The sequence below is a fragment of the Hyla sarda genome, chromosome 4, assembly GCF_029499605.1.
Source record: "Hyla sarda isolate aHylSar1 chromosome 4, aHylSar1.hap1, whole genome shotgun sequence".
Lineage (NCBI taxonomy): Eukaryota > Metazoa > Chordata > Amphibia > Anura > Hylidae > Hyla > Hyla sarda.
In genome coordinates this window covers 213,383,885-213,505,780 of record NC_079192.1, presented here as the reverse complement: position 1 = coordinate 213,505,780, position 121,896 = coordinate 213,383,885, and the positions used below count along the sequence as shown (strand labels likewise).

The 121,896-nt window shown below is 43.7% G+C and overlaps 1 long non-coding RNA gene across 1 annotated transcript; it reads left to right on the top strand.

Moving 5' to 3' along the window:
* The first annotated feature begins 1,448 nt into the window (after nucleotides 1-1,448).
* LOC130368950 (uncharacterized) lies at nucleotides 1,449-87,446 on the top strand. The gene is made up of 4 exons (XR_008892614.1): nucleotides 1,449-1,800; nucleotides 60,783-61,084; nucleotides 73,554-73,600; nucleotides 84,713-87,446. It is a non-coding gene; the product is annotated as an uncharacterized LOC130368950 (long non-coding RNA).
* The last annotated feature ends 34,450 nt before the right edge of the window (nucleotides 87,447-121,896 follow it).

Below are 121,896 nucleotides of genomic sequence, written 5' to 3'. Positions count from 1 at the left end.
TTAGGTAACAGACTACGGCAGTGTTTCCGCACCACTGCCTGTTTCCTAACTCAGTGTTTCCCAACCCATGTGCTTCCTGCTGTTGCAAAACTACAACTCCCATCAAGCATGGTCTGTCGGTGCATGCTGGGAGTTATATTTTTGCAACAGCAGGAGGCACTAGAGAAGGGGTTAAATCACATTTATTTATTTACTTATTTATTTTTTTTACACTATTTTTTTAGGTCCCATAAGGGATTATAACATGCAATCATTAGATTGCATACACTGAACAATGCTATGCCATAGATTAGCACTGATCAATGTTATTGGTGTTCCATTGCTCCAGCCTGCACTGGCTGACTGGAGCCTTGGAGGACTGATGGTTAGGAGGCAAGTACGGGCTTCACCATGGTGGTTCCGATCAGCACTGCTGAGCATTTCATTGCTGGAGAAAATCCCCATAGCAAACATATGCTTCTCTGGACAGTTCCTAAAATGGACAGCAGAGGTCAGCAGAGAGCACTGTGGTCAGGACATCACAGGAAATGCATTTCTTTTTGGATTTCTCTTTAGTATACAGCCCCTAAAAAGTACTGGAAGGATTAAGATTTTTTAATAGAAGTGATTTACAAATCTGTTTAACTCTCTGGCACCTGTTGATTAAAAAAAAAAAAATGTTTTCCACGGTAGTACCCCTTTAAATATGTAGAAAAATAAGTCTAAGCAAAATACCTACCCTAGGAATATTTATGTTTTTGGTGTTTTTTTTTTTTTGCCACTGTATACTCTTCTATGAAATAGCAAACTCTAGTATTTTTGTAATATGCAGTTGTATACCAGCCTGATGGAGGTCAATGAGAACACTAATTTGACCTACACCAGGCTAATGGGGGAGATTTATCAAAACCTGTGCTGAGGAAAAGTTGCCCACTTGCCCTTAGCAACCAATCAGATCACTTCTTTCTTTCATTTTTAATAATGCCTCTGAAAAAGAAAGAAGCAATATTATTGGTTGCTATGGGCAAATGGGCAACTTTTTCTCTGCACAGGTTTCGATAAATCTCCCCCATGGAGCCCAATGATACATTCTTTCCGGCATACACATTCAGATCTGAATACAGAGAAGATGTCTGGAGGTCTAGGAAACAGAATTGAGAAGGTCTGGTATTATTACACTAAGAAATACAAACTAAGATTTCCTAAACAGTACACTAAGGGGAGCTCTAAGTAGAAAAATAAACATTTATCACCAAGATTAAGTATAAGAATGCATGCAAGTATATCCGCATATCTTTTGTGCCTAAGAAAACCTAATCTTGCAACAATTTCTTACATTGGAATCTAATGGTATGTTTTTCTCTCATAGACTAGACAAAAGAATTGACGTTTGTAATGCACCTTGAAAAGATCCTTTCACTGACATATTGATCCTTTTCAATAGGCAATGCCATGTGATGGGTATTTGACGCATTAAAACAATATATTACAAAGCAAAACTCCAAATGAAGGTCACAGAACAAGCACACAGAATGGATAAGGTCAAAAACTGTCCTCGTGTATGCAGATAAAAGACATTTACCACTCAGTTAATGTATTTACTTAACCACTGCAGACCAATGTCAATGACTCATCTGTCCTCACTCCTGTGTTGTAATCGGTCCTGGTTTGGCATCGCAAGAAGTGTCCTGATGTCATCTTGACAACCGGCTCTGCTCGGAGCAGAGCTGCATGTAATTCTACTGTTGGACCGGCCTGCTCATCAGAAGGTGGTAAGGCTGGGCCAATCAGCTGCGGCACTGGTGCTCACACCACTTGCAGGTAAGACATTTTAACAGGCTACTGCCTCAGTCAGATGTCCGTGATTGGTCCATTCCTAGCTTTCACTAGCGTTCTCTGTATACTACTTCTGACCAATTGCCTGTTTCATGACTTTGATTTTGCCTACTGATTTGGACTTGACATTACTCTTTTGGTTCTACCCTCCTTGTTTATCATTTGGACTCCTTCTGGTTTTGACTTAGTTCTGTGTTGCCCTCTTGGTTCTGACCTCTTGGCTTGTATTTTGGTATTAATTTTAGTGTTCTGACTTTTGTCTTTTATGTGCATATTTGGTTTGACCTAGCTTGTCTGATTTCCTTATACCTATATGCACTCAGCCCAGTATAGGGACCCTAACCCAGTTGAGGGGCGCTGTTTAAGGTGGACCGTCCAAGCAAATAGGGACAGGAGTGGTGCAGCTTAGGCTTGCATAGTTCCCTACCTGACATCGGTTGTCATACCATGATAAACATTTTTGTCTTAATGATTTTGATCATTGATGATTTAGCTGCGCAAGCAGGATGTCTACACATAGCCCAACTCCTGCAGCAACTGCGGGGACTAAAAAAAAACCTCAAATTTTATTCATACATGTAACATACATGAGTATGTTATAAACTTACAAGCACAAATATGTCATTTAAATAACAAATAAAAAAAATCTATTCAAGAACAATGCTTTAAAGTACTATTGGCCATAAAAATAGGAAAATTACATAAGATTGTATAGATTTGTATGTGATTTTTTTTTTGTATATATATATATATTTTTTTTATAAAATGATATTCGTATCCATCATGGCTTTGTGTCAAACATATTAATTTGAGTAAAGTATTAATTCAGAAACTAGACAGTAGTAATAGAATAGTATGAAGGATTTGATCAGGTTTATTGATCTGGAAGGTTTAATTTATGCCTAACTAGAAAATTGTGAATAAAGGTTATAAATGAATGGTTAACATTCAAATCTGACTCCTGGTCTAAATGGAATACTTATTATCAATAAATGATAGAGATGTAATTATTCCAGTAATGTCTTGGATCAGTAAGCATCAGGTTTTAGAAATCTAAAACAGGGAACTAACATCTGAAATAGTTGCTGTATACTGAAGTTAGGATTAGAAAAGACTGTAATTTATTTTAAATGTTGCTGACTTTGGGATTTTTTCCCAATCCTATAATTAAAGAGTACCTGCCATGATCTTGTTACATTTTACAATCCTCTCAGTTCACTGCCCCCATCATGAAAAAACACCCCTGCCTTTATTTTTATTATTTTTTAGTTGTCTACCTTGATGTGTATTTTCTGCTCAGTCTTAATCATATTTACAGACTGGGAAGGGGCGTTCCCCAGCCGGCATGACATCATCTGAAGCCATACAGGGGAGAACTTCCTCCCTCACTGCTACACACAGCCCATAGCAGTTCAGTGTTTGAGATGATCTATGATTGGCTAAGGCTGCACCCCCCCTCAGCGTCCCCTCGCAAGGAAGTCCGCCATTAACCCCTCAGATGCCGTGATCAGTACAGATGATGGCATCTGCGGCAATGCGCATGTTAAAATAGATTATCGGATCTCCCGCAGCGCTGCAGCGGGGATCCAATCATCTGTAATGGTGGATGTCTCCCGGCGTTTCCTGGCGTCTCCTGCTCTGGTATGAGATCGAGCAGACCAGAGCAGAAGATCACCGATAATACTGAACAGTTTTAGCAATCAAATGATTGCTATAGATAGTCCCCTATGGGGACATAAAAAGTGTAAAAAAAAAAAAAAAAGTTGAAAAATGTAAAAAGAAAAAGAAAAAAAAATGAACAATCCCTTTCCCCAATAAAAATGAAAATTTTCAGTTTTTCCCATTGTCAGGATCCGGATACTGTGAGGACACTGGTGGTGGATCCTCTGTTTCAGTGGGGGTGATGACGTGGGCCGTACCAGGGGAACGGAGTCTAAGGGGTTACTGGTTTTCACCAGAGCCCGCCGCAAAGCGGGATGGACTTGCAGCGGCAGGTAACCCCCCAGGTCGTTCCACCCGATAGCGACTCAACCCCAACTGACGGCTGAGATAGGCGCGGTACAAGGATTAGGCAAGAGCAAGGTCGGACGTAGCAGAAGGTCAGGGCAGGCAGCAAGGATCGTAGTCAGGGGCAACGGCAGAGGGTCTGGAACACTGGCTTGGGACATACAAGGAACGCTTTCACTGGCACAAGGGCAACAAGATCCGGCAATGCTGGGAAGGGGAAGTGAGGTAGTATAGACATGGACACAAGTGTATTCACTAATTGGGCCAATCAGAGGCGCACTGGCCCTTTAAATCGCAGAGAGCCGGCGCGTGCGCGCCCTAGGGAGCAGGTCCATGCACGCCGGGACTGGTAAGGAGACTGGGATGCGAACCGCGAGCGGGCGCGTCCCGCTTCGCGGGTCGCATCCCCGCCGGTGACATTAATGCAGCGCTCCCGGTCAGCGGGCCTGACCGGGGCGCTGCAACAAGGTGAACGCTGTGAGCGCTCTGGGGAGGAGCGGGGAGCCGGAGCGCTCGGCGTAACACCCATTTTACCCCCAAAAAGCGTAATGTTTTTTTAATAAACAAATTTGGTATTTCCGCATGTGTAAATGTCTGAACTATCAAAATATAATGTTAATGATCCCGTACGGTAAACGGCGTAAACGTAAAAAAAAAAAAAAAGTAAAAAAATGCTGCATTTTTGTCACTTTTTATTCCAAAAAATTTATAAAAAATGATTTAAAAGGTTTATATATGCAAATGGTATATTGATTAATAAGTACAGATGACAGTGCAAAAAATGAGCCCACATACCGCCATATAGATGGAAAAGTGAAAAAGTTATAGATGGTCAAAATAGGGCGATTTTAGATTACTGATTTTGTACAAAAATTACAAAAAATTTTTACGCGGTATAAAAATATAAAACTATCTAGCCATGGGTATCATTTTAATCGTATTGACCCACAGATAAACAGCACATGTCATTTTTACCACTAAGTGTACAGTGGTCCCTCAACATACGATGGTAATTTGTTCCAAACGACTCATCGTTTGTCGAATCCATCGTATGTTGAGGGATTTGTGCAATGTAAAGTATAGAAAGTTATACTCACCTGTCCCCGCCGCTCCAGACCGTGTCCTCACCGCTCCCGATGCTGTCCCAGCGGCTCCCGATGCTGTCCCGCTGCTCGGGGTCCACTTCGGGATCCTCTGGCTTCTTCCGCATCTTCTGCAGGGTCCGGGCCTCGCTTTCTGGTGACGTTATTACGCTGCCGCTTCGGCACGGCGTGCGTAGCGACGTAATAACGACGCCAGAAAGCGAGGCCCGGACCCTGGAGAAGATACAGAAGACAACGGAGGATCGCAAAGTGGACCCGGAGCAGCGGGGATAGGTAAGCGAACCTGTCCGGGATGCTTAAACTGCTATCCGACAGCAGCTTAAGCATTTTGCGCTGTCGTATAGCAGTTAATGCGATGGCCCCGATATATAAAAGCATCGTATGTCGATGCTGACATCGACATGCGATGGCCTCTGAGAGGCCATCGTATGTCGATTTGATCATATGTCGGGGCCATCGCATGCTCAGGGGGTTACTGTACAGTGTGAAAACAAAACCCTCCAAAATGTGCAAAATTGTGGTTTTCATTTAAATTTCATACCTTAAAAATTTTTTTTTTTAGTTCGCCGTACATTTAATGGTAAAATGAGAGTTTTCATTACAAAGTACAATTGGTCACGCAAAAAACAAGCCCTTACATGGGTCTGTAGATGGAAATATAAGAGTTATGGATTTTAGAAGGCGAGGAGGAAAGAACGAAAATGCAAAAATAAAATTGGCCTGGTCCTTAACCTCTTAAGGACGCAGGGCGTATGGATACGCCCTGCATTCCGAGTCCTTAAGGACGCAGGGCGTATCCATACGCCCGTGGGAATTCCGGTCCCCACCGCTAGCCAGTTGGGGACCGGAGCCGGATGCCTGCTGAAATTATTCAGCAGGCACCCTGGCACATCGCCCAGGGGGATCCTGAGACCCCCCCATGTCGGCGATCGGAGAAAATCGCATGTCAATTCAGACATGCGATTTTCTCCAATTCCGGGCTGATCGGGTCTCTGGTGACCCGATCACCCGGAAAATAGGGCTGATCGGAGTTGTCAGCAACAACCCCGATCAGCCTAAAGGATTGGAGTGAGATCGCAAAGCTGCGATCTCCTCCCATCCCCTGCCATTACTCAGAACGGAGTTCTGACCAATGGCAGCGCAGGACAGGGGGTTGCCATGGCAACCCCCCGTTCTGCCCGCCCCTGGATGTCAAGGGGCTCTGGAAAGAAGATGGAGGCCGTACCTGCAGGAGAAGATGCCTGGAGACCTGGGATCTTCGCTGGAGCCTGCAGGATCCTGATCAGGTAGGGAATCGGGGGAATTGAAAGTGAAAGTAAATCGATCTTTACTGTGGCAACCACTAGGGGGGCCAAACTGCAACTCCCAGCATGCCCAGAGAGCCAAAGGCTGTCTGGGCATGCTGGGAGTTGTAGTTTTGCAACATCTGGGGGGTCACAGTTTGGAGACCACTGTTACAGTGGTGCCCAAACAGTAGCCCTCCAGATGTTGCCAAACTACAACTCTCAGCATGCCTCGACTGCCCAGGCATGCTGGGAGTTGTAGTTCTGTAACATCTGTCCCTTCAGATTTAGCAATTTTCATGACATTTTTGAAAATTGCTGCTCTACTTTGAAGCCCTCTAATTTTTTCAAAAAGCAAAAATATGTCCATTTTATGATGCGAACATAAAGTAGACATATTGTATTTGTGAAGAAAAATAAAATTTATTTGGAATATCCATTTTCCTTACAATTAGAGAGCTTCAACGTTAGAAAAATGCAAAATTTTCAAAATTTTCATGAAATTTTGGGATTTTTCACCAAAAAAGGATGCAAGTAACGCCGAAAATTTACCACCAAAATAAAGTAGAATATGTCACGAAAAAACAATCTCAGAATCAGAATATTCGGTAAAAGCGTTTTCACGTTATTAATTTGTAAAGTGACGGTGGTCATAATTGCGAAAAAGGGCTCAGTCCTTAAGGTGAAAAAGGGCTGCGTCCTTAAGGGGTTAAAGGGGTACTCCGCCCCTAGACATCTTATCCGTTATCCAAAGGATAGGGGATAAGATGTCAGATAGCCGGGGTCCCGCTGCTGGGGACCCCCGGGATCGCCGCTGCGGCACCACGCTCGCTCTGTGCGTAATGATGGGCGATACAAGGGACGGAGCAGCGTGATGTCATGGCTCCGCCCCTTGTGGCATCACGGCCTGCCCCCTTAATGCAAGTCTATGGCAGGGGGCGTGATGACCGCCACGCCCCCTCCCATAGACTTGTATTGAGGGGGCGGGTCGTGACGTCATGAGGGGCGGAGCCGTGACATAACTTGCCCCGGCCCCTGTATTGCCCGTCATTATGCGCAGAGCGAGCGCGGTGCTGCAGCGGCAATCTCGCTAAAATGGGCTTGGTCCTTAAGGTGTTAAGAGTTAATTTCCTTTTGAATGAACTGTCACCATTAAGAAAACCTTTAAGATGACAAAGAGACATGTCGAAAGCTTTCAGGAAGTCTGTTAGAATCATTGGTGGGGGTCTCAACACCCATACTTCCCCTTATGACATCTTAAAGGGGTACTCCGGTGCTTAGACATCTTATCCCCTATCCAAAGGATAGGGGATAAGATGCCTGATCGCGGGAGTCCCGCCGCTGGCGACCCCCGGGATCATGCACGCAGCACCCCATTTGTAATCAGTCCCCGGAGCTGTCACGCCCCCTCCCGTAGGCTTGCATTGAGGGGCGGAGCGTGACATCACACGGGTGCGTGACGTCACACGCCACCCGCCCTGTATTCGCTGGTAATCAGTCCCGGAGCGAACACGCTCCGGGGACTGATTACAAATGGGTTGCAGCGTGCATGATTCCGGGGTCCCCAGCGGCGGGACTCCCACAATCAGGCATCTTATCCCCTATCCTTTGGATAGGAGATAAGATGTCTAAGCACCGGAGTACCCCTTTAAAGGTTTAAAATGACAGTTGTGTATGACTTATGTCAGATTATAGGAAGAAGTTGGTTGCAATAAATTATGCTTTATGTGGTTAAATTTGATTATTTTGTTAAATATCTGGTAACGCTCTGCTGTTTGTCACAAACAGAAACCCTTTAAAAAGGAGTTTTATCTATATTCACAAAACACCATGCGTAGTTCATCTCAATAGCTCAATTCGCAAGTTTTGCCAGCAGACAAGACTTCACCTTGGCCTATCAGGCTATCAAGATGAACTACGCATGATGTGGCTATTGTTATGCTTTGTTCTTATCTATGTTTGTGAGTAGGGATGAGCGAATAGAATTTGACGAAACCAAATTCGTTACGAATTTAAGGAAAAATTTGATTCGCTACGAATGCGAATATCGCCGCGATTCTATGGCGCAAATCGCTTCATTAAACTCCATTTAGTGCGGTCCAGGCTCCAGGGCATCTAAAATGGCGGATCCACTTGTGAAGACATGGGGCAAGGAATCCTGGAAAGGCGGGAACAAGGGTAGGCCGGATGACACTGAATCACATGCAGGATGCAGCCTATCATCATCCAGTCACCCCTGTGATGTCACAGCTCTATATAATCAGCTGCCATATTGCGGCCAGTCACTTCATGCTTACACTGCAGAGAGATAGTTAGGGACAGACAGCCCTGTGTGTTAGGGTGCATGCATACCACGTTTTTGCAATACAGTTCCCATATCAGATTTTTGATGAAAAACGGATTCCTCAAAACCTGACTAAACTGTATCAAAACGTGTGTACAAATGTCAACCAGTATACGGTTAAAAAACGTATACGGTTTGAAAAATGATGTTCGGTTGCATCAGTTTTTTAAAGAAAAAAACCTATAAGTTTCTAACTTTTCACTCCATTTTGAGTAAAGTTTCACTTGATTGAAATTCCAAGAAAAAAAAACTGTGCAAAGTCAAAAAACGTATGGTGAAAACCAGATGGAACCGTACGCAAATACGGTTCTGTACGGTTCCCATTGACTCCCATGTTAAAAAAAACGTATACAGTTTGATACGGTTTTTCACCCGGACCAAAAAATGTGGTAGACTACGGTTTTAAGTACAGGTAAAAAATCAGACAAAACCGTATAAGACGCAAAAGGGACTAAACCGGATGATGCCTTAGACACACGGTTTACAATGTTAAGTCAATGCATACGGTTTTCTGTATGGTTCCGTACGGTTTTTAAAGGGGTATTCCGCCCCTGGCATCTTATCCCCTATCCAAAGGATAGGGGATAAGATGTTTGATCGCCGCGGTCCCGCTGCTGGGGACCCCGGGGATCGCCGCTGCGGCACCCCGCCATCATTACTGCACAGAGTGAGTTCGCTCTGTGCATAATGACGGGCGATACAGGGGCCGGAGCAGCGTGATGTCATGGCTCCGCCCCTCATGACATCACGGCCCGTCCCCTTAATGCAAGTCTATGGCAGGGGGCGTGACAACCGCCACGCCCCCTCCCATAGACTTGCATTGACGGGGCGGGCCATGACGTCATGAGGGGCGGAGCCGTGACGTAACGATGCTCCGGCCCCTGTGTTGCCCGTCATTACGTGCAGAGCGATCTCGCTCTGCGCAGTAATGATAGAGGGGTGCTGCAGCAGCGATCCCCGGGGTCCCCAGCAGCGGGACCCCGGCGATCTGACATCTTATCCCCTATCCTTTGGATAGGGGATAAGATGTCTAGAGGCGGAGTGCCCCTTTAACTTGAAACCATATACAGGAACTGTATAGCAAAAATGGGGTGTGCATGCACCATTAAAAAGCTTATGTTGAACAGAGAGCAGTTTGTTTTTGACAGAAAAGCATTCTTACTGCAGCGATTCACCTCCCAGTCACTGTCTACAGGGTGCTATTATAGAGAGGATTAGAGATGAGCAGACGAATTCGAAGCAAACGAATCCGAATTTCATGAAAAAGTTGATTCGCAAAGAATGCGAATATCACCACGATTCTATCGCGTGAATCGCTTCATTAAACTCCATTTAATGCAGTCCAGGCTCCAGGGCATCTAAAATGGCAGATCCACATGTGAGGACATGGGGCAAGAAACTCTGAGAAGCCGGGTAGGCGGGATGACCCTGAATCACATGCAGGATTAAGCCTATCAGCAGCCAGTCACCCCTGTGATGTCACAGCCCTATATAATTGGCAGCCATATTGCGGCCAGTCACTTAATTCATTACACTGCAGAGAGATAGGACGGATAGCCTGTGTGTGTGTGTGTGTGGGTGTGTGTGTCAAACAGAAAAGCTTTTTCCAGCAGCGTTTCACCTCTTAGTCACATCAGCGTTCTGTTGGACAGAGAGCAGTGCTTTTTTCCACTGAAAAGGATTTTTACTGCAACTATTAACCTACCTGTCACTTTCTACAGCATTGTATTACAGAGAGGAGCAGAGAGCTGTGTATTGCCTCATACATTTAAAGAAGCTGCCTCAACTTCTTGAACCTTAGCAGCAAAGGCAGGAATAATTTTTTTGCGCAATTCTGTGTCTTTGTTCCACAACAAATCATCTGCTGGTTATACTAGTCTGTAAAAGGTATAATACCCAGCAGTCCATTCCTAATAGTCTTTGACAAAGAGCAATTTTGGTTTTTGTACACAGCTTTTGTGTGCTCCAGCTGGCGTTGTGCAAAAAAAATAAGATTTTTTAAGCGTACTGTAGCGCATTTTTCTGCCTTCATAAGTGCATACCACATACCTACATCCAAGTAGCGTACTATTTTGTACCTGTTAATCTGTCAAGGGCCTAGATACTGTGAAAGGTCAGGCAAAAGTATCCAATGGCTGGTGTTGTACACAAATACTTTTTTAAGCGTACTGTAGCGCATTTATGCCCTCATAAGTGCATACCACATACCTACATCTAAATAGTGTACTATTTTGTACCTCATATTCTGTCAAAGGCCTAGATACTGTGAAAGTACAGGCAAAAGTAATCACCGTCCGTGTTTTACTCCAATACGTTTTTTTTAAGTGTACTGTAGTGCATTTTTATGCCCTCATAAGTGCATACCACATACGTACATCTAAGTAGTGTACTATTTTATACCTGTTAATCTGTCAAGGGCATAGATACTGTGAAAGGACAGCCAAAAGTAATCACCGGCTGGTGTTTTACTCCAATATATATTTTTTTAAGCGTACTGTAGTGCATTTTTATGCCCTCATAAATGCATACGACATATGTACATCTAAGTAGTGTACTATTTTGTACCTGTTATTCTCCGCAACCAGCTGTTCCACCAGTGAAAGTTGAACCAATATCTGATGAAGATGATGTCCTTTCTGATGAGGAGCTAGAATGCAGAGACTTTGTGCATGGAGAAGATTCTGATAAGGAATCTGAACCAGAAATGCCTTCTCCAAAACTGGAGACTGGCCATTTTTTAACACTAACGCTGCCATGGGGTGTGGGGTTAAATTTACCCCTCACCCCATGGCAGTGGTAGCGTTAACCCCTCACTCCGCGGCAGCGTTAGTGCTGCCGCAGGGTGAGGGGTTAACTCTACCGCTGCCATGGAGTGAGGGGTGATAACCCCCTCTCCCCAGGACATAACAGCAAGGACCCCCAGGCCTGGGCAAAAGGCCCCCGGGCCTGGGCACAAAGTCCCCCACCCCAGGTCTGGGCCAAAACTCCCCAGGCCTGGGCAAAGGACCCCCAGGCCTGGGCACAATTACCCCCCACCCCAGGCCTGGGCACAAATACCCCCCACCCCAGGCCCGGGCACAAATTCCCCCCACCCCAGGCCTGGGCACAAATTCCCCCCACCCCAGGCCTGGGCACAAATTCCCCCCACCCCAGGCCTGGGCACAAATTCCCCCACCCCAGGCCTGGGCACAAATTCCCCCACCCCAGGCCTGGGCACAAAGCCCCCCCCCTCAGGCCTGGGCACAAAGCCCCCCCCCACAGGCCTGGGCACAAAGCCCCCCCCCCCAGGCCTGGGCACAAAGCCCCCCCAGGCCTGGGCACAAATCTCCCCCCACCCCAGGCCTGGGCAAAAAGCCCCCCACCCCAGGTCTAATTATTGGCTTTGGTTTTATCTCACTAGATTGTTTATGATTTCCGTACATCTTACATTTCACAAATAGTTGGAGGCCAAAAGAAGGAAAAATCTTAAAGGGGTACTCCGGCCCTAGACATCTTATCCCCCATCCAAAGGATAGGGGATAAGATGTCTGATCGCAGGGGTCCCTCCGCTGGGGACCCCAGTGATCTCGGTTGTGGCACCCCAGACATTTGGTGCACGAAGCGAACTTTGCTCTATGACGGATGACTGGCGATGTGTTGTGGAGGCTCGTGACGTCACGGTCACACCCCGCTCGTGACGTCACAGCCATGCCCCCTCAATGCAAGTCTATGGGAGGAGACGTGACGTCCGTCAGGCCCCCTCCCATAGACTTGCATTAAGGGGGCATGACCGTGACATCACAAGCGGGCGCGGCCATGATGTCACGAGCCTACTGCGCTGCACCCGATGCTCTAAACAAATGCTGGGTGCAGCAGGGAGATCGCTGGGGACTCCTTTGGATAAGGGATTAGATGTCTAGGAGGGGAGTACCCCTTTAAGTACTTCATTTTACCTTGAATGAGACAACACAACTTTCCTGGTTGATGTAAATTAAGCTTTATTACTACCATTTATTTTGCTAGTAATGTTTAGAGCTATAAGTTATATCAGCACTCTACTTGTACAGTGTGCCTAAGACAGCCACTGGGAGCAGCACATAGGTGAGTAGGAGACCAACGGCCAACATCATAATTCATTGGACCTCTGTGATTTCCCTGTGCGGGGTCTGATGAGATGATGTCAGGGTAGCTCAGCATACCTTGCAACCATCAGAAAAATTACATGTTTTCAGGTTATCCAATCAATGCATGCATTTATGTGCCCAAGTATAGGACTATGCTTCAGCTCAATATACAGAGGTAACTGCTGCGTGTCACAGCACAGCTATACGTTTGCAGTGGGAAGGAATGATGGACCTTACTGAACTTCACATTAAGAGAGGCCGGGCAGGAGCCTGACTACAGGCTATTTTTTCAGTCTCAGCCAGCGTGACATTTATCCCCCAAAAGCCCAGCTGTCTGGCCATGTGTACCCAGCATAAATCAGCAGGCTTTTCCGCTTTATCTGTCTGGACGCTGGGACAAGTGCTAACCTTAATAGATGTGGCATACCCTTTGGGAAACCTGCCGCTTGGTTCACAACCTGATACTGCTGGTAATGAACTGCCAACTAACAAGCTCCGCTCTCCTCCTTCTTTAAACAATAGTGCTTAGTAGATGCCACGTGCCCTGAACGAATCTCCTGGCAAAAGCGGAACGCACACCACGATATCACATGTAATGTCATCCTACAAATACAGGCTGACACACCAGCCTTAATAAGACCTCAGGTAAACCTTGGCAACAAAAGTGAGTAGTGAGTATTGAAATATCCAACTTGGGCCCAAAATGTCAATATTTTGTGTATCCATCATTATTTTCCAGCACTGCCTTAAGCCTCTTGGCCATTAAGTTCACCAGGGCTTCACAGGTTGACACTGAATTATTTTTCACTCCATTATGATAACATTACAGAGCTGGTGAATGTTAGAGACTTTGTTCTCCCTACTCTTCCATTTGAGGATGCCCCACAGATGCTCAATAGAGTTCAAGTCTGGAGACATGTTTGGTCAGTCTATTACCTTTACCCTCAGCTTCTTTAGCAAGGCAGTGGAGCAGTGGTGCCCTGCAGCCCATTCTTCAAAGGTAGGGGATCATGCGCTGCTTCAGTATGTCACAGTACATGTTGAAATGAATGGTACCCTTAATAAACTGTACCTCCAATACCAGCAGTACTCATGCAGGTTCAGAGTTCAAGATGTAGAGCGGCACTTGGACTGGCGTGGTGCACGAGGAAAAATGATAAGATAACTGGAATAAATCCCGGCACTCACTTTTCGTATCATGTAGAATGGGTCTTTATTAACGCAAGACGCGTTACGGCTACAAGCCTTTGTCAATTGCAAACATATATGTTTGCAATTGACAAAGGCTTGTAGCCGAAACGCGTCTTGCGTTAATAAAGATCCATTCTACATGATACGAAGAGTGAGTGCCGTGATTTATTCCAGTTATCTCATGCAGGTTCAGACCATGACACTCCCACCACTATGCTTGACTGTAGACAAGACACCCTATTTTTGTACTCCTCACCTGGTTGTGGCAACACGCTTGACAGTATATAAACAAGATACGTTTATCTTAGTCTCTTCAGTCCACAGAATATGGTTCCAGTAATCCATTATACTGTTTTTATTCAGCAAACTGTTTGCATGTTTTCTTGTGCATCATCTTCAGAACAGGCTTCTTTCTGGGACAACAGCCATGCAGAACAATTTGATGCAGTGTGCAGCATATGGTATGCGCATTGGCGGGCTGATCTCTCTACTCCTTCAACCTCTGTAGCAAAGTTGACAGAATTATACATCTATAGCTGCAAGATAACCTCTGGATATGATGCTGAGCATGTGCACTTAACCTCTCTGTTTGACCATGGCAAGGCCTGTTCTGAGTGGAACCTCTCCAGTGAAACTGCTGTATGGTCTGCCCACCCTGCGCTGCAGCTCAGTAGCAGGGTCTTGACAATTGTCTTATAGCCTAGGCCACCTTAATGTAGAGCAACAGTTCTTTTTTTATCATATCCTCAGAGAGTTCTTTGCCATAAGGTGCCCTGTTGAATTTAATTTGACCAGTATTAGAGAGTATGAGAGTAATAACACCAAATTTACAACACCTGCTCCCCATTTACACCTAAGACCTTGTAACACTTACAGGTCACATGACACTGGGAGGAAAAATGGCTAATTGGGACCAATTTGAACTTTCTTTTGTTGCCAAGGTTTAGATAGTAATGTCTGTGTGTTAGTTATTTGGAGGGCCCAGCAACATTAAACAGTTAGGCTAGATTTCCACTTGTTTTTTTTCTGGCAGTTTTTTGGAAAACTACCACTGCAGTTTTTGAGCCAAAACCAGAAGTGTATTCAAAAGGAATAGGACATATAAAGGAAGGACTTACACTTCTCCTCCCTTATGCATCCATTTCTGACTTTAACTCAACAGTGGCAGTATTCCAAAAACTGCCAGAAAAAAAACAAGTGGAAATCTAGCCTCATACAGGTTGTGCACTCATGCTACATTTCTTCAGTGGTGTCACATGAAAAGAAATAATAAAATATTTAGAAAATGTGAGGATTGTACTGACTTATGTGAGACAGTGTATATATATATATATATATATATATATTAATTGAAAGGTCCTCTAAGTTCTCCATCTTAGATTACCATCGTTGTTTCCAGCGTGATAAAGTGATAAAATAATCGCTGTCCCTTGGCTGACTTTTTAAATGGAGCTCCAATTAAATTTCGTACAGCGTCTGTACAAGTAATGTCAATGTTCTTATACTAAGAAAGTTTTGCCACTTATGTAATGTTCTGTCATGCAAAGAGAATACATAATTCATAGACATAAAAATGAGAAAAAAATTGTCACATAATTATCATTTTGAAAAGTCCACTGCTTTTAGATCAGGATAAAAAGACACGCATGCATTAATACATAATTTAGTATTTTGTAATGATTTATGAATATACCACAAGATAATTTCCTCACTAGTGTCCACTTGTGTATATATACATTTCAAGTTTGAATACACTTGTGAGTAATGCTTGCTTGCATAATATAAAGAAATACACTTTACCATTGCAAGGGCCATAGGGGATGGATATACACTGCTCAAAAAAAAAAGGGAACACTAAGATAACACATCCTAGATCTGAATGAATAAACTAATTGTATGAAATACTTTTGTCTTTACATGGTTGAATGTGCTGACAACAAAATCACACAAAAATTATCAATGGAAATCAAATTTATCAACCCATGGAGGTCTGGATATGAAGTCACACTCAAAATCAAAGTGGAAAACCACACTACAGGCTGAAACAACGTAGATGTAATGTCCTTAACGCAAGTCAAAATGAGGCTCAGTAGTGTGTGTGCCCTCCACGCGCCCATATGACCTCCCTGCAATGCCTGGGATTTCTCCTGATGAGGAGGTGGATGGTTGCAAGCAGCAGAACGTTCTCCACTCTGTCACGTCTGTCACATGTGCTGAGTGTGAACCTGCTTTCATCTGTGAAGAGCACAGGGTGTCAGTGGCGAATTTGCCAATCTTGGTGTTCTCTCGCAAATGCCAAACTTCCTGCAAGTTGTTGGGCTGTAAGCACAACCCCCACCTGTGGACGTGGGATTCTCATACCACCTTCTTGGAGTCTGTTTCTGTTTGGGTGGACACATGCACATTTGTGGCCTGCTGGAGGTAATTTTGCAGGGCTCTGGCAGTGCTCCTGCTGCTCCTCCTTGCGCAAAGGCGGAGGTAGCGGTCATGCTGTTGGGTTGTTGCCCTCCTACGGCCTCCTTCATGTACTGGCCTGTCTCCTGGTGGCGCCTCCATGCTCTGGACACTACGCTGACAGACACAGCTAACCTTCTTGCCACAGCTCGCATTGATGTGCCATCCTGGATGAGCTGCACTACCTGAGCCACTTGTGTGGGTTGTAGACTCCGTATCATGCTACCACTACAGTGAAAGCACTGCCAGCATTCAAAAGTGACCAAAACATCCACCAGGAAGCATAGGAACTGATAAGGGGTCTGTGGTCACCACCTGCAGAACCACTCCTTTATTGGGGGTATCTTGCTAATTGCTAATAATTTCCACCTGTTGCCTGTTCCATTTGTACAACAGCATGTGCAATTGATTGTCAATCAGTGTTGCTAAAAAAATTCCAAAGTCAAAAATAGCGCATTTTTGGTCACTTTTTATATTATGAAAGAATGAATAAAAAGCGATCAAAAAGTCTTATCAATATAAAAATGGTACCAATAAAAACTTCAGACCACAGCGCATAAAATTAGCCCTCATATTGGCCCATTTGCAGAAAAATAAAAAAGTTATAGGGGTCAGAAAATGACAATTTTATATCAGACAGGAGGCTCGTATCAAATTTATATTCCTTCTTTATTAAAACTCACTAGCAGAAAGAAATGCAATGTAACTTCAACAGTAAAGAAAAAACTAGGATGCAGGTCACCTAGCAACCTGACCGCACCCTTCCATCATTCCCACCAATCCCATCCAACTTGCTCCATATAAAACCGACTGTAGCTCCACCTTCCTCCTCTTTCTTTCTGCTCACTAGCTGGTGTAGTACAGATAAGTATCCTGCATTGCTTTGGTAGTTTATACCTCTGTATTTGCTGTCAGTGGGGCCTCGATTTCCCCTCTGACTTTACGCGTTATTTTTGTTATCTTTTGTGTTCCCCGGCGTTGGTACTGCATACGCCAGGGCTTCTTTTGTATAATTGGCATGTAGTTATGATTTTCATATTCTGTGATTTTTTTTTATAGAAAATCAAACCTATATAAGTAGTGTATCATTTTAACCGTATGGACCTACAAAATAAAGAAAATGTCATTTTTACCGAAAATTTTTCCGTGTAGAAACGGAATCCCCCAAAAATTTACAAAATGGCATTTTTTCTTCAATTTTGTTGCACAATTTATTTTTTTGCCGCTTCGCTGTGGATATTTTGGTAAAATGACTAATGACACTGCAAAGTAGAATTGGTGATGCAAAAAAATTATAGGTGGAAAATAGAAGGTGATGAGGAAAAAAGTCCGATCATTTGAAAAATGTTACCGCTAAAAACTTCAGATCACGGCGCAAAAAATGAGCCCTCATACCGACCCATACATTCCCATCATTCCTCCTTACCTTTAAAAAACCATACCTCTTTCAATTTTGCACCTAAAAATCCATATGATGGCTTCTTTTTGCACCATCAATTCTACTTTGTAATGACATCAGTCATTTTACCCAAAAATCATTGAGACAAAATTGAAAAAAAAAAACAAAACACCATTTTGTAAGTTTGGGGGCTTCTGTTTCTACGCCGTAAATTTTTCGGTTAAAATGACACTTTATTCTGTAGGTCCATACAATTAAAATGATACCCTACTTATATAGGTTTGATTTTGTCGTACTTCTGGAAAAAATCATAACTACATGCAGGAAAATGTATACGTTTAAATTTGTCATCTTCTGACCCCTATAACTTTTTTATTTTACCATGTATGGGTCGGTATGAGGGCTCATTTTTTGCGCCGTGATCTGAAGTTTTTAGTGGTAACATTTTTCAAAAGATCGGACTTTTTGATTGCTTTTATTCATTTTTTCATGATATAAAAAGTGACCAAAAATACGCTATTTGGACTTTTGAATTTTATTTGTGCGTACGCCATTGACCGTGCGTTTTAACTAACTATATATTTTTATAATTCAGACATTTCCACATGGCGATACCACATGTGTTTATTTTTATTTTTATTTACACAGTTTTTTTTTTTTATGGGAAAAGGGGGGTGATTCAAACTTTTATTAGGGAAGGGGTTAAATGATCTTTATTCACTTTATTTTTTTTTTTTTTTGCAATGTTATAGCTCCCATAGGGGGCTATAACACTGCACACACTGATCTTTTACATTGATCAATGGTTTCTCATAGGGGACCAGTGATCAATGACTCTACCGCTTGACTGCTCATGCCTGGATCTCAGGCACTGAACAGTCATTCATCAATTGGACAGCATGGGGGCAGGTAGGGACCCTCCGGCTGTCCTGTAAGCTGTTCGGGATGCCACAATTTCACCATGGCGATCCCGAACAGCTCCCTGAGCAAACCGGCATTATCTTACTTTCACTTTAGACGTGCCATTCAACGCTGAACGCTGCATCTAAAGGGTTAATAGTGCAGCACCGTGATCAGTACCTTGTGCTATTAGCCACGGGTCCCGGCTGTTGCCAGGTGCCAGGCCCGACCCGCTATGACGCGTTATAGAATGGGAGCCGACCCATGACGTACATGTATGTCATGGGTCGGGAAAGGGTTAACCCTTTAGATCACTGCCGTAAATGCTGACAGCGGCATCTAAAGGAACATTTAAATGGGCACTCTCATTAGAACAAATTTTTGCTATTGCACTCCTTATGGTAAATAAAAAAGATTTCTAATATACTTTGGTTAAAAAAAATGAAGTTTTCTTTGTTTTATTTATGCTTAAAAAAGCTCAAAAGCACATTTCCCCCCATCTCATACACAGACTTAAGGCCGAAGCCCAAACATAGGAAGTGCAGCCTGGAGGACTGAGGGGGGGTGTGCCCAACAAACAGCATATGGCAGTTAAGTGTGAAAGGAGCTATGATTGGATGAGGCTGTACACACACCCCTCAGCACTCCAGGCTGCACTTCCTGTGTTTGGGCTTCGGTCCTAAGTCTGTGTATAAGATGGGGGAAAATGTGCTCTTGAGCTTTTTTGAGCACAAATAAAACTTAGAAAACTTCATTTTTTTTTTAAAACAAAGTATATTAGAAATATTTTTTATTTACCATAAGGAGTGCAATAGCAACAATTAATTTTAATAAGAGTTACCATTTAATGTGTCCCTTGTGTTATAGGGGGTTGGATCACCCCCCACAGCGCGATCACCACCCTGCAACACGAGGGCCACTATACAAACTGTGCCCCTCCAGAAGTTGCAAAACTACAACTTCAGCATGCACAGACAGTCCGTGCATGCTGGGAGTTGTAATCCAGCAACATCTGGCCCTTCAGATGTTGCAGAACTACAACTCCCAGCATGCCTGAGCAGTCTGGTCATGCTGGGAGTTGTAGTTTTGAAACATCTAGAGGGTCACAGTTTAGAGACCACAAAACAGTGGTCTCTAAACTATGCCCCTCCAGATGTCGCAAACCTACAACTCCCAGCATGCACTGACAGACCGTGCATGCTGGCAGTTGCAGTTTTGCAACAGCTGGGGGCACACCAGTGGGGAAACACTGAGTCAGTCTGTTACCTAACTTAGGGTTTCCCCACCAGTGGGCCTACAGCTGTGGCAAAACTACAACTCCCAGCATGTACGGTCTGTCAGTGCATGCTGGCAGTTGTAATTTTGCAACAGTTTGAGGTTTGTGCCCCACCCCCCCCCTCCCCGCAAAAAAAAAGTACAGGGTACATGCAGCTGCTGCAAATTTTCCGCAGGAAAGTCACTGTAAACCCAACCGTGTGCATGTACCCTAAAAACACTATACTACACAGAATAAAGAGTAAAACACTACATATACACAAACACTACATATACACACACCCTTACACCCCGCCCCCCCAATAAAAATTAAAAACATCTAGTATGGCACTGTTTCCTAAGCGGAGCCTCAAGCTGTTGCAAAACAACAACTCCCAGCATTATCGGACAGCCGTTGACTGTCCAGGCATGCTGGCAGTTGTGCAACAGCTGGAGGCACCCTGTTTGGGAAACACTGCCATAGGGTATTTTTGGTGGAGGAGGCAAACACCATGTTTCCATTTGGGTCCGCCCTTATGCAAATCCCTAATATAGGTCTCAAATGTGCATGGCGCTCTCTCACTCCAGAGCCCTGTTGTATTTCAAGGCACCAGTTTAGTTCCACATATGGGGTAATTTCGTATTCAGGCAAAATTGTGTTCCAGGTTTTGGGGGTCTCTTTCTCCTTTTACCCCTTATGAAGAGGAAAAGTTGGGGGCTACACCAGCATGTCAGTGTAAAAAAATATTTTTTTTACACTAACATGCTGTTGTTGCCCCATGCTGGGATATAGAGAATTGAAAAAAAAAAAGTAAAAAAATAATGCAATAAAAAAGTGAAAAAACCCATTCCCCATAAAAAATTTAAATCACCCCTTTTTTTCCATTTTACTCAAAGTGTAAACATTTTTTAACTATTAAACATATTTGGTATCGCTGAGTGCGTAAATATCCAAACTCAAAATATAATGTTAATGATCCTGTACGGTGACGAGTGTTAAAGTTATAAAAGTGATTAAAAAGTCACATTTACACAAAATTGGTACTAAAAATACCTCATACAAACATGGAAAAGTTAGAGGTAGTTAAAATAGGGCAATTTAAAACATACTTATTTTGTAAAAAAAAGAAAAATATTTAAGATTTTTTAAGCAGTACAATACTAGAAAAGTAGGTAAACATTGGTATCATATGAATAGTATTGACCCACAGAATAAAGAAAACAAAATTTTTACCATAAAGTGAACAGGGTGAAAATGAAACCCTCCATAATTTGTGGTTTTCATTTAAATTTCCTCACACAAATAATACTTTTTTTGTTCGCCATACATTTTATGGTAAAATGAGTGATGTCATTACAAAGGACAATTGGTCATGCAAAAAACAAGCCCTCATATGGATCTGTGGTTGAAAATATAAAAGAGTTATGGATTTTAGAAGGCGAGGAGGACAAAACGAAAATGCAAAAATAAAATTGGCCTGGTCCTTAAGGGGTTAAGAAGTCGTGGTGCACTAACTGGAGCCTTAGCTTGGGCCTTGTGGATCACCCACTACCATTGATCGATCCCCCCCTTCCCCCACACAAACACACACAGACACTCTTTTAGTAGATAGGATCTTCCCATACATAAACAGATACTCATTTCCAATAAGCTCTGGTTACTAATATTGTCAGCTATTTCTGTACTACCATAGTCTCTTTAAAGGGCTACTCTGGTGAAAACATTTAAAATATTTTACATATAAAATATAATAAGAAAAAAACTGCAGAAAAAGCAACAGTTTTTTTTTAACCTAATAATGTGTTCCAATAATTCTTAGAGGACACAGTCATTTTTAGTTTTTGCTTTATAATAGCCATATGCCTTTCAATACTCCACCTACAGACCCATACGAGGACTTGCTTTATGTGGTACCATTAGTACTTTGTAATAACATCACTTGTTTTACCACAAAATCTATGATAAAGCCCCCCCCCCCAAAAAAAAAAAACAAAAAAAAAAAAACACAGCAATGTTGCAAATTTTGGGGTTTATGTCTGTACACAGTGCGCTTTTACGGTTAACTTTGTTTTGTAGGTCATTTCAATTAATATAGGTTTAGTTTTATTTTACTACTTTTAAAAAATTACAACTTTTTCTAAGAAAATTAGTTAGAAATTCTGCATATCTGGAGGTTGGCAATGTAGGTGACAGGTTAACACACTGCACATGACAACTCAACATTCGTTTTAATATCTTTTCGTTTTCAATATCCTGAATTTATTTCAATAGTGATCCGTTAAATTGATAACGTGTAGGTCAACCTGTGACCTTCATCAGATCTGGATTGCTGCGGAATAAAGGCATAAGTAAACGGCCTCACGCCGTGTGAATCGATGTGGGTGCAACCTATGGTTGCCAGGATGTCACTGCTCAATGCTTTGCTAAGCTTGCTTTCTGTTGGATTTGTGAAGGCTTTCTGGAATCATTAGTTCTTCTGTGCTCTCTTTCTCAGATTTCCTGGTTTTTATCAACCTCCTAAACCCACCTGTGCTGTCTCCTGCCTGGGAGCTGTATATTATATAATGTAAGTGATGATTGGATAACCTGGGGTCATGTGATTGGATAACCTGGGATAATCTCAGTGTTCTTAGCACTTCTCCATTCATTCAGAAGCCAAAACATCATGTGTTCCTCATCCCTTCAAGCGAGCTGACCTTGGCAAAGTTCAAAAGTCCTGCAAGACCCTTGGTTAACTTATCTCTAATCAATTGTTCAATAGACATTATTGAATTTGTTTCTTCTAATGAGTATTTTTCAAATGGGTAAATGGAATTAAGGACTATTCCATTCTGCCTAAGCAATGCAATTGAATGAAATAATTTTTCTAGAGAATTGTTCAAATTATAATTGATCATTACAAGAATGGTGTAAAATGTTACTATTTTAGGCTTTACATATTTATTACTATATTTTATTTAGTTCCTTCTAGCTTTTTATGATCAATAAAGGTTTACAACTAATGCAGAATGGGCATTTTACAGTTGATAGCTCTTTTTTTTTTTTTACTACAGATTTGCAAATGATTATTCCTAACTGCTTAATTTTCCAGTAATTAACCCCTTAAGGACCCGGGGTTTTTCTGTTTTTGCATTTTTGTTTTTTCCTCCTTACCTTTAAAAAAATCATAACTCTTTCAATTTTGAACCTAAACATCCATATGATGGCTTATGTTTTGCACCACCAATTCTACTGTACTTTGTAATGATATCAGTCATTTTACCCAAAAATCTACGGCGAAACGGAAAAAAAAATCATTGTTACGCCATTTTGTAACTTTTGGTGGCTTCTGCTTCTACACAGTACTTTTTTTCTGTAAAAATGACACCTTCTCATTATTCTGTAGGTACATAGGGTTAAAATGATACCCTTTTAGTGGTACCATGTTTGTATTCATAGGACTTATTGGATTTTTTTTGCGCGTATGCCATTAACAATATATTTTTATAATTCGGACATTTCCGCACGCGGCGATACCGCACACGGCGATACGCAGCAATGTTATAGCTCCCATAGGGGGCTATAACACTACACACACTGATCTTTTACATTGATCAGGGGTTTCTCATAGGAAACCACTGATCGATGATTCTGCCACTTGACTGCTCATGCCTGGATCTCAGGCACTGAGCAGTCATTCGACGATAGAACACAAGGAGGCAATGTAGGAGACCCTCCTGCTGTGTCACAGCTGTTCGGGATGCCGCGATTTCGCCGCGGACATCCCACACAGCCCCCTGAGCTGCAACAATTTACTTTCACTTTAGACGCGACGTTCAACTTTGAACGCCGCATCTAAAGGGTTAATAGCACACGGCACCATGATCAGTGCCGCGTGCTATTAGCCACGGGCCCGACCCGCTATGATGTGGCCCCGCGTTATAGAACGGGAGCGGACTCATGACATACCGAAAATAATGTTTTTACCAATTAATGTAATAAATATGAGCAATTAATCAATCTTTAGGCTGGACTGTCATAAGTACTTAACCCCTTGGGGACAGAGGGTTTTTCCGTTTTTGCCCTTTCATTTTTTCCTCCTTCCCTTTTAAAAATCTTAACCCTTTCAATTTTGCACCTAAAAATCCATATGATGGCTTATTTTTTGCGCCACTAATTCTACTTTGTAATCAGTCATTTTACCCAAAAATCTACGTCGAAACAGAAAAAAAATTCATTGTGCGACAAAATTGAAGAAAAAACGCCATTTTGTAACTTTTGAGGGCTTCCGTTTCTACGCAGTAAATTTTTCGGTAAAATGACTGCTTCTCTTTATTCTGTAGGTCCATAGGGTTAAAATGATACCCTAATTATATAGGTTTGATTTTTTTTGTACTTCTAGAAAAAATCATAACTACATGCAGGAAAATTTAAACGTTTAAAATTGTCATCTTCTGATCCCTATAACTGTTTTATTTAATTTTTTTGGTATGATGGCTAATTTTTTGCTCCGTGATTTGAAGTTTTTAGCAGTACCATTTTTGTATTGATTGAATTTTTTGATCGCTTTTTATTCATTTTTTCATGATATAAAAAATGATAAAAAATATGCTATTTTGGACTTTTTTTGTGCGTACGCCATTGACCGTGCGGTTTAATAAACAATATATTTTTAGAATTCGGACATTTCCGCATGCAGCGATATCACATGTTTATTTTCATATTTTCTTACACAGTTTTTTTTTTTATGGGAAAAGGGGGGTGATTCAAACTTTTATTAGGGAAGGGGTTAAATGATCTTTATTCATTTTTTTTTCCACTTTTATGTTGCAATGTTATAGCTCCCATAGGGGGCTATAACACTGCACACACTTATATTTTACATTGATCAATGGTTTCTCATAGGAAACCATTTATCAATGATTCTGCCACTTGCCTTCTCATGCCTGGATCTCAGGCAATGAGAAGTCATTCGGCAATCGGACAGCGAGCAGGAAGGTAGGGGACCCACCTGCTGTCCTACAGCTGTTCGGGATGCCGTGATTTCGCCGCGGCGATCCCGAACAGCCCACTGAGCTATCCAGGAGCAGTTTACTTAAATTTTAGATGCAGCGTTCAACTTTTAACGCAGCGTCTAAAGGGTTAATAGTGCACTGCGCCGCGATCGGTGCTGCAGGCTATTAGCCGGGCCCGACTCGCTATGATGCTGGGCCACGGCGTGGCCCTGCGTTATAGAAAAGGAGTGGGCAGAGGGTGTACAGGTATGCCCTCCGTCCCCAACAGGTTAAAGGTGTACTCTGTCTCTGGACATCCTATCCCCCTATCCAATGGATAGGGGATAAGATGTCTGATCATGGAGGGTTTGACTGCTGGGACCCCCCATGATCTCCTGGCAGCACCCCAGCGTTCTGAACATTTTCGTTCCGAACACTGGATTCAATTGGCCGTGGTCGTGATGTCACAACACGCCCCCTCCATTCATGTCTATGGGAGGTGTGACTCTTAAATGGTCACTTTTGTTTTAAACAACTTCCTCCCATGTGATAGGCTAAGTGCAGAACCATAGGGGTCCTGTTTGCCACTGTAAAGGCTCATGGCTACCTTGAATGTTTCATTTTTTATCCTTCCATTTGCTCTGAAAACATGTGGAAACAGTAAAAGGATCCTCTTAGCCAAAACTCAATAAAATCAACTGTGGTGTGGGTGTTGTGGTGTCTTGGTACAGGACCTTGTCCTGTCCCTTGTCTAAAGTCCCCTCAGCTAAAGTCCCTCCATTCATATAGGGCACTCCTGCAGGGCTTACCCTTGTAAAGTGTGTTCATATTTATTTAATGTATAGAAAATATATGTACAGGACCTTAGTGGTCTTATGATGTACGGTTGTGATGTATAAAATGTTCAAGGACCTTAGAGGTCATGGGGTGTACCCAGAGTTCACTGGGTTCATAACTTACAGGTTTGCTGACCAATGAGCTTAGTCCTGCCCCTTATTATATAAAGGGCTGTAGTCAATCAATTCTCTCTCTTAGTTCCGGATTATCAAGCACACAAGCATCTCATCAGCATCAACTCAATTCAACTAGAACCAAAGCCACTAAACGTGAGTTACTCAAAGCTCAATCTATCAAATGCTGTGTGACTACTACCAGCTCAAATCTTCTAAATTAGTAGTACAGTGGCCAGCATAAAAGCTCATTACTTCCAAGTCCCAGCAAACCTGTGAGGAACCTGTATCCTGGTTCACTCTTGAATAGACTGTTATGTTAAAGATTGTTTCATAAATTCCGCAAGTAAAGTTTCTTCAGTTTATTCCTGAAATCTGCTGTGGACATTAAGTTATTTTTCCCTGCCGTTTGTGGGACGGTTGGCGGTAGGAACATTACTATTGTTACTCTCCCGCCACCACAGTGTGAAGGTGAGGTGTATGGGGCAGATGTTGTAGCCCATGAGCAGATTGTATTAACTCCTAAATGTTCGTGATGCCAGGGCATGCTTTGCCTATGTAACCAGCCAAAGGTAGCTCCACTAGTCCTAGTTAGGCAGGGTAAATAAGAGTCCAAGGCCAGGTCAGGGTTAATGTTAGATTTACTGAGGTAGACAGATGCTTAAAGTCTTTACAGCTAGGCCAGGATCCCAGAGAGGTTGCCAGTGACACGGAGGGGACCTTGCAACTTGCTGGGATTTGCAGTGACTTGACAGACTGTAGGACAGCCACGCTGACTATGATAGACTTGACATGACTGAGGGTAGTGACAGCAGACATAGATGATTTGACTTACCGATATGTGTCTTTAAGTTAGGCTTGAGGTCTCCAGGTGTGCTGGACACTGGCTCTGAGACGTCTGAACTGAACTTGACTGGAGAATAAGGATTATGTATGATAATAACAACATATCCATGACTATGTCATAACACGACTTATGTACTATGACTATGTATACTATGACATTTGACTATGCATACTATGACATTTGACTATGCATAACAACAGTATACATGACTAGACATAACACTGGCGGATTGGGTTGCCAGAGGCTTTCTGCCCAATGCCTTGGCTACTGGGGTCCCTTGGCATTACACACTTCTCCCCAGGACACTAGTTATTTTTATTCTAGACATTTTCTTATGCTAGACATTTTTTTTAGATAGCATTTGACATTTTGTTACCTTTGACTTTTTGTTGCATGCTTTTGTGGGTAACAGGAATAACTTCTGGCGAGCAAAGTATCCTGAACACGATGACACACGAATTATCACATTTGACATTTTAGACATATTAGACATTTTTATGGACTGTATGGTTGTGAGTGTTACAGTCCCACTGTACATGAAACATGTGTACATTACTTTGTGTACCTTATGTGTACTTATGACTATGTGTAGTACACGACTTTACTGTTTATTAAACTTCAATCTTTGTATGTGGCTGGTATTTGCGTGGACCATTGGGACCTACGCAGCACCACCTATTGTGACTCAGGAACACTTCCCTTTTCGGGATCTCTTGGCATGACTGGAATGATAGAAGCTTCTTGAAGATCCATTTCTAGACTTGAAGTTGATTACTGGTCAGTACAAGTCTGTACAGTCCACAGAGACACTGGAGTACTGGAGAGTGTAGACGGGTGCCAATGGTGACAGGACTTGCGCCAGTGGGGAGACTAGAGTTGGTTGCACCGGCCCCTGAGATGGCATGATACCGAAGATTGCCGGTTGGCTGGGCGAGAACATGGGGACATCCATGGATGGGTGGATCCCCTCTCCAGGCACATATCCCCTCATGGGTCTGGCAGCTGGTGGAGGAAGTACAGGAAGTTTAGGCAGGTCTTCTTTGCCACATAATTATATCCGATTACGATGGACAACTTGCGGCTTGTACTCTGGTTTCTGAATTGCATACACATCTGATTCTGGATAGGGCATGGCCATCATTGTGTAGGGCTCCGTTTCCCAGAGGGGGTCCAGTTTGTGTGTCCTTGGGAACTTCCACAGCCAGACCTTGTCGCCCAACTGGAGGGGCTTGGCAGAGGCATGACAGTTGTAGTCCTGCTGTTGCCTTTGCTGAGCCTCGTCCATCTTTTTGTTGACAATCTCTTTTGCTTCCTTGATTCTTCTTTGGTGGTTGGAGACCTACTCCATCGAAGCCTGTGGAGAATTGTTGAAAGGAGCTTGGAGTCCAAATGCCCGGTCCTTTGGCAGCTGGCCGTGTTGACCCATCAAGTAGAACGGAGTGTATCCGGTAGAACAGTGGACTGTGTTATTATAGATCTCTAACAATTCGGGCAACAACCGGGGCCACTCTTTGTGTTTGGACACAGACGCTGCTCGCAGCATGTGGATCAGGACTTGATTGATGCACTCACAGAGCCTGTTCCCTTGAGGGGGATAAGCAGTCGTTCAGAATTTCTTGCAGGCATGGAATTGGCACAGCTCCTGGAAGAGTTGGGCCTCCAAGACCGTTCCCCAGTCCATTAGGACAGACTCCGGACACCCAAGGATTTGCAACCAATGGGAGTAGAACAGCTGGGCCATGGTTTCGGCTGTGAGGTCTTTAACTGGCACGACAACAACCCACTTGGTGTAGTGATCCACCATGGTGAGAGCATAAGTATACCCGGAGCGGGTAGGAGACAACTTGACATGGTCTAGAGTGACCAACTGGTTAGGCCTTTCACTCTGGATGGAATGGAGGGGTGCTCCGGCGTCCTTGCGTCCGATCTTGGTGACGTTGCAGACAGCACACTCGCTGCACCATTTCGCAATGTCGCTCCACATCCCAATCTAGTAAAATCTTCGCTGGACAATAGCTTCAGTCTTGTGGACTCCAAAGTGTCCCAACTGATCATGGTATGCGTTGAGGACCATCGCTGCATCTCTTCGGGGAACCAGGATCTGATGAAGTCGATCACCTGACACCGGATACAAAGAGTTTTAGTACAAGAGTCACTTGTGTACGAACAGTCGCTTCCACAGACGATTCAACTTGTAGTCGCTCTAGGCTCGGCCTGGGCAGGTTGGTACCTTTTTCAACAGAAGGTAGTCCAACAGATCCTCCATGACTCGACTTTCCTCCTGCAGAGTCTTTCAGGTGTATAGGTCTTCCTGGACCTTCTTGGACCTGGGTTCGCTCTCTTCAAGGGTGGTTGCAGTATTCTGACTCACAAACCTCTGGTAGAATGGGGCATCTCCACATCTTCCCACTCATCTTCAACAGGTGGTTCTTTGCCGGGGGCCATTGGCATTGACATTCAACTTGCCGCTTCTGTACTTGGCACCAAATCTGGCGGTCTTCAGGTGGGCCAATTGGCGGTGTTCAGGTGGGTTATTATCTGTGTAGACAGTGAACTTCTCAGTCACAGCCCATACATGGGCAAGCAGTTCCAGCTTGAAGGAGCTGTAATTGGCTCTATCTTCTCTGTTTCTCGCAGATTATGACTGGCATAGGCTATCACCTGCTCTTGCCCTTCTTGTACTTGGGACAGGACAGCTCCCAGATCCTCAAAGCTGGCATCGGTATACAAGCGGAATGGCTGACTGTAGTCTGGATACTCCAGGATGGGAGGTTTGGTCAACAGGTGTCTAAGAGCTTGGAATGCTGTCTCTTGCTCCTTGGCCCACTTCATGGGTACTTTTCCATTATAGTTCTCTTTCGCTGTGCCTTGCAAGAGAGCTGTGAGAGGTTCTGCAATCTGTGCAAAATGAGGAATTAAGCGGCGGTAGTAGCCGGCAAATCACAGGAAACTCCAGACATCTTTCACTGTGCGTGGGGTAGGCCAGTCCTTGACAATTTCCACCTTCTCGGGATTAGGCTGGACTCCCTCGGCACTAACAACATGACCTGGGTAGTGTACCTGAGGTTTAAGCAGATGGCAATTGGACGGCTTGATCTTCAATCCATGTTTGTTTAAAACTTGGAAGACGTCATGCAGATGACCAAGGTGCTCCTGGTAGGACTTGGAGTACACAATGACATCCTCGACGTAATACAGGACACTCTGGAAATTTAGATGACCCAGGCACTGCTGCAAAAGCTGCTGGAAAAAAGCAGGGGCATTGCAAAGGCCGAATGGCATACTCTTAAACTCAAACAACCCCATGGGTGTCACGAAGGCTGTTTACTTTTGGTCTTCCACAGCCATAGGAACTTGCCAATACCCACTGGTTAAGTTCTATGTGGAGAAGTAGGCGGCTGACCCAAGGGCGGTGAGTGACTCTTCGATTCTTGGAAGGGGATAATTGTCCTTATGTGTGACATCATGACAGATTGTCCCACCCTTTTTCTTGACTAAGACAAGGGGCGCCGCCCAGGTACTCTGACTTTCTTGAATGACATCCGCATCCTTCATGTCGACCAGCATCTTCTTGACAGTTTGGTACATGCCTGGTGCGACTGGGCGGTGTGTTTCTTTGATAGGTGGGCTGTCGCCTGTCAGAATCAGGTGCTGGATCATGGACGTACGTCCAAAGTCTTTAGGAAGCTTACTAAAAGCTTCTTGGTACCTCTTGGTGACATTGATGACTCCATTAACTTGATCCCTCGGAGTGGTTTCATCTCCTACTTGAAGTTGTGCCCACCAGGGCTCAGGGGAACTTTCAGCAGAACCCAGAGTTGCTTGAGCTTTCCATTGCTGGGCCACCTTGCCTTCTGATAAGATGTAATTTGACTCTAAAAGATGCAACTGGGCAACCGGAATGTATTTCGGTAAGACTATAGTCACACTGGACAGATTGACTAGTCGGACTGGAACCCTCACATCAGTAATGGTGACAAGACTTCTTGCCGCTCAAGCAAGAGGATGGTCCTCTAGTGGCATAGGCTCTAGCAGGGCTTGATAGTCCTTGTATCTCACTCCAGGATGTGCATGGCACCAAAGGTTTGTTTCTGTGTTGGGTTGCAAGGTCACCGACCTGAGGTCTTGAACTCCCACCTTGCAAACTTCACCTTGCCGATTGGCAAATTTCTTCTCTGCTTGTAAAACCTTTGAGTAGTGCTGCACAGCCCACTGGCCTGAGGTTGACATGTAGGGGAGAGAGGCATGCAAAGAATTTACAATGTCAGCAAAACAATGTTTCATGATATTCATCCCCAATATGAACTCTACAGACCCCTTAACCAACACTTCAGTTACAATGTCTCCCTGTCCCACCAACTGCTTACCCAACTGAATGGTGGGCTCCCAACATCCATGCCTGGGTATTGGTTTCCCGCTACCTGCTACTACCCTGAAATCAACATCGTGGGGGTCACACAACAAATTAGCATTCCAGCACTTGTAAAAATCATCTTTGGATATAGTGGACACTTGTGATCCTGTATCTATGAATTCCTCTATCTGTATACCTTCTACAATGACTTTTACATAGTGGCAGGGGGCCACATTAAGTGAGAGTCCTGACTTAGATTGTTCTGTGTTGGGACCTGATGTCTAATTTCCTGCGGGCAGATCCGTGACCTCAGGAGAAATCTGTTTAAATACCAACATTGTACCTTCCAATGTCCAGATTTGTTGCAGTAGGTACAAAAGGGCTTTTGGGTCCTTGGGGGCCTATTGGGCAGATTATTGGGGGGATTAACATCGGGGAGCAGAAACAGATACAGGTTTCCTAGGTAGGAGCGGTTCATAGTCAGGCTGAGCGGCCCGACTGGCAAGTTCCTTTAGTCTGAATCAATTGTTCAATGTTCTGTTTAACACTCTGAAATTCTGAGGCTGTGGACACTGGGGCGGGAGCCGGTGGTGATGACAGGGGGCCAGCTGCTGCACCCAGGGGCACTGGGACAGGGGCACAACTTTCTTCAGTCTCAGTCCTGGGCTCTATGACCTGAATAGCCAGTCTCTTAAAAGCTGGGAAGGGCAGACTGGGGTTTTGTACTGCTAACATCCTCAACTGAGCTTTGTCCCACTTAATGTGAGCCCCATTAATAAACCTGTCCATTAGTACTTTGTTACCCTGATCGGGAGTGATACCATCTAGCTTATGAACAGTCTCTAGGGCATTCTGTAAAGCTACGGAATAAGCTCTCAGAGTCTCACCTGGTTTCTGCCCTCTCTCATACAATCGGATACATACCTCTGACAGAGTATGTGACTCAAATACCTGGTACAACCCCTCAAAGATCTGCTCTACTGTCGCCTTCTCGGAGGCGGGCCAGGTGCGGACTTCCTCAAGTGCTGGTCCTTGTAGTTTTTCTGTGAGCAGCGGCACCTGTTGATTAGGAGGGAAAGCGTAAAAGACAAACAAACTCTGAATCTTCTCCTTGAAATTCCTCAGGGTGAAGGAGTTTCCGTTGTAGATATGTACTGCAAGCGGGAACAGCAGCATCCCGACCGCTGGAGTAGCAGGTGTTCCCGCTGCTGGTGATCAAGAGGCAATATCGCCAGATTGAGCAGGGGAACCGGGTGTTGACATCTTGTAGATCTCCTTGAGTGCGCTGTCTCTTTAAGAAGATTTGAGTGCATTGTCCCTTGAGTGCGCTTTCTCTTTAAGAAGATTTGGGTGCGCTGACCCTTTAAGATGTTTGGCAATAGGTTGCAGCGATTTAAATCTTAATTAACAGGAACCCTCCGCGTGGTGCTCCCCCCACTATGTAGCTAGTAGTCGTGGACTTTGTTGGGCACTAAGGGGCTAATGCTAGCTGCAATGGGTGCTGGAGATTTGTTGCGGGAGATCGTTGGTTTATGCAGAGTCTGCGCTGCAGTGGGTACTTGTCGGTATAGCGCAGAGCCAGACGCAGCCACCGGAACCTTCAATATGGCTGCACCCAGGAAACTTCCTGTTTTGTCCGGTTGGTAAATTCTTCCCCCGTGCAACACGGGGAGGATCTTTAGTTCTTGCTCACACACTGAAGAGGCATCACCGCTGAGGACTGACGGGGCGGAGCTGCGGCCACTTGCGCGCGCTGGAAGCACCGGACTCTGTTTAACCCCTTCAGGTACTGACTTTACTGACTTTCCACACTCTGCAATGGCAGTTAACAGTCTTTCTTTCACCTCCCCCACTACTTTATCAGCTCCTGCTAATAACTCTTTGCAATGAGGACAGACCCATACAGTTTTCTGACGCAAACTTTTTCGCATCGGCATGTGGTTTTTCTTGGACACAATTCAGACTGAGACTAGAGGGGAGGACTTGTGGCTTTATGGCACACACCCATATCCTGTTCGTGAGGCCAAAGTTATGTGGTGCGCCACGGGGTGTGAAGGTGAAGTGGATGGGGCAGATGTTGTAGCCCAGATGTTGTAGCCCAGTATAAACCCCTAAATGTTAGTGACGCCAGGGCGTGGTTTGCCTATTTAACCACCCGAAGGTAGCTCCGCTAGTCCTAGTTAGGCAGGGCAAATAAGAGTCCAAGGCCAGGTCAGGGTTAATGGTAGCTTTACTGAGGTAGACAGATGGTAACCGTCTTTACAGCTAGGCCAGGGTCCCAGAGGTGGACAGTAACACAGAGGTGACCTTGCAGCTTGTTTGGACTTGCAGTGACTTGACAGACTTTAGGACAGCCACACTGACTATGATAGACTTGACTTGACTGAGGATAGTGACAGCAGACATAGATGACCTACTGACATGTGGCTGTAGGTTAGGCTTGAAGCCTCCAGGTGTTCTGGACACTGACTCTGAAATGACTGGACTGAACTTGACCTCAGGATCTAAGAGAGTGATTGTGGTACCTCCCCCTCTTATAAAGGGGGGCTGAACAAGGAGCCCATAGGTCAAGCTGCAGGTCACCTGGTTAGCCGGTGCTCTCTGGGTAACAAACATGTGAATTGAACATGTGACCACAATATCATGTGACTAACTCAAATGTCCTCAAAGGTCCTTTATACATAATGCATATAACACTATGGGGGAGATGCTGCAGGAGAGCCCCTAGGACACAGAGGGACTCTGACAGGGCCTAGGTACTGTACGGGACTATATCCGGTACTGGGACATCACACAACAAAAGTAGTTGAATAACTGTTCATAAATGTTAAATTTGGTGCAATATCAACCTTTAAGGGGTTAAATAAGAATATAAAAAAAATATATATGCAGTACAGTATTTTACTACAGATGATGTAAATAATAATAATAAATTGTACTCAACTACCTTGATATCCCTCAGCTGCTGTTCCGACAGCTCTTGGTCCCCACTTTTTTCTTGTTCCCATGACTTGTCATCTCCAAATGGACTGCCCCGCTTAGCCAATTTCTAGGTGCAGCATAGTCCTACCCCCATCAGTGACTGGCTATGGGATAGCTCTTGATGTGCCACTGAAAACAGAGGTGACGAGCAGGGACTGGGAGTCATCAGAAGTGCAGCTCGGAGGGATCAGAGTATGTATCACTTTGTTTTTTGTTTTAAACCACCTCCCACCATATATCATTTTTTTATTATCCCAGTCACATATATATAAAAAAAAATGTTCATCCCTAGACAATCCTTTTAATATTAACAAATACTAAGGAATGCTAAAAAGTTGTTTTCTTAAATTGTAAGCTACAAAGTACAGAACATCTTCAGCTAAGACTACACCTAAAGTGGCATCTTAAACCATTATAGAAAATGCAAAACATGCTTGCCCTAGAGTTTCCAGCATCACAGTTCCCATGGGAATGAGCATATGTGTGTTTCACATTTTAGGTGCATACAGTAAGCAGAAAGTTTTATTTTCTGCCCTCTTAATGTTACAGAACTCCATTAAGTAAGATCTCTTTTGTGTATGGAAGTCAAAAGCAATGTAGTTTTACTGGCTGACCTATGGAAAAAAAATGACAAATTTATGTTAAAAAGCCCAAGCACATTTCCATAAACCAAATGTAGATTCAAGATTTAAAGGTTATGGTACATAAAACATATTTATGCTTTTATGAGTAAAATATCAAATGTATTTATATTGTTGTAAGTCCCACCACCTCCACTGGCACTACATTGCTTATGTTGTAGTATGACTAATAGTTAATTGAGAACTTTTAAAGTAGAAATACTAATATCCATTATCTTATATCAAATATATTCAGGTGATTGATCTTTAATATTATAATAAACTTGTTTTAGAACATTACTCTAAACTCGTTCTTTGCTTAAATTGCATTGCTCAACTGTTCTTTTGTCTGATCAATCTGATTTACTGTATGTAGGTTATTTTATCAGTGAGCTTAGCTTTACCATTGTCTTTCTATGGCTTACCATTGTTTCCTAGGCCTTTAATGTATACTACCTGCAAACATACTATAAACTATAAAACCTGTATCTTGTGCTGAAATGAAACAGTAGAATGCTCAGACTAATACTGTGTATGTCCGCATTAGAGATGAGCGAATCGAAGCTGACGAACACGAATTCGATACGAATTTCATGAAATATTCGATTCGCAACTAATGCGAATATCACCGTAATTGTCCATTTTCTGCGGTCCAGGCTCCAGGGCATCTAAAATGACAGATCCACATCAGTACATGGGGCAATGAACACTGGGAAGGCGGGAAGGCAAGGTGGGAAGAGAAGTAGGCAGGATGACCCTGGATCACATGCAGGATGCAGCCTTTCAGCAGCCAGTCACCCCTGTGATGTCACAGCCCTATATAATCGGCAGCCATTTTGCGGCTCGTCATATCATTTATTAAGCTGCATACAGATCGGACGAACATCGCTGTGTGTGTGTTACACCGAAAAGCTCATTCCAGCAGCGTTTCACATCCTAGTCACATCAGCGTTCTGGTGGACAGAGAGCAGTGTTTTTTTTTTTTTTTTTTTTTTTTTTTTACTGAAAAGGATTTTTACTGCAGCCATTAACCTCCCAGTTACTTTCTTCAGCATTGTATTACAGAGAGGGGCAGATAGCTGTGTGTTGCCTCATACATTTCAACAAGCTGCCTCAACTTAATAAACCTTAGCAGAGGAGGCAGGAAGATTTTTCAGCGCAATTCTGTGTCTTTGTTCCACAACAACTCATCTGCTGGTTATACTAATCTGTAGATGGTATAATACCCAGCAGTCCATTCCTAATAGTCCTTGACAGAGTGAAATTTTGTGTTTAGTACACAACTTTTTTGTGCTGCAGCACTGTTGTGTTCTGCTGGTGTTGTGCAAAAATAAGTTTTTTTTAAAGCGTACTGTACCGCATTTTTCTGCCCTCATAAGTGCATACCACTTACGTACATCTAAGTAGTGTACCATTTTATACCTGTTAATTTGTCAAGGGCCTACATACTGTGAAAGGACAGCCAAAAGTAGTCACCGGCTGGGGTTTTACTAAAATACGTTTATTAAGCCTACAGTAGCGCATTTTTCTGCCCTCATAAGTGCAAACCACATACCTACATCTAAGTGGTGTAGTATTTTGTGCCTGTTAATCTGTCAAAGGCCTACATACTGTGAAAGAACAGCCTAAAGTAATTACCGGCTGGTGTTTTACTCCAATACGTTTATTGTGCCTACAGTAGCGCATTTTTCTGCCCTCATAAGTGCAAACCACATACCTACATCTAAGTGGTGTACTATTTTGTGCCTGTTAATCTGTCAAGGGCCTACATACTGTGAAAGGACAGGCAAAAGGAATCACTGGCTGGTGTTTTACTAAAATACGTTTATTACGCGTACAGTAGCGCATCTTTCTGCCCTCATAAGTGCAAACCACATACCTACATCTAAGTGGTGTACTATTTTGTGCCTGTTAATCTGTCAAGGGTCTACATAATTTGAAAGAACAGCCAAAAGTAATTACCGGCTGGTGTTTTACTCCAATACTGCCCTCATAAGTGCATTCCACATACCTATATCTAAGTGGTGTACTATTTTGTGCCTGTTAATCTGTCAAGGGCCTACATACTGTGAAAAGACAGCCAAAAGTAATCTCCGGCTGGTGTTTTACTTCAATTCGTTTATTAAGCGTACAGTAGCGCATTTTTCTGCCCTCATAAGTGCATACCACACACCTACATCTAAGATGTGTACTATTTTGTACCTGTTAATCTGTCAAGGGCCTAGATACTGTGAAAGTCCAGGCCAAAGTAATCACCAGCTGGTGTTTTACTAAAATATGCTTTTTTAAGCCTACTTTACCACATTTTTTTGCCCTCATAAGTGCATACCACATACCTACATCTAAGTGGTGTACTATTTTGTTCCTGTTAATCTATCAAGGGCCCACATACTGTGAAAGGACAGCCAAAATAATCACTGGCTGGTGTTTTACTCCAATATGTATATTAAGCGTACAGTAGCGCATCTTCATGCCCTCATAAGTGCATACCACATACCTTCATCTAAATTGTGTACTATTTTGTACCTGTTAATCTGTCAAGGGCCTAGATACTGTGAAAGTCCAGGCGAAAGTAATCACCAACTGGTGTTTTACTAAAATACGTTTTATTAAGCGTACTGCATCACACATTTCTGCCCTCATAAGTGCATACCATGTACCTACATCTAAGTGGTGTACTATTGTGTGCCTGTTAATCTGTCAAGGGCCTACATACTGTGAAAGGACAGCCAAAAGTAATCACCGGCTGGTGTTGTACTCAGATACTTTTTTAAGTGTACTGTAGCGCATTTTTCTGCCCTCATAAGTGCATACCACATACGTACATCGTGTGTACTGCCAACTTCTCGGCCCCTGCCTGTCCTGGGGTCTAGAGCCCTGCTGCCGGCCCTTCTCTCCCCCTGGCTATCGGCGCCGCTGCCCGTTCTCTCCCCCTGACTATCGGTGCCGGTGCCCCATTGCCAGCGCCGATAGCCAGGGGGAGAGAAGCAGCGCCGGCAATGGGGCAGCGGTGCCGACAGGCAGGGGGAGAGAAGGGGCAGCGGCACCCATTGCCGGCACCGCTGCCCCGTTGCCTCCCCCCATCCCCGGTTGCATAATTACCTGTTGCCGGGGTTGGGTCCGCGCTGCTTCAGGCCTCCGGTGTGCGTCCCATGCGTCATTGCTATGCGCTGCACGGCGCAGCACAATGACGAGTGACGTCATTGCGCCGCGCCATGCAGCGCATAGCAACGACACAGGGGACGCACACCGGAGGCCTGAAGCAGCGCGGACCAGACCCCGGCAACAGGTAATTATGCAACCGGGGATGGGGGGAGGCAACGGGGCCGCGGTGCCGGCAATGGGTGCTGCCGAATGGGCAGCGGCGCCGATAGCCAGGGGGAGAGAAGGGCCGGCAGCAGGGCTCTAGACCCCAGGACAGGCAGGGGCAGAGAAGCCGGCAGCGGTGGCGGTCTCTACACCTGCAAAGCCGCTGCAGTTCATTGATTTAAAGCGCCCGCTTCAAATCAATAAACTGCAGCGGCTTATCGGCGTATAACACGCAGGTAGACTTTAGGCTAAAAATTTTAGCCTAAAAAGTGTGTGTTATACGCCGATAAATATGGTAAGTATAAAAGTTAGACGGACTTAAAATTAAGGGAATACTGTAAGAAGTATTGTGAGCATTGAGTGCATTTATGTGTTTTTTTTCTCTTTCTTTGTCTGGGAGGAATACAGGTGGAGAGTGGGTGGAGTAGTTATTTAATTAGCAGCTGATAAATTGCAGCTGTTGCAACCAGCTATTGTTTGCATTCACTTCCAGGCAAAGGAAGAGAGAGAGGAGGTATCTGGTGACTATAAAAGCTAAGCTAAGTTATTGTTTGAGCTAGTGATTGTGTGTCTGCATCGCCAGCGGGCGCATCCCGCATCGCGAATCGCATCCCGGCTGGGAGTAATATCGCAGCGCACCCGGTCAGCAGGTCTGACCGGGGCGCTGCGAATGAGAGGACGCTGCGAGCGCTCCAGGGAGGAGCGGGGACCCGGAGCGCTCGGCGTAACAAGTGGTTGATGTTTTGAGGAGAATTATGACATAGTCCAACCAAAGAGATTTGGTTGGACGGTAGCTGTGACTGGGCAGTCAACATAAAGGGGAGGCGTTTGTATTTATGTGAAATCGAATCTGAAGGCTGCACTGCGGGAGGATATATGGGAGGGAAATTATAATGTGGAGTCATTATGGGTAGAAATATATGGAGATGAGAATAACAAAAATTCTGATAGGGGTTTGCTATAAGCCACCAAACATAATGGAAGAGCCAGAAGATCAATCACTGAGGCAAATAAACAAGGCAGCAAATCAGAATGATGTGATAATAATGGGGGACTTTAACTATCCTGATATAAACTGGGAGACTGAGACCTGTGAATCTCATAAAGGAAACAGGTTTCTGACTATAGCTAAAGAAAACTATCTGTCCTAACTGGTGCAGGGCCCGACCAGAGGGGGCGCCCTACTGGACTTAATATTATCTAACAGACCTGATAGAGTAGCTAATGCGCAAGTAGAAGGACACCTAGGAGATAGTGATCATAATATAATACATTATAGCTTGTTCTTCAATAAGGGAATCTCTCGAGGGGCCACAAAAACATTGAACTTTAGGAAGGCAAAGTTTGATCAACTCAGAGAAGCCATTAACAATATAAATTGGGATAATGTTCTCAAAAACAAGAATACTGACACCAAATGGGAGACTTTTAAAAATATCTTAAATTCTCACTGTAAGAGGTATATACCTTATGGGAATAAAAGGGTCAGGAATAAAAGAATACCAATATGGATGAATTGGAGCATTAAGGGGGCATTAAATGACAAAAATAAAGCATTTAAACCACTAAAACAGAATGGCAGTAAAGAAGCATTAAAAAGCTATAGATAAAAATGTAAAATATGTAAAAAACAGATAAAAGCCACAAAAATAGAGACAGAAAAACTATAAATGGCAAAAAGGTAAAAAAAATTTAAGTGTAGGCCCATTAAAAAATGATGAGGAAGAAATTATAAGATGCCAGGTGATGCCAGGTGAAATACAGCGAGATAAAGTAAACTCCCCAGTACAGGTCACCTGTCTAACCCAGGAAGAAGTACAGTGCCGCCTAAAAAAAATAAAAATAGACAAATCGCCAGGTCCAGATGGCATTCACCCCCATGTTCTAAAGGAATTAAGTAATGTAATAGACAGACTTATATTGTTAATATTCAGGGACTCTATAGTAACAGGGACTGTTCCCCAGGACTGGCGCATGGCAAAAAGTGGTGCCAATATTTGAAAAGGGGTTAAAAGGTGACCCCGGGAATTATAGGCCTGTTAGTTTAACCTCTGTTGTATGTAAATTGTTTGAGGGTTTTCTAAGAGATGCTATCTTGGAGTATCTTGATAGATAGAAATAAATGTATGACCCCATATCAGCATGGCTTTATGAGGGATCAGTCCTGTCAAACTAACCTGATCAGCTTTTATGAGGAGATCAGCTCCAGACTGGACCAGGGGAAATTACTGGATGTCGTATATATGGATTTTTCCAAAGCATTTGATACGGTGCCACATAAAAGGTTGGTGCATAAAATGAGAATGCTTGGTCTGGGGGGAAAATGTGTGCAAGTAGGTAAGTAACTGGCTCAGTGGTAGGAAGCAGAAGGTGGTTATTAATGGTACTTATTCTGGTTGGGTGACTGTTACTAGTGGGGTACCACAGGGATCAGTCTTGGGTCCTATTCTGTTTAATATATTCCTTAATGAATATTTTAAGATTATACTAAACTCTGTAAAACGGTAAACACTATAGAGGACAGTGCACTATTACAAATGGATCTGGATAGGTTGGAGGTTTGGGCTGGGAAGTAGCAGATGAGGTTCAACACTGATAAATGTAAGGTTATGCACATGGGGAAGAAAAATCAGGGCTGGGATTATGTTTTAAACGGGAGAACACTTGGGACGACTGACATGGAAAAGGACTTGGGAGTCTTAGTTAATGTCACGATGCCGGCTGGCAGGTAGTGGACCCTCTGTGCCAGAGAGGGATTGGCGTGGACCGTGCTAGTGGACCGGTTCTAAGCCACTACTGGTTTTCACCAGAGCCCGCCGCAAAGCGGGATGGTCTTGCTGCGGCGGTAGTGACCAGGTCGTATCCACTAGCAACGGCTCACCTCTCTGGCTGCTGAAGATAGGCGCGGTACAAGGGAGTAGGCAGAAGCAAGGTCGGACGTAGCAGAAGGTCGGGGCAGGCAGCAAGGATCGTAGTCAGGGGCAACGGCAGAAGGTCTGGAAACACAGGCAAGGAACACACAAGGAACGCTTTCACTGGCACTAAGGCAACAAGATCCGGCAAGGGAGTGCAAGGGAAGTGAGGTAATATAGGGAAGTGCACAGGTGAAAACCCTAATTGGAACCACTGCGCCAATCAGCGGCGCAGTGGCCCTTTAAATCGCAGAGACCCGGCGCGCGAGCGCCCTAGGGAGCGGGGCCGCGCGCGCCGGGACAGAACAGACGGGGAGCGAGTCAGGTAGGGGAGCCGGGGTGCGCATCGCGAGCGGGCGCTACCCGCATCGCGAATCGCATCCCGGCTGGCAGCAGGATCGCAGCGCCCCGGGTCAGAGGACGTGACCGGAGCGCTGCAGCGGAGGGAGTGAAGCGAGCGCTCCGGGGAGGAGCGGGGACCCGGAGCGCTCGGCGTAACAGTACCCCCCCCCCTTGGGTCTCCCCCTCTTCTTGGAGCCTGAGAACCTGAGGAGCAGACTTTTGTCAAGGATGTTGTCCTCAGGTTCCCAGGATCTCTCTTCAGGACCACAACCCTCCCAGTCTACTAAAAAAAAATTTTTCCCTCTGACCTTTTTGGCAGCCAAAATTTCCTTGACCGAGAAGACGTCCGAGGAGCCGGAAACAGGAGTGGGAGGAACAGATTTGGGAGAAAAACGGTTGAGGATGAGTGGTTTGAGAAGAGAGACGTGAAAGGCATTAGGGATACGAAGAGAAGGAGGAAGAAGAAGTTTATAAGAGACAGGATTAATTTGACACAAAATTTTGAAAGGACCAAGATAGCGTGGTCCCAACTTGTAGCTAGGGACACGGAAGCGGACATATTTAGCGGAGAGCCATACCTTGTCTCCAGGGGAAAAAACGGGGGGAGCTCTTCTTTTCTTATCCGCGAACCTCTTCATGCGTGAAGAAGCCTGTAAGAGAGAATTTTGGGTCTCTCTCCATATAATGGAAAGGTCACGAGAAATTTCATCCACAGCGGGCAGACCAGAGGGCAAGGGGGTAGGGAGGGGGGGAAGAGGGTGACGGCCGTACACCACGAAAAATGGGGATTTGGAGGAAGATTCAGAGACCCTGAAGTTATACGAGAATTCGGCCCATGGAAGGAGATCTGCCCAGTCATCCTGGCGGGAGGAAACAAAATGTCGCAAATAATCACCCAGGATCTGGTTAATTCTTTCTACTTGTCCATTGGACTGGGGATGATATGCAGAGGAAAAATTTAATTTAATCTTGAGTTGTTTACAGAGAGCTCTCCAGAATTTAGACACGAATTGGACCCCTCTATCCGAGACAATCTGCGTAGGCAACCCGTGAAGACGAAAAATGTGTACAAAAAATTGTTTAGCCAACTGAGGCGCAGAAGGAAGACCAGGAAGAGGGATGAAATGTGCCATTTTGGAGAATCGATCAACGACCACCCAAATAACGGTGTTGCCACGGGAAGGGGGTAAATCAGTAATAAAATCCATACCAATCAGAGACCAAGGCTGTTCGGGGACAGGCAGAGGATGAAGAAAACCAGCGGGCTTCTGGCGAGGAGTCTTATCCCGGGCACAGATAGTGCAGGCTCGCACAAAGTCCCCAACATCCGTCTCCAGAGTCGGCCACCAATAGAAGCGGGAGATGAGTTGCACAGATTTCTTGATGCCCGCATGACCTGCGAGATGGGAGGAGTGACCCCATTTGAGGATTCCGAGGCGTTGGCGTGGAGAAACAAAGGTCTTTCCTGGAGGAGTCTGCCTGATGGAGGCAGGAGAAGTGGAGATCAGGCAGTCAGGTGGAATGATGTGTTGCGGAGGGAGATCAACTTCTGTGGCATCCGAGGAACGAGAGAGAGCATCGGCCCTAATGTTCTTTTCGGCAGGACGAAAGTGAATCTCAAAATTAAATCGGGCAAAGAACAGAGACCACCGGGCCTGGCGAGGATTCAGCCGTTGGGCCGACTGGAGGTAGGAGAGGTTCTTGTGGTCGGTGTAGATAATAACAGGAAATCTTGATCCCTCCAGCAGATGCCTCCATTCCTCAAGTGCTAATTTAATGGCTAGAAGCTCTCGATCCCCGATGGAGTAGTTCCTCTCCGCTGGAGAGAAGGTCCTAGAGAAAAAACCACAAGTGACAGCATGCCCGGAAGAATTTTTTTGTAGAAGAACAGCTCCAGCTCCTACTGAGGAGGCATCAACCTCCAATAGGAAGGGTTTGGAAGGGTCAGGTCTGGAGAGCACGGGAGCCGAAGAAAAGGCAGACTTGAGTCGTTTAAAGGAGTCTTCTGCTTGAGGAGGCCAGGACTTGGGATCAGCATTTTTTTTGGTTAAAGCCACGATAGGAGCCACAATGGTAGAAAAATGTGGAATAAATTGCCTGTAATAATTGGCGAACCCCAAAAAGCGTTGGATAGCACGGAGTCCGGAGGGGCGTGGCCAATTTAAGACGGCAGAGAGTTTGTCTGGATCCATCTGTAGTCCCTGGCCAGAGACCAAATATGCTAGAAAAGGAAGAGATTGGCATTCAAACAGACATTTCTCAATTTTGGCATAGAGTTGGTTGTCACGAAGTCTCTGAAGAACCATACGGACATGCTGGCGGTGTTCTTCTAGATTGGCAGAAAAAATTAGGATATCGTCCAGATATACCACAACACAGGAGTATAACAGATCACGAAAAATTTCATTGACAAAGTCTTGGAAGACGGCAGGGGCATTGCACAGTCCAAAGGGCATGACCAGATACTCAAAGTGTCCATCTCTGGTGTTAAATGCCGTTTTCCACTCGTCCCCCTCTCTGATGCGGATGAGGTTATAGGCGCCTCTTAAGTCCAATTTAGTGAAGATGTGGGCACCTTGGAGGCGATCAAAGAGTTCAGAGATGAGGGGTAAGGGGTAGCGGTTCTTAACCGTGATTTTATTAAGACCGCGGTAGTCAATGCAAGGACGTAGGGAGCCATCTTTTTTGGACACAAAGAAAAATCCGGCTCCGGCAGGAGAGGAGGATTTACGGATAAAGCCCTTTTTTAGATTCTCCTGGACGTATTCGGACATGGCAAGAGTCTCTGGGGCAGAGAGAGGATAAATTCTGCCCCGGGGTGGAGTAGTACCCGGGAGGAGGTCGATAGGGCAATCATAAGGCCTGTGAGGAGGTAGAGTCTCAGCTTGTTTTTTGCAGAAAACATCCGCGAAGTCCATATAGGCCTTAGGGAGACCGGTTACTGGAGGAACCACAGAGTTACGGCAAGGGTTACTGGGAACCGGTTTTAGACAGTTCTTGGAACAAGAGGACCCCCAACTCTTGATCTCCCCAGTGGACCAATCCAGGGTTGGGGAATGAAGTTGAAGCCAGGGAAGTCCAAGGAGAATCTCCGAGGTGCAATTGGGGAGGACCAAAAGTTCAATCCTCTCATGATGAGATCCGATGCTCATAAGAAGGGGCTCCGTGCGGAAACGTATGGTACAGTCCAATCTTTCATTATTTACACAATTGATGTAGAGGGGTCTGGCGAGACTGGTCACTGGGATGTTGAACCTGTTGACGAGAGAGGCCAAAATAAAATTTCCTGCAGATCCAGAGTCCAAGAAGGCCACTGTAGAGAAGGAGAAGGCAGAGGCAGACATCCGCACAGGCACAGTAAGACGTGGAGAAGCAGAGTAGACATCAAGGACTGTCTCACCTTTGTGCGGAGTCAGCGTACGTCTTTCCAGGCGGGGAGGACGGAAAGGACAATCCCTCAGGAAGTGTTCGGTACTAGCACAGTACAGGCAGAGGTTCTCCATACGGCGTCGTGTCCTCTCTTGAGGTGTCAGGCGAGACCGGTCGACCTGCATAGCCTCCACGGCGGGAGGCACAGGAACAGATTGCAGGGGACCAGAGGAGAGAGGAGCCGAGGAGACGAAACGCCTCGTGCGAACAGAGTCCATATCTTGGCGGAGTTCCTGACGCCTTTCAGAAAAACGCATGTCAATGCGAGTGGCTAGGTGAATAAGTTCATGTAGATTAGCAGGAATTTCTCGTGCGGCCAGAACATCTTTAATGTTGCTGGATAGGCCTTTTTTGAAGGTCGCGCAGAGGGCCTCATTATTCCAGGACAATTCTGAAGCAAGTGTACGGAATTGTACGGCATACTCGCCAACGGAAGAATTACCCTGGACCAGGTTCAACAGGGCAGTCTCAGCAGAAGAGGCTCGGGCAGGTTCCTCAAAGACACTTCGGATTTCCGAGAAGAAGGAGTGTACAGAGGCAGTGACGGGGTCATTGCGGTCCCAGAGCGGTGTGGCCCATGACAGGGCTTTTCCGGACAGAAGACTGACTACGAAAGCCACCTTTCAGTGGGAAACAGGTCCGACATCATCTCCAGATGCAGGGAACATTGGGAAAGAAAGCCACGGCAAAACTTAGAGTCCCCATCAAATTTATCCGGCAAGGATAAGCGTATCCCAGGAGCGGCCACTCGCTGCGGAGGAGGTGCAGGAGCTGGCGGAGGAGATGACTGCTGAAGCTGTGGTAGCAACTGTTGTAGCATAACGGTCAGTTGAGACAGCTGTTGGCCTTGTTGCGCTATCTGTTGTGACTGCTGGGCGACCACCGTGGTGAGGTCAGCGACAACTGGCAGAGGAACTTCAGCGGGATCCATGGCCGGATCTACTGTCACGATGCCGGCTGGCAGGTAGTGGACCCTCTGTGCCAGAGAGGGATTGGCGTGGACCGTGCTAGTGGACCGGTTCTAAGCCACTACTGGTTTTCACCAGAGCCCGCCGCAAAGCGGGATGGTCTTGCTGCGGCGGTAGTGACCAGGTCGTATCCACTAGCAACGGCTCACCTCTCTGGCTGCTGAAGATAGGCGCGGTACAAGGGAGTAGGCAGAAGCAAGGTCGGACGTAGCAGAAGGTCGGGGCAGGCAGCAAGGATCGTAGTCAGGGGCAACGGCAGAAGGTCTGGAAACACAGGCAAGGAACACACAAGGAACGCTTTCACTGGCACTAAGGCAACAAGATCCGGCAAGGGAGTGCAAGGGAAGTGAGGTAATATAGGGAAGTGCACAGGTGAAAACCCTAATTGGAACCACTGCGCCAATCAGCGGCGCAGTGGCCCTTTAAATCGCAGAGACCCGGCGCGCGCGCGCCCTAGGGAGCGGGGCCGCGCGCGCCGGGACAGAACAGACGGGGAGCGAGTCAGGTAGGGGAGCCGGGGTGCGCATCGCGAGCGGGCGCTACCCGCATCGCGAATCGCATCCCGGCTGGCAGCAGGATCGCAGCGCCCCGGGTCAGAGGACGTGACCGGAGCGCTGCAGCGGAGGGAGTGAAGCGAGCGCTCCGGGGAGGAGCGGGGACCCGGAGCGCTCGGCGTAACAGTTAATAGTAACTTTAGCTGTAGTGACCATTATAAGCCAGCTTCTGCCAAGGCAAATAAAATCATGGGGTGCATCAATAGGGGTTTAGATAACCACGACAAGGAAATAATTCTACCACTGTACAAATCACTAATCAGACCACACATAGAAAACTGTGTACAGTACTGGGCTCCAGTGTACAAGAAATATATAGTGGAGCTGGAGAGGGTTCAAAGACGGGCAACCAGAGTAATACGGGGAATGGGAGGACTACAGTACCCAGAAAGATTATCAGAATTAGGGTTATTTAGTTTAGAAAAAAAAAGGCTTAGGGGCGACATAATAACTGTATAAATATATCAGGGGACCGTACAGAGATCTCTCCCATGATCTATTTATACCCAGGACTGTATCTATAACAAGGGGGAATCCTCTACTTCTAGAGGAAAGTAGGTTTCTACACCAGCACAGACGGGGGTTCTTTACTGTAAGAGCAGCGAGACTGTGGAATTATCTGCCAGAGGAGGTGGTCATGGTGAACTCTGTAAAAGAGTTTTAAAGGGGTCTGGATGCATTTTTGGAGAATAATAACATTATAGGTTATGGAATCTAGATCTATATCAACTCAGTAGGGACTCATTAGGGTTAAATGTTGAACTTGATAGACTCTGGTCTTTTTTCAACCTTATGAACTATGTTATTATCAACTGGTGTTTTACTAAAATACATTTTTAAGCGTACTGGACTGCATTTTTCTGCCCTCATAAGTGCATACCACATACCTACATCTAAGTGGTGTACTATTTTTGTGCCTGTTAATCTGTCAAGGGCCTAGATACTGTGAAATGACAGCCAAAAGTAATCACCGGCTGGTGTTTTAACCCAAACGTTTATTAAGCATACAGTAGCACATTTTTCTGCCCTCATAAGTGCATACCACGTACCTACATCTAAGTAGTGTACTATTTTAAACCTGTTAATTAGTGATGTCGCGAACATAACATTTTCAGTTCGCGAACCGCGAATGTCCGCGAACCGGCGAACCGGGCGAACCGCCTTTGACTTCAATGGGCAGGCGAATTTTAAAACCCACAGGGACTCTTTTTGGCCACAATAGTGATTTAAAAGTTGCTTCAAGGGGACTAAAACCTGGACTGTGGCGTGCCGGAGTGGGATCCATGGCAAAACTCCCATGAAAAATTACATAGTTGATGCAGAGTCTGGTTTTAATCCATAAAGGGCATAAATCACCTATTATTCCTAAATGGTTTCGAATAACGTGCTTTAGCCCCCTTTAGGCAGCACATAGAGCCCCCCTTTAGGCATCACATAGTTAGATTCCCCCCTTTAGACAGCACATAGATTCCCCCTTATTAGGCAGCACATAGTTAGAGCCTCCCTTTAGGCAGCACATAGTTAGATCCCCCCTTTAGGCATCACATAGTTAGATTCCCCCTTTAGGCAGCACATAGATTCCCCCATGTTAGGCAGCACATAGTTAGAGCCCCCCTTGAGGCAGCACATGGTGGGATTTGAACAAGGCCCCAGTGCTGCAAGGCAGCAGTGCTAACCTCTGAGCCACCATGCTACCCTTAGCCTGCATCTAAAATCTACGGTTGCAAAAATGGACAGAGATGTCAGCAGAGAGTACCTGAAAAATTAGGCATGTACACATGCCTGAAAAATTTGGTATTGTTGCAGCCGCTTCTGTAGCAGCGGCCATAAAAATTGCAGCAGCATAACAATTGCAGCAGCAGAGGCCAGAATAATTAGGAATGTACACATGGATGAAAAATTGGGTATTGTCGCAGCCGCATCTGAAGCAGCAGCCAGAAAAATTGCAGCACCAGAAAAAGTGCAGTAGCATAGGCCAGAAAAATTAGGCATGTACACCTGGCTGGAAAATTTGGTATTGTCGCAGCTGTAGCAGCGGCCATAAAAATTGCAGCACTATAACAAGTGCAGCAGCAGAGGCCAGAAAAATTAGGCATGTACACATGGATGAAAAATTGGGTATTGTCGCAGCCACAGCTGTAGCAGCAGCCAGAAAAATTGCAGCACCATAACAAGTGCAGCAGCAGAGGCCAGAAAAATTAGGCATGTACACCTGGCTGGAAAATATGATATTGTCGCAACCGCGGCCTGAAAAATTTCTGTTTGTTTTGCCAGGCAGAAAGTGCCCTAAAACATTGCGGCTTGAACCCTAGTTGGTGGCGGATAAGTCACGCAAGTCATCCGGCATTCAGAGTTCAAATACAGCAGCGTGTGGACCATTTTTAGGCCAAGGCAGCTCATCTGATCAGGCCTTGTTCAGTCAAATTTATCGCCCAATGTCAGTCCCTTCGGGATCCATCCCTCATTCATCTTAAGAAAGGTGAGGTAATCCAGACTTTTGACCAAGGCAACTCCTCTTCTCAGTGACAATACCTCCTGCTGCACTGAAGGTCCTTTCTGACAGGACACTTGAAGCGGGATCGGACAGGCCACAGGTCCAGCCGGCACACCCAGTAGTCAAGGGGTTCATCGCTCCTCAGAGTCTCGATATCTGCGGTTAAGGCCAGGTAGTCTGCTACCTGTCGGTCAAGTCGTTTTCTGATGGTGGACCCCGAAGGGCTGTGGTGATGCGTAGGACTTAAAAAGCTCTGCATGTCCTCCATCAACAGCATGTCTGTACAGCATCCTGTCCTTGCCGGCGTGTTTGTAAGAGGAGGAGGATTACTTTCACCTCTTCCCCTGTTAGACCCCTGTTGTGCTGTGACATGACCCTTATACGCTGTGTACAGCATACTTCTTAATTTATTTTGGACCTGCTGAATCCTTTCAGCCTTGCTGTAATGCGGTAACATGTCAGGCACTTTATGTTTATACCGGGGGTCTAGTAGCGTGGACACCCAGTACAGGTCGTTCTCCTTCATCCTTTTTATACATGGGTCCTTCAACAGGCACAACAGCATGAAAGACCCCATTTGCAAGGACGCATGCCGAGCTACTCATGTCCCGTTCCTCGTCCTCAGTGATGTCAGGGAAGGTATAATCTTCTTCCCCCTAGCCACGTACAACACCACGGGAACCAGATAGGTGACAAGGAGCACCCTGGGATGCCTGCTGTGGTTGATCTTCCTCCTCCTCTTCAAAGCCACATTCCTCCTCTGACTCTTCTTCCTCACAATCCTCTTCCAGCGTTGCCGCAGGTCCAGCAAGCGATGCTGATAAGGCTGTTTCTGGTGGTGATGGTGTCCACAACTCTTCCTCTTCACGCTCATCTACTACCAGATCCAGCACTCTTCGCAGGGCATGCTCCAGGAAGAAAACAAATGGTACGATGTCGCTGATGGTGCCTTCAGTGCGACTGACCAGGTTTGTCACCTCCTCAAAAGGACGCATGAGCCTACAGGCATTGCGCATGAGCCTCCGGTAATGTAGCAAAAAAATTCCCAGCTCCGCAGAGGATGTCCTAGCACCCCGGTCATACAAATATCCGTTGACGGCTTTTTCTTGTTGGAGCAGGCGGACGAACATTAGGAGTGTTGAATTCCAAAGTGTCGGGCTGTCGCAAATCAAGCGCCTCACTGGCATGTTGTTTCGCCGCTGGATATCTGACAAGTGCGCCATAGCCGTGTAGGAACGCCTGAAATGGCCACACACCTTCCTGGACTGCTTCAGGACATCCTGTAAACCTGGGTACTTGAGCAAAAAGCGTTGTGCGATCAGATTACACACATGTGCCATGCACGGCACATGTTTCAACTTGCCCAACCTCAATGCCGCCAACAAATTTGTTCCGTTGTCACAAACCACCTTGAAGATTTCCAGTTGGTGCGGAGTCAGCCACTGGTCCACCTGTGCGTTCAGGGCCGACAGAAGCGCTGGTGCGGTGTGACTCTCCGCTTTGAGGCCAGTCAACCCCAATATGGCGTGTGACACTGCTGTATCCGGGATGTGGAATAGCACCTGGGGAGCTGGGGGGGGGGTGCCGGTGATGTGGAGCAAGACGCAGCAGTGAAAGAGGACTCGGCCAAGGATGTTATGGAAGAGGATGGAGTAGGAGGAGTTGAGGAGGTGGCAGCAGGCCTGCCTGCAAGTCGTGGCGGTGTCACCAACTCCTCTGCAGCCGTCACCAGGTTTACCCAATGAGCAGTGTAGGTGATATACCTGCCCTGACCATGCTTTGCAGACCAGGTATCAGTGGTCATATGGACCCCTGCCCCTACACTGTGTGCCAGACATGCCATAATTTACTTTTGCACAATGGAGTAAAGGTTGGGGATTGCCTTTTGTGCAAAAACATTTCGTCCGGGTACCTTCCACTGCGGTGTCCCAGTGGCTACAAATTTTTTAATGGCCTCAGACTCCACCAGCTTGTATGGTAAAAGCTGGCGGGCTAGCAGTTCCGACAAGCCAGCTGTCAGACGCAGGGCACATCTCCTTGACAGACACCTGACTGTGGGCAGATGAGCAGGAACTGCTCAAGGCGAGAGACGGAGAGGCGGATGGTTGAGAGGGGGCAAGGAGGGCAGCAGTGGTTGACCTGGCTGAAGATGTTGGACCAGGAGGAGGATGGCAGCTTTGACTTTGTGTGCTGCTTGTAGTGACGTGTTGATCCCATAGGCGTTTGTGATGTTACATCATGTGCCTTCGCAAAGCAGTTGTGCCTTGGTGGGTGTTGGACTTCCCACGACTCAGTTTCTTCTGGCACAGGTTGCAAATGGCCTCGCTGTTGTCAGAGGCAGACGCACAAAAAAAATGCCACACTGTTGAGCTCTGCAATGAGGGCATTCTGGTGGTGGCAACAGCATGCGTTGATTGGCGTCCCGTCTGCCTGACCCTGGGTGCCAATGCATGCTGTCTGACTGTGCCACTAGCTCCTTGCAAAGACCTCCCCCTGCTTCCAACTCGTCTTCTCCTCCTCTCTGTCTCCCCATCTGAACTTTCCCCCTCTTCTTCTCTTCTAGCGGGCACCCACTTGGCATCCATGGACACATCGTCATCATCAACCCCTTCACCGATACCTGACACCTCAAGAAAGGAAGCAGTAGCGGGTACAACATCATCATCACACCGTACGTCCATGTGTGTAATGCTGCCTGACTGAGACATATCCCTGTTAACTACATCCTCTGGCAATAATGGTTGTGCATCACTCATGTCTTCAAACTGATGTGTAAATAACTCCTCTGACGGATCAAGTAAAGCTGCTGTGGTGCTAGTGTTGGTGGTGGCGGCAGGCAGGCAAGTGGTAGCATGAGAGGTGCCCGAAGCTAAGCTAGAGGAGGAGAAGGACGGTGCGTAAAGGTTCAGAGCGGAAGCTTTAGTAGTAGATTGGGAATCTTGTGATAGCCAGTCAACTAAGTCCTCAGAACTTTGGGGGTTCAGGGTACGTGGCCTCTGAACACTGGCCATTCTAGGGCCAAAGGGAATCCCAGCACCACGACGGCCCCTGCGGGGTGGCCTTCCTCTACCTGTCATTTTTTTGGTTAAATTTACACAAGTGTCACACCTAATGTGATTTGCACTAGGCTGACACAATTTGCCCTGCAGGCAGGAAAAATGGCAACTGTGACGTGAAGTAACAGTGACGGCTGATTTTATTTAACAGCCAAAAAAGGTACCGTATTTATCGGGGTATACCACGCACCGGCGGCGCAATGAAGAGTGACGTCATTGCATCTCGCAGCGCATAGCAACGATGAAGGGGACGCACACCGGAGGCCTGAAGCAGCGCAGACCCGACCCCGGCAACATGTAATTATACAACCGGGGAAGGGGGAGGCAACGGGGCAGCGGTGCCGGCAATGGGTGCCACTGCCCCTTCTCTCCCCCTGTCTGTCGGCGCCGCTGCCCCATTGCCGGCGCCGCTTCTCTCCCCCTGGCTATCGGCGCCGGCAATGGGGCGCCGGCACCGATTGTCAGGGGGGGCAGCGGCACCGATAGCCAGGGGGAGAGAAGGGCCGGCAGCAGGGCTCTATACCCCAGGACAGGCAGGGGCAGAGAAGCCGGCAGCGGTGGCGGTCTCTGTACCTGCAAAGCTGCTGCAGTTCATTGATTTAAAGCGCCCGCTTTAAATCATTGGACTGCATCGGCTTATCGGCATATAACACGCAGGTAGACTTTAGGCTAAAAATTTTAGCCTAAAAAGTGCGTGCAATACGCCAATAAATACTGTATTTTTTTAATTTGCGCAACTGTCACACCTAATGTGATTTGCACTAGGGTGACACAATTTGCCCTGCAGGCAGGAAAAATGGCAACTGTGACGTGAACTAACAGTGACGGCTGATTTTATTTAACAGCCAAAAAAGGTATTTTTTTATTTTTATTTGCACAACTGTCACACCTAATGTGATTTGCACTAGGGTGACACAATTTGCCCTGCAGGCAGGAAAAATTGCAACTGTGATGTGAGCTAACAGTGACGGCTGATTTTATTTAACAGCCAAAAAAGGTATTTTTTTTTTTTTTATTTGCACAACTGTCACACCTAATGTGATTTGCACTAGGGTGACACAATTTGCCCTGCAGGCAGGAAAAATTGCAACTGTGATGTGAGATAACAGTGACAGCTGATTTTATTTAACAGCCAAAAAAGGTATTTTTTTTAATTTGCACAACTGTCACACCTAATGTGATTTGCACTAGGGTGACACAATTTGCCCTGCAGGCAGGAAAAATGGCAACTGTGACGTGAACTAACAGTGACGGCTGATTTTATTTAACAGCCAAAAAAGGTATTTTTTTTTTTATTTGCACAACTGTCACACCTAATGTGATTTGCATTAGTGTGAAAATGAGTAAAAAAACTGCCAGCGGAGTTCCCCTTTTATGTAGTGGTCCCCAACCAGGGTGCCTCCAGCTGTTGCAAAACACACGGACTGATATATTTCAGCCCTTTGAATACTGTAGTAGTTAGTTGCTTTAAAGAAAAAAAGCTTGCCAGCGGAGTTCCCCTTTTAAGCAGTGGTCCCCAACCAGGGTACCTACAGCTGTTGCAAAACACACAGACTGATATCTTTCAGCCCTTTGAATACTGTAATAGTTAGTTGCTTAAAGGAACTTAAGTTTGATTCTGGAGTACCCCTTTTAACCAGCAAATCCCTCCCAACCAGGGTGCCTCCAGCTGTTGCAAGACTAACGGACTGATATCTTTCAGCCCTTTGAATACTGTAGTAGATAGTTGCTTGAAAGAACTTAAGTTTGATTCTGGAGTACCCCTTTTAACCAGCGGTTCTCTCCCAACCAGGACTGATATCTTTCAGCCCTAAAAAGGGCTTTTTTTTGGGTGCTGTCCTTAAAGCAGATGTTACACTAGTGCTTCAGGAGTAAACTGGACCCTGAATACACCACCTAGCAGCAACCTAGCTATCGCTTTCCCTATACAGCAGGAGCAGCTTCTCTAACCCTCCACTTCCTAAGCCTGCAGCATGCTGAATGAGGCTAAAATGGCGTCCGTGCAAGAGGTAGGAGGATCTGGAAGGGAGGGACTGTTGCTGATTGGCTGTAATGTGTCTGCTGACTCTGACTCACAGGGTCAAAGTTTACTGCAATGTTAAAGTATAGGGGGCGGATCAAACTTCACATATGTTCGCCCGGCGACGCGAACATGCAAAATTCGCCGGGAACTGTTCGCCGGCGAACAATTCGCGACATCTCTACTGTTAATCTATCAAGGGACTAGATACTGTGAATGTCCAGGCAAAAGTACACACTTCCTGCTGTTCGAGACGGATACTTTTTTAAGCGTAGTGAAGCGTATTGTACTCCACTCACGGGGGTCCCCAGCAGTGGGACTCCCCAGATCAGGCATCTTATCCCCTATCCTTTGGATAGGGGATAAGATGTCTAAGCACCGGAGTACCCCTTTAATCTCTGAACATACTGTATCAGAGATAGAATTGAGCACGAATATTCGTAATGCAAATTTTTATTGCGAATATCGGCACTTCTCCTCGTAAACTCGTTATGTTGTGGCCACAAATCAAGTTTGGCTACCCAGAAGTCCAGCGGATCTTCAAGGTGTGTTGGCATGGGCATGTCAAGGTATTCCACCACCTGCTGATTCAGGTCCTCCTCCAGGTGTACCTACTGCTGATGAGTTGCTTCACTATGCGGGTGAAGAAAGCTACTCATCAACGACTGTAGACTCAGTCTGCTGCTAATGGAGCTGGTACTGCTCCTGCCACCCCTCCCCTCCCTAGCAGCCATGGCAGTGAAAGGTGAGTGCAGGGGGACCCCCGATTCAGACCTGCAAGAGGATGGACAATGGCGCTGATAAAAACGGGCCAACTGACTACATAGGATGCCTCTGTAGTAGGTCATTTTGTCCTCCGTCTCAGTGGGTGTAAAAAAGGTCCCTATTTTGTGGCGGTAGCGAGGGTCCAATAAGGTGGAGATCCAGAAGTCATCCCGCTGCCGAATGGGGACAATTCGGCTGTCACCACGGAAGCAAGTGAGCATGCATCGTGCCATTTGTGCAAAACTTGGAGGGACTCCCTGCCTCCATCTTCACTGCATACTGCCACGGTGTGTCTGGTTCCTCTGTCTTGCCTTCTATGTCTCGCCTCCACTGGCTGCTCCTGCTCCTCCTCCCCTGTCAGATTACTAGAAAAACCACCCATTTGGCGAAACCTAAACTGTGCTCCACTGTGCCCCACCCCCTCCTCCAGTTCAGCCCCCACAGGGCTCATGTGGCCGTGAGATGTAGGCGCCATGTGTAGCGCCCTGACCAGCCATCATTCTAACATGTGTTGTAAGAAATGAAGCAGTGGAATGATGTAGTTCATCCCGTAATCCTGGCGACTTACTAATAATGTGGCTTCCTCAAAGGGCCTGAGAAAATGTCAGGTGTCACGTATGAGCTGCCACTGGTTCACATTGAAGTTACACAGGGGAGTACCCCTATCCACTTGGATTATCAAGAAATCAGTCATGGCTTTTCTCTCTTAGTACAGTCGGTCCAACATATGGTGGGTGGAATTCCAAAGTGTGGCAACGTCAAAAATTTGACTATGTTGGGGGATACCGTTCTGACGCTGCAGCTCAAGGAGGGTGTGCTTTGCGGTGTACGAGTGGCTGAAGTGCATGCAAAGTTTCCTTCCCATTGTTAGGATGTCTTGCAAATGAGGGAACACTTCAGGAACTTCTTCACAACAAGATTGAACACATGTGCCATGCAGGTCGCATGGCTCAGCCTTCCCAGTCGCAGCGCAGACAAGAGGTTCTTCCCATTGTCAGTCACCATGGTCCCCATTTCCAGTTTTCCTCCCATAGGCTTGTATTGAGGTGCGGAGCGTGACGTCACACGCCATCGGCCTTGTAGTCGCCGGTAATCAGTCCCGGAGCGAACATGCTCCGGGGACTGATTACAAATGGGGTGCCGCGTGCAAGATCACGGGGGTCCCCAGTGGCGGGACTCCCGCGATCAGGCATCTTATCCCCTATCCTTTGGATAGGGGATAAGATGTCTAAGCACCGGAGAACCCCTTTAAAGGAGTACTCTGGTGCAGACTACTCCTGCTCTGTCCTGCCCGGGCTGCAAAAAAATGAAAATAAACCATCACTCACCTTCCTGGGTTCCCGCAGAGCGCCACTACAGCTGATCGGTTCTCGGGTCCATCTTCTTCATATTTCCGTGTTAACTAAGCATCACATGATGCTCAGCCTATCGCCGCCCGCCCCGATGTTCTGCCTTGGCACATAATAGGCTGAGCGCCATGTGCCACTTCGTTCACACGGAAGTATGAAGAAGATGGACCGGAGGACCGATCAGCTGTAGTGGCGCTCCGCGGGAACCCAGGAAGGTGAGTGATGGTTTATTTTCTTTTTTTTTCGCAGCCCGGGCTGGACGGAGCAGGCGTAGTGTGCTCCAGAGTACTCCTTTAAGATCTGGTGAAATGAGAGACTATAAAATTAATACATATTTAGAAAGACTACACAGAAAAAAAGGATGAAAATGAAGGGCAAAAATCATCAGAGTGCCTCTCTCCTCCAGTTAGACCTAGTAATTGTTGATCTTGGGAAGTGTTATTGCTAGTTCATACACATGTAGGGTGCCAAAGTAGCCTCTGGGGACTGCAAAAGTGTTGCAACATATTCCTTTAAAAGGGTTACTCTGGTGGAAAACATATTTTTTTATCAACTGGTGCCAGAAAGTTAAACAGATTTGTAAATTACTTCTATAAAAAAAAAATCTTAATCATTCCAATACTTATCAGCTGCTGTATGCTCCACAGGAAGTTAATTTCTCTTTGAATTATTTTCTGTCTGTCCACAGTGCTCTCTGCTGACACCTCTGTCCATGTCAGGAACTGTCCAGAGCAGGAACAATTCCCCATAGCAAACCTCTCCTGCTCTGGACGGTTCCTAACATGGACAGAGGTGCCAGCAGAGAGCACCGTGGACAGACAGAAAAAAACTTCCTGTGGAGCATACAGCAACTGATAAGTATTGGAAGGATTAAGATTTTTTAATAGAAGTCATTTACAAATTTGTTTAACTTTCTGGCACCAGTTGATAAAAAAAAAGAGTGGACCCCCCATATGTCACCCCATTTTGGAAACTACACCCCTCACAGAATTTAATAAAGGGCGCAGTGAGTATTTACACCCCACTGGCGTTTGACAGATCTTTGGAACAGTGGGCTGTGCAAATGAAAAATTTAATTTTTCATTTGCACGGACCACTGTTCCAAAAATCTGTCAGACACCTGTGGGGTGTAAATGCTCACTGCACCCCTTATTACATTAAGTGATGGGTGTAGTTTCCAAAATGGGGTCACATGTGGGGGGGGGGGTCCACTGTTCTGGCACTATAGGGGCTTTGTAAACACACATAGCCTTCAATTTCTGACACTTTCTCTCTCCAAAAGCCCAATGGCACTACTTTCTTCTGAGCATTGTAGTTTGCCCGCAGAGCACTTCACTTCCACATATAGGGTATTTCCATACTCAGAAAAAATGGGGCTACAAATTTTGGGGGGCTTTATTGCTATTTCTTCTTGTGAAAATGAAAAATGTAGGGTAAAACAAGCATTTTAGAAAAAAAAAATTTACATCCAAATTTTATGAAAATTCGTCAAACACCTGTGGGGTGTTAAGGCTCACTATACCCCTTATTACATTCCGTGAGGGGTGTAGTTTCCAAAATTGGGTCACATGTGGTTATTCATTGTTTTGCGTTTATGTCAGAACAGCTGTAAAATCAGCCACCCCTGTGCAAATGACATATTTAGACTTCAAATGTACATAGTGCGCTCTCACTCCTGAGCCTTGTTGTACAACGTAGAGCACTTTGCATCCACATATGGGGTATTTCCGTACTCAGGAGAAATTGCGTTATATATTTTGGGGGCTTTTTTCCTTTTACCGCTTTTGAAAATTAAAAGTATGAGGCAACACCAGCAAAATTAATTTTTTTTTACACTAACATGCTGGTGTAGACCCTAACTTGACCATTTCATAAGGGGTAAAAGGAGAAAAAGCCCCCACAATTTGTAACGCAATTTCTCCCGAGTATGAAAATATCCAAATGTGGCACTAAACTGTTGCCTTGAAATATGACAGGGCTCCAAAGACAGAGAGCGCCATGCGCATTTGAGGCCTAAGTTGGGTATTTGCTTCCGCAACCAAAATACTCTATGGCAGTGTTTCCCAAACAGGGTGTCTCCAGCTGTTGCAAAACTCCCAGCATGCCTTGACAGTCAGTGGCTGTCCGGCAATACTGGGAGTTGTTGTTTTTCAACAGCTGGAGGCTCCGTTTTGGAAACAGTGGTGTACAAGACGTTTTTTTATTTTTATTGGGGGGGGACTGTGTAGGGGTATATGTAAATGGGGTGTTTTACTTTTTATTTTGTGTAGTGCAGTGTAGTGTTTTTATGGTACATTCACATGGGCAGGGGTTTACAGTCAGTTTCTCGCTGGGAGTTTGAGCTGCGGCGGAAAATTTGCTGCATCTCAAACTTGCAGCAGAAAATTAGTTGTAAACCCATGCCCATGTGATTGTACCCTGTTCATTCACATGGGGGGGGGGGGGCAGCTCTTGCAAAACTACAACTCCCAGCATGCACTGATAGGCCATACATGCTGGGAGTTTTAGTTATGCAACAGCTGAAGGCACATTGGTTGCAAAACACTGAGAGTATGTTACATAACTCAGTGTTTCGCAACCAGTGTGCCTCCAACTGTTGCAATAATACAACTCCCAGCATGTACGGTCTATCAGTGCATGTTGGGAGTTGTAGTTTGCAACAGTTTGAGGCACACTGGTTGCGAAACACTGAGTTAGGTAACAAACTCAGTGTTTCACAACCAGTGTGCCTTCAGCTGTTGCAAAACTACAACTCTCAGCATGCACTTACAGCTGAAGGGCATGCTGGGACTTGAAGTTATGCAACAGCTGGAGGGACACTACTGCAACTCCCAGCATGCCCTCTGGTAGTTTTTGCATGCTGGGAGTTGTAGTTATGCAATTGCCGGAGGCATGCCTTTCCATAGAAGCAGTTTTTACAGCTGTTGCATAACTACAACCCCCAGCATGCACAAACTACCAAAGGGCATGCTGGAAGTTGTAGTAGTGCCTTCTGCTGTTGCATAACAACAACTCCCAGCATGCCCTTTTGTGCATGCTGGGAGTTGTTGCTAAGCAACATCAGGAGGCCAGCCTTACCTCCTGCTGCTGCTCTGCCGGATCCTCCTGCCGCTGCCGCTGTCTCTGCTCCGGGGCCCCCAATACCGCTGCCAATGCCAGGGATCGGGGGCCCCCACTCCAGGAACACACTCCCGGCATCTGCTCTCGCCCTCTAGAATAGGGGTGGAGCGGGTGTCTTTAGGGACACCTCTATAGCAGGAGTCCTGATTCCTTGGCCGGTTACGGCCGACGAATCAGGATGACCATGAGCGGGTACCAATGCCACCTCACTCCTGCTGCTATAGGGTGATAGGTGCCATGTCAGACACACCTATCACCCATTTTTTCTGGGTCACCGATTGATTGCCAATCTGAATTGATCGTCGATTTGCGGTGATCGCTGACATTGGGGGGGGGGGGGTTCTCAGGTCACCCCCAGGGGTTTGCACGGGGTACCTGCTGAATGATTTCAGCAGGCATCCCGGTCCGGTCTCTGCCCGGCGAGCGGCGGGACCGAAATTCCCACGGGCGTACAGGTACACCCTTGGTCCTTAAGTACCAGGATGTCAGGGCGTACCCGTATTGGTCTGGAAGAAGTTGAGTATAGAGATATTATTATAAAACTTTTGAGGCTGAACAGACTGATAATACCAAGAGTATGGTTTTCTCCCCACCCTAGTTGGCAAAATGGTTGAAATTGGTGAATAGAATGAAGAAATTTTAATTATTAGGATGCAAAGGAAGGTATACAAGAGACTAGAAAAGAACTGGAACAAATGGAGGCATAATTAATATTTTTTTTCTCCACTGGCGTAGAGAGAGGGGGTAGAAGGGGGGCTAAAAATATGTCTAATGTTGAGATTGATGATATCATATGTATTGTATATTTTATATAATGTAGTGTATTATTGTATATTATTCATATGTTAAAAAATAATTAAATTAAATAAAAAAATAAAAAAAGGTCACATGTAGTGTATCCACAGTATATTTGACGCTGCGGATGTGCTTCTGACCTCCCCTAGAGTCAGCCTCCTACTTTGCCCGTGTGTCCTGGTTTTTCTGCTCATAGCAACAGTTTGTTGCTATGAGCAGACACAGACTGAGCTGTACAGCGTGTTCACAGACATTGCGGCCACTGGGCCTAGCAGAGTGAGCAACTGCATTGTCTGAACATACTGCGCATGCACACACGCAACTCGCAGCTCAGTCTGTGCCACCCCTAGCTAGCAGCAGATTGCTGCTACAAGCAAGCAAACCAGGACACAAAAACAAATATACTCAGAAATGAATTTATGTGTAATAATGTGAAATGATATGGGGAAAAAGTATTGAACATGCTTACTTATATTTATTTAATACTTTGTACAAAGACTCTGTTAGTAATGACCGCTTCAAGATGCCTCCTGTATGGAGAAACTAGTAACATGTATTGCTCTGTGTGATTTTTGCCCATTCTTCCACACAGTAATTAAATATTGAAGGTTCCGTGGGTCTCTTCTATAATAGATTTTAGCCATTGTCTTTGGCTTTTCATGTCTTTTGCACCTTCCTAGTCTTCATGTGTTCAATTTTCTCTGTTTCATTTCACAATATTACACATAACTTAATTTCCGATCTTGTTTGTTTTGGTTTCTTTGTATGTATGAATTACTTAGGGTGTTACCAACATCTGGTAAAAAATTCAGGTCGATAGCACCTTTGAAAATATAGTTAGTGAGAAAAATGGTGATGTGTTCAATATTTATTTAATATGCTCTATGTGTATTTACACATTTACAGTATTTTGGGGATGTATAGTAAATAATTAGCTGGCTGCTTATTTAGGGTCATTCGGCCCTGCTAAGCTCCTTCCTCTGCCAATTTCTGTCAGGCACTACCTAAATAAGTCTGCACCACTCCTGAACTGGTTTCTGAGAAATATTGTGTTTTCCACAAGAAAAGGTGTCTGTTGTTTCTTTCCAGCTGATCTGTGTCTGACCTGTTCCTGCTATTCTGACAATGCCTCTGCCTGATCCTGATTGTCGACCACACCTGAGAAATGTATCTTACCTGCTGTCATCTGGTTGTCAGAATACCTCCACCAGTATCATCAGCACACCATTTCTACATGTATGCCTGCCTTACCACCCGCTACTTAACCGGTACTACTCATGGTAGAGACCTGGTAGCTCCCTTGCAGCAGAAGTCCAGCTTCCACATCCAGGAGGGTAAAAACCAAGGAAATACTTAGACTCTGGTTCCAAGTTTGGCCCACAATCAAATTGGTAAGTGGCACAGTGGGTCCACGTCCTTTTGGGTGTGAGAGTATGACATAATCCAATTATTCCTTTTTTATAAAAAAAATTATTGTGAAAAATTTATACAGTGATGCATAAAAAACCAAAACAACAGATTCTCTTGTTGTTTTCTAGTTCAGTAGTTTGCCTAGTGTTTGTTGCACGTTTGTTAATTAAAGCTAAGTTTCCATAGTAACTTTATTCCTTTGAGTTTGTAACAAAGCTTCATACATTTACATAAACTGCATCGCTAAGCTTAATACTGGAAATATACATGTTTGAGCATAAAGAATTCTCTTTTCTTTCATTGCTTGTTATATAAGGAATGCAAGTACATCGTTACATTACCCTTATTTACTCAACATATTTTGCCTTGTTTGTTTTTCAGAATGTGTTTTGTGCTAAATTTCTATCACACTTTCTATGCAAAAGACACAAATGAAATAGAAGTTTGTTTAGTTTTGCTATGGCAAAGTAAATGCGCTCATAAAACATGCAATGCACCTTGCAAAAAACATTACACTAAAGCAAAGATTGCTAAATGGGTTATCCAGGAAAAGGAAAACAAAGCTAATTTCTTACAAAAAACACTCCCCATCTGTCTCCAGTTTGGGTGTGGTTCTGCAATTTAGTTCTATTGAAGTGAATGGAGCCAAGTTGTAATATCACACACAACTTGGAGACAGACGTGGAGCTGTTTTTGAAAGAACATAGCTCTGTTTTTCTATTCCTGGATAACCCATTTAACTAGACCAGCTCTTTAGTGAATATCTATAGACAACAATAGAACAAATATAAGGTTTCTCCTGCATCTTCTAATAGCAATGGGGCTCATAAGGCTGCAAACCTATACGTAAATAGTTTTATGGTATACACATTTACAAAGATAAAACTTGTGGTACAATTATTATAATGGATGCAAACAATTTCAGTCTGCCCCATTCATGCCACCCCCTCCCTTTTATTGGTAAGGGCCAGGCCATTTATGTGAAGAGGAGAGCTCATATCACTTCTCATCAGATTTAAGGCAGGAGGAATTCTTTTCTCAGATTAGACAGCAGTGAATCTGTTCTGACTGAGACTACTGTGACTGAGAAAGGCTTATTTTTTTCCTTAAAAGCTAATGAGTAGTAATATAAGCTCCCTCTTCACATTACTCTTCTCTCCCTAAGCTGATAGGAGGGAAGGGGGATGCAGGGATGGAGCTCTGAAGCTGTTACGCCGAGCGCTCCGGGTCCCTGCTCCTCCCCGGAGCGCTCGCGGCGTTCCTCTCTCTGTAGCGCCCCAGTCAGACCCGCTGACCGGGAGCGCTGCACTGACACTGCCGGCGGGGATGCGATTCGCATAGCGATCGAGCAGACCAGAGCAGATCACCGATAATACTGAGCAGTGCTGTGTCCTATACATAGCACTGCACAGTATTAGCAATCAAACGATTGCTATAGATAGTCCCCTATGGGGACATAAAAAGTGTTAAAAAAAAGTTGAAAAATGTAAAAAGAAAAAGAAAACAAAAATTAAAAATCCCTTCCCCCAATAAAAATGAAAATTGTCCGTTTTTCCCATTTTACCCCCAAAAAGCGTAAAAAAAAAAAAATAAACATATTTGGTATCGCCGCGTGCGTATATGTCCAAAATATCAAAATACAATGTTAATGATCCCGTACGGTGAATGGCGTAAACATAAAAAATTTAATACAACTGATTTTGTGCAAAACATTTTAGATTCTTTTTAAGCAGTACAAAAATATAAAAGTATCTAGCCATGGGTATCATTTTAATCGTATCGACCCAAAGAATAAAGAACACATGTCATTTTTACCGTAAAGTGTACAGTGTGAAAACAAAACCCTCCAAAATGCAAAATTTTGGTTTTCATTAAAATTTCCTCCCTAAAAAATTTTTTTTTCGGGTTCGCCGTACATTTTATGGTAAAATGAGAGGTTTCATTACAAAGTACAATTGATCACGCAAAAAACAAGCCCTTATATGGGTCTGTACATGGAAATGTAAAGGAATTATGGATTTTAGAAGGCGAGGAGGAAAAAACGAAAACACAAAAATAAAATTGGCCTGGTCCTTGAGGTGAAAAAGGGCTTGGTCATTTAGGGGTTAAAGGGCTTCCAACAGGAATTTCTGGGCCCCATGCATAGAAGAAGCCTGCATTCAACTCCACCCTGTACCTATTTGGTAGGTAGGGCAATGGTAAAACAAAGTGGAAGAAGCACTTAAGATGGACAATAACACAGGATGGGAGAAGTTAACAGGAGATATATAAAGCTTTCCCACTCTGTAATGCAGTATTCATTGGTGGTATGGATTTAGAGGATTTCCCAACATAATTATCCAACGGATGCCACTGTATAGACATACATCCCAATTTAACCCCATAAAAACACAGAATGTGCATGTATATCCAGTGCCTGCTCCTGCAATATGAAACACATTTAGGAAGTGAGTGTGCTTCATATCTGATTGGGCCAATATCCAGTAACATTTTAAATGCCACAATCAAAGTATATTGGGATCACTGCAACGTAATTACAGGGTCCTGCTTCTGTCCCATTAGATCGGCTCTCCTTCAGTGCAGAAAGCCATAGCAGCCTGCACTAATGGAGTGCCGTGAACATTGATCAATGCTGTGCTATGGCACAGTATTGTTTAGTGTACACAATCAAAGATTGCATGTTATACTCCCATACGGAGACTACATACAGTTTAAAAAAAAGTGTAAAAAAAATTAATAATTGTGAAAAAGCCCCTTCACTACTAAAAGTTGGAATTACCTCCCTTTCCCATTTTTTAAATACCGTATATACTCGAGTATAGGCCGAGTTTTTCAGCACGATTTTTCGTGCTGAAAACACCCCCCTCGGCTTATACTCGAGTGAACTCCCCCACCCGCAGTGGTCTTCAACCTGCGGACCTCCAGAGGTTTCAAAACTACAACTCCCAGCAAGCCCGGGCAGCCATCGGCTGTCCGGGCTTGCTGGGAGTTGTAGTTTTGAAACCTCCGGAGGTCCGCAGGTTGAAGACCACTGCGGCCTTCAACATCATCCAGCCCCCTCTCACCCCCTTTAGTTCTGAGTACTCACCTCCGCTCGGCGCTGGTCCGGTGCTGCAGGACTGTCCGGTGAGGAGGTGGTCCGGTGAGGAGGTGGTCCGGGCTGCTATCTTCACCGGGGAGGCCTCTTCTAAGCGCTTCGGGCCCGGCCTCAGAATAGTCACGTTGCCTTGACAACGACGCAGATACGTCGTTGTCAAGGCAACGGCTCTATTCCGGGCCGGAAGCGCGGAGAAGAGGCGCCCCCGGTGAAGATAGCAGCCCGGACCACCTCCTCACCGGACCACCTCCTTACCGGACAGCCCTGCAGGACCGGACCAGCGCCGAGCGGAGGTGAGTACTCAGAACTAAAGGGGGTGAGAGGGGGCTGGATGATGTTGAAGGCCGCAGTGGTCTTCAACCTGCGGACCTCCGGAGGTTTCAAAACTACAACTCCCAGCAAGCCCGGACAGCCGATGGCTGCCCGGGCTTGCTGGGAGTTGTAGTTTTGAAACCTCTGGAGGTCCGCATGTTGAAGGCCGCAGTGGTCTTCAACCTGCGGACCTCCGGAGGTTTCAAAACTACAACTCCCAGCAAGCCCGGACAGCCGATGGCTGCCCGGGCTTGCTGGGAGTTGTAGTTTTGAAACCTCTGGAGGTCCGCATGTTGAAGGCCGCAGTGGTCTTCAACCTGCGGACCTCCGGAGGTTTCAAAACTACAACTCCCAGCAAGCCCGGACAGCCGATGGCTGCCCGGGCTTGCTGGGAGTTGTAGTTTTGAAACCTCTGGAGGTCCGCAGGTTGAAGACCACTGAGGGCGAATGATGAGAAGAGGATGATGAAGGGGGGGGGGTGTGGGGATGATGAAGGGGGGGGGGATGATGAAGGGGGGGGGTGTGGGATGATTACAAGGGGATGATGAAGGGGGGATGTGTGGGATGATAAGGGGATGTGTGGGATGATGACAAGGGGATGATGAAGGGGGGATGTGTGGGATGATGACAAGGGGATGATGAAGGGGGGATGTGTGGGATAAGGGGATGTGTGGGATGATGACAAGGGGATGATGAAGGGGGGATGTGTGGGATGATGACAAGGGGATGATGAAGGGGGGATGTGTGGGATAAGGGGATGTGTGGGATGATGACAAGGGGATGATGAAGGGGGGATGTGTGGGATAAGGGGATGTGTGGGATGATGACAAGGGGATGATGAAGGGGGGATGTGTGGGATAAGGGGATGTGTGGGATGATGACAAGGGGATGATGAAGGGGGGATGTGTGGGATGATGACAAGGGGATGATGAAGGGGGGATGTGTGGGATGATAAGGGGATGTGTGGGATGATGACAAGGGGATGATGAAGGGGGGATGTGTGGGATGATGACAAGGGGATGATGAGGATGTTAATGACGGGTCTGGATGATGACAGGGGGGGATGAGGTATTTCCCACCCTAGGCTTATACTCGAGTCAATAACTTTTCCTGGGATTTTGGGTTGAAATTAGGGGTCTCGGCTTATACTCGGGTCGGCTTATACTCGAGTATATACGGTAAATGAATGTTAAGAAAAAAAATGTGGTATTGCAGCATGCAATGTCTGATCTATTAAAATATAATGTTAATAAAATTGCATGGTCAATGGCTTAAAAGTCCAGTTTTGCGTATTTTTGGTCAGTTACTTTTGGTTATATAATATATAAAAATGTATTAAAAAAAAACAATTTAAAAGCCCCATCATAACAAGAATGGCATCGATAAAAACTACAGATCACGGCACAAAACAACCATCATACAGCCCTGTATACAGAAAAATAAAAAAGTTATTGGGGTCAGACAAGGACAATTTTAAGCAAAAACAATATGAATTGCCTATCATTGTAATCATATGAACCTATAGAATAAAGAGAATGTGTTATTTTTTACCAAAAAATGCAATGCATAGAAACGGAAGCCCCCAAAATTTACAAAATCATCTTTTTTTTTATTTTGCCTCACAAATATATATAAGTGAAGTAATTACAAAGTACAATTGTTGGCTCAAAAAACAAGCTCTCATATGGGTCTGTAGGTTAAAAATTCAAAGTGTTCTGTGTATTGAATGCGAGGAGGAAAAATGAATGCACAAAAATTATCAATCTCTGTGTCCTTAAGGGGTTACGAAAATGTGTACCAAACTTTTACATTTTCCTAAGTGGTCCCCTATAGTTTCACTTTATTGTTCCTTTCAATAAAGTGAAATCATATAGGGGGAGATTTATTAAGGGATTTAGAGCTCTTTTTTTGCTAACAAAAGTCGCTCAAAAAGTCACATTAGCACCTAAGCACATTTTTGTGCTACTTTTGGCAAAAAGCTACAAAAGAGCGTACGAAAGTAAATTTTATTTTTCACTTTGCAGTAGTCAGGGATTTATCAAGTGCGGAAGTCACACAAAAAGTCGTGAGCCCTCCAAAACAACATAAATGTTAGCCAGCTCGGAACTGGCTTACAAAACGGCTTTGGAGAGAACAATTTTATATTTCTCGCTGGTAGGAAATATGATATAATAACAGTAGAAAGGAGCCCGGGCTGTCATCACTCTGCAGCCGCCCAGGCTCCATCTGATTCTATTCCCGCTACCCTAACATAATGACAGGGACACTGATTTACATCACCCCTTGTCTCCCACCCGACTGTGCCGCACATCTCCCATCTGTCTGCTACTTGTTGCAAGACTACAACTCCCAGCATGCTCATGCAGCATGCTGGGAGTTGTAGTCTTGTTGCAGGTAGCGGACGGGAGATGTGCTGCACGGGCGGGTGGGAGACAAGGGGTGGATGTAAAACAGAGTCCCCGACATTAAGTTAGGGTAGCGGGGATAGAATCAGATGGAGCCTGGGCGGCTGCAGAATGATGCCAGCCCATGCTCCTTTTAACATACCTCGGCGCCACAGAGTTTCTATATCCCCTACTGTAATTTCACACTTCCCGCTGGGACCCGTGATTGGCCGGGACCCGGCAGGAATTTTGATATTACAGTAGGGGATATAGAAAGTCTGCGGCTCCGTTATATGTTAAAAGGAGCCCGGCGATGGCATCACTCTGCAGCTGCCAGGACTCCCGCAGACAGGCTGGGAGATATGTAGGAGCCGTCCCTGCTATCCCTCAGCACTGCGGTACACGCTGAGGGATGGCAGGGCACGGGGGATGTAAAACAGTGTCCCTGTCATTAAGTTACGGTAGCGGGGATAGAATCAGATGGAGCCTGGGCAACTGCAGAGTGATGCCAGCCCGGGCTCCTTTTAACATACCTCGGCGCCACAGAGTTTCTCTATCCCCTACTGTAATTTTCCATTTCTCGCTGGGACCCGTGATTGTCCGGGACTGAGCAGCCAATTACGGGACCCGGCGGGAACTTTGATATTACAGTAGGGGATATAGAAAGTCTGCGGCTCCGTTATATGTTAAAAGGAGCCCGGGGCTGGCATCACTCTGCAGCTGCCCGGGACTCCCACAGACGGGCCGGGAGATGTGCAGGAGCAATCCCTGCCATCCATCAGCACTGCGGTACACGCTGAGGGATGGCAGGGAGAGCACCTGCACATCTCCCGGCCCAGCTGCGAAAGTCTCTGGCAGGTGCAGTGCTATGTTAGCCCGGGCTCCCTTTGCTACGGCGCCACGTAGTTTACTGTAATTTCAAATTTCCTGCTGGCTACCATTTCATGGGACCCAGCAGGAATGATGAAATTACAATGATTTTCTTATCACCCCTGGCCACCCCCGGCATTACCACCCGCTTCCCTGGCTTGCTTGTCACCCACCTCGCTGCACAACTATAACTCCCAGCATGCTGGGAGTTGTAGTCCTGCAGCGGGGGGCAGGTGACAAGCTTGTCACTCACCCACATCACACAACTACAGCTAGTCACCTGCCCCCCTGCTGCATGTTGGGAGTTGTAGTTGTGCGGGAGAGTGACAAGCTTGTCACATGCCCCCCACTGCAGGACTACAACCCCCAGCATGCCTTTACTGTAAGGGCATGCTGGTAGTTGTAGTAGTGCAGCATGGGAGATGTGCAAGCGGGTGACAATAAATGTATTAACCTATTTTTTGTGGGGGGTTTTTCTTCTCATTTCAGATCCGTGTATCCTGTGGACTCCTTCGGATTCGGTGGACTATGTCAATGACCAACGTTTTTCTTTGTTTAATGTTAATAAAATCGTTATCGAGGGCTTGTGGGGGAGTGTTTAAAAAAAAGTGTTGTGTTTTTTTATTTTATTCACTTGAAAGGCTTAGTAGTGGAAGCTGTCTAATAGACGGAATCCAGTACTAAGCCGGGGCTTAGCGTCAACCACAAAAAACAGCTAGCGCTAACCCCCAATTATTACCCTTGTACCCACCGCCACAGGGGTGCCGGGAAGAGCCGGTACCAACAGGCCTGGAGCATCAAAAATTTCGCTCCCGGACCTAGGTGGAAACAGGCTGGCATTATTTAGGCTGGGGAGGGCCAGTAACAATGGTCCTCGACCCCCCCCCCCCCCTCGGTAACGTCAGGCTGTTGCTGCTTGGTTGGTATTTGGCTGAAAATAAAAATAAGGAGAACCCTATGCATTTTTTTTATATTTAATTATTTATGCCCAAAAAAATCATAAGGTTCCCCTATTTTTATTTTCAGCCAAATACCGACCAAGCAGCTACAACCACTACTAAGCCTGTCAAGTAACTAAAAAAAAAAAAAACACAGCACGTTTAAAAAAAAATACTCCAAAAAAACACTCCCCCACAAGTCCTCGTTAATCATTTTATTAACATTAAACAAAACAAAACACAAACGCTGGTCACCGTACTCCTCCAAATCTAAAGTAATCCACAGGATACATGGACCTGAAATGAGAAGTAAAAAAAAAAAAAATGAGAGCGAGAGAGAGAACATGTTTTTTTCAAAGCTGCATGTGTGCTGATTTTTTTTTAATTCAAAACTGATTTATTGTTTTTTGCTTATGTGAGCCAAATTTATCAACCCCCTGTGATAGTATAATAAATGTGTCGCACATAAGCAAAACCAAAAGCAAGAAAAAAAATGCCTACAGAACTCGCTTACCAAAGCAATGATGATAATTGTCCCCGATAGGCTTTATTGCAGTGGCCAAATCAATGTAAGTGGCAATAAATGAGCTTCTTCCTTTTAATCTCATGGCCAACCTCTTTCAGCTTTACTGCCATTCTTACCCTGAAGACAGTCCGGACTGTCTGTAACTATTCAGAACCTCTTAATAACGTGATACAGGGAAGATAAGGGAGGGAGGGGAATCTCCATACACATTGTTCTGCTGCACATTTCATCTTTTAGTGTTAGGCTCACACCAGGACACTAGTGAGAGCAGCACTCCTCTGAATGTATAGTGTCCTTACCACACTACATGGCCAGTTGTTATGTGTGAAGAGGGAAGAGATGAAGGTGCATGGTATTGGTCCTGTATGAACTTGGGGAACTAGTACTGTAGTACTGTTCTTTTTGATAAGGGGGTCCCTTATGCAGCGCTTCATACACTTGCCGTGTTTAAATGAAAATAATGTAATTTTGTAATGGACAGAATTCTTCATTAGGATACGCTATAAAGTAAAATATGTTATGCAGGGAAGTTTAGTATGTTTTGACTAAATGATCCAAAAAAAAAACTAATGCCAAGTGTAATGCTTACACAAATGGATTATTAATGCTTGGTTGGTTGGCACAGAGAAAATGTCACATCGTGACTAAAGCTACAAGTCTTCAACATACGCTTTACCAATCAGCATCTTTTATTTACAGTTATTTATTTTGGAAGATTTAATTAGTGAATATTGATTAATTAATTACTTCCTTTATCCTGAATTAAAGCCAGATGTTTAAAATATGTTCACTGATTCTAGATTATTATGACATATCAGCCTGAATAAAATAGACTACATTAATAAAAAAATACACTGTTTACAGGTAGTGGGGTACCTATGCTTTGGTGAAACGGTTCCCTGCCAGGAGTACATACCTGGGTTCATTCGACACAGGTGTGCGCTCGCTGATGGGAAATCCAGGACACTTGCCCTGGACTCCTAACTGAGCTAGCGCTGCTTCCTTTGTATGCACACATGCTCATACAGTTGAACAATTGAACATTTACTCTCAGTGTTTGCCTGCACCATGGAGAAAAAACAAAAGACGGGTAGGCTGTAGTGTGGAGGAGATTTTTTTTCCTTTTTTTTCATCCTGGCATCTTGGTGGAGGCATGGGGGGCTGGCTACCTACTTAGCTGGCTCCCTAGATACCTACCTACATACAGCACCTGATACAGCACTTGGCCAGGGGTGCAAGGGGCACTAGGTATGCCTCTGGTTAGAGGTGATGCTTTTCTTAGGCTTCTGGGTGGCACACTTTTATCTTTCAGGTCTGCATAGGTTTGTGCCTTTTATTAATAATAGAAATTCAGCAGATAAAGTGTGTTGTCTGAGTTTCTTTAACTGTATAAACAGTATTTATGTATTTTTTATATGTGCATTTCTGTAAGACTGACTCTAATTGAGTGTAAGGGTGCGTTTCCACCTAGCGTATATGCAGCGTATTTCACGCTGCACAAAATTTACAGCAGCAGCAGGAAATATGATGCATACTCCTTGCTCACCATACACACAGAGCTTTCTTGCGGCAGCCCTATGTGTGCATTGAGTTTTGGAGGCAGAGCCGCTCGTCACAGTCATGCCGGTGCACGGCCCCGCCTCCAAAACTCACTTCACACATAGGGCTGCCAGCGGAAAGCCCAGTGTGTATAGTGAGCAAGGAATATGCAGCATATTTCCCGCTGCTGCCGTAAATTTTGCTCAGCGTGAAATACGCTGTGTATACGCCGTGTGGGAATGCACCCTTAATGACCATAAATCTGTTAGTGGTGTTAGAAAAGAGGAGTATAGCATCAAAGGTAACAGGAAGTTCCTTCATCTACTGTCTATCTCCCATAAAAGTGTCTTCAGTGACTTTTCCCCTCTCTTAATGTGCCTATCTCCTATGACACCCCCACAATTAGGATCCTTCAATTCCCTTTACCTCTGGGACCCTCACCGATCCTATAACTGAAGGGCAGCAACATTTGTTTAGGATTGTAGTTATTCATGAAACTGTAGAACAGCCCATTAAAATTATATGGGACTGTATTGCCGTAGTCTACGTGGACACTGGCCTGAAGATGGATTAAATGCCCCAAATTGTAAATACACTATAGAAAAATAGTGGGACATGGGACACCATTTATCTGTTTTAGGTAAAAAAAATTGTTACGCCGAGCGCTCCGGGTCCCTGCTCCTCCCCGGAGCGCTCACGGCGTCTCTCTCCCTGCAGCGCCCCGGTCAGACCCGCTGACCGGGAGCGCTGCACTGACATTGCCGGCGGGGATGCGATTCGCACAGCGGGACGCGCCCGCTCGCGAATCGCATCCCAAGTCACTTACCCGTCCCGGTCCCCGGCTGTCATGTGCTGGCGCGCTCGGCTCCGCTCTCTAGGGCGCGCGCGCGCCAGCTCTCTGAGACTTAAAGGGCCAGTGCACCAATGATTGGTGCCTGGCCCAATTAGCTTAATTGGCTTCCACCTGCTCCCTGGCTATATCTGCTCACTGCCCCTGCACTCCCTTGCCGGATCTTGTTGCCTTGTGCCAGTGAAAGCGTTTAGTGTTGTCCAAAGCCTGTGTTACCTGAACTCCTGCTATCCATCTTGACTACGAACCTTGCCGCCTGCCCCGACCTTCTGCTACGTCTGACCTTGCCTCTGCCTAGTCCTTCTGTCCCACGCCTTCTCAGCAATCAGCGAGGTTGAGCCATTGCTAGTGGATACGACCTGGTTGCTACTGCCGCATCAAGACCATCCCGCTTTGCGGCGGGCTCTGGTGAACACCAGTAGCCTCCTAGAACCGGTCCACCAGCACGGTCCACGCCAATCCCTCGCTGACACAGAGGATCCACTACCTGTAAGCCGAATCGTGACAAAAATTTAAATTAAAAAAAGGTTAGAAAAAAAGGCTAGTCCATCCATGCAACTACCTACCATAGTCACACTTACAGAGTATATCATAGAATTTCCCATTTATGACTGGATCAATTTTAGTGGAGACTCGTGGGCAAAAAGTTAATGAACTGAATATACTGTTTGTGTCCCATTCTATTGCATTTTACGAGCTAAAAGTTAACCAATATATTTGGCAACGGTGCTGTTGTTTGTCATTGTACAACAGTGAGGCTAAGTTTCCACTTGGTTTTTTTTCTGGCAGTTTTTGGATATCTGCCACTGCAGTTTTTGAGCCAAAGTCAGAAGTGGATCCATAAGGGAGGAGAAGTGTAAGTCCTTCCTTTATATGTCCTATTCCTTTTAAATACACTTCTGGCTTTGGCTCAAAAACTGCAGTGGCATTATTCCAAAAACTGCCAGGAAAAACCAAGTGGAGACTTAGCCTTATAGTATATATAGTTATTAGTTTTGTCTCTAGTTTGTTGATTCCATCATGTTGCAGTGTTGTTACTTGTTACTTATGATGAATAAATATGATGCCAGGAATGTGAAGGTCATATCAAACTTAAGAATAGATACAATTACTGTTTTGTTTTGTAATCCAAGTGTTTTTGCTCATGCATGCCTTGAAATGTGCATACAGAGTAATTGCTAATAATTGCAGGTTGTTTGAGAACATAAAATATATTATTGCAGCAGCTACAAAAGAATTAAGAAATCCCCAAGTCTCCTGTCACAACTATTATGTCAACTGCAGTTTGTCATACACCTTGCAATGTTACCTTTTTAAAGTCATGTGAAGTCAGTTTTTGTTAAAGGGGTACTCCGGTGGAAAACATTTTTTTTTTTTTTTTTTTTTTAATCAACTGGTGCCAGAAAGTTAAACAGATTTGTAAATTACTTCTATTATAAAAATCTTTACCCTTCTAATACTTTTCAGCAGCTTTATGCTACAGAGGAAATTCTTTTCTTTTTGAATTCTTTTTTGTCTTTTCCACAGTGCTCTCTGCTGACACCTGATGCCCGTATCAGGAACTGTCCAGAGCAGGAGAAAATCCCCATAGCAAACCTATGCTGCTCTGGACAGTTACTGACATGGACAGAGGTGTCAGCAGAGAGCACTGTGGACAAGACAAAAAAGAAATTCAGAAAGAAAAAAATTTGCTCTGTAGCATACAGCTGCTAATAAGTACTGGAAGGGTAAATATTTTTTTAATAGAAGTAATTTACAAATCTGTTTAACTTTCTGGCACCAGTTGATTTAAAAAATATATATAAATGTTTTCCACCGGAGTACCCCTTTAAAATGCTTTTGATAATATTTGGAATTACCATAGTACTGTAAGATTCTGCAAAGTGAAGTGAACCAATGATATCCTGTTCATAACAGCATGTGTTTCCTATTAGTTACGTCATCAAATTTTGGAAACAAACGGAGTAAAAGATCTGAGCTGGTAAGTGAACGTTTTTCAGATGTGAATCTGTAATTAAGTTGCATATTTCTTTAACAGGGAAAAGGGCTGACAAAGCTGTGTGTTATTCCTTCTCATTAAAGAAAACATACATTTTAATTATACAGCAGTTCTGCCTGTGTGGAAGCTAAACCAATATTAAGACTTCATCAGGGACCTAATTGAACTTTCCAGATTTGTGTGATATATGTTGTTTTTAAAGGGACAGGAAAATACTGAAAACAATTAATGGAAAGGAGGATTATTCACAGCTTTATTAAGCTTTACTGATCCCCTTAAGGATGTGGCCTAGTTTGGTACGTAAAGGGTAGTAATTCTTATAAGAAACTTCTGATATGTCACAGCGACATCTCTGAAGTTTCAATTGGTGGGGGCCAGGGTACTGAGATCCCTATTGGATGCTAAAAAGGAATAGGCAGCAGCGCTCAGCTGTATGCTGTACCTGTTTGTTTCTTCTCTTTATTGCTCAGCTCTTCTCAATTAATGTAGTAAGTAAAGGGGTACTCCGGTTAAAACCTTTTTTCTTTTAAATCAACTGGTGGCAGAAAATTAAACATATTTGTAAATTACTTCTATTAAAAAATCTTAATCCTTCCTGTACTTATTAGCTGCTGAATACTACAGAGAAAATTCTTTTCTTTTTGGAATGCTCTCTGATGACATCACGAGCACAGTGCTCTCTGCTGACGTTATTATAATAATAATAACGCTTTATTTATTGCCGTCCTTAGTGGGATTTGAACCCAAGTCCCCAGCACTGCAAGGCAGCAGTGCTAACCACTGAGCCACCATGCTACCCTTAGCATACAACTGCTATGCATGGTTGCTAAAATGGACAGAGATATCAACAGAGAGCACTGTGCTCGTGATGTCATTAGTGTTTCAAAAAGAAAGGAATTTCCTCTGTAGCATTCAACAGCTAATAAGTACTGGAAGGATTAAGATTTTTTAATAGAAGTAATTTACAAATATGTTTAACTTTCTGTCACCAGTTGATTTAAAAGAAAAAAGGTTTTCACCGGAGTACCCCTTTAATGTAGGGAAGTCTATAATATTTCTATGCTGTCTGTTCATTTTAACAATTGATAGGGGTCCCAGCACCCAGACCCCACCAATAAAAACTTCTGACATGTTGCTATGACATGTCAGAATAAAAAAAAAAAATGTTTTAAAGATTGGTAACCGTTATTGATTTGATTTGGGGGTTTCATGTTTTAAAAGCCATACTTTTTTTAATGTATTTTTTTTTTACCTCCCTTAAACATGACCGTATGGGGGATTGTTTTATTTTACGCAGGATGTGTTCCCCCCCCCCCCTCTTTTTTCATTTTACTTTTTTTGTCGCTTTTTCTTTTTTTTTTAACCCCTTAACCCCTTAAGGACCAGGCCATTTTACACATTAGGACCAGAGCGTTTTTTGCACATCTGACCACTGTCACTTTAAACATTAATAACTCTGGAATGCTTTTAGTTATCAATCTGATTCCGAGATTGTTTTTTCGTGACATATTCTACTTTAACATAGTGGTAAAATTTTGTGGTAACTTGCATCCTTTCTTGGTGAAAAATCCCAAAATTTGATGAAAAATTTGAAAATTTAGCATTTTTCTAACTTTGAAGCTCTCTGCTTGTAAGGAAAATGGATATTCAAAATATTTTTTTATTTTATTCACATTTCCAATATGTCTACTTTATGTTTGCATCATAAAATTGACGTGTTTTTACTTTTGGAAGACATCAGAGGGCTTCAAAGTTCAGCAGCACTTTTCCAATTTTTCACAAAATTTTGAACCTCGCTTTTTTTCAGAGACCAGTTCAGGTTTGAAGTGGATTTGAAGGGTCTTCCCATTAGAAATACCCAACAAATGACCCCATTATAAAAACTACACCCCCCAAAGTATTCAAAATGACAATCAGTAAGTGTTTTAACCCTTTAGGTGTTTCACAGGAATAGCAGCAAAGTGAAGGAGAAAATTCACAATCTTTATTTTTTACACTCGCATGTTCTTGTAAACCCAATTTTAGAATTTTTACAAGGGGTAAAAGGAGAAAATGTATACTTATATTTGTAGCCCAATATCTCTCGAGTAAGCACATACCTCATATGTCTATGTAAACTGTTCGGCGGGCGCAGTAGAGGGCTCAGAAGCGAAGGAGCGACAAGGGGATTTTGGAGAGTACGTTTTTCAGAAATGGTTTTTGGGGGGCATGTTGCATTTAGGAAGCCCCTATGGTGCCATAACAGCAAAAATAACCCACATGGCATACCATTTTGGAAACTAGACCCCTTGGGGAACGTAACAAGGAATAAAGTGAGCCTTAATACCCCACAGGTGTTTCACGACTTTTGCATATGTAAAAAAAATAAAAAATGTTTTCACTAAAATGTGTTTCCCCCCAAATTTCACATTTTTGCAAGGGTTAATAGCAGAAAATACCCCCCATAATTTGTAACCCCATCTCTTCTGAGTATGGAGGCACCCCATAAGTTGCCATGAAGTGCATTATGGGCGAACTACAATGCTCCGAAGAGAAGGTGTGATATTTGACTTTTTGAGAGCAAATTTTGCTCGGGGGGCATGTCGCATTTAGGAAGCACCTATCGTGCCAGAACAGCAAAAAAAAAAACACATGGCATACCCTTTTGGAAACTAGACCCCTTGAGGAACGTAACAAGGAATAAAGTGAGCCTTAATACCCCACACAGGTTTCACGACTTTTGCATATGTAAAAAAAAATATATATTTTTTTCACTAAAATGTGTGTTTCCCCCCAAATTTCAAATTTTTGTAAGGGTTAATAGCAGAAAATACCCCCCAAAATTTGTAACCCCATCTCTTCTGAGTATGGAGGTACCCCATAAGTGGACCTGAAGTGCACTACGGGCGAACTACAATGCTCAGAAGAAGAGGAGCACCATTGAGCTTTTGGAAAGAGAATTCATTTGGAATGGTATTCAGAGGCCATGTGCATTTACAAAGCCCCCCGTGGTGCCCCCCACATGCGACCCCATTTTGGAAACTACACCCCTCACAGAATTTAATAAGTGGTGCAGTGAGCATTTACACCCCACTGGCGTTTGACAGATCTTTGGGACAGTGGGCTGTGCAAATGGAAAATTACATTTTTCATTTTCACGGATCACTGTTCCAAAAATCTGTCAGACACCTGTGGGGCGTAAATGCTCACTGTACCCCTTATTACATTATGTGAGGGGTGTAGTTTCCAAAATGGGGTCACATATGGGGGGGGGGTCCATTGTTCTGGTACCATGGGGGCTTTGTAAACACAAGTGGCCTTCAATTCCGGACAAATTTTCTCTTCAAAATCCCAATGGCGCTCCTTCTCTTCTGAGCATTGTAGTGCACCCATAGAGCACTTTACATCCACATATGGGGTATGCTCTTACTCAGAAGAAATTTGGTTACAAATTTTGGGGGGCTTTTTTTTATTTTCCCTTGTGAAAATGAAAAATTCAGGGTGACACCAGCATTTTAGTGAAAAAAGATTTTTTTTTCATTTTCCCATCCAACTTTAATGAAAATTTGTCAAACATCTGTGGGGTGTTCAGGCTCACTATACCCCTTGTTACGTTCCGTGAGGGGTGTCGTTTCCAAAATGGGGTCACATGTCTGTATTTATTGTTTTTTGTTTATGTCAGAACCACTGTAAAATCAGCCACCCCTGTGCAAATCACCAATTTAGGCCTCAAATGTACATGGTGCGCTCTCACTCCTGAGCCTTGTTGTGCGTCCGCAGACCATTTTACGCCCACATATGGGGTATCTCCGTACTCAGGAGAAATTGTGTTACAAATTTTGGGGGTCATTTTTTCATTTTACCTCCCGTGAAAATAAAAAGTAAAGGACAACACCAGCATGTTAGTGTAAAAAAAAAATTTTTTTACACTAACAGGCTGGTGTAGACCCCAACTTTTCTTTTTCATAAGGGGTAAAAGGAAAAAAAGCCCCCAAAATTAGTAACACACTTTCTCCCGAGTACGGAGATACCCCATATGTGGCACTAAACTGTTTCCTTGAAATACGACAGGGCTCCGAAGTGAGAGAGCACCATGCGCATTTGAGGAGTAAATTAGGGATTGCACAGGGGTGGACATAGGGGTATTCTACGCCAGTGATTCCCAAACAGGGTGCCTCCAGCTGTTGCTAAACTCCCAGCATGCCTGGACAGTCAGTGGCTGTCCGGAAATGCTGGGAGTTGTTGTTTTGCAACAGCTGGAGGCTCCGTTTTGGAAACACTGCAGTACAATACGTTTTTTATTTTTTATTAGGGGGACAGTGTAAGGGGGTGTATATGTTGTGTTTTACTCTTTATTATGTGTAAGTGTAGTGTAGTGTTTTTAGGGTACATTCACACGGGCGGGTTTACAGTGAATTTACCGCTAGGAGTTTGCGCTGCGATGAAAAATTTGCCACAGCCCAAACTTGAAGCAGAAAACTTACTGTAAACCCGCCAGTGTGAATGTACCCTGTACGTTCACATGGGGGGGCAAACCTCCAGCTGTTTCAAAACTACAACTCCCAGCATGTACTGACAGACCGTGCATGCTGGGAGTTGTACTTTTGCAACAGCTGGAGGCACACTGGTTGGAAAACCTTCAGTTAGGTTCTGTTACCTAACTCAGTATTTTCCAACCAGTGTGCCTCCAGCTGTTTCAAAACTTCAACTCCCAGCATGTACTGATCGCCGAAAGGCAAGCTGGGAGATGTAGTTATGCAACAACTGGAGGGATCGCAACTACAACTCCCAGCATGCAGAGACAGCTGTTTGCTGTTTAGGCTTGCTGGGAGTTGCAGTTTTGCAACATCTGTAGAGCTATAGTTTAGAGACCACTGCATAGTGGTCTCCAAACTGTGGACCTCCAGATGTTGCAAAACTACAACTCCCAGCATGCCCAGACAGCAAACTGCTGTCTGGGCATGCTGGGAGTTGTAGTTTTGCAAGATCTGGAGGTGCACAGTTTAGAGATCACTTTGCAGTGGTCTCAAACTGCAGACCTCCAGCTGTTGCAAAACTGCAACTCCCAGCAAGCCTAAACAGCTCTCTGGGCATGCTGGGAGTTGTAGTTTTGCAACATCTGGAGGGTTACAGTTTAGAGACCACTATAGTGGTCTCAGACTGTAGCCCTCCAGATGTTGCTAAGTAACTCACCGTCTTCCGTCGGATCCAGGGAGCTGCGTCGCAGTCCTCTTCTTCCGCCGATCGTCGCCCGCTGCCACCGCTGATCGTCGCCGCTGCCGTCGCCGATGGGTAAGTGGATCTTCGGCGCCGGTCCCTGTCGGTTTCCCCGTCCTGCCCCGCCTATTGTGGGAGGGCAGGATGGGGAAACCGAAAGTAAACCCCTCCGCCCCCGATCTGCTATTGGTGGTCGCGTCTAGACCACCAATAGCAGAGATAGGAGGGGTGGCAACCCTGCCACCTCACTCCTATTGCTACAGGGGGATCGTGGGTGTCTAGGATACCCGCGATCCCCCTTCTATTCCGGGTCACGGGGTCACCATAGACCTGTATGACCCGGAATCGGCGCAAATCGCAAGGTTGAATTCACTTGCGATTTGCGCCGATCGCCGACTTGGGGGGGTCTAATGACCCCCCTGTGCATTTGCGCGGGGTGCCTGCTGATAGGACCGCGGGGTGCCTGCGGCGGGGACCGAAATTATGCTAACAGGCATTGTAATAGCCAGAGACAGGGCCTAAAAGGTGTACTGAGATAGTAGGGGTGGTTGTTGTGAGGCTCCTGGCTGCCATAACAACCCATTGGCACCCAGAGATTGCATTACGGGGACCGATGTGCTTGCACTCGGTGACCCTCACTATGTGAAACTGATTAGATGCCATGGTCACTGATTAGATGCCATGGTTGACTGTAGTATCTAAGGGGCTAAATGGCCAGGATCGATTGCAGCCATTGTATTATAATACAGCTTCTTTGCCTGCTTCATCACAGCACTGATATGTATTCCATTGTATTCCGTATAATACTTTTACAGTACAGTTTGGAAAGTCTCCTAAAGGGGACAGACCCATCATTGATATCTGCAACCTGGAATGTGCTCTACTCCAACTAAAATGTTTCTGTGATAAAAAAAAATATTGCAAATAACCTCAGGCAGTTCTTAAATAGGATGTGCAGTTCCTATAAAAGATGTACAGATGAGTGGCATGGCACCAAGACAGTGGAAGGAAGGGAATGGAGCATAATTCCAAAGGCAGGTATATTATATCAACTGACATATTATGAGGTTCAGCAACAGAGGCTTATTAAACATTTAGAGTTAACATACACAGACATTTACTTTGGACTTGCATCATCTAAACATGTCAATCTAAAGGTATTCTTCAGAGCTATAATGCCATGCATATCTTGTAATCGCTTGCTGTGACTATTCACAAATTCTTCAGATCAGTGAATTGGGATGACGTAGTGAGGTAATATTCATTAATGATCTAACCTACCATTAAAGGGGTTATCCACGATTGGAAAAACAGAACTGATTTTTTTTCCCCCAAAAGAGCACCACACCTGTCTTCAGGCTGTGTGTGGTATTGCATTCCAATTCCATTGAAGTGTATGAAGCCCAGTTGTCAGTAAACAGGGTCGGCATGGATAACTTTCAGGAATAATATGGACTAAATTGCATATGGATGAAATGGTGTAATGATCGTTAACCAGGGGATCTTTTCTTAAAGAGAACCTGTCGATATAACATGTGGATCTAAAGAAGAAAATATTTGGTAAAATCTTCTTTATCACCATCATCGGGGGACATTCCTGCCTGAAGAAATGGTGAGGATATGAAGTTAGAAAGTGTCCCCGTTAGTAGTCCCTTGGACGGGGAACTATACTCACCTAGTCATGCTGCCCTGGCTGCAATAGCACCCTCTCAGCATGATTGAAAGCACGGGCGTGGCCGTGTCAATGTTCTGCTTTGTCTGCTAGTCTACTAAATTTAAGAAACCTATGCTGAATTATAAAAGGGCAGCACACAGCTTTGTTTTCATGTCATGATACAATGTTAGCATACTGTGCCATGGAATCTACTTCAACAACAGAGAATCCTGTTTTTCCTTGGACTCCCGGGTCCTATACTAAGCAGTGATGCCTATGGTATTGTATACATTGTCGCTCACTACATTTGGATTGTTGAATTCTTTTGCATTCAGCCAGGCAAATGTTAAGTAGTGAGCAGTGATGCATTCAACACAGTTTATATACGCCAGGTCAGATTCAAGAGCATCCCCTTTAACAAATGTACATTTTCGTAAGCAGAATCTGAAACAAACTAAAATAACAGGTTCATTGTTTATGGTCAAACATTTATACCTTCTCTTATCAATGTAATTAAAGGGGTATTCCAGAATTTTTTTTTATTTGACTATGCTACAGGGGCTGTAAAGTTAGAGTAGTTCATAATATAGTGTCTGTACCTGTGTGTGACAGTTTTCTCACAATTTTTATGTGATTTTCAGCCCAATATTTATTTTTAACAGCATACAAAATGATTGTTGTCTCGGATTTTTCCCAGGTTGCAATGCGGCCGAGACCTGACTCACTAGTCAGCTGATGACAGGGAGCCTGTCTGTTTCAATTGGTGGAGCGATCACTTGGAGGGAGAGAGAGATCAATCTGCAACTAATGCAACAGCTGTAGGCACCCTGACTGAAAACCACAGGTCTTTTGAATGGATGCAGCTCATTTATGTTTCAATAGGTGGGGTGGCTGATGTGTGGGCGGGAGGAAAATGGAATTGTGTAATGTGTAGTCAAAAAAAAAAAGTGAAACAGGAAATACCAGTTCACAAAAAGCTAGCCAGAGTGTTATGGTAATCTCACAACATAGCCATTTAGCCCCAAGACAAGCGCAGATACTTTCTAAGCATGTCCATTACTGTCTGCCAGGTACATACTAAAATCACCTTATGGTGGAGAACCACTTTAAGTATATGGAACTTTAAAAGCTTTAAATTGAAAAAAATGTATATCTTGTCAGAACTTTCTATTATGTCCGTCATGATTTAACTCTCATCATGTAGGAGTATGTATGTTTTGTGCAAACAATATTCTTTGGTATGCACATCGTGTAGGAGCTGCTTTCACAAGCGTCTTTATGGAACATATGAAAACAGAGAGAAGGTCACATAAAGGGGACAGTGCAATTCCAGCTCTCAGTATTTCATGGCTGTAAACAATGTGAAGAATGTGCAGCTATTACAATCAGGTTTTTCACTCAGTGTTCTAGCAAAGTACCAAGCACAATCCACATAAAGAACAAAGCATTTGCTACCAATTAAAATATAATTGTCAAAAGGGCAACATCATTTATTTTATGATATCACTAGTATTAACCTGCCAGGAAAAGGTAAAGCTAATCCAAATTCTATATCATGACATTGTACTATATCCATATTGGTTTGTTAGCCTTCATAATAACATGAATTTACTATCCTCAAAATAATGATTGGTAACTCAATAACTGTTGGCTAGGATTTTGACCCTTTACAAATGTCTTTTTACAGGCAGGGTGGATTTGATAGAAAACAGGGCCCTTGGCAGTAAGCAAGTAAAGTATTCTTCAGAATTTCAGCCCAAATTATACTGCCATATCACCATATAATGCTGCCATATGCAGTCAATATCCCACCTTATAACACCCAAATGTTTGCACAGTATCCAATAAAACACTGTCAGGGGAGCACCCAATGTTTCTTTCTTTGTCTCACCATCAATCTTAGTCTCTCCATAGTGTCACACACAAGATAATTTCTACAACTTAAAGGGAACCAATCAGCAGATGTTAGTATATATAACGCTTGACAACACATTATATATATGCTAAAATCATTATCCACACCATCCCCTGGGGACGTTTGTGCCCCCAGGGGTTGGTGAAGATATTAAGTTATAAAGTCGCCCCCGGCCGCCCGGCAAGTAATCCCGTGGGCGGGGACTTACACTTACCAGCTCCTGTTGCTTCGCATTGCTGCGACCGCGGCCCCACCCCGACGGCTTGAATGACGGTTCGCATCACAGACATAGAAACATAGACATAGAAACCGCCCGGGGATGGTGAGTATAATGATTTTAGCATATATAACGCATTGCCAAGCGTTATATATGTTAAAATCTGCTGATTGGTTCCCTTTAAAGGGTGTATCCAGGATTAGAAAAAAATCATAACTGCTTTCTTCCAAAAATAGTGCCACATCTGTCCTCAGGTTGTGTATGGTATTATAACATGGTTCCATTCCTACATACATCTTCCTCACTAACACTGCCCTGAATGGTAATAATGCCCCTATGGTGCCCTAAACATGCCCCCTCTTTGGTTTTGGTGCCCCTTCTGTGTCCCCAAAAATTTATATAGTGCCTTCTATTTACCCCATACATTTGTAATGACCCTTCTGTGCCCCCAAACAGTTTTAGTATCCTCATACAAATTTGTTGCTCCTTTAGTGCCCTTATGCAGCTTAAGCTCCCATTCTGTGCCCCTGTACAATTTATGTGCCCCATCCGTGCCCCCACAGATTTATAGTGCCCATCTGTTCCCCTATACATTTTTATTGCCTCTCTCTGCCCCCACAAAGTATGAATGTCGCCATTGTGCCCCAATACAATGTTAGTGCCCTCCGCTGTCTTCCCATACTGATTTAATTCTCACTCTGTGTCAGAAATGTTCCTGTTCCTAGACAAATCTGTGTCTTCTATTTGCAAAAGGTGTCTAGGCTCAGATCACATGGTGAAGCATTGGCTGTCCCCAAAAGCTACATTCTTAGCTGTCACAACCTATTTTAGGCTGCAGCTCACAAGATTACCCGGCCACAGGCCCCCTGTCCCACCACAATTTTCAAATGAATCTGCATCCTGAGGATTTAGATCTATTTGCAAGTTACCTCTCTAGGGGCAATTGATGAGCTGTATGGCCCAGGGGTAGACCTACTTAAACAGTAGGACCAATGGTAATTTGAGTTGTAATATTTGTATTGTAATACTTATTGAGACTAAGGTCGGGCCACTATAGTATCAGGCCTGACACTACCCAGCACATTTGCACCATTCATAGTGATCCTAGACTTAGGGGATAATTATCCCTCACTTGTGACAATGGTGGGCAGGTTCAACACTGCTATTCTATATGTATTATGTTAGAGACTCTAGAGTGGTATTATATATAGCCTCTATATACTGATACCACTTATATATGTGGCTGTCAGATAGAGGTATTCCAATTCTTTTTCACCATCAGTGGATGCTCCAAGATCAGGGGTCAAGTCCTGCAGGAACGCATGGGAACTGAGTTGCTGCACTTTTTCCACAGCAGGAACACTGTTCCCCTTAGCAGAAGTCCTGCAGGGCCAGCTCTTGGGTGGAAATCATAGGTGTCTTCCCTCACTTTTTTTTACAGGACTTGTCCCCCTGTCCAAGATACCAGTCACCATGGCCTGCTGTGCACCGCAGGCATGGATTCTTATATGGCTCACTAGCCTTTCAAAGGCTAGAGAGCCATATAAGAATCCGTGCCTGTGGTGTGCAGCAGGTCACAATAACTGGTATCTTGGAGCACCCAGTGAAAAAGAATTGGAGTACCTTTATATGACAGCCACATATATAAGTGGTGTCAGTATATAGAGGCTATATATAATACCACTCTAGAGTCTCTAACATAATACATATAGAATAGCAGTGTTGAACCTGCCCACCATTGTCACAAGTGAGGGATAATTATCCCCTAAGTCCAGGATCACTATGAATGGATAAATATGCTGGGTAGTGTCCGGTCTGACACTATAGTGGCCTGACCTTAGTCTCAATAACCATCAGTGGCTTAACCCAACACGACCCAGAGGTTACAATTCTCAGGAACTTGGAGTGGCACAAGTGGAGATATGTTTTTTAACATGTTTTTCTCACCTTTATTTTTGTTAGTATAATACACAATAATTTGTAGCACATGTACTATAGAGGTTCTATTTAACCCCTAGGGGTTATACTGTTGCTAGGTTCTATACCTCTATATCTCATGTGTTATTTGGCCTATTGTAGTAGTATAGTAATATTTGTATCTTTCACTTTCAGAAACCACTGACGTCATAGTTTTGATCGATGGGAGCCTGGAAGATGATCACTGTGCATGTTTGCTTCCACTTGAGTGCTTCATGGAGAGCCCCAAGAGCAGTATATACCCTCAGAAGTGGGTATACCCTCAATAAGCTACCACTGAGCTCTCTTTCATGTGTCTTCATCTGTATATTGTATAGTGATGGTGTCCTCTGCCAGTCTGAGCAGCTGGATTAGAGCATGATAGAGAATCTGCAATAGGTTGATTGGCCAAATACAAAGAACCAGACACAGCAAAATCTATTATGATACAAACAACACATACAGACACAAAATAACAATTAAAAGTTTAGCAACAGGTATATATCAAACAGTCTGACCCCTAAATGGGATCCAAACAACTACCTACTGTGCATACTTAGAGAATAAAAGATCCTAAATTAACAAATAAACAAACAATTGATCAATAATTATCATTAGAACATGTAAAAACAAGATACAAACAAATATATTTATGCAAATAATTAAGTATCAAGTAAACATCACAGGTCTTGAGAGTCTGTGAATCCAGAGGGTTAGCTGATCAAGTTAGTTAATGACTTATTGATTAACGTTTATTAACTATTTTTTGATGGTATCATGGAAAAATGTTTATTTTGTTGTTTTGCATTTTAAATGGACACCGTTCATCTTGAGCTGAGTAAAGCATTTTAACTTTATTCTCGGGGTCAGTATAATTGCAGTAATTCCAAATTTATAGAGTTTTTATTTATTTTTATTTTTTTATTTCTTTGACCAGGGTGGCAGACAACAGATACCCAATAATACCTAAAATTCAACAGTCCTGATTAGACCACATATAAGGGGTTAAACGATCAGGATCAGAGGTTTCTTCAGTTCTAGTATTAATAGCAGAAGCCAAGCTATCATGCAGCAGTCATGCTCCTGTGCTACCTAGCCAAGGAGACCAGTGCCATAAAAAGTTATATGGACGGGCACCCTGGTGATCGCTAAAAATTTTTTAAAAAGCCTTATTCGCGTTCACTAAAAGGTTATAGGAGTATTTTGGGATTGTTTGTATTTGACTGTGCTACAGAGGCTGTAAAGTTAGTGTTGTTCATAATAGTGTCTGTACCTGTGTTTGATGGCTGTTCTCGCAATTCTTATGAGATCTTTGTTCATTTTAGCAGCATACAAAATGAGTGTTGTCTCAGCTTTTCCCAGGGGCAGTGTGGCCCAAGGCATTACATAGCTAGTAGTTGTTGAAAGAAAAGGAGGCTGAGTTTTGAGCGACTGCTGGGTGTGAAGGTGACCATTCTCCAAAAGGGCTGCAGGGAATTGTAGTTTACAGCACAGCACTCAAGGCAGCTTAGCTGTGCTGCAATGGGGGGAGTGACTGATGTGTGTGACTTCACACTTAGAAACAAGAGATCTTGGGACTTGTAGTTGGAGAGAGGGAACTCCAACAGGAAATAGCCATGTGGCAAAAAGAAAGCAGCAGCATTATGGTGGACAACACAGCCATTAAGCCCAAAAGACAAGCAGAGATCCTTCCTGTGCATGTCCATTACTGTCTGGCAGGTAAGTACTAAAATCACATCACATCTGAGCTGTGATGTGAAAGACTTAAAGCAGGACTTTTTGATCACATATGCAAATCTACCTGATGACATGTGCCAGGACATAGAGCATGCCTGTGAGTCCTGTTTTCCCGTCTACAGAGTGAGTGATTGATGACTTTTTCTGTATGAGTATGCACAGGAAGACTTAATTTTAGGGCTAATGATCAGAATGGAATAATGATTTCTGAATTATTACAAAATTTAGATAGCAAATTGGTAAATTAGTAAAAGAAAACATCACCGGAATTGAAAAAAATATTTGGTTAACATAAAAGCTTGATTTAAACAAGGTCATTTTATGATGGCACATTCCATTTAATGGGATTGTCCAGCAAAAGAAACAACCTGTGTATGGTGTCAAAAAGTATAATGAAACAACTTACTAATATAATGTGTTTAGCTATAATGAGATCTCTTCCTATCAGATCTGATCTCTCCCTTGTAGCTGTCATGACGTCAGCTAGAGCTCCAATCCCCCTTTCCCTTGGTCAGAAACTATTTCTCTATTAGATCCTGCCTCAGATAAAAAAATCTAAAAGATCTTTGACAGAGGATAATTGTTAGAGAGATGTATTAACTGTGTAGAGAAAGAGTGCAGTTGCTTTCATTTTTAAAAAGGCCTAAGAAAAATAAAATTGGTTGTTATGAGCAACTGCAGAGCTCTCTTTCTTTACACAGGTTTTGATAAATCTCCCTCATAATGAGCTGCTTGCTAATCCCAGTAATTGAGTTTTTCTTTGTTTTAGTTTTTTCAGTGCCTTTTCTACAGCGTTTACTTGTTTTGGCTTATTAGCAGTGGTACAACTAATTACCATGTGAGGTTTTGCCACAAATGATCAAAATTGCAGTAAAAATGTCAGGTTTTACCATGATAATACAGATCGCAGTAAAACACATAGGGGATTTTGGTCATTTATGATTACACAAGGCCAAAACGCATGTGGTAATTAGTTGTGTTACTGCTAATTAGCTGCAGCACACCCACTGTGTGAACATAGCCTTGGTCCAAATTATATTTCTACAAGTTATCATTTTTTTGTTACCTTTGTTTAGATTGGTATGTAACAAGAGACATCACATCAACAAAAATGTTTGTTAGAAACGATGTAAATACTTCTGTGCCTTACTTAGTAGAAATAGAAAATAACAAATAACAGTTGTCTGAAAAGTTTTTCAATGAATCACATTTTAATTGAACATAGAATGTTGTGATTTTATTCTGTTTTATAAAAAATCAAGCCCTATGGCTGTCTGGTGGAGAACGTGATGAAATGTAGTATTGTAGAACAGAATCCAGCACTCAGGATGCTTTCTGAAAGAAAGAAATTTGCTGCATGTCAAGTGAATGAAATGGCTCTTTTCGCCTCAAAATGCCTTAGGCTTATATGGTAATTTGCAAGATATTATTTGTCGAGATAGACAACAATATTTTTTCCCCCACAGGCCAACTAAAAACAAGTACATTTTAGCCTTGTGCTGTTTAATACATGCCACTTCATAAAACTACCAATTTAAACATTTCAAACGTCGAGGGCGTTGCTAAGTCTAAAAAACTAACAAACAGATGAAAGAGCCCATATTCACAGCCATGTCCCCTATCCACACCCTCATTCACACCCCTAACTACGCCCTCATCCACGCCCAATCAAACACAAACTTCTCCTTCAATATTCTTACTTTTAGCAATCACACTCCTATCACCCTCAGATCTCAGCATGTACACAAATCCTAAGATTGATAGGAGTGTGGTTGCAGCAATCACACTCCTATCAGCCTGACACAACCTGTACATACTCAGGTAGCTTATACATGCTGAGATCCTACGGTAATGGGAGTGTGATTGCTGCAACCACACTTCTATCACCCTATCATAACCTGTTCATACTCAGTTAGCCTGTACATGCTGAGATGTGAAGGTAATATAAGTTTGATTGCTGCAACCACACTCCTATTACCCTCATCAAACCTGTACATACTTAAGTAGCCTGTAAATGCTGAGATTCGAGGATGATAGGAATTTGATTGCTGCAACCACACTCCTATTACTCTCAGGCAACCTGTTCATACTCAGATCTCACAGAGCTGAAAAAATTATAATAATTTCTTACTTTCTAAATAAAATGTAAGAAATTATTATGATGCCACTCCATGTGTCTACTTAAAAACATAGTTCCTATACTCGTATCCTGGCCGCAGATTGCTTTATCTTTGCAGAGACGGCACAGTGCCAGGTTTTCTGGATCAGGTAAGGTTAAAAAGAATATTCATATGGCAAAATACCAAACAGGTACACTATCACCTGAATGTGTCCTTTCTTTGGAAGGTTTTATTATCAAGTCTACATATGCAGCAGTTTAGCCGTCACCTGAGATGATCAGATCAGCAGGCTTATGTCCATTACCTCCTCACCTGCTTCCCACATCCTGTCAAACTCTACATTGTCATTATCAAACTCCTCCTTATCTTTCCTGCCACTCTCATAATTAACTTCTGATGTCAGATCATGGGCTCTTTGTTCCCCCTCAACATATCCACCATGATGCCTGACAGTATCGCAACCACGCCTACCACCACAAGCCCAACTAGTGCTATACTCAGCCACTGTTTCCATTTCTTCTGAAACACACCCCCAAAGGCTGGCTGTCCTCACACAGTTTTCAAAAGCTATTACCAAATATGAGGACACATGTCAGATTTAGAAAATTTTCCTTTGTCATTAAGGTCAAAACAGGCTAAGGAGTAAAGGGGTTAAGGATACTGACCAGCAATCAAGTCAGATATACTATAGGTCAATCATGGTATATCCTGGACCAATAATTAAATTTTAACCTTTAAACACTTAAGAACCAGGGGTGTAGAGGTACACCCTGATGTTCTGGTACTTAAGGACCATGGGCTTACCTGTACGCCCATGGGAATTCCTGTCCCCGTCGCTTGCTGGGTGGGGACCGGACCAGGATGCCTGCTGAAATAATTCAGCAGGCACCCCATGGAAACCACTGGGGGGTCCTGAGACCCCCATGTCAATTCAGACAGGTAATTTTCCACAATTCCAGGTCAATTGGGTCTCCGGTGACCCAGAAAAAAAGGGTGAAGGGTAAGCCCCATTCACCCTTACCCAGCAAGAGTGAGGTGGCGGAACAACTGACCAATCCCTACCCTGCTGGGCGGTGATTGGGGCAGCAATCGGGGCCATCGGAGGTCTCCTACCTTTTCCTGGCCCAGCAGGGGTCCCCTCAGGAGCGGCGGTGGTTTACAGGAGCAGCAGGATCGGTGGCAACAGCGGCCACGGTTCCAGAGGAGCAGGCGGCAGGATACAGCAGGAGGTGAGGCCTGTTCCATCCCTGCTGTTGCTTAGCAACAACTCTCAGCATGCACAGCCAAAAGGCATGCTGGGAGTTGTATTTTTGCAACAGCAGGAGTTCCAACTACAACTCCCAGCATGCCCTTTGGTAGTCTGTGCATGCTGGGGTTTGTAGTTATGCAACAGCTGGAGGCACATTTTTTCTATGAAAAAGTGTGCATCAAGCTGTTGCTTAAATACATATCCCAGCATGCACGGACAACCAAAGGGCATGTTGAAAGTTGTAGCAGTGTGCCTCCAGCTGTTGCAAAACTACAACTCTCAGCATGCTCTTCTGCTGTCAATGCATGCTGAGAGTGGCAGTTTTGCAACAGCTGGAGGCACAGTGCTTGTGAAACAGAGTTTGTGTCCTAACTCATTTTTTCACAACCATTGTGCCTCCAGCTGTTGCAAAAATACCACTCTCAGCATGCACTGAGAGACCATACATGCAGGGAGTTCTAGTTTTGCAACAGCTGGAGATGCACTGGTTGCGAAACACTGAGTTAAGTAACAAACTCTCAGTGTTTTGCATCACTGTGCCTCCAGCTGTTGCATAACTACAACTACCAGCATGTATGGTCTGTCAGTGCATGCTGGGAGTTGTAGTTTTGCAACAGCTGAAGGTTTGCCCACCTCATGTGAATGTACAGGGTACATTCACACGGGCGGGTTTACAGCAAGTTTTCTGCTACAAGTTTGAGATGCAGCTAATTTTCTGCTGCAGCTCAAACTCCCAGCGAGAAACTCACTGTAAATCCCCACGTGTAAATGTACCCTAAATACACTACACTACACCTACACAAAATAAAAAGTAAGTCCCCCCCCCCCAATAAAAAAAGAAAAACATCTTGTACGGCACTGTTTCCAAAACGGAGCCTCCAGCTGTTGAAAAACTCCCAGTATTGCCGGACAGCCACTGACTGTCAAGGCATGCTGTGAGTTTTCCAACAACTGGAGACACCCTGTTTGGGAAACACTGCCATAGGGTATTTTGGTGGAGGATGCAAATCCCCAATTTAGGCCCCAAATGTGCATTGGACTCTCTCGTTTTGGAGCCCTGTTGAATTTCAAGAAAATAGTTTAGGGCCACATATGGGGTATTTCTTTACTCAGGAGAAATTGCTTCTCCTTTTTCTCCTTTTACGCCTTATGAAAAGGTAAAGTTGGATCCACACCAGCATTTTAGTGTAAAAAAAAAATATTTTTTTACACTAACATGCTGGTGTTGCCCCATACTTTTAATTTTCCCAAGCGGTAAAAGGAAAAAAAGACCCACAAAATTTGTAACACAATTTCTCCTGAGGACAGATATACACACTGATTTGCACAGGGGTGGCGGATTTTACAGCGGTTCTGACATAAATGCAAAACAAAAAATACCCAAGTGACCCCATTTTGGAAACTACACCCCTCACAGAACGTAACACGGGGTATAATGAGCCTTAACAACCCACAAGTGCTTGACGAATTTTCGTTAAAGTTGGATGTGAAATTGAAACTGCACTGCATATCAAACTATACTTGATATGGGGTATTTCCATACTCAAAAGAAATGGGGTTACAAATTTTGGGAGGCTTTTTCTCCTATTACCCCTTGTGAAAATGAAAAATTTGGGTTAACACCAGCATTTTAGTGAAAAAAATAAAAATTTTCATTTTCACGTCCAACTTTAGCGGAAATGTAGCGAAAACACCTGTAGGGTGGTAAGGCTCACTGTACCACATGTGTTTGTTTGTTTTTTTCTGTTCTGGAACCATAGGGGCTTCCAAAATGTTACATGCCGCCCAAAAACCATTTCAGCAAAATTTGCTGGGGCATTTTCTCCTATTACCCCTTGTAAAAATTTAAAATTTGGGAGAAAACCAGCATTTACACATCCTAATTTAACAAAAAGTTGTTAAACACCTGGGGGGTGTTAAGGCTCACTGTACCCCTTTTTACGTTCCTTGAGGGGTGTCGTTCCCAAAATGGTATGCCATGTGGTGTTTTTTTTCTTTGCTGTTCTAGCACCAAAGGGACTTCCTAAATGCGACATGCCCCCCAAAAATTATTTTAGCTAAATTTGCTTTCCAAAAGCCAAATGTGACTCCTTCTCTTCTGAGCATTGTAGTGCGCCCGCAATGCACTTGACGTCCACACATGGGGTATTTCCATACTCAGAAGAGATGGGGTTACAATTTTTGGTGGGTATTTTCTTCTATTACACCTTGTAAAAATGTAAAATCTGTGGAGAAACCAGCATTTTAGTGAAAAAAAAATGAATTTACTCATCCAACTTTAACAAACAATCATCAAACACTTGTGGGGTGTTAAGACTCAGTGTACTCCTTGTTACATTCCTTGAGGGGTGTGCCATGAGTTTTTTTGCATCATAGGGGCTTCCGAAATGTGACATGGCCCCAAAATACCATTTCAGAAAAACTCACTCTCTAAAATCCCATTGTCGCTCCTTCCCTTCTGAGCTCTCTATTGCACCCGCAGAACACTTTACATAAACATGTGAGGTATTTCCTTACTTGAGAGAAATTGGGTAAAACATTTTGGGGGGATTTCTCTTCTTTTACCTCTGGGTCTACAAGAACATGCAAGTGTAAAAAATAAAGATTTAGAATTTTTTCCTTCAATTTGCTGCTATTCCTGTGAAACACCTAAAGGGTTAACAAACTTTCTGAATGTCATTTTGAATCCTTTGGGGGTGCAGTTTTTATAATGGGGTCATTTATGGGGTATTTCTAAGAAGAAGGCCCTTCAAATCCACTTCAAAACTCAACTGGTACCTGAAAAATTCAGATTTAGAAATTTTTGTGAAAAAATGGAAAATGATGCTGCAATTTGAAGCCCTTTGATGTCTTCCAAAAGTAAAAACATGTCAAATTTATGATGCAAACAAAAATTAGACATATTGTATATATGAATCAATATATAATTTATTTGGTATGTCTATTTCCCTTACAAGAAGAGAGCTTCAAAGTAAAAAAAAAAAAAAAAGCAAAATGTATAAATTTTTCATGACATTTTTGATTTTTCACCAAGAAATGATGCAAGTATCAACAAAAATTTACCACTATGTTAAAGTAGAAGATGTCAGAAAAAAACAATCTCGGAATCAAATTCAGAAGTAAAAGCATCCCAGAGTTACTAATACTTAAAGTGACAATGCTCAAATGTGAAAAAAAATGCTCTGGTCCTTAAGGTGAAAATGGGCTTGGTCCTTAAGGGGTTAATAAAGTCTCTAAAAGTAGAAACATAACAAACCAGACATATATTCACATAAAATACTATTCAGAACATACCACTACAGAAAGTGAATCAATTTATTACTCACAGAAGTGGAGGGATAAACAGCGCCCACTATTCTCTATGCCCTTCTTTCCTTCTAGCCTTGCCTTTTTGGGAATTCACCTCCTTATCAAGGTGGCCACAACCACAGTTGTACTTGATAAAACAAAAACACAGAGCATGTCTTGTGTAGGTGACTTCAGGCTCTGCTATATATGTCTCCCCCTTCTTTCCCTCCCTCCGTTTTTGTTTTATCGTGCACTAGAAATTAAGAGAGGGGCTGCCACCGTGGTTGTGGACACCTTTATAAGGAGGTAGGATACCCAAAAGGCAGGGCCAGAGGAAAAGAAGTCTGGAGGGAATAGCTGCCACTGTTTTCCTATATCTGTATGTACCATCTGTAGTGGTATGTTTTGATTTATATTTTTATGCGAATATATGTCTAGTTTGTTATGTTTGTCCTTTTTACTTGTAGGTAAGTTGGGAGATTGATACCTCCCTCTTTCCAAGTAGATACGTTGGTAAGTAGCCAGCTAGGTAGGTAGCCAGGTAATTATGTATTCAGGTAGCAAGCTAGCCAGGTAGATATGTAGGTAGGTAGTTATGTAGCCAGGTATGTAGGTAGGTAGCTAAATAGGTTTTTAGTTAGCCAGATGTATAGGTAGTTAGGTATCCAGAGATGTAGGTAGGTAGTTAGAAAGCCAGGTATTTATGTAGGCAGCGAGCTAGGTAGCCAAGTAATTATGTAGTCTTGTAGCTAGCTAGGGAGTTAGATAGCCAGGTATCTAGGTAGGTAGGTACGTCAACAGGTTTGTAGGTAGATAGGTAGGTAGCCAGGTAGGTAGGCAGGTATGTAGTTAGGTAGCCAGGTAAGTAAGTAGTTAGCTAGCTAGGTAGATAGATAGATAGTTAGCTAGCCAGTTATTTAGGTAGGTAGTAAGGTATCTAGGTATATATTTGTGAGCCCTCCACAACTTTGTGTCAGGTTGAAAAAATAAAAACAAATAAACAGATACTTACCTTTTATCTAACACAACAATCAGCAAAACAGCCTGGCTGTGTCCTTGCTCTACAGTGCAGGTTCCATTGAGTGACATAAATGTTCCTGCACTGCACGGGCACAGAGGTCAGGATCTTCTGTCAGTGTAGGCCACAGGTCCTGCCACTTACATTGTTTTTTTTATATGCATGTGTGCATACAGCTGAAAACAATGCTTTCTCGTCTGGTGATTGCAAGTGTCCTGGATCCCCATCAATGAGCCAGACACAAGTCTATGGTTGTAAGACCTGGGACATCAGATCCCTTAGATATACCTCAACTATGAGAGACATAATGAGAAAAAAAAATCCATAAAATCACATTGTCTGATTTAAAAATAAATTATTTGCAAGTTATGGTGGAAAATAAGTATTTGGTTAATAACAAAAGTTCATCTCAATACTTTGTTATATATTCTTTGTTGGCAATGAAAGCGGTCATACGTTTTCTGTAAAATACAGTATGTGTATGCCGTTTAATCCTCTACATTTTTTGAAATACAAATAAAAGAACAACTGGATGGTCAAGAAATCATAGGAAACATGAGTGTTTATCCTTGTGTTTGCTAAATATACCCTACAGCAGCATTGTTTGATACCCTGGAATTTTGTAAGTGCTTGTTACTTAGAATTATTGGCTGTTTCTTTTGTTGGAGGCTAATGATCAGAAATGTGTAAATTCACATACTTTAAGAACAAAAAGCACAGTAAAAGGATACAAAAAGTCAGTTTTAAGCCTTTATTATTGTTACAGGAAATTGTAGTGTTCTGGTGCTTTGAACTGATTTTTATGTAAACACCTCTGTCATTACAGCTGTGACACGAGGCATGCGGTCAATTCTGCCTCCCTCTTCAAGTCCCAACAGTTGCTATGAATAGCCAAATTTTCTAAGTTATTTTTACAAAGTATAGACAATTTAGGTGCTTAGGCCTGTATACCAGTGATTTAGTGTCCAGACTCAATGATCCCCTTTTTTGTGATGTTCAATGATTGATTTAATTTGTATTATTGGTTAGGTTCTAGCTCTGGTGCTCTGGTGGTTAGTGTCTGATCTGGTCTCATGGTTATGCAGAAATTCCTGGTAAACTAGTTCACATTTCTATTGACTCAGAGGCCATTCCCAGTAATACATGTTTAACCCATTAAAGGGGTACTCCAGTCCTAATACATCTTATCCCCTTTCCAAACGATACTGGATAAGATGTCTGGTCGCTGGGGTCCCGCCGCTGGGGACCCCCCGCAATTTGTCATTGCCACCTTTATGAGCTCTCCACAGCACTGGAGGCTCCGAGTGTGTAGCGTGACCCCCGCGACCAGATATCTTATCCCCTATCTTTTGGATAGGGGATAAGATGTATTAGGGCCTGAGTACCCCTTTAAAGGGGGTGATCCGGGTTAAACATCTTATCCCCTATCAAAAAGATATGGGATAAAATGTTAGATCGCTGTGGACCCCTGCGATCTCCGGCCCGGCAGTAGCGGCGTCCAGAAAGCGGAAGCGCAGAACTCCCGTATTCGTGACGTCATGCCTCATGCCTCCTCCCACAGACCTGAATGGAGGGGATGTGGCGGTTGTAGTCGCCAGTCATCCGTAACGGAGCAGATTTCGCTCCGTGCACTGATGACCAGCGTGCCGTGCTGACGATCAGAAATCTTATCCCCTATCCTTCTTATAGGGGATAAGATGTTTATCGTCAGAGTATCCCTTTAATGAACCGGGATGTATATGTAGATCCTGATGCTGTGGTACTTGAAAAAAAAATACTTTGAAATATCCCCTCCCTCCAAAAAAAAATGTAAATTGTCTCTTTTACCCCCAAAAAGCGTAAAAAAAAATATTAACATATTTAGTATTGCCGTGTGCATAAATGTCAGAACTATCAAAATATAATGTTAATGATCCCATACGGTGAACGACTTAATAAAAAAAAATATATATTTTTTGTCACATTTTATTCCCAATTTATTTTTTTTATAAAATTGATTTAAAAGTTTCATACACGCAAATGTGGTATGGATAAAAAGTACAGATCACGGCGCCAAAAAAATGAGCCCTCATATCGCCTCATATACGGAAAAAATTTGAAAGTTATAGGTCTTCAAATAAGAGGGATTTTAACTCCTTAACGATGCAGGACATAAATGTACGTCCTGGTGAGCTGGTACATAACGCACCAGGATGTACATTTACGTCCTAAGCATAACCACAAGCATCGGAGCGATGCCCGGATAATGCGCAGCAGGTCCCGGCTGCTGATTGCAGCCAGGGTCCCGCCGGCAATGGCGGACATCCGTGATCCCGTGCATGTCTGCCATTAACCCCTCAGATGCCGTGATCAATACAGATCACGGTATCTGCAGCATCGAGGTCACTAAAATGGATGATCAGATCACCCGCAGCGCTGCCGCGGCAATCCGATCATCCAGCACAGCAGCCGGAGGTCCCCTCACCTGCCTCAGCTGCCTTCCCAGCGTCTTCTGCTCTGATCTGCCTTCCCGCAGACCAGAGCAGAAGATGACCGATAACACTGATCAGAGCTATGTCCTATACATAGCACTGAACCGTATTAGCAATCGAATTAAAGTGTAAAAATATAAGTAAAAAAATAAAGTTAAATAAATTTGAAAAACCCCCTCCCCCAATAAAAAAGGAAATATGGTATCAATAAAAAGTAAAGATCCCAGTGCAAAAAATGAGCCCTCATACCACCGCTTATACGGAAAAATGAAAAAGTTATAGGTCTTCAAAACAGAGGGATTTTAAACGTACTAAATTGGTTAAAAAGTTTGTGATTTTTTTTAAGTGCAACAGTAATGGAAAATAATGTTATAATGGTATTATTTTAATCGTATTGACCCAAGGAATAAAGAACACATGTCATTTTTACCATAAATTGTATGGCGTGAAAACGAAACAATCCAAAATTAGCAAAATTGCGGTTTTCTTTTTAATTTCCCCACACAAATAGTATTTTTTGGTTGCGCCATACATTTTATGATGAAGAGAGTGATGGGATTAGAACGGACAACTGGTTGCGCAAAAAACAAGCCCTCATACTAGTTTGTGGAGGAAAATATAAAAGAGTTATGATTTTTTTGAAGGCGAGGAGGAAAAAACGAAAACGTAAAAATAAAATCCTTAAGGCCCGAATGGGCTGAGACCTTAAGGGTTTAAACATGCTAATTTGGTTAAAAAAAAAAGTTTGAAGCGGTACAATAATAGAAAAGTATGTAGTCATGGGTATCATTTTAATCAAATTGACCCACAGAATAAAGAGAACATGTCATTTTTACCGTAAAGTGTACAGCGTGAAGTCATTACAAAGGACAACTGGTTGCGCAAACAAGCCCTCATATTGGTCTGTGGATGAAAATATAAAAGAGTTATGATTTTTTAGAAGGCGAAGAGGAAAAAAAATGCAAAAATAAAACTGGCCTGGTCCTTAACCCCTTAAGGACTCAGCCCATTTTGGCCTTAAGGATTTTTACGTTTTCATTTTTTCCTCCTCGCCTTCTAAACATCATAACTCTTTTATATTTTCATCCACAGACTAGTATGAGGGCTTGTTTTTTGCGCGACCAGTTTTCCTTTGTAATGACATAACTCATTATATCATAAAATGTATGGCGCAACCAAAAAACACTATTTTTGTGGGGAAATTAAAACAAAAAACGCAATTTTGCTAATTTTGGAAGGTTTCGTTTTCACGCCGTACAATTTATGGTAAAAATGACGTGTGTTCTTTATTATGAGGGTCAATACGATTAAAATGATACCCATTATTACATACTTTTATATTATTGTTGCGCTTAAAAAAAATCACAAACTTTTTAACCAAATTAGTACGTTTATAATCCCTTTATTTTGATGACCTATAACTTTTTTATTTTTCCGTATAAGCAGCGGTATGGTGGCTCATTTTTTGCGCCATGATCTGTACTTTTTTTTGATACCACATTTGCATATAAAAAACTTTTAATACATTTTTTATAATTTTTTTTAAATAAAATGTATTAAAAAAGTAGGAATTTTGGACTTATTATTTTTTTTTCGTTCACGCCGTTAAGCGTACGGGATCATTAACATTTTATTTTAATAGTTCGGACATTTACGCACACGGCGATACCAAATATGTCTATAAAAAAAAAATTGGCGCTTTTTGGGGGTAAAATAGGAAAAAACTGACATTTTATTTTTTTATTGGGGGAGGGGATTTTTCACTTTTTTTTTACTTTTACTTTTACTTTTTTTTTACTTTTTTTTTACACTTGAATAGTCCCCATAGGGGACTATTCATAGCAATACCATGATTGCTAATACTGATCTGTTCTATGTATAGGACATAGAACAGATCAGTATTATCGGTCATCTCCTGCTCTGGTCTGCTCGATCACAGACCAGAGCAGGAGACGCCGGGAGCCGCACGGAGGAAGGAGAGGGGACCTCCGTGCGGCGTTCTGAATGATCGGATCCCCGCAGCAGCGCTGCGGGCGATCCGATCATTCATTCAAATCGCGCACTGCCGCAGATGCCGGGATCTGTATTGATCCCGGCACCTGAGGGGTTAATGGCGGACGCCCGCGAGATCGCCGGCGTCGGCCATTGCCGGCGGGTCCCTGGCTGCGATCAGCAGCCGGGATCAGCCGCGCATGACACGGGCATCGCTCCGATGCCCGCGGTTATGCTTAGGACGTAAATGTACGTCCTGGTGCGTTAAGTACCCCCGCACCAGGACGTACATTTACGTCCTGCTTCCTTAAGGGGTTAAAGGGGTACTCCGCCCCTAGACATCTTATCCCCTATCCAAAGGATAGGGTATAAGATGTCAGATCGCCGCGGTCCCACTGCTGGGGAGCCCCGGGGTTCCCGCTGCGGCACTGCGCTATCATTACAGCACAGAGCGAGTTCGCTCTGTGCGTAATGACGGGCGATACAGGGGACGGAGCAGAGTGATGTCATGGCTCCGCCCCTTGTGACATCACGGCCCGTCCCCTTAATGTAAGTCTATGGGAGGGGGCGTGGCGACTGCAACGCCCTCTCCCATAGACTTGTATTGAAAGGGGCGGGCCATGACGTCACGAGGGGCGAAGCCGTGATGTAACGATGCTCCGGCCCCTGTATTGCCCGTCATTACGTGAAGAGCAAACTCGCTCTATGCTGTAATGTTAGCGCAGTGCCGCAGCGGCAATCCCGGGGCTCCCCAGCAGCGGGACCCTGGCGATCTGACATCTTATCCCCTATCCTTTGGATAGGGGATAAGATGTCTAGGGGCGGAGTACCCCTTTAAGGCCAAAAGGGTCTGTGTCCTTAAGAATTAATAATAATTCTTGGTGACTCAATAGTCCTCCTTGGTGGTCTTCCTAGTGTCCATTCCTTCGTAACCCATTCATTCAGTGACTATCTATTTAGATATACACTGCTCAAAAAAATTAATTGAACACTTAAACAACACAATGTCCACTCAGGAAGCAACACTGACCATCAATTTCATATGCTGTTGTGCAAAGGGAACAGACAGCAGGTGGAAATTATAGGCAATTAGCAAGACACCCCCAATAAAGGAGTTGTTCTGCAGGTGGTGACCAGAGACCACTTATCAATTCCTATGCTTCCTGGCTGATGTTTTGGTCAATTTTGAATGCTGGCAGTGCTTTCACTTTAGTGGTAGCATGAGACAGACAGCCCACACAAGTGGCTCAGGTAGTGCAGCTCATCCAGGATGGCACATCAATGCGAGCTGTGGCAAAAAGGTTTGCTGTGTCTGTCAGCGTAGTGTCCAGAGCAAGGAGGCGCTACCAGGAGACAGGCCAGTTAGGAGACGTGGAGGAGGCCGTAGGAGGGCAAAAACCCAGCAGCAGGACCGCCACCTCCGCCTTTGTGCAATGAGGAGCCAGGGGAGCACAGCCTGAGAACTGCAAAATGACCTCCAACAGGCCACAAATGTGCATGTGTCCACTCAAATGGTCAGAAAAAATACTCCATGAAGGTGGTATGAGGGCCCAACATCCTCAGGTGGGGTTGTGCTTACAGCCCAACGCCGTGCAGGATTGGCATTTGCTAGAGAACACCAAGATTGGCAAATTCTCAACTGGCACCCTGTGCTCTTCACAGATGAAAGCAGATTTACACTGAGCACATGTGACAGATGTGACAGAGTCTGGAGATGCCGTGGAGAATGTTTTTCTGCCTGCAACATCCTCCAGCATGACTGGTTTGGCGGTGGATCAGTAATGGTGTGGGGTGTCATTTCTTTGGGGGGCCGCACAGCCCTCCCTGTGCTTGCCAGAGGTAGCCTGACTTCCATTAGGTACCGAGATGAGATCCTCAGACCCCTTATGAGACCATATGCTGTGTGTCAGCAGTTCCTGCAAGAGGAAGGCATTGATGCTATGGACTAGCCCACCCGTTCCCCAGACCTGAATTCGACTGAGCACACCTGGGACATCATGTCTCGCTCCACCCAACAATGCCACGTTGCACCATAGATGTTCCAAGAGTTGGCGGATGCTTAAGTCCAGGTCTGGGAGGACATTCCTCAGGAGACCTCATCAGGAGCATGCCCAGGTATTGTAGGGAGATCATACGGGCACGTGGAGGCCACACACACTAGGGAGCCTCATTTTGACTTGTTTTAAGTTGTTTCAGCCTGTAGTGTGGTTTTCCATTTTTATTTTGAGTGTGACTCCATATCCAGACCTCCATGGCTTGATAAATTTGATTTCCATTGATAATTTTTGTGTGATTTTGTTGTCAGCACATTCAACTATGTAAAGATGAAAGAATTTCATATGAAAAGTTCACTCATTCAGATCTAGGATGTGTTATCAAATTGATTGCTAATACTGTTCAGTGCTATGCATAGGGCATAGCACTGATCAGTGTCATCAGTGATCTTCTGCTCTGGTCTGCTCAATCTCAGACCAGAGCAGAAGACCCCTGGAGATGGACAGAGGCAGATGAGGGGACCTCCATCCGCCAATATGGATGATCGGATCCCCGCGGCAGAGCTGCGGGCAATCCAATCATCCATTTAAAATAACGCACTGCTGCAGATGCCGTGATCTGTATTGATCACGGCATCTTAGGGGTTAATGGTGGACATACGTGCGATCGTGGATGTCCGCCATTACTGGCAGGTCCCTGGCTGCTGATAGCAGCCGGGACCTGCGGCGCATGATGTGAACACCCGTCCGGTGCTCGCGGTCATGGTAAAGCGTAAATATACTTCATGGTGTGTTAAGTACCACAGCACCATGATGTACATTTACGTCCATTGTTGTTAAGGGGTTAAGAGTCTCCTCAGTCCTCTACTCGTTACCTGTATTAATGGCATCTGTTTGAACTTGTTATCAGAATAAAAGACACCTGTCCACAACCTCAAACTGTCACACTCCAAACTCCACTATGGCATAGACCAAAGAGCTGTTGAAGGACACCAGAGACAAAATTGTAGACCTACACCAGGCTGGGAAGACTGAATCTTAAATAGGCAAGCAGCTTGGTGTGAAGAAATCAACTGTGGGAGCAATTATTAGAAAATGGAAGACAAGGGGGGGGGGGGGGATGGGGGGGGGGGATCGAGTGAATGACCTGCAGAGAGCTGGGACCAAAGTGACAAAGGCTACCATCAGTAACACACTATGCCGCAAGGGACTCAAATCATGCAGTGCCAGACATGTCCCCCTGCTTATATCAGTACACGTCCAGGCCCATCTGAAGAGCATTTGGATGATCCAGAAGAGTATTGCGAGAATATCATATGGTCAGATGAAACCAAAGTAGAAATTTTTGGTGAAAACTCAACTCGTCTGTGAAGCATGGGGGAGGAAACATTATGCTTTTGAGGCTGTTTTTTAGGATGACTGATCAGTGCAAAGGAACGAATGAATGGGGCCATGTATCGTGAGATTTTGAGTGAAAACCTCCTTCCATCAGCAAGGGCATTAAATATGAAATGTTGCTGGGTCTTTCAGCATGACAATGATCCCAAACACACTGCCCGGGCAACGAAGGAGTGGCTTCATAAGAAGCATTTCAAGGTCCTGGAGTGGCCTAGCCAGTCTCCAGATCTCAACCCCATAGAAAACCTTTGGAGGGAGTTGAAAGTCCGTGTTGCACAGCGACAGCCCCAAAACATCACTGCTCTAGAGAATATCTGCATGGAGGAATGGGCCAAAATACCAGCCATCATGTCTGAAATCCTTGTGATGGCTTACAGAAAATGGTGTATAACAAAGTATTGAGATGAACTTTTGTTATTGACCAAATACTTATTTTCCACCATAATTTGCAAATAAATTCTTGAAAAATCATACAATGTGATTTTATGGATTTGTTTTCTCATTATGTCTCTCATAGTTGAGGTATAACTATTAGGGCAGTAGTTCATAACCTGGGTTCGATCGCACCCCAGGGGTTCGGTGAGTCAGTCTCGCGGGTTTGGCGGAGGTCAAGACACACACCCGATTACAGGTCCGTCGCAACAGGACAGGCAAACCAAGAAATTGCTTGGGGCCCCAAGCTGGCCCGGGGCCCCGAACAGAGCCGGTGTTTGCCCATCCTGTAGCGATGGGGCAACTTTTCCTCTGGACAGGTTTTGATAAATCTCCACTTTAGTTCTTATTTTCGAGGCGAAAACCTTGTCTACTCCACTCATTGACGAACTCATACAATCTTCTCTTTGTGACCTAAGAAATTATTTATCTTCTTGTGATACGCTAGTCATGTTCATCACATTTTGCCAGGAAATGTCAAATAACTTGACAAAATCACCTTTCCAAAATGTTAAATTTGCTTTATTTATTTGTTTCTCAATTTCTCTTTACCCAAATTTTGGTATTCTTTTTACAGCTTCTGTTTAACAGGAATATTTGCTTTCCTCTACACTTCGGCTAAGTTTCTACTTTTTTTTTTTTTTTTCTGGCAGCTTTTGGAATACTGCCACTGCAGTTTTTAAGCCAAAGCCAGAAGTATATTCAAAAGGAATAGGACATATAAAGGAAGGACTCACACTTCTCCTCCCTTATGGATCCACTTCTGACTTTGGCTCAAAAACTGCAGGAAAAAAACATGGGGAAACTTAGCTTCCTGTAGTTTTGTACTGGTAGATTTAGCAGCATTCAAAAGTGTTTCTTTCTTTTTCTTGTGATGGTAAATAAAAACTAAAAGTACTTTATTCCTTTAAAGGGAGCCAAGCTCCTAAAATCTCACCACTAGGCACCTTTTCTAGCAGCCAAATTCCTCTTTTGGTTTCCATTAGTGTTGAGCACAAATATTCGTAATGCAAATTTTTATCGTGAATATCGTCACTTCACGATTTTGCAAATATTTAGAATATAGTGCTATATATTCGTAATGACAAAAATTAGTTTTTTATTGTTTTTTTTCACATGTGAATTTTTATGCGAATAAACATAGTGAATATGCAAATTTCGCGAACATGGGTCGAATTAGCGTCAATATATTCGTGAAACATTGCAAATTCGAATATGGCCCCTGCCGCTCATAACTAGTTCCCATTGGTTTAGTTGAAATAAATACATGAGAAGCCCATTAGTATAAAGGACTTCAATATTAGACATTTCACTAGTTTGAGATAAAAGTGACCAATGTGTGCAACCTCTAAATATAATCCAATCTTCTTGAAATTTGGCATATATATCTTTTACATCACTGAAACTCAGGGCATAAGCAAAGTCATATGAAAATCACATCTTTGGAAAAACACAACAATTATCTATGATGAAAATTACAGGCCTCTCTCATCTTTTTTAAGTGGGAGAACTTGCACAATTGGTGGCTGACTAAATACTTTTTGCCCAACTGTATGTATAGGATAACTGGTAAAATAAGTAACGTGAATCCATGTAGCTTGAATTTGAAAAACAGAATCTGATTGGCTGACCAATTAAGAAGTTAAATCATGTAGGAATTATAAGTATATAATACATAATGGTACATTTGGCATCTAGGTACATATCAAGGCACTGATGTGTGTAAGTGGCTGGTATGAGAAGACAGAAAGGATAGGGTTAATGTATGAAAACAAACGGGTATATTTCGGTATATCAGGAAAATAGAGAATAATATAATTTGTGCAATAAAAAAGAAAACACAATAATAATTACATACTGTATTGTCATTAAATCAAGCACATATAAATATAAGAGGCGCAGGAAAGGCAACCTGTAGTTGCAGTTGTAATAATATTATTCTTTTCAGAGATTATCTGATGAAGGTCAATGTGATATTTACATTATGGATTGCTAATAAATAAACTCAAAGGGCAAGATGTTTAAAGTGCCATGTCATAGGCTAAGTGCACCTATGAGTAGGAGCTCCACTTAGGGAGGCCTAGTTGGCAGAATTCATTCAAATAGCGGGACATAAGCATAGAAAAAAGCACTGCAAGCATTTTTTTTCTGTTGAGATCCTGCTAAAAAAACAAAAACAAAAAAAAACAGACACCAGACAGAAACCAGATGGACCCACATTGAAGTCAATGGGGCCCATTTAGCAACAATCTGTTTTACTCAGTTTTTTTTTTTTCCATGATGGAGCTCCCAAATGGAGTTCAGGCTCAGATGTGCACTTTGCCTTCTTCTTTATGGCCCAGATTTATGTAAAATAAAAATGGAGGGATTTTCCCACAGCAACCAATCACAGCTCCGCTAAGAAGCTCTGGTAAAGTGATAGCTAAGCTGTGATTGGTTGCTGTGAGAAAATCACTCCATTTTATCTCTCACACAGTGTGATAAATCTGGGCCATTATATCACTAAGAACTATATAAGAAGGGGACTTTCCTATAAATAGTCCTGCATATATCCTCTGCATAGATGTCTGCCAGGAGTAATCTGTCCTGTAGATCTTTAAGAATGGGTTATCTTGAGTAATAAAAAGTATTTGAAGAGGCTAAAAGAACCCATTACAGCTTTAGTCCACCAAGGTGACTTTTATATCCTTTGATTGCTTATGCAATTTAATGCAATGCTATTTTACTACTATTTTACTGCACTGACCTGTTAACTAACTAATCTACTAAAACAGTCTACCTGTGACAGACTGTAATAGAGGAGTTTGCATGGCAGCCATGGAGGCCTTCAGAATGCCTTTGGCTGGCATGGCAACAAATAGTCACCCCACAATTGCTTTGCAGAAGGTCCAATCGGAGCCCTGACAGTGCAGGTAACTCTTAGGCAACCTCCTAAATGTTGCATTTGACTATGCCATTTAGGGGGTAAAATGACTGGCATAAGAGGGATTTTTAATGCCATACTCCCTGAGCAGATTAAAACAGATGTTCCTGTAAAGAATGACTTGCCAATTTAAATTTTTATTAAATGTCCATAAAATGTTATTAAATGCCCACAGTAGAGTAATTTTAACATGTTCGAGCTGACAGTAGCTTTTTAGTCATTAAAGGGGTACTCCGGTGGTCAACGTGTTTTTCCGTTCTTGACTTAGCCTATTTGTTTAGTTTCATTTCTATTCTTGTTGTTTAGCCTACTCTATTTCCGTTCTTTGTTCTCTTTTTATCCCCCACTTTGTTTTCCTATCTTTGCTTCCATTTCCTGTTTCTTGCTGTGCTGAAAACTACAAATCCCAGCATGCCATATGCCTTGCTGGTTTGCGGCGGCCCCTTTTTTTGTCCCGCCCTTTACCCATCCTACTATTTTCCCGGGTCGGCCCGCTTATACACAGCACACTAATATAACAGCCCTGGTTGGGATACACTGGCATACACACACAAAAGGGACTACAACTCCCAGCATGTATCATTGAGGAGTCTTCAGTCTGTGGTATAACACCAGCATGCTGCCTCTGTAGTCTCCTGGGGGTTGTAGTTCACCACACCTCTACTGGGCATACACCAGTGTTTCCCAACCAGAGTGCCTCCAGGTGTTGCAAAACTACCACTACCAGCATGCCCGGACAGCCAAAAGCTGTCTGGGCCTGCTGGGAGTTGTAGTTTTGATACAGCTGAAGACACCCTGGTTGGGAAACATTGCACTTTGTAATATACTGAATAGGCTAGGCCAGTGTTTCCCAATCAGTGTGCCTCCAGCTGTTGCAAAACTGCAACTCCCAGTATGCTCAAAGGCTGTCAGGAAATGCTGGGAGTTGCAGTTTTACAACAGCTGGAGGCACACTGGTTTGGAAACACTGGTGTAACATGATGTGTATGCTGAATAGGCTAGGACAGTGTGTCCCAACCAGTGTGCCTCCAGCTGTTGCAAAACTACAACTCCCAGCATGCCCAAAGTCTGTCCAGGTATGCTGGGAGTTGTAGTTTTGATATAGCTGGAGGCACACTCGTTTGTAAGCACTAGCATACACACACATAACAGGGACTAAAACTGCCAGCATGTGTCATTCAGTAGTCCCCCCCCCCCCCCCTCATTCACACATAGAAATCATCCCCAGTCCGAGATTTATTCCCCTGCAGTCTATACATCCCCAGCCCGTGCACCTTGTTATCCCTTCACATAACACTTCCTCTCCTTCACATACATCTTCACTGTCTTCTTTCAGTGCAGACCTGCGTCCTCAGAAGACAGAGCAGGGGGGAAGGGAGATGAGGAGCTGTGTAGGAGCGTCTTGCTCTCATGCACACCTGTGACCACCAGGAGGGGGAGATGAGGGGGCGTGGCCTTTCTCTGTCATGCAGTTTTGAAAGAACAGAAAAAAAAAAAGCCATGACATGTTGTCCACAGCCTAATCCTAACCTGTGGACAACAGTCAGAGATCCAACACAAAACTACAGAACTTCCTGGCCCACAAACAGGTAAGAAAAAAGACACATGCTACACAAACATATAATACATGTCAATTGCAAAAAACATGAACATTAAAAGAAGATGCAATATAGCCAAAAATCTTAACCACCGGAGTACCCCTTTAAACCCTTAATGACACAAGACGTATATTTACTTCCTGCACCAGCCCCCGCGATATGAAGCGGGGTTGCGCTGCAACCCCGCATCACATTGCGTCGGTCCCGGCGCTTATCAAAGGCCGGGACCCCCGGCTAATACCACACATCGCCGATCGCGGCGATGTGCGGTATTAACTCTTTAGAAGCGGTGGTCAAAGCTGACTGCCGCTTCTAAAGTGAAAGTGAAACTATCCCGGCCAGTCAGTCGGGCTGTTCAGGACCGCCGCGGTGAAATCGCGGCGTCCCGAACAGCTTACAGGACACCGGGAGGGCCCTTACCTGCCTCCTCGGTGTCCGATCGACGAATGACTGCTCCGTGCCTGAGATCCAGGCAGGAGCAGTCAAGCACCGATAACACTGATCACAGGCGTGTTAATACACCCCAGTGATCAGCATGAGAGATCAGTGTGTGCAATGTTATAGGTCCCTATGGGACCTATAACACTGTAAAAAAAAAGTGTTAATAAAGGTCATTTAACCCCTTCCCTAATAAAAGTTTGAATCACCCCCCTTTTCCCATAAAAAAAATAAAATAGTGTAAATAAATAAAAAAAAAAAACATTTGTGGTATTGCCGCATGCATAAATGTCCGAACAATAAAAATATATCATTAATTAAACCGCACCGTCAATGGCATACGCGCAAAAAAATTCCAAAGTCCAAAAAAGCGTATTTTTGGTCACTTTTTATACCATTAAATAATGAATAAAAAGTGATCAAAAAGTCCGATCAAAACAAAAATCATATCGATAAAAACTTCAGATCACGGTGCAAAAAATTTGTCCTCATTTTAACCATATGGATCTACAGAATAATGATAAGGTGTCATTTTTACCGAAATATGCACTGCGTAGAAACGGAAGCCCCCAAAAGTTACAAAATGGCGTTTTTTTCTTCGATTTTGTCGCACAATGTTTTTTTTTTTCGTTTTGGCATGAATTTTTGGGTAAAATGACTAATGTCACTGCAGAGTAGAATTGGTGACGCAAAAAATAAGCGATAATATAGATTTTTAGGTGGAAAATTGAAAGGGTTATGATTTTTAAAAGGTAAGGAGGAAAAAACGAAAGTGCAAAAACGGAAAAACCCTTAGTCCTTAAGGGGTTAAGGTTTCCCATAATGTTCACTCTGAGCCTTAATAGGATTGGTGGGTATAGACAATACTATCACATCCGGCAGCCTTACACCGCACAGGGAAAATAATTAGACATTAGTTAACTAACTGTATGGAGGCAGCCCTGCAATGTTAGGGCCCCTCCTAAATTGTCTAAAAGTATGGATTACATATGTCTAGGTGATGCCAACAGTGTGTGATGAACAAGGGACTGACTGCCTGAGCCCCCAACAATCCTAACAATAAATTGACCTCAATGCTGCTGTAGTGATATGTTCTTCTGCACAGTGGCATTTTCAGCCCCTTGCTATGCAGGAAAAAGAACATTATTTGGCTGTGCTAGTTTTTTTGCAAAATTTTTGGCTGAGACCTTGTGCTGAAGCCCACACAATCTCAAGATCAGAGAAGGTTTCGAGAGATCTCAGAAATCAGAAATGATGGCATACCATGGTGATTTGCCATTTCTTTGTGCTATGGGCGTAAACCTTTAGTTTTGCAGCAGTCGCTAGTACTCTGTGGCCGTTACCTTATCTATATAGAATGAAAAAACAGAGCAGGATGCGCTCCGTAGTGTGATATCGCAAGGTATAGGGGTATCGCAGAATTTGGATTTGCGCTTACCAGAGAGGGCTCTACTGCGTCCAAGTACAACCATGGATCAAAGTGCATATAGTGTGAAGTTCCAGCTGCCGCTCCACCTTTCACAGATAAAGATCCAATCCAATTTCCTCCAATATAGGCAGAGTCAAAGAGGCGCTTGAAACCAAGGTGAGAGTAAAACTTCTACTTTATTCCCGTAATGCAATGCTTTTTGCGGAGGTTCGCCTTAATCAGGTAGCCTGCCTGATGAAGCGGAACTTCAGCGAAATGCATTGCATTATGGCATTATCTATATAGAAGTAGTCTTTATGATGGTAAATATGACAGTATTTAACCCCTTAACGACGCAGGACGTATATTTACGTCCTGCGCCGGCTCCCGCGATATGAAGCGGGAGCGCGCCGCGATCCCGCATCATATCGCGTCGGTCCCGGCGCTCATCAACGGCCGGGACCTGTGGCTAATACCACACATCGCCAATCACGGCGATGTGCGGTATTAACCCTTTAGAAGCGGCGGTCAAAGCTGACCGCCGCTTCTAAAGTGAAAGTGACCCGGCTGCTCAGTCGCGCTGTTCGGGACCGCCGCGGTGAAATCGCGGCGTCCCGAACAGCTGACCGGACACCGGGAGGGCCCTTACCTGCCTCCTCGGTGTCCGATCGGCGAATGACTGCTCCGTGCCTGAGATCCAGGCAGGAGCAGTCAAGCGCCGATAACACTGATCACAGGCGTGTTAATACACGCCTGTGATCTGTGTAAAAGATCAGTGTGTGCAGTGTTATAGGTCCCTATGGGACCTATAACACTGCAAAAAAATGTAAAAAAAAAGTGTTAATAAAGGTCATTTAACCCCTTCCCTAATAAAAGTTTGAATCACCCCCCTTTTCCCATAAAAAAATAAAACAGTGTCAAAAAGAATAAAAATAAACATATGTGGTATCGCCGCGTGCTTAAATGTCCGAAATATAAAAAATATATCATTAATTAAACCGCACGGTCAATGGCGTACGCGCAAAAAAATTCCAAAGTCCAAAAAAGCGTATTTTGGTCACTTTTTATACCATTAAAAAATGAATAAAAAGTGATCAAAAAGTCCGATCAAAACAAAAATCATACCGATAAAAACTTCAGATCACGGCGCAAAAAATGAGTCCTCATACCGCCCTGTACGTGGAAAAATAAAAAAGTTATAGGGGTCAGAAGATGACATTTTTAAACGTATAAATTTTCCTGCATGTAGTTATGATTTTTTCCAGAAGTGCGAAAAAATCAAACCTATATAAGTAGGGTATCATTTTAACCGTATGGACCTACAGAATAATGATAAGGTGTAATTTTTACCGAAATATGCACTGCGTAGAAATGGAAGCCCCCAAAAGTTACAAAATGGCGTTTTTTCTTCGATTTTGTCGCACAATGATTTTTTTTTCCATTTCGCCGTGCATTTTTGGGTAAAATGACTAATTTCACTGCAAAGTAGAATTGGGGACGCAAAAAATAAGCCATAATATGGATTTTTAGGTTTAAAATTGAAAGGGTTATGATTTTTAAAAGGTAAGGAGGAAAAAACGAAAGTGCAAAAACGGAAAAACCCTGAGTCCTTAAGGGGTTAAGAAAAAATACCATTCTGTCATGTTAGGTAAAGTTGTTAATGTTGGATACTTTGCTTGGCCGATCAGTCAACCTACAATCACAAAATTTCAGGGCACACAGCCATCTATGTCAGGTAAGTATATAAATAAACAAACTAAATTTTTAAATAGAGGTAGCCAATATCATACATCTATTTTAAGATTACAACCCAGCTCTTTCAATTTATGTCACGTAAAGACACAGATGCAAAGCAGAAATATCAAACAAAAATAAATAACAAAAAGTTTTGTATCTAAAATACTATTCCATATAACAACAAAGGTTGTACAGTTTTGTTAATTTATATATATATATATATATATATATATATATATATATATATATATATATATATATATATAGAGTTGATTAAGCTTCCTCTGCTTTTTTTAATGTAACTGTATCTCTGGCTTGATGTTGTATGAGCCCTCTAGTGGTGAGTGAGCATATCTACATCAATCTAGAAGACAACAAAGGCAATGGCAAGAATGTGATGTTGTGTCTTATCTCACACACAGGATTGTAAGCCACACCGAATATAAAGGAAGGACTTTCCCTGCTGGATCCACTTCTAGCTTTGGTTCATAAACTGCAAATGGATATTGGTTTATTTGAAAATCAAAATACAGTTATAGATGACATTATCCCAAATTCAATAACATTGCTGGGCTTATTTTCAAGAAGGCTTTATAGGATGCAATTGTTTTTTTTACACAGGGTATAATTGCTGTCTTACTGCTGTTTGTAATGAGCCCTTCTGCCAAACTCAATTTGCCCTGTGTATAAAGGCATGTCTGCTAGACTTACCCCTAACCACACCTGGCACTGCCAACCAGAAAGGAATCAATAACTGTGAATGGGAATGTTTACTCCTCAGGTAGATGACAAAAGATTCTGCTCGCCTAGAAACATTCTCTTTGATACTGTCCTGAGAGAACTCTCCAAGTTTCCAGCACGCATGTTGCAAATGGACGGTGAACTATTAGATCTGAAATGTCATGTTTACAATTGGTCTATCATGGGGATGGCAAGGGAGACTGATTTCAGTATACTTGTCATTGGGGCTGGTTTTATCAGTAATGTCATATAGACAAGCTCCGTGTAAAATTTACTTTCACTGATATAAAAGGCAGGTTTAAAATCATTATGAATGAGCATTGGAATTTCCTAGTTGCCAGATTTTACTCTTAGAACAAATGGTTTACAGAAGTCTTAGCCTGACCACTGATCCAATGTCCCAAATCTATGGCTCAACAGAATCACACTTGGATCCCTCTAGGGCCTGTTGGATGTTCAGTTAGTTGTGACATGTTTTATATGTACTATGTATTTTTTATATTTTTCTGCTGTTTTGCTTTACCATTGTGCTGTGATAGCATTTGCACCACCTTTGGCTGAGAACAAAGCATTAAAGGAGTACTCCGCTGCTAGACATCTTATCCCTTATCCAAAGGATACCCTACGTTTGTTTAGAACGCTGGGTGCTATGGGAGATCGCAGGGGTTTCAGTGGCAGGACCCCCGCGATCTCCCATAGCACCCGGCATTCTAAACAAACGTATAGTCCCGGTGGCAGTGGTCTTGGCATCATGGCTATGCCCCTCGTGACATCAGGCCATGCCCCCTCCATCCATGTCTATGGCAGGGGGTGTGGCGCTTCACACGAGGGGCATGGCCATGATGTCACAATCACGACCGCCCGCTCCAAGCATTCTGAACACAATGTTCAGAATGCTGGGACACGGGAGTACCCCTTTAACCTATGCACTAAAGGCCTGTAAAAACACTTGCACATTCTCGTCATGGAAAAACTTCATGTAAGCCAAACTCCATCTACTGAGAGAAGTGTAGTTGTCTCTAATGCTGCCTCTCAAGCTGAGAGAATGGGTTAAGCACAGGGCCGCCTATCTGTGGGACAGGGTCTGCCAAGTAGCCTTAAAAGGATACTTTAGAGGAAAAAAAATGTTTTTCTCCAAATCAGTTGATACCAGAAAGTTAAACAAATTTGTAAATTAAATGTATTTAAAAATATTAAATATTCTAGTACTTATTAGCTGTATGCTTCAGAAGAAGTGTTGTTCTTTCCAGTGCTCTTTGTTTCCACCGATATCCATGTCAGGAACTGTCCAGCTTTGGACAGTTCCTCACACGAACAGAGGTGTCACAGAGAGCACTCTGGTCATGTCCGCCTCTGTGTCATTTCTGCCATTAACTCCTCAGATGCCACAATCAGTATTGATCACAACATCTGAGCCAATGCGGAGGTTCTTATGGCTGATCTGATCACCCGTGGAGGTATTTTTAGTTTCTCTGTTGATATCCTAGTTAACCCCTTTAAAAAGTATCCAAACAGTGCTCTTTGTAGTGAATAATGTATTTTATTTCTTGCTTTCTGTAGTCACAAGATAGAATAATTTCTGCCTTCAGCTGAAGACCTAAAGAGTGGTCTGTTAATTCTGTTGAAGACTGTGGTTCTCAAGCATTTTATCCTTAACAACCAGGTTGCCAAACGTGGCTTACATGATCAGTTTAAAACTGGATTGACATTATTCTGAAAGTAAAGAAGGGAAAACGGCTTGGTAATTAAAATGCCATTTCCCCATCTAATTCTAAAATAATTTAACAAAATTATTGAAAAAATAAATATTTTTCCAATATTCCACAGTTAGTATAAATAAACATTTGGGTAACTTTGCAATTTGTTTTACTTTGTTTGTTTGGACCTCCCTATAGATACTCCCTCTGGCATTCTCAAGGCACTCTCACAACAAATGCCTCCCCACTAGCACCAGGAACCCTTCACGCACACGCCATGCCTATCAACTTATCAATCTTTTCTAATCAGCTGAGGCTTAATGACAAATTGTCCCCACTGTCAGTCAAAGTGCAGGAGATCTGGTGGTGCCATCCAGTACGGCAACCCGCAGGGATTATTTACACAAGGTAGTACAATAATACAGTACACATATAACATATAATAACATAACAGAAGCAAACAACTGAGTAGTCCCTCAGATAAAAAATGTCCATTTAAAGAAAAATAAGACACAAAATGTTTATCTCCCCTTATATGCACCAATTTTCTTAGCTTTTTTCCATTAACAATGACAGTTTCAGCTCTGTTTTAAAACAGATTTCTGCAAGGACACCTAATGTCACATTATTTTATTACAACTGCAATTATTGTCTATGGCCCACATACAACCTAACCTTCATACATTTTGTTTGACTGAATACTAATATGCTTAATTTGCTATCCTTAATATATCATTGCACTTTATATGTGTAGGTGCAGATACTGGCTGGGTGACTACTTTATAGAGCTTGGCTTCATCAAATGCATCTTGAAGCCCCAGGACCCGAATGCTGCCCCTCAGCCACCATCTACCATGTGCCATTTACAGATTACTGTTGTTCTCATATCCCCGTCAGGCCTCAAGCTCTAGCTCTAGACTGTTACCTCTACACCCTCAATAACTATGCACCTGTCCTTCATTGTACATACAGGTTGTTTGTCTACTTGATGTGATGAGCACATTGTGACAAGTATATTACTCCCTCATCTTTAGTCTTATTGCTTGTTGATGCTCACTTTTTCCTCTTTAATCATGATTTTATATATTTGCAGCTTCCACTCCTTTTTAATACTTGAAAATTTGCTGAGATTATTTGAGTATCGGCAGTTATTTTGTTGGAAAGCTATGCTCCACACTCCATAGCTGAAGGAGTTAAAGCCTTCAGTCAGGGAGCTGCTTAAATCTCTGAAGACACTGAAACATTGTAACTGTTGCTCTTCAAAATAATCAAATAATTTTCTACCAATGTTAGAAATCAACCTTTTGCTGCTATGCTGGGTATGAATGTGAATGAGTAGTACTGCATAAGAAACATATTGGAACATCAGCCCCACCCAGAGGTTTGCCTTTATTATGACAGCTTTGAGGGTTGTGCTGGGCAGGAGATATGTTTCTATGAAGAGATTCTTTATTTCAGGTTTTTCTATTTAATCTATATTTACTCTATACTGTTAATAGATGTCCATCCAAAATGACAACCTGCTTGTCTCAACATAAAATATCCCTTAGGATTAGCAATAAAACACAAATGCTCATGCATGTTCCTCTTCTTATAATCTCCAGAGTTTGTCACAATATACAAATGCTTCTACCTGTTAGAAGGTAGAACAGGTTGCAAACAATTTTAGTTGATAAGAATCAATCAGATACAATAGAACATTTTAACCTTCTCGCAGCCTCACATGACAGTCACACAGTATACCTGACAGTAACAATTCTGCCCAGCAGATTACTCCAGGTAGTGCCAGTACTCAAACATTCCAGCATCCAGTCTGAACACTCCTCAAACATAACAGGTATAGCTCGCTCAGATCATTGTTTATCATACATGGACCTCAGGTCAATATTAAATTCACACAGACTTCTAGACAGTGACAATAACAAACCATTTCCCAGGAGCTATCACAATTAATCACCAACCCACAGTCCAACCATTTAATTTGCTGCACACAACCAGAAGGAGGTTCAGCACCACTTCCTGGCCCATGAAAAAGAGCCCCTCCCCAACCAATCCATTTTACCATGCCCTGTCTAGTCCATCCGACTATAAAACTGAACCATTCCAGGGACACTAAACACCTCAGGCCAGCCTGCCTACACATCTCTCACTGACATCTAAACACCTCTCAATTTCAGCCAACCCGAGGTTTAACACTACCAAACCCTGTTTGGCTTACTCAAGGCAAATGTCTCTCACAGCCCTAGCAGACTTCCCAGTGTTGATCCTTCTCAAGATTGACAACATACGCAGCCTACACCACTTCAGCACAAGCCTTCTCAGTGTTCTACAACCTATCTGCTTCTATGGCTGCACCTGCTCAGACCTCTAGCCCACGCAGCAATGAATCTAAAGGGTGGCTCACCATCTGCTCTACAAGACATTCAAGGTCTTGCTCAGTAAAGTCAAGATGACAACTTTGGGCTAAGTAGTTCCCTGATAGCAGACTAGCTGACTCACTATGCAGCATTTTTAAAGTTACAGGAGTCATATTTTAGGTCTCCAGCCCACCCTCTCTTCCATGGTAAAGATGCTTTCCCTTGACCTCCAATTTAATGATACTCATACTATTATGATGGAAAAGTCCACATCAGCCTTTGGTCCTTCAACAGACAGACAGTTCCAATGTCTGATTATATCTGACACAGCCCCTTTTGCTCACCTGCTTCTCTCTGCCCCTTATATTAGTATTCTAGTGTCACAGAGCACAACCCAACATCACAGCAGGCTTTTCTTGAAGCCATGCTGCAACCTCCTTTCATTAACTGAGCAACCACCTGGCATATGAGAGGGCATGGAAGCACTGTGATTACTTCAGTCTACCAGTTCTCACATGCCAGGGCCTTAAGGTGTACAAACAGCATAATGTAAAGCACAGTACAGTGGCCCCACGGCCTACAATGGCCCCGACCTACGATAATTTCAACATGCGATGGCCTCTCAGAGGCCCTTGCATGTTGAAGGCAGCATCAGCATACGATGATTTTGTATGTCGGCAGCGCAGACTGCTTCAGCTGCCGCCGGATAGCGGTTTATGGTGCCCCGTGTGCTGCGGTGACGATCACTCACTTGTCCTCGGGGCTCCGGAGGGTCCTCTTCGGGATCCCCTGCATCGTCGGCGCTCTCCTTCGTCGTCATCACGTCGCCGCGCATCCAATAGGAGCAGCGTGTGTAGTGACGTGATGGCGGCGACGGAGAGCGAGGATCCCGGGGAAGCAGAGACGTCGGGGACACCCCGGGGACGCGGCATCAGCGATGGAGGGCGACATCCAGGGCAGCGGTGACGGTCCTGAGCGGTGGGGACAGCTGAGTATAACTTCCTATTTTTTCCATTGCACGGATCCCTCAACATGCGATGGTTTCAACAAACGGTGGTTAATTTGGAACGGATTACCATCGTATGTTGAGGGACCACTGTATAATATGTACACAGTATAATATGCAGATATACATAGTATTTACATTGCATATAGAATGCACCAGTAATATAATGATAGAGTTATTTTTTAAACAGCAATCTCTCAATATGGAAATGGCCTTTTAAAGTAGAACATATACAATACAGACGAAAAGTTTGAACACACCTTCTCATTCAAAGAGATTTCTTTATTTTCATGACTATGAAAATTGTAGATTCACACTGACGGCATCAAAACTGTGAATTAACACAGGTGGAATTATAGACATAAGTGTGAAACAACTGAAAATATGTCATATTCTATGTGGAAAGTGTCCCCAAGTGCAGTCACAAAAACCATCAAGAGCTACAAAGAAACTGGCTCACATGCGAACCGCCCCAGGAAAGGAAGACCAAGAGTCACCTCTGCTGTGGAGCATAAGTTCATCCGAGTCACCAGCCTCAGAAATCGCAGGTTAACAGAAGCTCAGATTAGAGACCTGGTCAATGCCACACAGAGTTCTAGCAGCAGACACATCTCTAGAACAACTGTTAAGAGGAGACTGTGTGAATCTGGCCGTCATGGTAGAATATCTGCTAGGAAACCCCTGCTAAGGACAGGCAACAAGCAGAAGAGACTTGTTTGGGCTAAAGAACACAAGGAATGGACATTAGACCAGTGGAAATCTGTGCTTTGGTCTCATGAGTCCAAATGTGAGATCTTTAGTTCCAACCACTGTGTCTTTGTGCGATGCAGAAAAGGTGAACAGATGGACTCTAAATGCCTGGTTCCCACCGTGAAGCATGGAGGAGGAGGTGTGATGGTGTGGGGGTGCTTTGCTGGTGACACTGTTGGGGATTTATTCAAAATTGAAGGCATACTGAACCAGCATGGCTACCACAGCATCTTGCAGCGGCATGCTATTCCATCCGGTTTGCGTTTAATTGGACCATCATTTATTTTTCAACAGGACAATGACCCCAAACACACCTCCAGGCTGTGTAAGGGCTATTTGACCAAGAAGGAGAGTGAAGGGGTGCTGCGCCAGATGACCTGACCTGAACCCAATGAAGGCAAAAGGGCCAACAAGTGCTAAGAATCTCTGGGAACTCCTTCAAGACTGTTGGAAGATCATTTCAGGTGACTACCTCTTGAAGCTCAACAAGAGAATGCCAAGAGTGTGCAAAGCAGTAATCAAAGCAAAAGGTGGCTACTTTGAAGAACCTAGAATATGACATATTTTCAGTTGTTTCACACTTTTTTGTTATGTCTATAATTCCACATGTGTTAATTCATAGTTTTGATGCCTTCAGTGTGAATCTACAATTTTCATAGTCATGAAAATAAAGAAAACTCTTTGAATGAGAAGGTGTGTCCAGACTTTTGGTCTGTACTGATATAGCCACCACCAACAAAAGCAGCTACACCTGTAGTCCCTTTAGCTGAATGTTAGAATATTTGTTTACCTCCTTTTTGTGTTTGTTTCATTTATTGTTGATTGTCTTGTTAAATAGGTCATGTTTGTGGTAGATTTTCACTAAACATGCTTGCAAATATTGATTGTTGGGTTGTGTCCAAAGTCTATAATGGAGTCCACATCAAATAAGTAGGCTATGGATGATGTATGTAAATGTATGGTATATATAATGTGATGGTATATGTCTTGGCTATAGACTTCCTATATTTAGTATGTTGGGGAATTTTGCCAGAGCATACAGCCTTGCACGTATTATTCAGATATAGCTCATTGAATGCAGGCACCAAGACCCTGAGAGGAGCTACTTTGTATATTTTTTTCCATGGAGCAATGCAAGACTTAACCCGTTTTTTCCTCCTTACCTTTAAAAAATCATAACTCTTTAAAGATCCATATGCTGGCTTATTTTTTGCGCCACCAATTCTACTTTGTAATTACATCAGTCATTTTACTCAAAAATCTATGGCGAAATGGAAAAAAAAAATAATTGTGAGACTAAATTAAAAAAAAAACGCCCTTTTGTAAATTTTGGGGGCTTCCGTTTCTACACAGTACATTTTTTGGTGAAAATGACACCTTCACTTTATTCTGTAGGTCCATACGATTAAAATGATACCCTACTTATATAGGTTTGATTTTGTTGTACTATTTTGGACTTTGGAATTTTTTTGCACGCACGCCATTGACCGTGCGGTTTAATTAACAATATATTTTTATAATTTGGACATTTACACACGCGGTGATACCACATATGTTTACTTTTATTTTAATTTACACAACTTTTAATAGGGAAGGGGTTAAATGATCTTTATTCACTTTTTTTCACTTTTTTTTGCAGTGTTATAGCTCCCATAGGGACCTATAACACTGCACACACTGATCTTTCACATTGATCAATGGTTTCTCATAGGAAACCAGTGATCGATGATTCTTCCGCTTAACTGCTCATGCCTGGATCTCAGGCACTGAGCAGTCATTCGGCGATCGGACAGCGAGGAGGCAGGTAGGAATCCTCCGGCTGTCCTGTAAGCTGTTTGGGATGCCGTGATTTCAAGGCGGCTATCCTGAACAGCTCCCTGAGCTAACCGGCATACTTTCACTTTAGATGCGGCGTTTAACTTTGAACGCCGTGTCTAAAGGGTTAATAGCGCGCGGCAGCGCGATGAATGCCGGGCGCTATTAGCCACGGGTCCCGGCCGTTGTTAGAGGCCCCGCGTTATAGATCGGGAGTGGACTCATGATGTACCGGTAAGTCATGAGTCCTTAAGGGGTTAAAGGAGAACTCCAGGATGTAACAACTTATCCCCTAACCTAAGGATAAGTTGTTACATCCCAGAGTTCTACTCTTAAGGATGAGTATCAGGAAAAAAAACGTATCCCCTATCCGAAGTATAGGTGATAAGTTTTAGATCGTGGGGGGGGGGGGGGGGGGGGTCTGAGTGTGGGGCCCCTGCGATCTGCTGTTTGGAGCCCCGGCTCTCCATCACAGGGGTGCGTCACGATCCCAGCCCGAAGCAGGGGCCGCCACACCCCCACCATATAGCTCTATGGAAGAACCGTTCATCAATCTTTGGCTCTCCCATAGAGCTATATAGAGCTATAGAAAGTTTTTTCATGATACTTATCCTTCAATAAACCAGTTTTATTCCCCACTGTCACGTTAAAAGCTGCTTATAAGCCAGCCCACACCCTGATCTGTATTGTTGAGGGCAAGCAGCCTCGTCTACTGTTGGGTAATTCCCCCTTCTGGAAGAGATTCTGGCTACTTTGCATACTTTTTTTTTACACTGCATGGCTTGTAAAACTCCATTTACCGCCAGCTTACCGCTCTTCTCTCCCAGTCCAAAATCTGTAGTCTTACTCATATTAACAGTATCATTTAATAATCACCATTATAAGTGCCAAGTTGGGTAATAAAATTAATTTAAAAACATTTTATCAAATAATTCTAGCACATTGTAATTTGTTCATTGTAAGTAAGTTCAGATGGGGGAAGATAATTCTGATATTAAGCAATTATATATTAGCAGAGAATATGGTTTATTCCCAGAACCTTTGTATGTTTTGACTGACAAGAACAAAGCAGATATGTATTGGTTAACAGTACACGTTAACCTTCCTACTGAGAAGAGAAAGAACCTTTACTAAAATCTGTACAATAGGCATTGACAGTAAAAAAAAAAAGATCCAGAGACAGGTTCATCTTATCTCACATTCAGAGACATTGAGGGCTGTGAGCCCACTGAAGCTTTGTTCTGCAGGCAGGGCAAAGGCTCTGCATAATAATTCTGCTGAAGATTCTGTATATTGCGTGAATCCCATTGAATGAAGTACAACTCTCCCATCACCTTAATAGTATTCTATTGTAACCTGAGAAGGAGTGTAAAACTTAATGTAAATTAAATATAAAGATTTGACTTCCATACTTCAATCTTACCATTAGATAAAATAGTTCCATTGCTAATTAATTCTATAACTGCAATATATTAAAATGCTATTGTTAAGAGAGAGAGAGAGAGAGAAGAATGGAATTTAGTTTGAATCTCGTGGCTTCAGGCTTGGTTCACACAGTTTAAATCAAACCCAAAATACTGCAGTAAAATAGGTTTAAAAAGCTGCAGTATTGTTTTTATCTAGCAATATGCTTCATTAAAGTCTATGGAGAAGCAGCCATAAGTACACACACTGGGGGAGATTTATCAAAACCTGTTCAGAGGAAAAGTTGCCTAGTTGCCCATAACAACCAATCAGATCGCTTCTTTCATTTTACAGAGGCCTTGTTAAAAAAGAAAGAAGCGATCTCATTGGTTGCTATGGGCAACTGGGCAATGTTCCCTCTGGACAGGTTTTGATAGATCTCCCTCATTGAGTAAAAACTGCAATAATTTAAACACTGATGTGTACTGATGCAAACTTTTTCATAGACTTCTCTGGAACACATTATTTGATTTTTTTAAAAATGCTGCCGCTTTTCATAGCTATTTTATGGCAGCATTTTGGTCTTGATTTTTTTAAAGTATGAACCTGGCTTCAAATGAAAACCACATTATTTAAAGAAGCTGTGTATGGCGGTATGATGTCTCGCTCTTGCAGTAAAGTTCAGTATTTTATTCACACTCGGCAAACAGCAAACAGTCTTAAATGCAGAACAAAGGAAAAAGTAAGAAAAGTCCCCCTGTGTTCCTTAGGTGTTTGTTCACACCTGAGTCCATGCCATGCGGCATGAAGCAAGTCTTTTCCAAGCCTCCAAGCACTCTGCTCACCAGCTTCCACGCTCTCAAGGAAGATCTCCACACTCAGCTCTCTCTGGCAGTGTGAGCTGCAACACGTAAAATCCCCCTCAGCTGGTGAGGCAGCCTGCCTTTAAGGCCAACAAAAGGCGGCCTGGATTGTGGGGAATGGCTCCCACCCAGCACTTGACCATTCCCAGTAAGAGTCGTCCCAGATTGGCTTTCCAGCCATACTACAGCCTCCGTATCACTCTGCATCGCAGCACAGACACTGGATAATAATCGTCTCTTACTTCACCAAGGCCAGGAGCTTTGGTGACACATACTGCCCATCAACCACAATTCCCTTCACCTTCTCACATACCCCCCCCTTTGTTCAACCCTGAGGGGGTGACCACTTGTGCAACAGTGGACTCGTGATAGGGCATCGGCTTTGCCTAGCAACTGATCCACACTATGATCAACCCTAAACTTAAAATTCTGCAAGGACAAAAACAACCTGGTGACCCTGGCATTTTTGTCCTTGGCTTGGCACATCCACTTAAGGGGGGGCATGATCCGTCCTCGAGTGCCCACTGAATGGCCAGGCACTCTCTCTCCTGTCATGCTAATTATACACCCCAAAAATGAATCACTATGTATTTAATATGTTTAATACCATTTTGTGTATGTTCTAAATAGACCACGTCGAGTCTAAAGTTCTCCTATTCAAGTGCCAATCTGGGAGTAGAATACTTGTTGTCTCTTCACCTACATGATATTCTTATCTCTCTAATAAATTTGAATGTCTAGTAGGCCCCAAGATGTCTATGAGATTCCAGGTTTTATTTACTTATATGTGAAAAATAATCCCTGAATTGTTAATTATGGCTCCATATGTCAAGTGTAGAATGGGGGTTTTAAACCAACATTGGAAAGTTAACCCTTAATGGTAATGATGCTAATTGCTTATGCA